Source organism: Maylandia zebra, linkage group LG3 (genome assembly GCF_041146795.1).
Source record: "Maylandia zebra isolate NMK-2024a linkage group LG3, Mzebra_GT3a, whole genome shotgun sequence".
Taxonomy (NCBI): domain Eukaryota; kingdom Metazoa; phylum Chordata; class Actinopteri; order Cichliformes; family Cichlidae; genus Maylandia; species Maylandia zebra.
Window position 1 is genome coordinate 8,050,333 of NC_135169.1, and position 141,615 is coordinate 8,191,947.

The 141,615-nt window shown below is 43.8% G+C and overlaps 8 protein-coding genes, 1 long non-coding RNA gene and 2 pseudogenes across 25 annotated transcripts in view; 4 read left to right on the forward strand and 7 right to left on the reverse strand.

Moving 5' to 3' along the window:
• Positions 1–3,343: 3,343 nt before the first annotated feature.
• On the reverse strand, positions 3,344–7,817 carry LOC101486413 (uncharacterized). The gene is made up of 6 exons (XM_024800867.2): positions 7,723–7,817; positions 7,065–7,106; positions 6,739–6,990; positions 5,386–5,625; positions 4,842–5,078; positions 3,344–4,063 (listed from the first exon to the last, which is right to left on the reverse strand). Exons 1-6 carry the CDS (start codon positions 7,751–7,753, stop codon positions 3,948–3,950), a joined length of 918 nt encoding a protein of 305 aa, XP_024656635.2. The 5' UTR covers positions 7,754–7,817; the 3' UTR covers positions 3,344–3,947.
• A 5,394-nt stretch (positions 7,818–13,211) lies between these two features.
• On the reverse strand, positions 13,212–16,292 carry LOC101484054 (E3 SUMO-protein ligase ZBED1). Its single transcript, XM_004575742.5, has 2 exons — positions 14,687–16,292; positions 13,212–14,129 (listed from the first exon to the last, which is right to left on the reverse strand). Exons 1-2 carry the CDS (start codon positions 15,712–15,714, stop codon positions 13,454–13,456), a joined length of 1,704 nt encoding a protein of 567 aa, XP_004575799.2. The 5' UTR covers positions 15,715–16,292; the 3' UTR covers positions 13,212–13,453.
• A 19-nt stretch (positions 16,293–16,311) lies between these two features.
• LOC106676654 (E3 ubiquitin-protein ligase TRIM21-like) lies at positions 16,312–20,029 on the forward strand (annotated as a pseudogene). Its single transcript, XR_013097033.1, has 2 exons — positions 16,312–16,453; positions 18,100–20,029. The product of XR_013097033.1 is annotated as an E3 ubiquitin-protein ligase TRIM21-like (transcript).
• Positions 20,030–23,915: 3,886 nt separating this feature from the next.
• Positions 23,916–37,095, reverse strand: LOC106676653 (putative C-type lectin domain family 20 member A). Its single transcript, XM_024799759.2, has 3 exons — positions 36,744–37,095; positions 36,245–36,583; positions 23,916–24,700 (listed from the first exon to the last, which is right to left on the reverse strand). Exons 1-3 carry the CDS (start codon positions 37,060–37,062, stop codon positions 24,354–24,356), a joined length of 1,005 nt encoding a protein of 334 aa, XP_024655527.2. The 5' UTR covers positions 37,063–37,095; the 3' UTR covers positions 23,916–24,353.
• Positions 37,096–38,055: 960 nt separating this feature from the next.
• Positions 38,056–44,549, reverse strand: LOC101485280 (H-2 class II histocompatibility antigen, E-S beta chain). 2 transcript variants are annotated; one of them, XM_076882338.1, is made up of 6 exons: positions 43,730–44,549; positions 43,371–43,643; positions 40,104–40,317; positions 39,956–40,023; positions 39,750–39,875; positions 38,056–39,294 (listed from the first exon to the last, which is right to left on the reverse strand). In XM_076882338.1, exons 1-6 carry the CDS (start codon positions 43,776–43,778, stop codon positions 39,269–39,271), a joined length of 756 nt encoding a protein of 251 aa, XP_076738453.1. In that variant the 5' UTR covers positions 43,779–44,549; the 3' UTR covers positions 38,056–39,268. The 2 variants fall into 2 exon arrangements, with proteins under 2 accessions (XP_076738453.1, XP_076738454.1); XM_076882339.1 differs by lacking the exon at positions 39,750–39,875.
• Positions 44,550–44,644: 95 nt separating this feature from the next.
• Positions 44,645–51,741, reverse strand: LOC101484336 (H-2 class II histocompatibility antigen, A-U alpha chain-like; annotated as a pseudogene). The gene is made up of 4 exons (XR_013097035.1): positions 51,603–51,741; positions 51,293–51,538; positions 50,625–50,909; positions 44,645–45,168 (listed from the first exon to the last, which is right to left on the reverse strand). The product of XR_013097035.1 is annotated as an H-2 class II histocompatibility antigen, A-U alpha chain-like (transcript).
• Positions 51,742–56,300: 4,559 nt separating this feature from the next.
• Positions 56,301–62,509, forward strand: LOC112431216 (uncharacterized). 3 transcript variants are annotated; one of them, XM_076882323.1, is made up of 10 exons: positions 56,301–56,491; positions 59,770–59,823; positions 59,939–60,235; positions 60,325–60,499; positions 60,587–60,643; positions 60,739–60,884; positions 61,011–61,091; positions 61,192–61,376; positions 61,533–61,751; positions 61,841–62,509. In XM_076882323.1, exons 3-10 carry the CDS (start codon positions 59,949–59,951, stop codon positions 62,176–62,178), a joined length of 1,488 nt encoding a protein of 495 aa, XP_076738438.1. In that variant the 5' UTR covers positions 56,301–56,491; positions 59,770–59,823; positions 59,939–59,948; the 3' UTR covers positions 62,179–62,509. The 3 variants fall into 3 exon arrangements, with proteins under 3 accessions (XP_076738438.1, XP_076738436.1, XP_076738437.1); XM_076882321.1 differs by having other exon boundaries at positions 56,302–56,491; positions 61,506–61,751; XM_076882322.1 differs by lacking the exon at positions 59,770–59,823 and having other exon boundaries at positions 56,303–56,491; positions 61,506–61,751.
• Positions 62,510–64,266: 1,757 nt separating this feature from the next.
• Positions 64,267–85,869, forward strand: LOC112429857 (CST complex subunit CTC1). 7 transcript variants are annotated; one of them, XR_013097031.1, is made up of 26 exons: positions 64,268–64,596; positions 64,830–64,914; positions 65,900–65,999; positions 66,075–66,297; positions 67,897–68,126; positions 68,205–68,334; positions 68,404–68,712; positions 68,793–68,915; positions 69,002–69,231; positions 69,352–69,496; positions 69,570–69,772; positions 69,845–70,014; positions 70,093–70,207; positions 70,353–70,758; positions 70,836–70,925; positions 71,241–71,378; positions 76,769–76,815; positions 76,958–77,043; positions 77,215–77,350; positions 77,626–77,694; positions 77,768–77,930; positions 78,133–78,188; positions 78,295–78,451; positions 79,126–79,246; positions 79,297–79,591; positions 79,687–79,996. XR_013097031.1 is itself a non-coding variant. In XM_076882286.1 (26 exons), the coding sequence occupies exons 1-25, from the start codon at positions 64,411–64,413 to the stop codon at positions 79,406–79,408; spliced, it is 3,810 nt and encodes a 1,269-aa protein (XP_076738401.1). In that variant the 5' UTR covers positions 64,268–64,410; the 3' UTR covers positions 79,409–79,446; positions 85,256–85,387. The 7 variants fall into 7 exon arrangements, 5 of the variants coding, with proteins under 5 accessions (XP_076738402.1, XP_076738401.1, XP_076738400.1 ...); XR_013097030.1 differs by having other exon boundaries at positions 79,317–79,591; XM_076882286.1 differs by lacking the exon at positions 79,687–79,996 and adding an exon at positions 85,256–85,387 and having other exon boundaries at positions 79,317–79,446.
• Positions 82,651–86,885, reverse strand: LOC112431213 (E3 ubiquitin-protein ligase TRIM21-like). Its single transcript, XM_076882311.1, has 2 exons — positions 86,156–86,885; positions 82,651–84,586 (listed from the first exon to the last, which is right to left on the reverse strand). Exon 2 carries the CDS (start codon positions 84,575–84,577, stop codon positions 82,886–82,888), a length of 1,692 nt encoding a protein of 563 aa, XP_076738426.1. The 5' UTR covers positions 84,578–84,586; positions 86,156–86,885; the 3' UTR covers positions 82,651–82,885.
• Positions 86,886–115,097: 28,212 nt separating this feature from the next.
• LOC112431219 (uncharacterized) lies at positions 115,098–119,906 on the forward strand. Its single transcript, XR_013097046.1, has 14 exons — positions 115,098–116,286; positions 116,442–116,493; positions 116,591–116,668; positions 116,887–117,052; positions 117,146–117,265; positions 117,340–117,387; positions 117,467–117,550; positions 117,658–117,723; positions 118,774–118,834; positions 118,932–118,982; positions 119,071–119,116; positions 119,201–119,265; positions 119,344–119,446; positions 119,561–119,906. It is a non-coding gene; the product is annotated as an uncharacterized LOC112431219 (long non-coding RNA).
• Positions 119,907–137,704: 17,798 nt separating this feature from the next.
• The window catches only part of LOC112432630 (protein NLRC3-like), a 214,143-nt gene continuing 210,232 nt past the window's right edge, over positions 137,705–141,615 (reverse strand). For all 6 annotated transcript variants that reach the window (XM_076882301.1, XM_076882302.1, XM_076882297.1 and 3 more), the window contains 2 exons: positions 140,347–140,393; positions 137,705–140,189 (listed from right to left, as the gene is read on the reverse strand). In XM_076882301.1, coding sequence (XP_076738416.1) covers positions 139,660–140,189; positions 140,347–140,393 — 577 coding nt within the window. In that variant the 3' untranslated portion in view covers positions 137,705–139,659. The remainder of the gene's footprint in view (positions 140,190–140,346; positions 140,394–141,615) is intronic.

Below are 141,615 nucleotides of genomic sequence, written 5' to 3' on the forward strand. Positions count from 1 at the left end.
CACACATTAACCAGGTAAATACATATTTAGGCAGAATTTTGCAAAAATCTATTTTTTTTTTCAGCAGCATACAGCTTTTTTCCCAATATTTTTTTTAAAAGTCAGGTCAAGGCTCCAAAAGCCCAAAGGCGATATAAGGGTGGCTCACAGCAGTTTTTAGTTCAGCTTTCCTTTAATTACATAAATAAAATGTAATTTTCTCTGTAGCACTTCATGGATTTCATAAGCAACACACCCTAGTTGTTCACACAAAGCATAAAGGTAAATAACAAAGTGTTATCTTCATGTTAGATGTCAGAAAGTATTTGTCTTTGTCGTTGCGTGGAAACCAGGTCCACGTGGCTCTTTGGGTCTTAAAGATTGCTGATCTCAGCTTTCGTTCCCCGTCCGACAGCACACATTTACTCTGACACTGAAAGTGAAACTGGGCAGATGTCAGACTGATACCACACATTTCTTTTAAAAGCTGGTGTTTTCTGTATTAACCGCTGTGGTCATGTGGTTCAGCGCGGTCACTTCTGTTCAGTTCAATTTTATTTATAAAGCGCCAAATCACAACAACCGGTTGGGGCGAGAGAGGGAAGACAGGATAAAGACATGCTGTGGAAGAGAGACAGAGATTAATCAGTATGATTCATTGCAGGTAGAGTCGTGGTCTCTGAGCTGAGACTGTCTCCGGTTTGTCTCCTCTGCTCAAAGCTGCAAACTCCTCAGAGCAGCTCTGAAGCTTCAGAGAGAAGAAGCTCCCTAAGAACCCCTAAGGTGGTGTGAAACATTCACAGCTGGATGTTTTTAAGTGACTCTTTCATGACATTAACACATGTGAGGTTAACTATAAATCTCAGGAGTGTCTATCAAACTCCTGAGATGTGTTTGCTCCTGTTCACGGCTGTCGCTGACTCTGAGCCTCTGTAATAAACCTCCAAGGTCTCCATGTGTAAAGAAGTCTTCGTGCTGCAGTGAATCTGACCCTTAATGTTCTTCTTTAAGCTTCAAACACGTGTAATGAAGAAAGCTTGTTTATATGAGCTCCATAAAAACATCAGAGCAGGTTGAGGTGGCGTCCATCTCTGAACACTGTAGTTTGAGCATTCATCATCAATGAAAGCTGTTCCTTTGTAATTGTCACGGTCCCCGTGTCTCTCTGGTTGGCCCACGCTGGCTACAGGTTTTGTTGTTGTTAGTTTTAGTTTTTTTGTCTCTCCTCCTCCTCTCTGCCTGGGTGGAGCTCATTACGGGCTCTCACTCTTGGCCCACGCACCCCTGTGGATGGTGTCCACCTGCGGCTGATCTGGCTGATTTCCCCAGCTGCTATTTAAGGCAGTGGCACAGAGCAGCTCACCGCTGGAACGTCGAACCACCTGAGTTCGTGCTCGCGGCATATTCAAAGAAGAATCGCTTACACGTGTTTTATGTTGTGGAACTAACCTTTGACCTTCTGTCTGTAGATTCTGGACCGAATCACCGGATCTGTCCAAGTGGGGCAGTGTGTGGAGTGTTGGAGCGAGTGCGGCTGAAGAGGAGTGCGTGTGTGCGGAGGAGCGGTGGCGGTGACTGAGGGGAAGAGGAAGCGTGTGTGTGGATTCCCCCCCCCCCCCCCCCCTTCTCTCCCTGGAGCCCTGGACCCCCTCCCAACTCACTGTACATATATTTTGCACTAAGGTGATCCCTATTGTAAATAAATCCCCTTTTTGTTTCCTTGAAAGAACTGTCTGCGCGTGGGTCCGTTCAGTAGCCATGACAGTAATCCTCCAAACCAGCTTTCCATGACCTCGATGAGATCATCAAGGTCATGGAAAGGTGGGATAGGCTGTTGTAGTTTTATAACTGTGATGTGTGTGTGGTTGTAATTACATACAGATCCATGCTGTAGTTTAAACTGGTCCTTATACCTGAATTTATTGTGTACCCACAAAGGAGACTCATTAAGCTAATTAATGATGTAGGGCTGACTCGTGCGCAGCTGTTTTACATAGGTTAACTTTTCTTTATTGTGCATTTATTCCCGGTCTCAGTGCACATTTATTTAGAGCTGTGAGTACACCTCACTCACCGCTCACACTGAAAACACGCTCTCCTCTTTCTGCACATTCACAGTTGCAGCTCATGTTTGTACTGCAGGTTATCAGACATGACCATTAATGCTGAAGCAAAGAAGATGTGACAATGACCGATAGTGAAACTGAGACACTGCCCAGAGAAGTGGATAAGAGGAAACAAGCTTTATTTACTGATCTCGGTTCAGGATTCTGGTCAGACGAGACACAAAAACACAAACCAAGTGTTAAAAACCACAGTTTGTTTACAAAGTTTATAAGTAGTACTCTGTGTTTTATAAATGTGTATAAATACAGCTCAGTGCATGTCTTATCAATCTTCTATATACCATTGCTGCTCCTTAGTTTACCTTTATAAACACAGATGTGTTGTTATGACTGTGATCATGATTATCAGCAGCAGTAACAGCTGATATCAGCAACTCTAACAGTAACATGTCTGTATTTATGAGTGACTCAGCAAGGAAGCGAATACTCACTAATGTTTAATGGTGTAACTTTATTATAAAGTGCTGCACGTGGTTTATCTGTGAGCTCTCCGAGTCAGGTGCGTCTAAAAAGCATGAAGCAAACATTTAGAAAAAAATGCAACTAAAATGTAGGTTTTTTAAATTATTTGTTTAAATAATTAATGAAAATGTGTTCAAATGTGTTAAACTGAATGTTTGTCAATCCAGTAAATGTTTCCTTTAAATGGAGCATTTTATAAAATTACATAGAAAACTAAAGTTTCTGGGTCATTGTGGGCGGCGATGGTTTAAAATTAGTGTCAGACTGAAGCTCTGCTGGGTTTTCACCGTAGTAACAGTGAACAGAGTGAACTGCAGGAGTGTAAGAGACTCGGGCTGGAAACATGATAAAGTGTGAGAATGTAAGAAGATCAAAATGATGCTCAAAGAGAATAACAACATCATAACTGTATCGTAACTGAGCTTTGAAGAGTTATACTTGTTTGCGCTTGTCTCTGAGTCGGTTAGGTTACAGTTCACCCTCCGGTCTGTGGGCAGTTTCACGCATAATAGGAGTTAAAAACCATGACGAAGTTAAAAAAGTGTTAAATAACAGATTGTGTTATTCAGCTGATATGTGTCCACTAATAAAAGCAGGCTAACTCTAATATTAGGGTACTCGTCTGGGGCGCATTTAGGAATTTAGAAAATGCATGAAGACAAAACCGTGACTCATAATTACATCAAAGCTCAACTAAACTAAAGCCTCCTCTGAATAATTCTGTAGAAAAAAAACTCAACAAAAGTCTAGGATTATTTTAATATATCATTTTATTTTTTTCCAATATTGTTTCAGTTGTTTTAGTTTAGTTAATTTTACATCATGTGATGAGAATACTTTCTTCACAGCTGGTTTTAGTCTTGAGTTTTAGTTTCCACCCTGTGGCTGTGTGACTCCCGAGAACATGACATGACAACACCACAGGAAGCTTCCCCATCAGCTGAGCTGTAACATCCTCCAGCTGTTATATGGCTGGCGGATGTAGACAGTACAGAGAAAATAGTTCCAACATTAAACTGTTACAAGGTGTAAAGTTAAACATATACAGATTGAAACGTTATGTTATTAGTAAAAGTGGGAAACCCTCTCTGGGCTTCACTGTTACAGCAGTTTAACCTCCAACATCAGACATTCATCTGTGAGCCGATACACAAAAGCTGGGATTCAAAGAGTCAGCAGGAGAGCGAGCGGAGAGCAAAGGCATGTCCACAGTCCGTGACATGTTTCAGTAACAAATCTTTCAGGAAGTGACTTTGAGGAGCGGGAAGAAACCAGTATCACATGTGCAGTCTGAGAAATGAGAAGCTGGAGCTTCCCACACGATGGACGCTTCCCTCTGCTCATGTGTGATGAAACGTCAGCGGAGTCAGAGCAGCAGACTCATTCAGAGTATTCAGAATCCTCGAAGAGCGCGCACTCAGCCGTGAGGTCAACCACCGCCTCGTAGTTTTCTTCAATGCACTGGGTCATCTCCACGGAGACGGGAAGTCTGTTTGCTGTGGGCAAAGCATCGGGGTGAATGTTAGTCTCCACACATATACATACAGTCCTCAGTGAGACATGCTGCACCGCGGGCACCATCGTATGTCCAAGTTGGCCCACAGCAGGCCCACAGTGGGCAGCTGTGGGTGAACTGTAGGGCTGTGACTCATTACCGATGATACAGGACAATGGGTTTTAGTCTTTTAGTCTTGTCTCCATCATGTCTTCCAGCTTTGGGGTCTCCAACTCCAGTCCTCAGAGCTACCGTCCTGCAGCTTTTAGATGCATCCTTGTTCCGACACACCTGAATCAAATGAATGGCTTGTTACCAGGCCTTTCCCTAACTCGATGAAAAGCTGAAGAGGTAATTCAACCATTTGATTCAGCCGTTTCTCTGCATTAAAACAGTAGCTCTCAAAGACTGGAGTTGTAGATCTCTGCTTTAAACCGTGCAGCTCTGGAGGTCTGTGCAGCTACAGATCAGGCGTGTACACCTTTTACTGCACCAGGTCACAGTTGAATCGATCACAATCAGGTTCCAACTTCTTAAAATAGTTTCAGACACTAGAAGCTGTTACCTTTGGTTCTTGTCTGCTGTTATTTGGGTGTATAAAGGTTAGTATGTGAGCCTGACCCTGGTTAAGAGCGGTGAAATATCAGATTAAAGCTATGGTTTGGCTTTAGCAGTCCGGTTACTGTAATAATTAAAAAGGCAGTGCAGACGTTTGTGATTTTACAGTCAGAGCTGCCAGCAGGACAGCAGCAGTGATGCACCTGTGTGCAGGTATCTACCTGAGCGCCTGGTGGCCAGCCGGTCCAAGCAGATGGACAGCAGCAGGCCGGTGGTGATGGAGTAAATACAAAAGGCCAGCAGGTGGGAGAGGAGTCTCAACACAGGCACACAAGAAGAAGGAGCAGGAGGACGAGGTGAGGAACAGTTGGTGGGAGGAGGAGGAGGGGGAAGAGAGGGGAAGGGGGACATGGTTTCACGAGAATGGACAGATGATCTGACGGAGGTCGTCGGGGGATCTGCAGGAGAGATAAGGAGGCGTCCTCAGTTCATTCACTCAGGGTTCGATAGAAAGGCTCAATGTGAGCGGTGCAGCGAGGCTACACCACAAACACAGGCTTTCATCTCCATCTATTAGTAATAGATGCTGAAGAGGAGCGTGCTAGTTATTGCATCATTATTGATCGTGATTATAACCACAGTTAAATCTCAGAGTGATGAATTCTCTGTCTTTGCTCCACGTGCTCTCCATCGAGGTCAAGGACATTAGAAAAACACAAAAGAGGCCCAATTTATGATGACAGCAAAAGATGTCAGTGTTCTGACCTCTGACCCTCAGGTAGCTATGAGCAGATGATCCACTCAGATCAGTAGCACACCAGTAGAAACCCTCATTAGACTGCTGCACGTTGGAGATGGTGTGCTCTTTATTTCTAGGTCCAAGAAGACGTCCACTGTAGAAGAAGTAAGCTGCCACTGTTTCACCAGTGCTGAGCCTGCAATGCAGAGTGAGATTACTTCCTTTTGTCACAGGAAGTGCCGGGATCTCCAGGATCACTCCTTTTTCTGGGTAAGAGAGACAAAAGTACACACATGTAGACTGGAAGCTTCTGGAGACAGCATGCAGGAGGTCAAATGATGACGCCATAGGACTGAATTCATGACCGTTCATCATCACAGACTATAAATGATGGTGTGGCCACTGCAGTCTGACCCTCTGCTTTTATAATGATCACTCAGAGGCATTTTCTTCTTGCTATGATGGAGAAGAACAGATAGCTAGCGTAGCTGTCAAGCTGCTTCCATAGACCATACTGATGTTTGCTAATCAGTGCTACATATCGTCCAAATTAAAACTGGCATTTCACTGAAGTGCAGCACAAACTTCTGAGGTATTCTGTTATTACAATTAACTAACCAGCAGCCATCCTATTGGTCCAAAAGCATAAACACGGTCCAGAGGTAACTTTGCTAGTAACCACAGCTGCCTGTCAAAGCCCCGTCACTGAAAGAGGCCACGCCCCCACCGATGACACTTTAATACGGTTTAAACAGGTGAGTAACAAAAACATTCTCTCCCAGTATTTTGCCCTTTTATTGTTATAAAGGGCAAAATTAGATTCACTTATTTATTTATTAGATATTTTAACATGAGAGCCTGTGAGGGCTAACGCCCTGCTGGAGCCTCTAGTGGACATTACAGGAACTGCAGGAACTTTCAGCCCCGCAGGTCGATGGCTGTTCTGTACCACAGTGCAGCAGATTTAACACCATCTAGTTTAGTGTAGCAGTGAGTTCTAAGTACTTAAGTGTCTCCTAATTACAAGTATTTTAAGTATATCAATGTTTTCTAGCCTAAAAAATCCAAAACAATATGAACAAAAATCTGAGACATTAATTGAAACATATATTAAAACAATATGAAAGTACAATTCAGACAACGTGTCATTTGAAGTATAAACTGGATTCTTACGGCTCATCTCCACATTGTTGATCTATGGATCAAGCTGTTATTCACACATTCAAGGTGCTTTGTGCTAAATGCACTTGCACCTGCATATATATAAAAATAAATATATGGTTGTACTTCACCTGTCACAGGTGGTCCTGATGCTGTAATGCCCTTAAATGTTCAGAGCAACTGTGGAAAAAAAGAAGAAAAGAAACAACTTACTTTACCTGAAACACTGATGGTGACGTCATCACTCTTCTGCCCAGAACTGGTTTCACACCAGTAAATCGCTGTGAAGGTTGTTTTAAAGTCCTGAACACACAAGGACTCATCAAGTCTAGTGAAGTCTGCTGCTGCTCCACACTCATCAGTCTGGTTTCCTCTGGTCCTCCTCACCGTCCATCCATCATCACAGCTCAGAGACACTGGAGAGGATCCGCTGAAGACCTGCTGAAGGTTTGGACTGACAGACAGAGACACTGGAGGACACATGTGTAAATGTATTTGTGTTCTTGTTGGAGTCTCACTGATCGTTTTCACATCATCTCCTCACCTGCAGAAACAGTCGGTGCAGACAGCAGCAGCACACACACACCTGCAACAGGAGGAAATCCACAGACTTGAGCTTTTTCTCACGTCCTCAGAGGTGCACACTAACAGACTGTGGCAGACGTCCACAGATCAGGAAGAAGACTGGACCATCCGGGACAAAAGACCGATATTTTCTTGGTTCCACATTCCTCACTATAAAGCACCTGAAGTACTGCTGAATCATCACAGCCTAATTGTTTTCAGCTTTTAGATCATTGTGTAAGTTTCCTCATACGGGACAAAATATAAAAACTTTGGAAGGTTTTTGAAACCTTTAGACTCCCAGTTGCTGGTTTTCTTTCCTCATTTGTAATATTTATTGTGTCCTTTGTTGTTTGTGTCTATATTAAGAATAAACATTTAAAAAACAAGCACATCTTTTACAGAGACCCTGACTCTAAACTACAGACCCTGCTGAACATTAAACATTTCTGATTGGATTATTTTCTGGATTTACACAGAACAGAAAGGAGCAGACTTCCTGTTTTCTCCCCCGACAACACGGAGTAAACTCTCAGGATTCATCCAGTGTCCGTCCTTTACCTGGAGCTGGACTCACTCTGTGGTAGCTGGACTCACTGAGTGGGTGAGTGGGTGTAGGATTGCTGTGTGTGACTCACCGGGGAGCAGAGCCACAGGTGCAGTCTTCATGGTGTCTGGATGAGCATCGAGGGTCAGTGTGAGCTGCAGACTTTCACTTCAGCTCTTTCACAGCCGCCTGTTACCACATTAAAGACGGAAGCCTCAGTATAAGGAGGGGAAACAGGAGCAAAGGTCTGAGCTCTCAGCCAATCACGTTCAAGTACGGCCTTCTTAAAACTGACCTGCAAACGCTGCAGTTTAGAAATCCTTCGCGAGCTGTGTGAGTCTATCAGAGGTCCTTCAGTCAGTCTGAAGAAAACACAACAGCTGAGATTGTTAGTCTATAAACAAACTGCACCACAGTCACATGACGGCAGCGTCGCCACCTCTGAGCTAATGAGTTCCTGCAGCACAGAAGCTCCTCACCCGCTCACATCACCTGCCTGTGAGTTCAGAGGCTTCTGTTTGGATGCACACACAGAGCTGCAGACCACGTCTGACCAGCAGCGACTGGTTTGAATCTGACCTCCAGCTCTTCTACTGGACCTCTAAAGTGGGTCTCGTGTCCAGACACGAGTGTTTTTAACTCTCAGTGGCTCGTGTTGGACAGGAGATATGTGAAATGCGCCGGAGTGATGTTCTAATGCAGGTGGTCGGAAATAAGAAGTAAAACAAGCTCACAGTGAGTCAGTGTGGGTGAGCTGTGGCCAGGACAAACCCACAGTTAGTCCACGTGATCCCACCTACATTTTACTAAACCTATAGGCCTTTATGTGTGAAACTGCAGGGGCCCTGTGGGTGATAACTGTGGGTTTGTCCTGCCCACAGCTCACCCACACTGACTCACTGTGGGCTCAGGAGGACACGTTAGCCGGGGCATTATTATTTATTATAAAATAAAAGATGAAGCCAGAGAAGATGTTTTATTACACGCTCAGAAAATCGATGCTAGGAAGAAAGAAAGAAGGAAAGAAAGAAAGAAAGAAAGAAAGAAGGTCAGGAGAGGAAGAAGAAAGCTTGGATTTAAAGGGGAGGATGCTCATTTAAAGCTTTGATGTAAGTCCTCGTGTTTAAATCAAATGTTATGTTTGTTCACACTGTGAAACCTGCTGCTAAACAAACTGAGGCAGACTGACTGTGTTGTTTAAAGTCGTCTGCAGGTTAGTTTGCTGCACTGTGATTGGTTTAAAGCTTCCTCCACCACTTCAACCTCTTTTCTGCCCACTTCCTGTTTCGAGGCAAAGTCAGCCTCCTCAATGTAAGAAACAGGACAGATATATTTTTACATTTTCCTTCTCTGCTCATGTTTAACTTACCTGAGTAAAGCTGAGAATCTTTATTGGAAATATAATTTAGACTGAAACGAAGTTTGTAATTCCATCTACTGATGTTATTATATTAATATGACACGAGGTCCAGTTGAACAGTAGTATCTGTACTTCTGCTTAAGTACAGCTTGTGTGTACTTTGCCACCTCTGCTTATTTTCCTCTGTTATTGAGCCTGTCGCTAGTTAGCTAACATAAACTATGTAAGCTATTCAACCAACCACATTATGTCATGCTCCGTACTGACACAAGATGGCGCTACACGTTTTTAAAACTTTAAGCTCTTATTTGTTAAATCCAGCTTCACAGTTATATCAGTTTTTGAGAGCAGGGCTCAGTGATGGAAATGAGCCTTTCTACATTTAAGAGTGTTGTTTCCACTTTAATGGGATCCTACAACTTTAAGTGGAGTGGACACAGCTCAGAGTACGAGAGCTGATGAAGCTCACGTTCACTTCACCATCGGCCTGTACAAATAACTGTCGATGTGTCAGTCTTCCATCAAATGCCAACCCTCAGCATCATCTACAGCAGCAGCTGATTCTCAGACTGAACAGGCTTCATTTCTGTCTCTTTCTCCCACCTAGTGGTCATTCAGTGGTACTACAGATGATACGTCCCTTATAGAAACACGAGGCCTGACTCAGTGTGGCGTCATAAGTCGCTCACAGCCAGTTCAGCTCTTTTAGTTTTGTGTTTTTGCAGTTTCAGTTTGTTAACAATCACAGAGACACTCAGTGGACACAGGAAGTGTTGACTTAAAGTTTTGGACAGTTTTCATGTTGCACATAAAGACTTAGACCTCACAGCGATGGGTTATTAGAAGTGTGCGTGTTCTGTTTTTGAAAGCTGCAGATCATCACTCCAAAATTCTTCATCCCCTTAAAGTCCTGCTGCTGCTGCTGGGAGGTGCGTCCATATGGCAGTTTACAGTTTTCATGCAGGTCACATTGAATGGTTTTATTTTGAAACACCTTGATGGTCTCCTCCATCCTGCCGCTCTGGGGTCAAACTGTGGGATTACCCGGGTAGGACGGTCTGATGTCCAGACCACACCCACAGGCCCTGTTCTGATGCGATCCTGCAGCCTCGATGCCTCGACTGCTCAGTCTGATCACGGGGCCGTTTTCTTCTCTGACGTGATGCTTCATATTCAGCTGGATCAGTGACGGATGGAGGCACTTTTACTGCAGTCACACAAATCCTAAACAGGGAGGAGACAAGCCAACAGTGTCTGTGCTCGGATCCATCAGATACTTGATAGAGCGAGGCTTCAAACAGAAGTCAAGCCAGCACAGAAGACCATGGGCTGCCCTCTCCCCTCCCTGATGGACATTTATTCCTCCCGCTGCCTCAGCAGAGCAACAAACATCATCAAGAACAGCTGCACCCTGGTTCTGACCTGTTCAACCTGCTGCCCACAGGTGCATCAGCACAAAGACCCACAGACTCAAGAACAGTTTAAGGTCTCAGTCTTATTCACAGAAGATGTTCCTGTAAGCATCCACACCATGTCAAGGTCCAAAGAAACCATGATGCTTACTGTGAAGACTACAAAAGTTTGGTTTACAAATCCAGTGCCAGCAAATAGTGCAGAGACTGTAATTGATTGTAGATCACTGTAGTGGTTAACCGCACTCAGGATGATCAAAATAGAAAAGTTACAGATTCATGATTGTGCAGGAATGTGGGCGTGAACCAGAGCAAGGTCAAAGAAACAATAGCTCTATCAATAATATCTGTCAAGGGGACAGGTGAAGGTAGGTCTGCATCCATAGGTGAAGCTGCACCCACGATGTAGGAGCGCCAACAAGGAGGAGCTTCATCTGAAGCCCCGCCTTCACTCTCTGATCACACATCACTTCCTGTTCACATGTTTATGTAATCATTTTAAATCTCTACAGTACCTGATCAATAAATAATAAACAGGTAGATTAAGGTGAGTTGTAATGCAGCATTACAGTTCAGCACACACGTAGAAACATGCACGATCAAAATGTTCTTCTCTGCTGTTTGTTTAAAAAGCCGATCTTCTCTAAAGCTCTGATGTTTCCTGACAGTTGGCAGCTTTGACCTTTGACCCATATGAAGCTTCCAGGATATTTGTGTTTGATGGAAGCATTCAGGACGCTCCATGGATCATCAGAACACACGGAAACAGCACAGCAGCACTGAGGAACAACTGTGATATACATAAGTGATGAACGAAGTATTTAAATGTGTATTTATTTATACAATGATCATCACAGGGCTTTCTGCAGCCCTCTAGTGGATCATGGTGACGTGCATGCACCAGGTCATTGTGGTTTTATGCCTGGCTGTGGAAATCGTCAGTGTTCTGGCGTCATTCAGCACCACTGAGTGATCACTAGAGGGAGCAGGAGACCAGGAGTGAAACTGTGGTTACAGCAGGGCAGCTGTTGTGAGTCGCCAGCTGTGATCTGAGAATCAGCTGGATGTGAGTAAACTAGATCAGGTTAGTGTTGGTGGTTGATTTAATACGAGCTGGTTCTGTGTGGCTGTGTCCACTGGAGGGGTGAAGTCGGGCCGTCGGAGCTCGACCACGACCCCCAGTCTGTTTATTCAAAACAATTCAGGTTACATTTGAAAATTAATCACTTTATAGCTTCGATCACGATCCTCCACTATGGGAAGATACGGCTGCTTGGTAACGTGGTTTCCTTTCTCCATTTATTGTTTTTACTCTATTCAAAACGTATTTGTGAACTTAGTGAGTTTGTACAGCCCAAATTCAAATAAACCTACATTTTTTAAAATCAGCTATCCACTTTGCAAGGGCTTCATATACATGGACTCTAACTGTGCTTTAAACCTGAGTCTAGATCAGCAGGTTCAGATATGAAGCCAAAACCGGACAATTAATCACTCAGTTTATATTATGTATCAACAAAACCCCGATAAAACCGAATGATGTTGTCATTCAGGTCAGTATGATAACAACGTTTATCCATAACAACCCAAACTGGCAGTTTCAAACAAGATGGCTAGAAAATCTAAAACTGGTTAAATTCATAGAGGAGAAAACAGAAAATGACTGAGTTAAAGATCAAACCTGCGCCTCAGTGAGATGGAAGGATTCAAATCATATATTAGAGGTGAAGTCCTCGGCTTTATGAGTGCAAACAGCAAAAAAATGGAATAAACTAATTAAATCTTTGGAATTAGACTTAAATATTAGCGATGAATCAAACTGTTACGTTTGAGAAGTGAATATAATCAATTATCTTCTGATACAGCAACAAAAAGTCTGTGGCGATCTTATTATGATCAGTGGGAGAAAGTGGGAAGGCCCTCGGCATGGAGTTAAGGAAAGCAGTCTTTAATAGCACAAAGACCTCTTCAGCGCATGTAACAGTATACCCATGTGAAATTTATGACAGTTTTAGAGAATTTTATGAAAATGTTTATAAATCGGAACATGCTTCAGAACAGGAACCTTAGATCACATTCAGTCATAGACACTAAGGTACCCCAGGCTCTCCAAGCATTAACAGTGGTAAGAGCACCCGGGCCGGAGGCCTTCTGATTGAATTTTACAAAACTGTCCAAGAAAAATGAATAATTTCACTTTTTAACATGCATGAAGAAGCATATCAAAGTGAGGCTCTCCACCCACTGAGACGGCAATGAGTACTTGTTTACCTGGTAAACCTCCTGCAGAGCGCTCATCACTCAGACCAATGACTCTGATGGGGGTGGACACTAAAATACTTCTATTAGACCCTTGGATCGCACATTTAGTTAGCGTTGTACGAAAGCATCGAGGGTTTCACAACATAAGAAGGGTTCTGAATGTAGGCTCGCCAGGCCTCGGACAGGATAGACCGCTCAGATTTATGTAACGTTCTCCCAAGTTAGGATTTGGAGATCATTTTCTCAGAGGGGTTCAACCTTTGTAACAAACAATACTTTCTAAACCCGTCACATTAGCCATCTCCTATGCTAGTTATTCTGACGATAACAGTAATAACTGACCTATTTGGTGTCTCGCCCTGTAAGATGATGACCTGACCTTTTCTGACTAGGCTGTCTGTCAGCACACCAAAATTCATGCAACAAATTTCCTGGCTGTAATATAAATGATTAAAAATCCTCCATCCTGCTTCTGAACAAGGATGAAAGGCTCAACCCTTTAATGCTGAGTTAATGAAGTTAATACAGAATAAACACAAAGAATGCTTAAATTCAGAGAAGTTTAATAGTGTTCAGGATCAGCACGACTCAGATTAAAGACATCTTTCTAGCATCTGCTGATAGGAAATAATACTGAAACCAGGCCTAACAATGATCCAACTATCACAGAAATGTAGAAGACAAAATGTGTAACATCTTAATGCCAGCTGAACGTCAAAAAGGGACGAAAGTCAATATTTAAAACCTGCGAGTGTTGAACGTTTCTCCCTCCAAAGAAGCGACCCAGCTCAGTCCTTCTGTGCGCTCAGCCAGTTACTGAGGCAGACTATCCTGTTCACCTCTTCTGAGGACAAAGACGCACGCTTGTTTTCAGTGACGTCACCTGAGAGTGAGAATAAGCTCTCACAGGGCACTGTGGTTGCAGGGGTTGACAGGTACTTGCGTGCAATAGATGCCAGCCTGGCATGAGCCCCTTCTCTCTTTGACCACCACTGTAGAGGACACTCCCCTGCGCCCGCTTTGGGCTCTGCTTTGTACCGATCCAGACAGCGGCCGATGGAGTCTTCCTCCTCCTCTGTATCTGAATCTGAAGAACCCAGGAGGAAGATGGACATCTTGCTCTTCTTTGGTGACGGTTCCTCTTTTATCTGGACAGATGGTTGTTGTGCTTGTGTCTCTGCCATCAGAAGGTCATGTACCAGAGTCCACACCTCTCGTCTTTCATCTTTGGGAAGACACTTGAGGTCTTTAAACCTGGGATCAAGGGCAGTAGCGATCTTCAGCCATGTGAGATTGCTGCTGGCCCTCCGCTGAGCTAGGTCTGTGGTAAAAACCATCTTAAACGTCACAACGTAGACTGGGTCATCATCCAAGGGCTCCATGACCCAGAACAAATGACGCAAGGCTGGCAGCACCATGGAACAGGAGACATAGCGCTCTCCCCCCAGCAGTTCGGTCACATATCTGCAACAGAAAGAACAAGTGTGTATTTTTCTACTAATCGCACAGAGACGAACACAAATACCACAATATGTCAGTAAGTGATCCTCTAATTGAAAAGTATTGCAGTTATCTCACTCACTGTTAGCACTGTGTGCTGTGGGTTGGAAAACAGAAGCAAGAGCTGGGGTGGGAGGGGAGAGAGGTTCACCCTGCAAAGCTTTCCTGTGTGTTGTAGGCTAACACGGAGACAGAAAACCATTCCCCTTTAAAACCCCATCTATAATCACCTATCAACATCACATTAACTGTGTCAATCAACATTTCATTAAGATCACAAGCATACATTTGAATTGTGGGAGAAAATACAAACTGCACAGAATCCCAACCAGGAAGTTTGAATCCCGAACCTTCATTCAGTGAGGAAACAGCTCTAACCACTGCACCACCTGATCTCAGCCCAAACACTAACTATGCTAAGACACAACCGCACAGAGACAAACACGTGAAAACACACAGGAGTGTGCTTGAAGACGGAGCTGGAACGTAGACGCGCACAAACGAGAAACAGGATGATTTACCTGCAAGGTTCGAGCAGCTCCTCCAGCTTCTGCAGTCTGTCGAGCTCCTGCTCAGTCAGCATGGTCACCGTGCTGTTTTGCTGAGCCAGGATGGAGGTGAGCACGGATTTGTTTCTCTGGATCTGCTTGATCATCTCCAGGGTGGAGTTCCATCTAGTCTGAGCATCCTGAACCAGTGCTTCCGTGTCATGTCCATGTGCAGCTTGCTGTGCATTTAATTCCTGAGCGTTCGCCGGACTATCCTCAAAATGTCCAACAATCTCGCGACATTTGGCCAGAACTCTTTCAAAGCCGCTGTCGTTCAGAGCAACTGTGATGGCACTGTGCAGAATGTGGGCCGTGCAGGGCATGTGTTCAAATGGAAGCAGGCTGGCCACATCGACCATGTTGCCATACAGCCACGCACTGTCGGTGCCGAGCGTGGTTAGCTTGTCCCCGATTTTCCACTCGTTTGCAACACTCAGAAAATGGTCAGCATAGTGTCTCTCTTCAGTTTTACTCACCGCTAGTGCAAACGACTGTAGAGCCCAGTCGTTATCAATAAAGTGCGCTGTGACGGCGCAGTAGTTATCGCTGTCCACCGACGTCCAGTGGTCTCCGGTGAGGGCGACGTTCATTGCTCCCAGGAGCGTGGTGTGCCGCTGAGCCCTCTGGTCCTCATACACAGCGCGCAGTCTCGACACAATGGTTTCTGTGGAGGGCGGATTGTAGCACATGTCTCCCGATGCAGCGCGAAGGACTTCTTTCAGTCCGTCATCTTCTACCATGCTCGCTGGTCGGCAGCTTTTAGCTATCCAAACAACCAAGGCGCTGGTTAACTTTTCACTCACTTCTTCTGTTTTTAGCCCACGATAGTCCTGCGATTCAGCCGGGTGCTTCGCTCTCAGGTGATACCCCAGAGACGAATTGCTTCTGTGGTACCTGAATTCAGCTTCGCAAATCGTGCACGTTACTCTCGTTTTGTCCAACACGCCGTTAGGCAACTTCTTAAAGTAAAACTTTCCGCCCAAAGGTCCGTCCTTCTCCATGCTCGCGCCTGTTAGCTACAGTAGCATGGCAACGCTTCTTCTTCTTCTAATCATTTCCGGCAGGCCAAAGGCCAGCATAGCACAGTGCTGCCCCCTAATGCAGAGCTGCTGAACACAGGAATATTTGGATTTGCTTCTTTTTCTCTGCTCATGTTCAACTTGTCTGATTCAAGCTGGGAATATTTATTAGAAACAAAGTGAATAATATTATTTTATTATCACGTTGATGCAGCACATGGTTCAGTTAGCTTTGTATAAACACGTGTTAGAAATGTTCTTCAATCAGCTCTTTTTACTCTCATTTCACAGCCAGTACTTTTTACTTTTACTTGAGTAAAGAAGTTGAATTAGTACTTGGAGTATTTTTAACAGTAGTACTTCTACTTCAGTACACACTGTGTGTACTTTTACCACCTGTGTCTGAGACCTCCTTCAGGGTCCACCTGAAGCTCTCAGTCTGCTGTGGAAAAAGGAAATCCAGGTGAGTTTCTCCTGATCACCTGAGGCCGTCATTACTGTGTGAACCCACACACCACTCCTCACTCCTCCACCCACTGCACACAGTCACTGAGTAAAGGGAGAGGCAGGAAGAGGCGGAGCAACAGCTGAAAAACAAGAAGCTCAACGTCATTTTGCAGAAGTGAAAGTGTGAGAGAGCAGCAGCAGAGCTGCAGTCGAGTCCTGTTTGTCTCTAAAAGAAGATTCACTGGAGTCCATCAGGTTCCTCTCAGCAACAGTGGTGAGTGCAGCTGATCACACTTCCTGCTTCTACACAAATCTTCACTCTGTTCACTTCATCAGGGCTCTAGAGCGCCACCTCATTCCTCCATGGTGCCACTTAGGCTACGTCCACACTCGCCCGGATAGATTTGAAAACAGCGCTCCGCGTCCACACTAGTGTTTTCAGTCGTTTTCACAGAGTTGTGCGTCCACATTAAGACTGCCGAAAACGCTTACGTTCCAGTCCTGCGCATGCGTGAAACGCAAGACGATTCGACTGGTCTCATTTCTGTCTGCTGCTTATTCACTTTCCAGCTGTTTGAAACGTCGCAGCAGAGGTGGAGGAAAAGCACCGAGTTTTAAAATGGACTAACAGTGAGGTGGAGTTGTTGCTGCGAGTAACACAAAAGTACAAAGTTGCAAAAGCGAGAGAGAATTAAAGAATTTGAAGAAAAGCTCTGTGGAGCATGTGCAGACTGATATTCATCTTTAATAGGACTGTCAAAACTGCTGCTGTATAATACCTTTGTTTAATTGGTCACATGCCTGCATCACATGACTAACATGCGTCATCGTTTTAGAAAGTCTCTGTTTTCACTGTTCACACTGTGACACAAACGCACCGTCTCCAAATGTTTCGTTTTCAAAATGTTTTCCTTGGAGAAAACGTCGTCTCAGTGTGGAGGCCAAAGCAGAGAGAAAACTGCTTTTTCAAACAAAAACGCATTAGTGTGGATGTAGCCTAAACAAATAGGTCACACCGGTACGACCAACCATTCGAGCAAAAACAAAAGGAAAAGTCCCCGTGTGGTCAACAACACATTATGCCCATATCGTTGGCTAAACCAATCAGAGAGAGGGCAGGACCTCTGTGATTGGCCGTGTGGACGTTTGAAAGTGCAGGAGGTGAGCAGCCTGATAGGATGGATGTAGCTGTGGGTAATGAGAAAAGAGGAAAAGAACGACTGATAACTTTTTCGTTGAGGCCGGTGCTCTGACACGGAGCCATCAACCTCTCAGTGTCTAACAGTCGAAGAAGCTGTTGAAGAATCGTGTTCTGTGTGTGATGCTGCTGTCCGCTCTGTTGTGTCTGAGATTGCATGTACAGCTTTGTATGTGCAGGTCCATGGATGCATGTGTTGTTCCCATAATCCTCTCTGCAGACTTTCTGACTCTGCAGAGCCTTCCTCTCTGTCTGTGTAGTGTTTCCATACCAGACAGTGATGCCTGCGGTGAGGATGCTGTCTATCAGTCCTCTGCAGGCCTGGGTGAGAGGGTGGTGGTTCATGCCAGCTTTCCTGAGCAGCCGAATGAAATAAAGCCTTTGCTGGGCTTTTTTCACAGTTGCTGTAGTGTTGAGAGTCCAGCTCAGGTCTGATGTAACCTGCAGTCCCAGGAATCTGTGGCTGTTTGCCCTCTCCACCTCCGTCCCTTTGACGATACTCTTATCGTCTGCAGGGGAGGGAGTTCTTCCAAAAGTGCAGTATTCATTCCTTGGTCCGTGTTGAGGATGAGGTGAAGAAGCTTCTGTGATGAAAAGAAACTTAAAGAAGTCCAGACGCTTTTCTCTCCAAGCTCCTCAGACTACTGACGCTTGTTTCTCTCTTTGTAAAATGAAATTTAAAGTGAATTTTGAATCAAATGTTTCTCTTCTTTCTCCCTCAGAGTGCAGACATGTCTGCTGCCAGCAATCTGCGATCTGAAGATCAGTTTCTGTGCTCCATCTGTCTGGATGTGTTCACTGATCCAGTCTCTACTCCATGTGGACACAACTTCTGCAAAACCTGCATCAGTCAGCACTGGGACATGAGTCAGAGCTGTCAGTGTCCCATGTGTAAAGAGACTTTCTACACTCGACCTCAGCTGAGGGTCAACACCTTCATCTCTGAGATGGTTGCTCAGTTCAGACGTGAAGCTCAGCAGAAAGCCAGCAGCAGCAGCTCAGAGCAACAAGCTGCCAAACCAGGAGAAGTTCCCTGTGACGTCTGCACTGGAACCAGACTGAAGGCCCTGAAGTCCTGCCTGGTGTGTCAGACCTCCTACTGTCAGACTCACCTGGAGCCTCATCTGACACTGAAAGGCCTGAAAAGACATCAGCTGGTTGATGCTGTGGAGAACCTGGAAGGCAGGATGTGCACGAAGCATGATAACCTTCTGCAGCTGTTCTGTAAGACCGACCAGACATGTGTCTGCATGCTCTGCCCTGTTTTAGACCACAAGAACCACGAGTTTGTTCCTCTGAGAGAAGAATATGAAGGAAAGAAGGCAGAGCTGGAGAAGACAGAGGCTGAGATTCAGCAGATGATCCAGAAGAGACGACTGAAGATTCAGGAGATCACAGAGTCGGTGAAGATGAGTAAAGATGCTGCAGACAGACAGAAAGCAGAAGGTGTTCAGGTCCTCACGGCTCTGAAGGAGTCTGTTGAGAGACGCCTGAAGGAGCTCATGAAGGAGATCGAAGACAAACAGGAAGCTACAGAGAAACAGGCTGAAGGTCTCATCAAAGATCTGGAACAGGAAATCTCTGAGCTGATGGAGAGAAGCTCTGAGGTGGAGCAGCTCTCACGCTCTGAAGACCACCTCCACCTCCTCCAAAGCTTCTCCTCCCTGAAAGCTGCTCCACCCAGCAAGGACTGGACAGAGGTCAGAGTTCATCCACCATCATATGAGCGGACTGTGGGGAGAGCTGTGGCTCAGCTGGAGGAGACAGTCTGGAAACCCATGAAGAAGAAGCTGTTAGAGGCTGAGCTGCAGAGGGTGCAGCAGCATGAGGTGGATGTGACTCTGGATCCTGATACAGCTCATCCTAAACTCATCCTGTCTGATGATGGAAAACAAGTTTATCATAGTGATGTGAGGAAGAATCTTCCAGACAACCCAGAGAGATTTTCTCTGTGTGTTATGGTTTTAGGAGAGCAGAGTTTCTCTTCAGGCAGATTTTACTTTGAGGTTCAGGTTAAAGGAAAGACTGAGTGGGATTTAGGAGTGGCCACAGAGTCGATCAACAGGAAGGGAGGAATCACACTGAGTCCTCAGGATGGTTTCTGGACTGTGTGGCTGAGAAATGGAAATGAGTACAAAGCTTGCTGCTGACCCTCCAGTCCGTCTCTTTCTTCTTCCTGGTCCTGAGAAGGTGGGGGTGTTTGTGGATTATGAGGAGGGTCTGGTCTCCTTTTATGATGTAGGTGCTGCAGCTCTGATCTACTCCTTTACTGGCTGCTCCTTCACTCACAGACTCCACCCATACTTCTGTCCCTGTACCAATGATGGAGGTAAAAACTCTGCACCTCTGATCATCTGTCCTGTCAATCAAACTGATCAACGACTGATTTAATTGGATGAATGATTGATTTTTCTTGAAGGGAACAAATGAACATATTGAGTGTAAATCCTCTACAGTCTCCATGTTTCTATAGAATCTGATCATCAGGACTCTGATTCACACTTTGATTCTCATGGAGTTTGATTTGAACAGAAGAAAAGTTGAATCAGGAAATGTTCCCACTGATGGAGACTCGAGCTGAAGAGCAAATATCAGAGAACAAATGTCCAAAAGCTTCATTTCCAATAAAGTTTGTTCAATGCTTTGAGTGAATCCAGACTCATGTGTGGCTGTTATACGGAGCATCAGAGTCCAGCTGAGTTATGTTGGATACAAACTGCTTATTTTGGCTAGCATATTTTTAAAAGGGCTCTGCAAACATGGCCAATAACTTATTCATACCTCAGCTCCCCTTTGACCTCAGAGTTTGGTGCCCTCCTCCTCCTGAGACGTGGAAGCATGTCTGCCATGGCTCCCACCAAGGTTGCTGCAGAGGAGGGGTCCATTACCTCGTCTGTATTTTTATTAGTTTAGTTTTTAGAGTAAAAGTGAAGGCGTTTTGCTGTTAGTTGGTGTTGTGCTGTGTTAACATGTGTCTTCTTTCATAAAGTTTTCCAGTCCATGGATTTTATTCCAGTCTCGCGTCGTATTATTGGAAGGGACACATGACCGCCGGCCAAAACTGACACACGTGTAAAATACAGGATTATAACATCAGATCAGGGATCATGTTGTTCAGGTCATGATGCTGTGTGTGTCGCCGTGGGAACAATAATCATAGATTATGTGGAAAAACAGAAAGTTTCTCCAGGTGTCATTACTGCAGTACCCACAGTACAGCTCTAGTACACACAATACTCCCCCCATTATCACTGCACACTTCTTCAGCTGGTGATGAGCGCCCCCTGGTGTCACAGTGTTGATGACGTCATGCAAAGTGAAAAATAAACAGTGTCTGTTAATAAAAATCATTTGTTCATTCTCATGTTTGCATCATGTTTCTGTAAAACCATCAGCTGTTTTTATAAGAACAGAAACATGTTAACACAAAGTTTCCTCAGACTGTGTGAACATCAGAGGACCTGTGACCCAGACTAAAGACTGTTTGACTTCTGTCCATGGACGCAGGATTGTCTGATGTCCTATAAACACATCACGACTGCAGAGGCTGAAGCAGCGCTCGTACACAGGTGTTCAGTGACATCACACAGGTGGGCTGTGACCTGAGCCATCACCTGCTGACAGCCCTTCACAGCTTCGTATAACTGAACGTCTGAAGCTGCGTTTCACTAACAGCTAATAACACAGTGAGTCCTCAAAGGCTTCACACACATCACTGCACACATTTATACATCCTAGTTGAAGCTTGTGGATCATGCACGTCAATGATGCTTCAGCCTCAGAGGGTCATAACAGAGGGTCAAGGTGACAGGTGGAGGATTTAGATTTAAACAGCAGATGCACTGCAACAGAAAACAAAGTTATCATAGAGCTCTCCTGGTATGCTATTCCTAAGCACAGGCCCTGCACACAACATAAAGTACTGAAGCTCTGTTGTTTTCCATCTATCAGTTTCTGATTACTCTGATTACTTGGCCTGTGGTTAAACTCGATTGGTGTGTAAGTTCCCAGTTCTTTCAACCTTACTGAAAGTTCCCCGACAGTCTGGCTGGACAGCTGCAGGTACCTTCATCCACATGTTCACGAGTTTTCTTGTAACTCCAAGACAACATAAATGCATATAACCCAAGTTAAACATTGTAATCATCTCAACTATACCAGCTACAGGAGACAATGTTTGATGTTGTATGTCTTCCATTTTCTAATAATTGCTCCCACAGCTGATTTCTTCACACCAAGCTGCTTACCTATTGCAGATTCAGTCTTCCCAGCCTATGATGAAAATTACAGGCCTCTCTCATCTTTTAAATGGGAGAACTTGCACAATTGTTGGCTGAATAAATACTTTTTGCCTCATTGTACATCTCTATCTTTCACCACACTAACCTGCAGTAAATCCTATAGCTGTCTTTCCAGCCAGTTCTCTACATTGCATGCCTAATAGCAATGCAGGGAATTGGCTACAGTATTGGCTCGATCTGGTTGTAGAGATTTCTTCCTTAGTGTCCTTTCCTATAAAATCCCTGGATGTTTGGCAAGGCTAAGTTACCTGAAAACATGGCCTGTGCCTAAGAAAGCACAGCATTTTTCCCCATTTTGAAAGATGGGAAGGAAATCCTGTACTCCCTGAAATATAGATAGAGCAGAGCTCTGATAGGAGGATCCTTTGGTTAATGAAGATCTCAGAATCCCAAAAGCTGGATTCTGTTCATCTGGACGTAACATTTTCAGTGGAAGAAACATTTTGTCATTTCATCAGAGTGAAGAAATGTTCCTCCCACTGAAAACGCTCCAGATGAACAGAATCCACTTTTTGGGATTTACTCATCTGCATGATTGAGCATCAAGCATCAAGACAAGAGCTCAGAATGTTTCTTCAGCTCACAGCATTTAAAGGCATCCTTTACTCACCTGAGGAGATTTGGTCCAGGTGTATCTGAGGTGTTAGAACAGCTGTGTTAAAGGAGCAGAAATACAGAAAAGACCCACGAGAAGCAGAGACCTCAGTCTGACCCTGAAAACAGAAAACAAACAAAGGAAAAAACAAAGATGATGTTCCTCAGGACATCAAAGCGGACTGGAAACACCGAAATGCGACGGTCCATGTGTATCAGAACAATGAACACCAGCATCTCTTACAGGACCAGGATCACAGAGACCACAGAGATGAATGAAGATCCTCTGAGAACTAAAGACTTCAGTCTGAAACTGAAAGACCCCCAAATTAGTGACCATGGTGGCTACACCTGCACCGTCTACAAGGGTGGATACATCCTGCTACACAAAGTACTGTTACTAAATATCACAGGTGAGAAAAATATTCTGAATCCCAGATGTGTAAACCTGTGTGTGGGTCCAGCTGTTTCCAGCTGAGTGAGAATAAAAGCTGCACAGCTGTTTGTGCAGCCTCACACATCAACACACATCAGTTCAGCTCCAAGTCAGAGAAACACTGAAAACAGGAGCTGCTGGTTACACAGCAGAGGACATGATGGAGGATCCACCTCACTGATGTCAGTCTGTTTCATGTTCTGTTGTCAGTTCTGCAGGTAGAGATGGTGGAGGTGACCCAGGGGGAAAAGTCTGTCCTTCTGCCCTTCAGATCAAAGACAACCTGCCTGTGGATGTAACTCTGCTGTGGAGACATGAAAATGTGACGGTCCACACGTATCAGAGAGGACAGAGTCAGCCTGACATACAAGGGCGCACTGAGATGAACAAAGATCCACTGAACACTAAAGACCTCAGTCTGACCCTGAAATATCCCAACGTCATTGACAGTAAAGTCTACACCTGCACCGTCTACAACAAGGATGGACACATGCTGCTACAGAAATCAGTGACTCTCAGAGTCAGAGGTGAGTGTAACAGCTGTTTGTCCACAGTGACTGAAAACAGGAGTGAAGATCAGGGAACTCAGAGTAGAACTATCAAAATAAAACAGGAAATGACCCAACAACAGTGACTGTAGATGATGGAGGATCACCATCACTGACATCTGTCTGTCTCGTGTTCTCCTCTCAGTTCCTGAGGTTCAGATGGTGGAGGAGACAGAGAGGGAGGAGTCTGACATGCTGCCACTTATAACCAAATCTGATATTTGTCAGGACGTCATAGTGGATTGGAGACTGACTGAAGCTGAACAGATGAAGGTCCACGTGAATGAGAGTGGAAAAAATCAGCGAGATAAACAGGACCAGGTTTACAGAGGTCGCACAGAGATGGGGAGAGATCTGTCCTGCTGCTTTGTCCAGAATAAGTTACTTAACAAAGGAGAGAGGAGCTGCAGAGTAGCCTGACAACATCATTATATTTAATCAAGACTTTGACAAAAACATTTTACCAAAATGGTAAAAAACTGTTAACATAACTGGCGGCAGCTCTGATCACTGATTGGTTCACACAGTCCTCATTTCATTGCATATCTTCATTTGTGGAAATGTCATGGAGCTACATGTTAGTTTCCTGGTTTTACCTTTAGGTGGCGCTGTTTGTATTTGTTCCTGTGAAAGCTGTAACAGTGACAGACTTGGTTAAATGAAGGTTTATTTGTCTTGATGAACACATGATCAGATTATGGAGCTCATATGGAGTCATGACACAAACATGGTTTTACCTGCTTTTAGTGACAGGCTTTGTAATTCAAGCTGAGGATACAATGGTGCGATACAAAGATTTACAGCACATGAAGCAGAAACATTAAAACCATCACCTTATCTGAACTAAATACAACAAACATCCTGCTACAGTTTAATAATGAACCAATCCAGCAACAATGAAGGAAGAAACCAAGATGCTCCTGACTCTGGTAAAGGAGAGGACATGAAACACAGACTGCTCTCTGCAAATGTCTAAGCTGCAGGTAAAAATCTGTTGGTCATTTTCAAACCCAGAGACTGTAAACACTGAGCACAAACACAGAGTTCACCCCAGAAAATCTACATGTGCAGCTAAGAAGTGACTTTAGGTTTAAACTTTAGTGTTTTATACAAATAAAATTAAATGTCTCATTTTTCCTCTGACTGACCCACTCGTGCTGCCCTCCTGTGGTCATGGCTGCAGACATGCCACAGTCTTCAGTCCTTCCCCCTGAAGCCCACCTCTCATAGCACACTAGGTTGTCATTGACCCAGAACCATAAACCCAGAGTGCAGGAGTACTGCAGTCCCAGCCACACGAAAGGAGTCGAGGCGTTTTTGGCTCTTTCCTGGACCCATCGCTGCTGACGAAGGTTGCTGATTGAAACCAGGTCATGATGTGTCTGTCTGCAGTAATTCAAGGCTTTCTCCCAGGTTTGGTTTTCCCTGATCAGAATCAGTTTATCTGCCATAAAATCAGAGAAAACATGAAATCAGTTGAATCTGGACTTCAAGTCTCTGGATGTTTGGTCCAGTTTCACTGGAAGAACAAAAGAAAACATTTCAGTGATTCTTCAGACGAATCAGCAGCTCTACAGAGAAATCTCTGTTCCAACCATCAGCTAAACATCTTCACCTGTGACAGAAGTTCAACATACATGCAGAAATAAGTGGCTGCGGTTCCTTCTCCTTCATCGTAAGGAGGTAAGTGACGGAAGTGACGGACAAGGTAAGCGACTCATGTTGTAACTGACGTCAGACACCGGAGATTTTGGCAGAAAATTTAATCAAATGGTAGTTTAGATTTGAACAAATTCCTTTAAGCTTCAGTATTACCAAATACACTTATCAATTGTCTTATAACAACAACATTTGTCTAAATCATCTCCAACACCCTGGAGAACAACGGGGAGAGTTTAGAGACTCTCCAAGATTACATCGATCAGTGCTTCCAGGATCTCGTGATGAAGAAGGCCCAGTGTGCAGCTTCCCCGGCCAAACCTGAGACGCCGTCGTCGAAAAGACTTCGTCCGGCAGATTCCCCACAACATCGCCAGCCGGCAAAGATATTGTTGACATGCTTGAGTCAATCGACCAACGATGTCCAGTTTCAATGCAAGGCTGTCCTTGGTGGAGATTCTTCACCGGGAATTTAGATGCTTGCGAGAATCCCTGGAGTTCAGCCAGCAGCAGGTGGAAACGCTTGCTGCTGAAAATGCCACGCTAAGGGAGTCGGTGAAATGTCTCACAGATAATGTTACCCAGCTCAATAGAGAAAAGAAAAGAAACAGTTATTGATCTACAAGCTCGGAGCATGCGTGATAATCTGGTATTTTCTGGTATTCCAGAAGCCGCTGGAGAGGACGCGGAGACCACGGTAAAAAGCTTCATCAAAACCCACCTGAAGCTAGTCAATCATGGCTATGAGCCTAAAAACAATTAGGTCATCCTTTACAAGAACAGATGCTACTTCGGGTGGAAAAGGACAAAAGGAAATTGTAAATTGGACATGGAAGAAAACAAGATCAACGGACTTTAAAATATGTCGATAAATGAATGTGCGATTGCTAAGGATCCCTTTCTTTTTTTGAGGTTAATAGTTTTAGAATAATTATGCATAATGCTCGACGACTCAGATAATAAATCATATGATATTGAAGTAGGTATTGACCCTGAAAGGAATGTGCTTAATACAATTAATGTCACATGTGAATATTATACAGAGGAGCAATTCAGGGATACAGTTGAAATAGTTAATACATTTTCATTAATTCATATTAATTGCAGAAGTCTTTATAGAAGTTTTGCTTCGATTAAAGATTTTCTGTATAGTTTGAGAGGCAGGTTTCAAATAATTGCTCCGTCTGAAACATGGTTAGATGAGAAGAGGGGGTTTCTGTATGGAAGGGTACGATTTATACTTTGTAAACAGAACTAAGAAGAAGGCAGGAGGGACGGCACTTTTTGTTAATTGTGATTTGAAATGTAAAAAAGTTGAATATATGTCTGTGGCTATAGACGATGTAATGGAGTCTGTGACAGTGGAGTTGGACATAGAAAGAAGAAGTAATTGTAACGTGCATATATAGGAAACCGGGGTCACAGATTGAGTTATTTACAGAGGCAGTAGAAGACTTATTGAGTAAGGCTAAGGGAAAAGAGACTGTATGTTTGTGTGGTGATTACAATATTGATCTTTGTAAAGAGGCAAATGATAAGGCTGCGTCAGATTCTTTTGAATTATTACTTGGTAAGGGATTTTATCCTTTAATTATAAAGCCGAGTAGAATAACAGATAAATCAGAAACACTAATTGATCATATTTTCATTAATAGTTTGGAGAGTAATATTATGAGTGGCCTCATCATAAATGATATAAGCGATCATCTACCATCTTTTTTACTTTTGATTTAAATGTGAAAAGAAAGGAAGAGGTTGGTTTTGTGAGTCATAGAAGGTTAAGAAATAACGAGGCAATTAACAAGTTTAGACAAGATCTCATGGAAGTGGACTGGAAGGAGGTTTATGTTAATGAGGTCGACGTTGCACACGGAGCATTTTTAAATACTTACTTGGCCTGTATGATAAACATTGTCCATTGGTATCATTTAAGTATAAGAAAAAGAATAAGAATATGAAACCTTGGATAACTAAGGGTCTTGCAAATGCGTGTAAAAAGAAAAATAATTTATATAGGGACTATATAACACAGAGAATTAAGAATGCGGAAATGAAATCTAAAGTTTATAAAAATAAGTTGGTATTAATATTGAGGAAAGCCAAGAAAGACTACTATAATAAACTTTTTCAGGAAAACAAGAATAATATTAAGGGCATTTGGAATATTTTTAAGGAGGTATTGGGTAACAAGAACACACCCTTAGATCGCCCTAATTATTTCATTAAGAATAATCAAGTTGTCGATGACAAGACTGAAGTAGTAAACGAATTCAATTCCTTTTTGCAAATGTTGGACCCACTTTAGCAAATTTAATTAGAAAAAATGACGAAGCCTGGAAAGGAGAAAGTAGAGTGGTTAATTCTATATTCTTAGCTGATACTACCATAAAAGAAATAGCAGCAATTGTAGAAAACTTTAAAAATAAAAAATCTACTGACTGTGATGGTACAGACATGGTTATAATTAAAAAGACTTTAGATTGTATAAGTATTCCTCTTTGCTATATTTTTAATCTTTCGTTACAATCAGTATTTCCTGATCGAATGAAAGTGGCAAAAGTGATACCCTTATATAAATCAGGAGATAAGCATAGTTTTAACAACTATAGGCCAGTGTCTCTTTTGTCACAGTTTTCAAAAGTGCTCGAAAAACTTTTTGCGCAAAGACTTGATAGTTTTATTGAAAAATATCAACTAATAAATGAAAATCAATTTGGATTTCGTAAAAATAGATCAACGGCATTAGCATTGTTGACTTTCATTGACGATATTTCATCTGCAACCAATAATAATAAATATACAGTTGGGGTATTTGTTGATTTAAAAAAAAGCTTTTGATATGTTACAACATTCTATTTTGATTTCTGAAGTGTATAATTATGGTGTGAGAGGTTAAAGGGCAAAATATTATTTTTAGCCTTAAACATAATTAATAGTGTCCGTAATTTCACTAAATCTCCTAATTTTAATAATTTCAATTTTATAAATAATTTATTTGTATGTTCTCTATATTTAACATTCTGAATCATTCGTATCACTTTCTTCTGTAATAAGTTTAGAGGTTTTATAGTATTCTCATATGTATTCCCCCAGACTTCAATACAGTAACTAAAATATGAGAAAAACAATGAAAAATATAAAATGTGCATTGTTTTTTAGTCTAATAAATTTTCATCTACTATTACACTCAAAAAACGAAATTCAGTAACTCTATCAATCAATTCTCCATCAATGGACATAATGACTTCATCTTCCTTTACACGATTGCCAAATATCATGAATTTCGTTTTTGTCAGATTCAAAGATAATTTATTTACATCAAACCATTTTTTTAATCTTAACATCTCAGAAGTCATAATTTCAACCAAATCTTTCAAATTCTCTCCAGAGCAATACAAATTTGTGTCATCTGTAAATAAAATAGAATTTAACCTTTTTGATATGTCACAGATATCATTAATATATAAATTTAAAAGTTTAGATCCCAAAATAGAACCTTGAGGAACGCCACATACAATCTTCAATCTTTCAGAGGTATTGCCGAGATAATGATCAGGGGAAGTGGCCACACATGGGAGCACAGCTGAAACACATGAACCTAACGACAGGACAGGAGAAGTGAAACTGAATACACTGACATTGAATACAGACTTACAAAGTAAAACAGGAAACATGGAGATTAGACATGACATGAACTAAACATAACCACGCAGACATGACTCATGACAGATAGACGCACGAACCAGGGAGACGGAGTACAGGGGAAGATGACAGAAGCGACAGCATGAACTTGACAACACAAGACACACACACATAAACACATGAAGGGCAAGGGAGGCTTAATACAAGGGTAATATAATTACAAATGAGCTGGAATAACTTAATGAACCTAAACAAACAATAAACATCAAAATAGACTAAACACAAAACACTGGGTCACACGACCCAGGACCATGACAGTATTTTTATTGTGTTCAGGGGGAGAAGATAGCAAAAGGAAATTTTATTTTAAGCATCAGTTAGCTAGGACAACAAAGATTAATGAGTCCAGCGGTTAGGGGTATACGACTGTGGAACTCACTTCATTATAATTTAAAGAATTGTATAAGTTTACATTGTTTTAAAAAGTGTTACATGCTTACAACGATAACGCAATATGAAGAATGTGAATGAAATTGGAGTTCATTGAAAAAGGATCCATTATAATTTTTGTTTTATTTATTTTAATTTTATTTTTCTCCTTGTTACTATGTGGAGTGGTATATTCTGATTGTAAATTTGTTGTTTAGTTTGGGTTAGGACCGGAGATAAATGTTAATGTTAGTTTGTTCCCTGATTTTTGGTGCCCACTTGTAATATAAATTGGATTGTAGATAGGGGGCGGGGTTTAATAAGAATATTTTCTTCTTCCTGCTCCTTTTCACACATGGTTGTAGTGCTTTATTGATAGAAAGTGTGGTTGGTTTGTTTGAATTGTTGTACCAAGTGTGAAATAAATAAATAAATGAAAATGAAATGAAATGAAAGCTGCCGAAGGACACGGTGAAGAACATCGTCTTCGATAGGGTACATCGCCATTCGGGCTACGGCCGGGAGACCACGTCCTATTGTGGCCAAATTCGGCCACTTCAAACAAAAGCAACATGTGAAAAGCCGCGGCAGGGAATTAAAAGGAATGGACTTCAGCGTGAACGACCAGTTCCCCAAAGAGATCTTGGAACGACGCAGGGTCCTCTTCCCAATCCGATGCGGCTTCATCCAGAAGGGCTCCCGCGCTGTCATCGCTGTGGACCGGCTGTACGTGGACGGACAGCTGCACCGCGACCCCAACATCACTCCGTGGCTGTATTAACCTCACACCAGATAAGAATCCACTACACCCTTTCCCTATCCACTCACACTAACTTGCATTAACTTAAAATTAACATCTGTATAACTTACCGGTATCAAATCGCATCTTAAGTGTGATATGATAGCAGAATTAACACCGTCACTCTCCGTCAGTGATTTGATTGGAATGTTTCATTTTTTTGTTTGTTTGTTTTTTTCCTTCTTGTTTTTTTTTCTCTCTTTCCTCCCTCTTGTTTTTATGCTGCTCACCCCTGTCCTTGGTTTCTTTCTTTATTTCTTTCACTGCTTCGATCACCTGCTTCCACACTCATCCACAAACATCCTTTATTTCGACACATACGCACCATGCGCTCAACGGCAGCACATTTACTTCAGTCAGACAGCGCACCCAGGCGTATAGGATACACACACTTAAGCCAAGCCTACTCATATTAGTAAATATGCAAACACATAGTCAGACTCAGGGAGCATCTCGCCACACATTTTTTCTGTCTCTCCTTCTCTTTATTTATGAACAAGTGACGTATTCTCTCCACCTGTCTAAGCGACGCACACAGCATACACCCCTAGTTATACACAAACATCTATGGGTACACTGAGGTTCATTACATGGAATATAAATGGAGCTGGCTCCAGAGAAAAGAGGTTAAAAATATTTAATCAACTCAAAAAACTACAGGCAGATGTTGTCCTTTTACAAGAGACCCACAGACCTCTTAGAGGTTTGAATGAACTTAAAACACCTGAGTTTCCTAATGTGTTCTCAGCTTGTTATAATTCTAGACAAAGAGGAGTAGCAATTCTAATACATAAAAAAATTAATTTCACAGTACCTGATACAGTTATAGATCCAGAGGGCAGATTCTTAATCATTAAACTATCTATACTTGATAAAAAGCTATGTATTGCAAGTGTATATGGTCCAAATGTTGATGATCCCTCATTCTTTCACGGTTTTTTCAGTGCACTCTCTGAACACTTAGATGGCACACTTGTTCTTGGAGTCGACCTCAACCTTGGACTAAATGAAGACATGGATAGGCTCAATACAGCAGGAACTCAGGGCAACTGGCAGTCCACAAATATAATCAAACAATATATGAGCGACTTTGGTCTTTGCGATGCATGGCGCTCCCTTCACCCCACCAGTAAGGAATATACTTTTTTCTCACATGTCCATCACTCCTACTCTCGTCTGGATTATTTTTTGGTCAGCAGCTCACTGCTGAACGACATTTCAGACACTGAGATTCATCCTATAGCTGTCAGCGATCATGGTCCTGTATCTTTAACACTAATGCACAAGAATAATACTACGCCAAGTAAAAACTGGAGATTTAATACATCACTACTTAAACATGAAAAAAAAAAAAAAGATGAAGACTTCTATAAAACGTTGTATTCACCACAAATAAACCCGTCTAAAAAGGAAATTGATCAGTTTTTGGACAACATAACTCTTCCAAAATTATTAGACACTCAAGCAATGGCACTGGATTCACCACTGACACCAGGTGAACTCCAGGAAGCTCTGATAAGTATGCCCAATAAATGGTAAATGGCCTTTATTTATATAGCGCTTTACTAGTCCCTAAGGACCCCGAAGCGCTTCACATATCAAGTCATCCACCCATTCACACACTGGTGATGGCAAGCTACATTGTAGCCATAGCCACCCTGGGGCGCACTGACAGAGGCGAGGCTGGCGCCACCGGGCCCTCTGACCACCGCCAGTAGGCAACGGGTGAAGTGTCTTGCCCAAGGACACAACGACCAAGACTGTCCAAGCCGGGGCTTGAACCGGCAACCTTCTGATTACAAGGCGAACTCCCAACTCTTGAGCCACGATCGCCTCAATAATAAGGCTCCAGGTCCAGACAGCTTTCCTGCAGAATTCTACAAAGAATTCTGGTCGATTCTAGCACCAGTTTTCTACAGAACGTTGTTGGAAATTAAAGAAAAGGGCAGACTTCCATCAAATATGAATTCTGCAAACATTAATCTCCTGCTAAAACCAGGCAAAGACCCTGTATATCCCTCAAGCTATCGTCCAATATCCCTTGTAAATGTAGACCTTAAAATAATCTGCAAAGCTCTCTCAAAGAGACTGGAGAAAATAACCCCCCTCTTAATTCATCCTGACCAAACTGGTTTTATAAAAGGTAGGCACTCATCAACAAATACACGTAGATTACTTAATTTGATAGACTACTCATACAGTAAAAACCTAGAAACTACAATATTCTCTTTAGACGCAGAAAAAGCATTTGACAGAGTTAACTGGAAATTTCTATTTGCAACTTTACACAAATTTGGTTTTGGATCCTCTTTCATAAACTGGTTAAAAATATTATATAATTCCCCAACAGCTTGTGTTAGAACAAATGACCAGACATCCTCCAGCTTCTGTCTCTTGAGGGGCACCAGGCAGGGATGCCCACTCTCCCCTTCACTGTTTGCAATTTTTATTGAACCACTAGCAGCAGCAATTAGTCAGAATTCAGTAATTAAAGGCATAAAATGCAAGAACGTGGAACATAAAATCAGCCTTTATGCGGATGATGTGTTACTCTTTCTCCAAAACTCAAAAGCCAATATCTCTGGGGTGATTGAATTGATAAACTCTTTTGCAAGAATATAAGATTACTCAATTAACTGGTCAAAATCTACAGTCCTACCGATTAATTGCTCCCTCCATAATTCCTCTTCTACACCACTGCAATCAGGAAATATAAAATATTTAGGTATTAATGTTTCTCCCAAGCTTGCAGATCTAATTAAATTAAACCATATCCCACTTTTGAAGAAAGTAGAAGGTGATCTGGCTAGATGGAAATGTCTACCCATATCACTTATGGGAAGGGTTGCCGCTATAAAAATGATGGTATTACCCAAAATAAATTATTTATTCTCAATGATCCCAACTAAACCGCTGCAAGATTGGTTCAGATCTCTAGATTCATGTATGTCCAAATTCCTTTGGAAAAATAAACCCCCACGTATAAGCTTATAAACACTACAAAAGACCAAGGATAAAGGAGGACTAGAACTGCCTAACTTTCAGCACTACTTCTTAGCCAACAGGCTTCAGTTTATCTCAGGATGGCTAAAACATACCGTCTTAGATGAACCTTGGCTAGATGTAGAACAAGCACTTTGCAATAATCTAGAGATTTCAGATCTGCCATTTATCAGCTCAAACATCCAACGACATGAATGCTTTAAAAGCATCAACATCAGCTCTTCTCTGACAGCATGGTGGGAGTTTCTAAAATTGACGGCGTCTTCATTAATCCCATGCAAACGTACACCTATCTGGAACAACCCTGACATATTACAAAACAATAATATGATAAACTTTTCATATGGAGTGATAAAGGAATCAAATATTTAGAACATATACTAGAAGGAACAGAATTTATTTCATTTGACGGACTAGTTACACAATATGGGATCAACAAGAAAAGATTTTTAGAATATCAACAAATTAAATCCATAGTAAAAAAGAAATTTAAACCGGGTCAAGTTGAACTACAAACACCACCAAGTGTGGTTCAATTTCTTACTCTTAAAACCCCCAAATTACTATCCAAAATATACAGAACACTTTCTAAAACAGATGAATCAATATCACTTCCTATTGCAAAATGGGAAGCGGATTTATCAGTTAACTTAGACCTAAACTTCTGGTCTCAGATTTGCTTAAAAACCTTTCATCTAATTAGAAATCCCAGTCTTCAATTAATTCAATACAAAATATTACATAGAGTGCACTATACAGGTCATCGGATGTTCAAGATGGGCTTTACATCCTCCAACAACTGCTCACACTGCCAAACCAATTCACCGGACAATTATATCCACGCTCTTTGGTTCTGTCCACCAGTTCAGAAGTTTTGGCGCGAGATATGTGAAGACTTATCAAAGTGTCTGAAATGTAACATTCCAACTTCCCCCTTAGTGTGTTTACTGGGCAGCTTAGATAATGTCACTTCAGAAAAGAATATAGCCCATATGGTTTTCACTGCCCTATGCATAGCCAAGAAAACAGTCCTCATGAACTGGAAAAATAAAAATAATCTTAATTCTAACCAATATAGAAATTATCTATTAGATTACATTAGTCTTGATACAGCCTCTGCCACCACATCAGATCAATTGCTCTGGGCTCCTTTGATCAGCTCCATCACCTAGTGGGGGTGGGGGGTCATAGTTTGGTCCCACCTTCGCTGTTGTGATTGGTGTGGGGGTAGGGACAGGCTTAGGGCGTCGGGGGGTTCCCTAGGAGCATCTTCCTTGGGGGGCTCAACCCGGGGTAGCGGTCATGGCCTATTAAGGGCTCTGTTGACTCTTAGGTGACGGTTTCCTTGTGGCTGCGTGCAGCGGGGCTAGGGGAGGGTCTGTGCTGATGGACGTGGGTTACTGACCTGGTAGTCTGGCTGCCCCTGGGTGGGTCCGGGACAGGCGTGAGGATCTGGGGGCGCTCCGTCTCTGGGCTGGGGCCCTGGCTGGGCCTCGGGGGCTTGGGTCCTGGTTGGTATGTTGCTGGGGTTGTGGGCGGGTGGGTGTATGGGGGCTCGACCCCCATACAGCTGGCCCCAGGGAGGGGTCACTTGCCCCTCCCTTCCTTCCCTCCCCATCTCCAGCTGCCTCCCTCTTCCCGCTCCACCACAACCACCCGCACATGCAGGGCCTTGGGGTAAAGGTATGTCACCAGGGTGCAGAGGAGGCTACCCCCCCCCCCCCTCTCTGTCCCCTTCTGGCTGCCTCTGCCTCAATTTTCCTAGCAGGAGGGACTATGCGCTTACCTGCTGCTCTCTGGCAGGTAGCTCCATGCCCTCCTGGGTTTTAAATGCACCTTAGAACACACATGCATCAACACTACAATGAGCGGGTGGAGGGAGGTTTGGAGTCTTCTCTCACCCCCGTTCTCTGTTGCCTGCTGGAGCGGGGGGTCTGGGAGGAGGAGTTGGCCGTCCGACTGGGGTCTGGAGTGTGGGGCCTCCCTGCTGCTGCAGAGTCAGGGCGGTCTGCTTCTCCCCACTGCAGGGAAAAGGGTAACACCACCTGGGTCTGGGTGCAGTTTCCCCCACCAGGGGCAAGGGTACCTAGACCCGGTTTGTAGAGTACGCTTGGGGAGTGTGATCGTGTGTACAGCGTCTCTTTATGTCTGTCTCCACGTTGGTTGAGTGTGGAGTAAGTGCATATGAGAGCATGAGGGTGGGAATGGATGTTTGTATCTGTGTGTGCCTGTATGTCTGTGTCTATATGTCAGGTTGGGTATCAGACGCCACCTCTCTGGGGACATCTCAGGTCCTCCAAGGTTTGGAGGCCTATCTCCCCCTACCACCACTTCCCCTGCCGGTGGCGGACTCCCTCAGGTGTCGGTGCGTTGGTGGTTCTTTGTGTCCGGGGATGGGCGTCCAGGTACACACCGGCTCACTCCTTGGCGGCCGCTTATCGGGGCCTGGAGCCTGGGGCTCGCTCGGGCCACTTCGGGGGTTTGGGTGCCCTCGGCCCCTCGGCCTGGGATTCGGTCACTCAGGCACAGCTGGCTGCCGGTGGAGCTCACGGGCGCGTCACTGCAACCCCCCCTGGCTTCTGCTCCGCGGCTGCTGAGTGAGCCCTCATCTGGGACTCTCCTCAGCTCTTTCTGGGACAGTGGCGCGGCTGCCCCTCTGTTGGTCTTCCTTGGTCTCTTGTGTTCTGGGGGCCTCTGGATGTCTGGAGTTTTGATCTCCTCCATACCTGCTTCATGCCCTGGAGGACGGGGCTGTGGCCCCCCCACACCCTCTAGCAGATCATTACATGAAGGAACCTTTTAAAAAAAACAAGCGCGTCCATGCTCACAGGTGTACACACGGGTGATCACACCCACAAACTACACCCTTTCTGGCTCCTACCTCAAAGCACACTGTGTTCTGTTGATCTTATGTGCTGCACAATAATGTTTAATATTTAGTATTTACTGTCATATTCACATATATCATCGTGATGTTGTTTACTGTATTGCTCTCATTTTCTTCAGCTTGTTTTCTTTTTTCTTTCTCAACAGGTGATCCAGGTGATTGATATATGCATTTTTGTTGTCTGCTTATTTAGTTGTTTTTTGTTTTTTTGCCCTTTATCCCCGTCCCTCTTCTCAGCTGTTTTTCCCCCTCTTCCTTTCTCCCTTTTCTTTTCCTCATTCAAGTCTGTCCCATATCTAGCAAGTGAAAATAAAAAATAAATAAAATAAACAATAAAAGGTGAATCAAATAGACCATTACGGCAAGGCTGGGATGGTCAATTTGGTAAAGTGAATCCGTTGGGCATCTTTCTTTGCCTTTAGACAATAATTCTGATGCAAAAGAGCCAAACGGGACAGGCAAAAAAAAAAAAATAAGTGGCTGAAGAAACACACTGACCTAAATCCTCTCAGAGACTCCAGCAGTTCATCTGTTGGACAAACAGCTGAGATAAATCTGTGTAAACTCACCATCATAGCAGAAGAAAGGCTTTCTTTGGTCACATCCAGCAGAGCTCCATCTTCCTGATCTCTCTAACAGAGTCGTAGCACATGTCCTGTTGTTTAGTCCATCATTAAATGAGTCCCAGTATCTGAAAGAGAAGTTACTCCCATCTGACCACCTCCAGCTGTCTCTGAACAGGCCGATACACGAGGCTGTAGAGTTCTGCAACTTCTTAAACTCTTCACTGTATATCTGATTGAGTCCACTGGTCAGGTCGGTGTGATGCTGTCTGTAGTAGCTCTGAGCCTGAGTCCAGGTCACAGACGTCTCAGTCAAATGAAAGGTTTTGTTGTTTTTCATCGTTTCTGTCGAGTCAACAGAAAAACACAAAAACATCTTTATCAGCTAATCCGTCTCCTTCTTAAAACTGCCTCTTTCAAGAACATGTGATATAACACAGATTATAAACTACATTATAACATTATTAAGTATTGTATTATCATATTACTGTCCACATATTCTCACCGTTATAGCAGATGAACTGAAATGTGTGAGTACATGGGAAATCTATCCACGCCATGCTTGTCATTACACAGTTCTCAGGGTATGCTCCATCATCTGGCTCTGTACCTCCCCAACAGGTCTTATTTTCAGTGTATTCCTCCCCCGGCAGAGACCAGTGCCACGTCCTGTTGTCTCTTCCTGGCTCGCTGTACAGTCCAATCCAGGCTTGTGTTTGACTCTGTGCAGAGTCTTGAAGTCTTCTCATGTCTGTCAGGTCAAACACTTTGGCCAGGTCTGTGTAGCTCTCTCTGCAGTATGCCCGTGCTTCATCCCAGCTCATCTCTTCTTTAATAAAGTGGTACTCATACAGCTGACATGTGATGAGGACACACTGACCTGAAACAGAAGAAATACTGTTGAATATCTGCTGATACAAGCAGGAAACTCATGTTCCCATCAAACTGTCCAGTTTACAGGTCAATCCTTGATTTTCTCAGTAAGGGTTCATTTGTTTAATGAGTCCTGATCAAACTAAAGGATTTCAGGTGGAAACAATCAGGAGTCCTGGTAAAATGATCACTCACCCATCAGAAGAAGCAGAAACAGACTCCACTGCATCGTCGCTCTGTCACATGAAAATGACTTTTCTGTCATTTGGAGAAAACAATGAATCCAGCAGCTCTTCAGTGTTTGATGGACACGCAGCACTTTATATTAAACTCAGATATCTAGTTTATCACACACTGCTGTAAGAAATATATGATTGTTCTTAATAAATGATCATCTGTTTAAAATTGTCCATGAAGACAAAAGCAACAGTTCAAATGTGGTCCACACAGCACCTCTGTACACAGACATGAAATGAGCCTGCAGGTTTGAAACTTACATCTGGTTCTTCTCTGGTGTTCATGCAGACAGCTGTGCAGTAAATAACCATCTGTACTAAGACACACTGTCTTTGTACTCAGTATTTCAATATGAAAATATAGAGTTTTTCCCACTGACTCAAAGACACACTGTTAATATCAGTTACATAGGGACTCATTTACATTAAGCTCTGGAAAGAAGAAACACTGGACTGTCCAACAAGCAGAAAGAGGAAGTTTCTAATATCCAAATATGACAGCAGAGGTGCACCTGAACAGGTCACCACTCTGTGACAGAAACATGAATATGAGTCTGTTGATTTTTGAGAATATAAACATAACGCTGCCTGTACTGATCAATATCGCTGGATCACTCTGACGCTGACATGATCTTATAAACCTGTCAAAGACTTTTGTGTGCACTGGTGCAGCAGTCACATGTTCAAGCTGAATAATCACACACACGCCACTTTTCAGTTATTTATTTATAACAAATGTTTGGAATCATGTATGATTTCCGTTCCACTTCTCACGTGTGCACCACTTTGTGTTGGTCTTTCATGTGGAAGTCCAATAACATTGATTCATGTTTGTGGCTGTAATGCGACAAAATGTGGGAAAGTTCAAGGGGGCCGAATACTTTTGCAAGACACTGTAGCTCTTTTCATTTTTAGTATTTGCTGGCCAGACTATATACAGACATTTAGAAAGAAACAAAACAGACAGTTTTTTCAGCTTTATACTTAAGTGGAAACTGATATTGAACATGAACAAAATGTAACACAACACCAACTTTAAATATGAAATATAAAAAATATGTATAAAAAGGTTTTTCAGCCTGGGCCACACTGGAGTTTTTAAATCTCCTGCTCTTTTTTTGTGCGTTGCCACTTCTCCATTCCTGCCTCTCTGCTCCGTGCATCATCATCAATCAATCATCAATTCTTATCTGTGATTGGACTGTAATGATGCACAGTAAAGTTTCGTAAAGCTCGTCTTTGAAATGTCTCTCTAACCCAGTTGGTGGAGGAGCTACGGCATTGCAAAACACTGACGGTAAAACCTAAGCAGAGTTCAGACAGCAGTAGCCTGTGAATGCTTTGTGCTACCGTAATACACCAAATATCCCGTAAAGAACAGCTTCTCATCTTTTCAAAGTGGATGCGAGTCCTGAAGGATGACATGCTCCAATCCAGAAATCTCTATGGCAGCGGTCCCTAACCTTTTTTGCGCCACGGACCGGTTTATGCCTGACAATGTTTTCACGGCCTTTAAGGTGTCGCAAATAAACACCACAAAAGAAAATTAGCACCGCTAACGAAAAAAGAAGATTTATTCATAACACGCGTTTAAAGACCCACAAAAACCGAGTTAACGACAAAAACAAAAATAACACTAAAAACCGCTAAAAACCCTGAAAACCATACATTTTACACCCGAACCTCAACTCTCACAGCCCGGCACCAAACGACTCGGGGTTGGGGGACCGCTGCTCTATAACATATTAAGCACAGATGGTAAACTGCAGTCAGACCCTGAATACATTTTCTTCTTTTGGCACAGATATTGTTTCAGTTATTCTTTGGTGTGCTGACATATTGGCTACACCGTCATCAGTCTGCTAAACACAGGAAGCAGCTGACTTTAAAACATCAGAGAAAACCAGGACCAGGAACAGCCTCAGTTTGTGGGAACCAGGATACGACCTGGAGAAAGAAGAAGAGATGAGGACACAGTCACCAGCAAACTCTGAAAGCACTTCATGGAAGCTGATTTTAAACTGAGCAATACTGATGATTCAGAAAAGTTTCATGTTTTAGGGATTGGACAAGGACCAAGAGTTCTCTGAAACCAGTAGAAAACCTGCGTTTGAATGCAGCCAAAAACTAACACTTGTCTGAAAATGTACAGTATTATTCTAGAAATGTGTGAAACTGGCCTTAACCTGCCCAAAAGTGTACATTTTAAAACATCAATATATTAAAAAAAATATTGATGTAAACCTGATCAAAACCAGTTTTAGACCCATCGTATGTGGTTTGAGATTTTGTATCTCTGAACGGTTTCAGTCTGGTCTGAACTGGTTTCTGGTCTGAACTGGTTTCTGGTCTGAACTGGTTTCTGGTCTGAACTGGTCTGTGAGTGAGAGTGGTTCTCTGACCTCGAGCTCTCTGTCTGTAGTAGATGAACCCAGCCAGAGACAAGATCAGACAGAGGAGCAGTCCTGAGGCGCCGACGGCAAGCTTGTCCCTCTCTGTCTTAGGCATGAATGAGGATGAGGAGGGATCTGAGTCACACAGGTGAGGGTCAGACAGGTGGAGAGACAGACAGGTATGTACAGGTGTGTAGATACAGACAGGTATTTACCCCAGTTAGTGATCAGAGGTTTCTCCAGGCTGGCGTGCTCCACCACACAGGAGATCTTCTCTCCAGACCTTCAACATAAACTTTAGTGACTCTCAGATCTGGACTTTAAATGTTTAAACTTTAGCACTATTATTATCATGATGCTCACCTGGGTGTGTACTCCAGGTAGCAGTGGGTCTGGTAGTACCAATCCCCATCCTCCATCTCCTCAGTGGAAGTGACATCAGAGGTGACTTCCTGTCCGTCTCTGTGCCAGCTCACTTTGATCTTACTGGGAAAGAAGTCATAGACACTGCAGACCAACATGGCAGGATGGTGACTGGAGAGAGGCGTGGTGGAGTGAAGTTTGACAGTGGGCGGAGCTGCAAGACATTATTAGTTTGTATTATCATTAACGTTCTCTGTATAATTTGAATGCATTTATTTAAAAGGCACAGTGCATATTAATAGTGTGGGTGGAGTGCTGCTGACTTCGACTGAGGACATTGTCAGGCAGTGGAAGGAATACTTCGAGGACCTCCATAATCCCACTGACACGTCTTTCGTGGAGGAAGCAGAGCCTGGCGTTGAGGGGGAAGACCCGCCAATGTCCACTGAGTCAAGTCACTGAGGCAGTTAAACTACTCGTTGGTGGCAGAGCCCCTGGGTTCAGCCTGAGTTCCTGAAGACTCTGGATGTTTTGGGGATGTTTTGGTTGTGTTTGGGGTGGTACCTCTGGATTGATTCCCATCTTTAAGAAGGGGGACTGGAGGATGTCTTACAACTATAGGGGGATCACACTACTCAGCCTCCCTGGGAAGGTCTATGCCAGGGTGCTGGAAAGGACAGTCCGTCCGTTATACATGGAACACTGGACCAGCTCTTCATCCTCTTAAGGATACTCAAGGGTGCATTGAGTGCATTGAGGGAGTTTGCCCAACCAGGCAGGAGGTCAGGAGGAGGTGGCCTCCAGCTCGCACTGGAATGGTTCACAGCCGATGAGAATCAGCGCCTCCAAATCTGCAGCCATTCTCCTCAGAAAAAGAATGGAGTGCCCACTCCAGGTTGGGGACGAGTCCTTGCCACAAGTGGAGGAGTTGAAGTATCTTGGGGTCTTGTTCACGAGTGATAGGAGGTTGACAAACAGATTGGACAGCTGAGTGTAAAAGCAGGGCTCTCGATCTACGTCGATCTACTGCCCCACCCTCACCCGTGTTCACCAGCTGTGGGTAGTGACCGACAGAGCGAGGTCTGGATAAGATCCCACCAGGAGGAGGCCCAAAGGCAGACCCACGACCAGTGTTGGGTAAGTTACTTTAAAAAAGTAATTAATTACTAATTACTAATTACTTAGTCAATATTGTATTTAAAATACTTATCTAATTACTGTGCCAGAAAAGTAACTTAATTACTAAATAAGTAATTTAACTAAATACTTCTTAAAATCCCTATAAACCTTGAGTGGGCAAACAATAGAAATTAAACTCTTTAATAATAAATATTTTTTAAAGACGGAGACTACAGTACGCAGCGGCAGCATCTCTTCCACAGTGTAGCCTGCAATCATTCTTTAAGCTCCCCTTCAGATGCTTTCTGTGCTGCTGAAGTAAAATCAGGTTTTGCTGCTTAGCAGGAGTTGCCATGTTATCCATGGATGATGAACAAGGATCACTCAGAAGTGTTCATCTATGCTCTGTGTCAGGCGCTTCAGTAGATTACTATTAACAGCAGCCGATAGTTTTTACATATTACTGTAATGTTCTTGTCTGCTTGTTTCAGAAAAGTGAAGATACGGGAATATGTCCATGTCATAAAACTCGCTTCAGCCGAGTCCGACATCTTACGCTGTAGAAAACGACTGTGCAGCAAACTGGCGCGAAATGACGTGCAGCTGCACTACAGCCATGTTAAAGCGGCAGAGTTTACTTTTACGTTTAGAAGATAAATTAATGAAATTAAATAATGATATTCAGCGAGTTTTATTATTTTACAATGTAACACAAGTACATTGTAAGTAACTGTAATTAAAATACCTAAAAATGAACAGTAATCAGTTACTCTACTTTTTCAGTGGAAAAGTAATTTAATTACAGTAACGCATTACTTAGTAACGCATTACACCCAACACTGCCCACGACACACTGGAGAGATTATATGTCTCGGAAATCTGCTGTGGTGACAGCACAGAAAGAAAGCTGCTGCTGGTTGTTGTAGTCAAAGTTATATATATTTGATAGATACGTTTATTTGATTTACAATATGTTTCGATTTAAAATTTTAACAAAATTAAAGTCAAAACTCTGAGCTTCTGATTAATGAAAGTTTTACATTATCATTCTAGGTGGTGGTTGCTAGGCGACAGGACCTGAACTGGAAGAGCTGATGGTGTAAATCTGTGGGCTGCAAACAACGGTGGAGGAGCTTGTGATCGAGGCCCCGATGGAAGGCACAGAGTGTACCATCCGGGGCCTGCAGGGGGCGCTTTGCCTGTTTAATTAATCATATTTGTAACCAGTCACACAGATGGGTCAGATAAGAGAGGAAACTTCTCACACGTTTCTTTCTCTGAGGTTGCACCGTCTCACTCCAGAGAGGAAGTTACTGCTGTAAACAGCCTGCTCGTGCGGTTCAACATTCATGCTGTGTTTAGGTGCACTCGTAGATCGAACCATCTATAACCCAAAAGCAGAACACACAGGATGACTTCACACTATCAGACAGCTTCCCCTGCACTCTCTGTTTCTGATGTTACACAGTCACAGCTTGTGTGTGTTTACATTTCACCGATCAGTCAGGTCAGCCTGTCAGCACAGCAGCTGTTTCAGCATTTTAGCTCACTTTACTGCAAAGATGCTGTAGAGAGTGAAACACACACAGATTAAATAACAGCAGTCACATTTATATGTGTGTGTTCTGATGATAACTTTATAAGTGTTGCCTCATATTGAATAACTCCACTGTTACACTGAGTCATAGATCTGAGCTGTAAATGTTTGCAGGTGTGAAGCTGCTAAACAAGCTGTGAAGGTCACAACCAATAATTGAACTGCAGACATCAGTGCTTCATATTTGTCATATTTAAAATAGATGAATAAGATGAAAAGAAGGAAATAATTAACCTGTCAGGCTGCTCCGTGCTGTTAAAATATGTATATGGAAATATTAAAAAACAATTGTGGATGATTTTTCAGCTCAAAGAGTTTAAAAAAATAATATCACAATGAGTGTGTTATGAGGAACAGCTGCAGTTTGCCTGTGTCACCAGCAGGGGGCGCCGCAGGTCAGAGTCGTTCTCTGGCGTCTTATGTTCCGTGATCGATGATTTATTAAAGTTATTAATCATCAAAATTAGCTGCAGCTGTGAGTCCATCATAAATGATTCAGAGTGAGGTCAGCAGGAACACCTGATGATGTCACACAGACCACGCACGCTCACCTGATTTAGACATAAGGTTGTGGTATCTAACATCAATGTTTGGTTTGCAGTACGTCCCCTTCTGAGCCCTCATGGTAGCCAGCCTTGCAGGAATATTGTTCCAGGCCTCTGCGGTCTTCACTCCAAAGTCAGTGAATCCAACAAACGTCCCCACATTGCTGTCAAACCTGATGATCTCTATCATGTTGTAATAGTAAGAGTCGGTGAACCGGATGTCCTTCAGCTCCGTGGAGTTAAAGTCACAGCGAGACAGTCTGTAAGTCATGAATCCATCTGAGAACAAACAGAACATCAGACCGAGGGCGAATCATGTCATTGATCAGTGTATTAGTGATCACTGGTGAGCGTGTTGATGGTACCTGCTGTGCTGAGGCTGATGAAGAGGAGGCAGAGGAAGGATGAAGCCATGTTTCTAAGTTCTGCAGACAAACTGACTCAGTCTGACGGAATGCTGCTCGAGAAACAGGAAGTCAGGTCACATGACCACAGCATCATCTGTTGCTGTGGGATCAGCTCATAGTTCACACCCTTCACCTCCACGTGTGTTTCTGTCCGTTAAAGCTCTGAAAGCAGAGCAAACTGAAAACCTGCTTTCATTTACGTTTCAGTCACAGTCTGCAGTCATGGAAACATATTCGTGTGTAATAGTTATCTGCACCCAACACTGATGTCAGACCTGCTGTAACAATGAGAAGAACCTGTAACAATGACAGTGATCAGATTTACAATCAGCTCTGTGGGTGTGTGGGACTCGTGTGTGGCTGATGTTCCTGCGTGGACGCCACAGTGTGATGTCATCATGGCGAGCTCTTCAGAGCAGCTGGATCACATTTCACTGTTACATTAACATTACACTCAATCTGCATTTAAATATTCAAGCAGAGAAATTCAGATTCACATTTATAAACCATTAACAGTCAGACTGCAGCAGATGAACTTCAGCTCGTATTAATGTTGTGTTATTGAAGAGTATTTACATCACAATATGAAGCTGCTTCAGCTGACTGTTGTTGTGATTTTGTGCTGTAGAAATTAAACTGAATTAAATCCATATTCAGAGTAAATTTAAATGCCAGATATTAAAACATCTGGAATATAAACATGTTAGATTCATTTCTATAAACACTCACTGATTTTTCTTTCACCTGCTTTCATCAGCAGAGTCTTCATCAGGATTTAGTTTGACATCTTTGTGTTTGCAAAGACAAATTCAGACATCATTAATGTTCATTCTGTTAGAGCTCAAAGTCTGACTCCACACACACACACACACAGAATCTGTCATTAAACTTTATTGATATATGAAAATCTGAAACACGGTTTGGTAAACAAAGACACATTATAGGAGTTTATGAACACTGAGGTCACATCAAACTGATCTCAGTCTCATCACTTTTGTGGCAGGAACAGAGTCCAGGTAAAATCTGCTGGTGGTGCGAGAGCAGCTGAAAATAGCTTTGCTTTGAATTCCAGAGTTAAACTTTATTGACACCAGCGGCTGACGGCACAGCTCATACAGATGTTCCATTATTAAGCACGTCAGGTGAGGCAGGTAAACCAGAACAAAGGATCTGATGCTCATTACAGGCGAACTCTGCACACTCACCTACAGCACAGTCACACTGATTAGGAGCTCGTCATAGAATGACATCGTCACCGTGAGCCAATCAGCTGCACTCGTTTCCTTTGATGAGGAAGAAGGTTCCAACAGCCACACCGAACAGACCGAGAGTCAGACCCACTCCACAGAACACAGAGGGTCCAACACCTGGATCAGGCTGAGCAGACGCCTCCACATCTGGAGACACAGACACACAGAGAGAAACAGGATGACATGTATGTCTATGTAACTATATACACTCTACATCTACCTGCACTGAGCATGTGCACTGTAACTTTCACGCAGACTCTTGAACATGTTTTTAATCACCTGGGTCATTAAGTGAAACCAAGAAAAGCCAAATCTGGAAGCATTTTAATGTTGTTGACAACACAAAGCCAGAGTGTAGAGGATATCATACGGAGCCGCTCCACAAACTGCACAGGCTCCTGACAGCTGTCCACCCATCAGTGCAATGGGAAGATGAAACACAGTCAGTTGAGTGTGAAGGTGCCAGTGTGTCTGCAACTGTTGCTGCTGCTGCATCTACAGCAGCATGCAGTACACCACCACATCCACCTGAACCAACCCAGAGCCCAAAGCAAAAAAAATGTAAATAGTTTAAATTTGAATTGTAAACAGACAAAAAACAACTATTTTTTACATTTTATGTGGAGTGAATAAATAAAAGCACATTTACATAACAAACATATATAAAGAAAAAACACAATTTTTTACATTAGTCATTCATTTTATGCATAATCTTATATGGGTGTTAATAATAAATTAGTTAAAGCAACAAAACAACCTGAAGAGCCCCAAGAATGAGGTAACTATGAAAAACTATGGTGATTATGAGCACTGTGACATGACATGGAGGGGAAATACACAGACGACCTGACAAAGAGTGAATGAAACACACACTAAATACACACAGGAGGTGATCAGGGCAATGGAAACAACACATCTCCAAATATAATATAAGAAATTAAAATACACTCAAACAGCTGGATCACAGCTCTTCCCAAACAAGTAGGAATGAAGGCAAAGTAGCTACACTTGAGCATTTTAGAGGAAAAGAAACATTTAAATTCAAAGAACAAAAATATCTGTCTGGGAAAAGAAAAACAGGAATAACAGCTGTGTGATGCAGAACTGATCAAGTTATTTGAATCACTAGAATAGCTGATTAACCTCCACATATGTGGACATCACATCTTAGGTTGTCTGGACCATTATAGACATTATACTGTCACTGCTCGATCAGCATTTAAAACAAATGTCCTCATATGTGGATCTCATTTTTCTCAGAAACAACAATCAGGTTTAAAAAAGAAATCAGGTAATTCTTTGTTTCTACCCTCATCAGGTCCCAATCAGCCAAAACAGCAAAGAGAGATTAGAAATGCCATGAAAGAGAGAGAGAGGGAGGGTCTTAGGAGGGACAGAAAGAGCACAGTTAGGTGTTGTGTTGGAGAGAATCATAAAGAGATCAGTGGTATCTGAAACACTTGCCTTGATGCTGGTCAGACTGCGTGCAATCCTTCTTCTATGGCTAAAATAGAAACAACATTTCAAAGAGCATCAGAGAAGCATAAAACACGAGGCCTTCACCCTGCAAAGCCCAAAGTGTCAGGCTTGAACCAGGAACTAAGTTTTTGAGAGTCCCACAACATCAGAGGGATTTTTACTGCTCAACAAAAGAAGCAAATTGCACTTTATATGTTTAAGGAATGAACTGGGAATGAGAAAGTAAGAGATGCAGGAAGTCACACACACACTGGAGAGTGTGATTAGACAGTTTGTGGAAGAGGAAACATGCAAGTGAGAGGAAAAGGAAGTTAAAGAAAGGGAGAGTAAGAAGAGGTCGAGCTCACAGGACGAGAAAACAGTTACTTAACTGATGTTTGCACACACTCGCAATAACGACTCTCCTGACATGAAGGAAAACAGATAACTGCTCACAGATGAAGGAGCTCACCAACTGAAGGGTACAACACAGATCAGCAGGCCAGAGCCTGTGGAGGAGCAACACCGGCAGTACGCAGGCCAGGGTCAGCGATGGGGCCTGCACAAAGGTGGAGTGGAGGAGTCAGGCGGAGGACGACGTCTAAGGGTTGGCAGGCGTAGGAGGGGAACAACTATCACCTAACTATCCATCATATCTGCAGTGGACCACATGAAGCAGCTGCATCACTGATCCTCCCAACAAACTCCTAAGATTAAAGCCCAGAGCTCCAGCCCTCGTCTTACTGTATTTCATTACTCTGTATTTATATGTTTATGATGGCCCCAATGAGCATCACATTATTGAAGGGATGAGACCTGCACAGAGGGATTTACATAAACGTTACATCATATATGGATTATGTGTTGTGGTGCTGGCTTGATGGTAAAAAGAGTTTGAGTCTTGTAGTCCGAGCAGACAGACTCCTGTAACGTCTGCCAGATGGTAACAAGGAGAACAGCTGATGTGCTGGGTGGCTGTGGTCCTTGATGATGCTGTGTGCTTTGAGACACTTCTGGGGATAAACATCCTGAGTGGCAGGAAGCCTCGTGCCAGTGATGCTCTGTGGCTTCCTGCTGCTGCAGAGCAGCTTCTGTTCCAAACTGTGATGCAGCTCGTCAGCAAGCTCTCGGTCTTAGATTGTAGAAATTTGGAGGGATGGTTGGCGTTCATGCCAAACTTTGCAGATATGTAACATGGAGGGAGGAGCAGAGGTGACCTTTGACCAGCCACTCAAGGCACTTGATGATGACGGATGTCAGTGCAACAGGGCGGTAGCATTTCAGACAGGAGACCTCTGATTTCTTAGGAATGGGGATGATGGTGGTTGTTTTGAGGGATGTGGGGACCCCTGACTGCCTCAGGGAGAGGTTGAAGATGTTGGTGAACACCCTGCCAGCTGGTCGGCGCATGCTCTGAGAACCCGGCCTGAGATGCCGTCCGGTCCCGGAGCTTTGTGAAGATTGACCTTTTTGAAAGACCATCTCACAGCTTCTGTTTTAAGAGTATAAGTTACAGCCTCACTGTGCTCCTGAGGATAGAGCAGCGGCTCCTCGTTGTCTGCAACAAAACAAGCGTAGAAGTTGTTGAGCTCGTCTGTGAGAGACGCTGTGGGCTGGACACTGCCGTGTTTTCCTTCTTGTAGTCAGTGATGCAGCGTAGTCCATTCAACAGGCGCCTGGCGTCAAAGCTGTGGTAGCTGGACTCCACTTTGTCCCTGTAGTCCTTTGTGGCCCCTTTTCAGAGGTCGTACCTGGCTGCTTCATATGCATCAGAACGCCCTGAGTTAAAGGCAGAGGTCCGCACTTTGAGCTTAGCAAGAATGTCCTTATCTACCAGGGTTTCTGATTTGGATATTTGCAGACGGTGGTTTTAGTGATGATATCGTCCATGCATTTTCCAATATATCCAATGACAGAGTTCATTGATGTTGCCATCAGCTGCACCCTCAAACATCTGTCGGACCTCCTCACTCTCACTGTCTCATTTAAAGTGTTGCTGACTCAGAGCTCCTGTCTGTGCTGATATTACGGTGCAAACCAGAAGGATTTCAGTTACATGTATTATTTCAAATTAAGGGAAATGGGGTTGTTAAGTCTAATTGTTGAATGTTGTCATTGTGCTTCTTAAATTTGTAAGGTCTTAGTTCAATCTATAGGGTAAACTGTCTGCCTCAGAGTCAACCACCCAAATATGTAACAAGGTCCAATAGGGAACTTTGTATGATTGTAAACTGAAATTCATGCATGTCTGTGTAAATGTGTATGATTAGTCTAATACAGCTGCTTTAGCTTTTCAATGGGTCCTTTACCGTAAGAATAAAGGCTGTCATGCTAATAACGTATGCTTTATTGATCTCCGTGGGGAAATTACTCTCTCTGCATGTAACTCAGTGTAACAGTGGGCAGCAGAAAAATCAGGCGCCCGGGGAGCAGTGTGCAGGGACCCTCAGGAGTACCTCAGGGTAGCCGTTCAGTGGGGGCGTCCACACTACCCACTGAGCTATCCCTGCCCCCGACTGGATGACAGAGATATACTGTGTCATCTAGTCCCTGCCAGTATTCATGCTCGAAGGCTTTTCAGGGAGTTTTTAGGACATCCTGATAATAATGAATGACAGTCGTCCAGCCTGGAAGTAACAAATGCATGAACTCATTTTTCAGTAAGTGTGAGACAGGATATTTCTAATTTTAGAGATAGAAGCATGGGTGCAAAAATGGAAGAAAGCAGTTTTCAATATGTGCATTGAAGGACAGATCCTGGTTAAAAATCCAGACTAAGTATCTGGTTAGATACCATATATGTCTAAGGTTTTTTAGGACAGTAAACTCAGTCTTATCTAAATGTAGGAGCAAAATGTTCGAGGTCATCCAGGTCTTTGGTTTCTGGAGACATTCCTGCAGGTTGACTGGTGTGTGTTGGATACATGGAAGAGGGTGTCATCTGCATGACGGAGGTATGTTATGCCTATTGTGGTGTTACCTAAAGGACGCATGTGTAATGTAAACAGAACTGGTCCTAGCACTGAGCCCTGTGGAACTCCAGAAATAACCCTGAAGCTATCAAAGGACATTTCACAGCTCACACTCAGACCTTTGTTCAGAAAAAGAAGCTGCACCAAGATGAAATCCAAAACTGGGAATTAATTGTTTAATTATATCAATTTCACATATGGTGTCATGTAATCCACGTATGTAATTTGTGTCTACTGGTATGTTTCATGCCTTATTTTCATTTTCCTATAATTAGTCTCGTTTTAAGTTTCTTGAGAATTCTTTCAGGGATGCTGTGTCGTCTGCTTTGCAAACGAACAGGAATTCATTTGTCTTAAATTGGTTGACCAGGGGAATGTTAGGAAAGTATACTTATATAACTATATGCACTATATATCTATGTGCAGTGAACATATGTACTGTAACTTTCAAGTAGTTTTGCCCTCACCGTGGGTTATTAAGGTGGTTACGTTGTAACAGATACTGAACACATCACAGTAAAGTCACCTTAACGATCATTACAATACTACTGTATATAACCTGTATAATTAGGTCAGCTATTATTAACATGTTTATCATAAGATTATGCCACTTGCTGTCAGAGCACCTGTTGATGCATTCTGCTTGTTGCGAGATTTAACAACCAGGATTAATATGTGGCGTTTGACTGTGTCGTGACCTATTGTGATAATGCAAAGCAAAGAGTTCATCAAAGGGCCCCCAGCTGCAGATAACCCTGATCCAGAGCCCTGACCAGCCCCTGACCCAGCACCAGCTGTTTTTGGCTGGAGGACGAGTGGAAAGTTACCCTGCAGCAGCAGCAGGAGGTGGAGTTACTGGCCCCTATAAAGAGAAGCCACAGAGACATCTGCTCTGTCTGTCTCTGTGTTGCTCTGCTGTCTGTACTTAAGGCTCTACAGCCCACAGTTTGCTTTGCTTGCTTTGCTCTGTGTCGTCTTGCTGTTCTCTGTATGTTCTTACTTACTGTTCATATGATTCAGTGTATTAAACTCTGTTCCCATCGTTGGTGGGATGAGATGATCATATTGGCTCCAAAATGTGTGACAAAAATCATCGTGTCAAACTATCAGATCAGATCCAGCTGCTCTGATGAACACTGGCCTCAGTCTTTTGTTTAAATAAAGTTTTCTTACTATAGATCTTGGTCAGTGGTTCAGTCAGGGCCAGATGTCGCACTGTGCAGCTGTAGATGTCTCCCAGCTGTGCGGTGAACTGCAGTCTGGAGATCTGGGTGAAGGGTCCATCTTTGTTGGGATAGGGAACGTTGGTGCTGGATCCTTCTGTGACCTTCTGTCCGTTCTTGGTCCAGGAGACGTTGACAGGAGCAGGATAGAAACCAGTCACGTGACAGATCAGAGTGTTCTCCTCTCCAAACTCCACCTCGTCTCTGGTGTAGATCATCACAGCTGAAGGAGCATCTGTGCACAAACACATCAGGCAGAGGATCAGAGCTTCAGCTGGTTCCCATCGATCGTGATAAACATCAATGACTTGTTCAGTCATTCACTGAGATGATGCCATCATTGTCTGTGTGAGAGAAACCAGCCTGACGAATCGTGAAGTTAAACTAGAGAAACAGGAGCACAGACAGAACTCTGCTCAGCTCCAGAGAAACTAATGAAGAAAAATAAATGTGGTCTTTAATAGAAACACAAATAGAAACATGTCAATTTCTAAATGTGTTTAAGGTGGAATGATTTCATACCTTTAATCAGTTTGTTTCACTGGCTGTGTTTGATTGGACTGATCATTTCAGGTAAACACAGGTGAGGTGAGACACACGTTAAATGTTTGTATTTACGGTTATTGGAAGGGTAGTCCTTCATCACCGCGCCAAGAGCCTTCAGGTTGTGTCTGCAGACCTTCAGCTCAGTCACAGCTTGTTTATAAGCGCCGGGGTAAGTCATAGGATCGGCAAAAGGAGGCAGCATGTAGACTTCCGTGTGGTTGTTAAAGTCTGCGTAGGCAACCTCCTCCCCATCCAGTCCATACATGTCCTCTGCATCGAAGTCTGAACAGCCGTTTATATGAACGTCACCGTGCAGACCTGAAATGAAACACCGATCAATAAGCTGCTGCCGGCCTGCCAGAGTTTACCGAGACAAACTCACCATCGGCAGAGACACAGAGGACACAGGAGAGGAAGAGGAGCAGCTCCTTCATCTTCATCAGCAGCTCTCTGACCGTTAAACTGTGTGTGAGTATGTGTGTGTGTGTGTGTGAGTGAACCGACTGAAAGTGTAGCAGCAGCTGAGCACTAACTCAGAGTAGCCAATCACAGAGGTCACACCCCATGATGTCATCAGTATCCAGGCAGCTGAAGGGAAAACGATCTACAAACAGCTGGAGACAGCTCCAATCAATCATCAGTATTTATAGACTCTTCACAATAATGTTTATCGTCATCAGTTTCCCCTCTGATGATTTTCAAAATAAAACAAACTTTATTTGAAAAACTGATTCAGTTTGTTTACAAAGATTTAGAAGAAGAAATAAAATATGAATTTGTCTTTTAAAATGGTTTCTGTGTCTGGGCCTGATTAGAACATGTTACATCACAGCAGCCTGAAACATTCATCATGTTCACCTCTTCCAGGGTATTACCTGCACACACACACACACCTGTAGGAATCAGCACAAACACACCTGGATGATGTCACTTAAAGGTGTCAAGAAGTAGAAGAAGGTGGAGAGATCAGCAGAGCTCACGTGTACGATGATAATCTGCAAGAAAACAAAGGTGACGACACTTTTATTCAGCAAAGCTTTGTGACACACGATCATTATGTGCTGTGTTCAGATCACAGGCTGCAGATTGTTTAGATGTTGTTCCCAGCTGGCTGCAAACTTTGCTGCTCATCGTCTACTTCAGGGCAAGCAGCTACTTCACTGTCAGCACTGTGAATGTCCTGATGCTCCTCAGCATCACACTGCACACAGATACTGTCTCCAACACTCCAACACCAAACAATCATTTGCCAGCTTTTCCTGGAATACGCAGCGTTCTGTGTCCACCTTCCTGTTCTTGACAGGTGCCAGGATTGGTCAGGATTCATCTCTTGTCATCTGTGTCGATCGTGCAGGCTAGTGACGTACATCTCCCGTGCTGTGATCTGAGAGTCAGCTGATCGACTCAAAATGAGAGTAAACTACATCAGGTTCGTGTTGGTGGATGGAGTCAAACATCAACACGCTGATGTAAACTAAGAGGTGTAGCTGAGTGTGTGAGCTGGCTCAGGCTGTGCAGAGCTCCACCTGTGGGGCGGGTCCGGGCCGTCAGAGCTCTCTGCTTCACCACAACCACGACTCTCAGGCTCGGCTTAGTTTTTAAAATAACGTTATAGCTTCACACTCCTAAAATACAGTGACAGGGAAACTAAGACTTATTGTAGCACGTGTCAGTCATCTATTCTCGTTCTTGATTGGTCACTGACGACATCATCTCTTAGAGGTTCATTTGGGTGTCGTGTCTCTGACAGCAGGGAGACGAGACGATGAAGAGGAGGGTAAAACGTTAGTTCAGCTTAAAGGTTGAAATACTGCTTTCACTCCCTGAATGCTCCGGTCTAATGTTCATGTGTTTCTGTGATGAGGAAGCTGAAAATCAGACTGACGACCTGGAGAACCACGTCCGACGCAAGAAGCTGCGTCTGTTTGGTCTCTGGGACGGCGCCGAGGATCAGCAGTTGCACCCTAACACCTCGAAAGCCAAACCAACACAGGTGTCCTTATCTGATTCCTGAACCTCCAAGATCGGGAGTTTGTTTTCCGCTCCACAAAACAACTTAACATCGAGCTCATCAAAGTGAATTGTTACGTTTTAGAACTGAATATAATAAATTGTCTTCTGATGCATCAGCAAAAAGTCTAATGTGGCAGTTTTAGTATGACCAAGGAGGGAAAGCGAGAAAACTCTTGGTATGGAGAATGAAGGAAATGCAGAGTGAGAGGAATGTATCAGTCGATCCATCTGAACTTCAGTTCCCGACACGAACAGAAGACACAAAGCAGGAATTAGACAGACGTCTAACTATTGATCACTCATCAGGGGTGCCCGTTATCTCCAATGCTATTTATTCTGACTATGGTGATGACACTAGAGAGCGAAAATGTCAGAAGAAAGCTTCAGTGTGCCCATGCTGCTGCCAGTGAGTGTAGTTTGCCATTCATACGACTACAGGGAGCAAAACGCACTAGAGCAGCTGTTCTCCACCAGGAACTATGGTGAGTGGGTGCATGTGGAAGACACTTTTAAAGAGTTCACACAGATTTTAAATACACATCATTGGTCAATTAAACTCCAATATGAGAGTAGCCACTTAAAACTTCATGTCTTAGATACCACAGTATTTTTGAAGTGATAGAGGCCATAACAGAAAGCTGAGCAGAGGGTATTTTTCTTGCACAGAACAAGTTACCATCTGCCTCACACGTTCTGCAGCATAGATTTTACATTTTAAAGCTCTCGGGGGAAAAATCCCAGTTTGTGTGACATTTTAATGAGAGCAAAATCAGAGGGGAAGGTCAAAATGCCCTCAGAGAAACTGGTGTGTTACTCACTGCATAGATGCATCTAATCCACGTAGAGGAACGGTGTGGCCAACTGCAGGCAAGATGTGCCATTCAGAGTGGGGAGTGTGGGCTTGTGCCTTGTTTCTCTCCTGTTCCCACCAGTGTTTTTCCCTCTGAAGAACTGGTAACCAGTGTGAAACGTCAGGGATGCTCGATCAGACCAGTGAGCGCAAACAAACCCAGCCCTCCCAGCTTATGGTTTTAATCTTTATTGGGGGAGAAAACTTTTTAAGCCCTAATTTTGACAGGGAGTAGAGTCTTTGAAGCCTTTTCTGGATCCTCAGAGGGGATGAAGGAGGCAGAGGAGGAAGCAGAGATCGGTCTGTGTTTCATTGTAAGATAGAGACCTGGACCATTCTGGGAATGACAGCCGACTTTGGCCCATCGGTGGAGGATCTCATGAAGAGAGACGGCAGGGAGAAGGACAGTGTTTCATCGATAACAGCTCCAACACCTACAGTGTATATAATATATACATCAAAGTATATTTGCTATACTTAATGTATATAACATCATGTTCTTCTGTCCCCTTTCCACAGTGCAGGAGCGTGTCAGGATAGATTTCACTGCGTGTTGTATTTGTATAACTGTGCATGTGACAAATAAAGAAACTTGACTCTAATCAGCACAAACGAGGCTCTGACACATGGATTGTTTTTATAGTTTATTTAAAAGGATTAACCCCAAAATGTGAAAACAAGACCATCAACAGGCAAGACAGAGCTGACAATGTTACTGATGACTGTCTGTAAATAAAGGGTGAGTGGAAAACTAAAACTGGGGTTGGGAAACTTGCTGTGATCACTAACAGCTGCACGAGTTCTGGAGTCACCAATAAAACAAAAAGTATAAAAAAGGTTTAGCAAGCTCAGCATTACATAGATAAGGGATTAGGTGGGGATACTTTCAATGCAAACCCAGGATGAGAGCACGAGGTGAGGCAGAGGAGGAGCAGGGAAGTGATGAAGGAGGACCAAAAGGATTCTTCTGTATCTTTGGGTTTGCAGCAATAAGCAGGTGGATTTTTAATGTTTCTAACTGTTTGCACAGTTTCCGTGCTGTTATTCTTTAGCTTTGGGGCCGTTTTATAATAGTTTTGTCTGAGGTGTTTAAGCTTCTATTTGTTCATCCACAATATTGTTTAGCTGATTCTATACGAGCTCGTTCCAGTTCTTTCAGTCAGTCTGTTGCTTCTCTCCCGATCATTTTCCCTGTTCCTCATAAATCCCAAGGGTGGGGCCCGTGGGTCCATGTTAGAGTCTGGACACATTTCCACCCTGAAAAGAAGAAATGACATTCAGTTACCTTTGTGTGCAGCAGAAATGCCTCCTGGGTGCACTGGAGATAGAAAAGCACATCCCTCACTTATTTTAAAGCTAATGCATTCAACAGCATTTCTATAAAATGAGACCTGATTTTTATTCCATCATATTAAGCCCATCTCTCAGCATAAACATTACTGTCATGGGTTACTTTGATAACTCCAAACTACAGGAGGTCAGAGGTCGTTAGGAGCTCCCTGGCTGTGCAGAGGCAGGAGGCGAGCTGTGGGAAACCCTTTGACGGCTGATGAGGAATTGTAAATGCTTTTTGTTGGAAGACGGCAGCTCGTGAAAGGCAAATGTGCAATGCTTTTGTGCTGTGTGAACGACCATCGTTGAACATCTATAATCCAGTTTTAAGATCCCTTTTTGTCAGGTGTGACTGCACTTAAAGAGGCCTGGAGGCCTTTTCAGAGGCGTCTCTCTTCGTGCATGAGAGACAAAGGTGCCACCCTGTCTGCTGGCTTTGTTATCTTCACACCTCGGTTCATATGATTAGGTAGAGGATGATTAGGGGTCCATGACCCTCTTGGGGACTCTCCCATATGGCTAAATGTGGGACTCTCCATCAGCAGCTCCTTACACTATGCTGAGCTGGATGACTGAGAACCGACATACTTCCAGGTGAATGTAACGCTACGGAGAAACTACAGCGAGAGTAAACCTGCTAACTTTGGTGTTTTTTCAAGTATCGGGTAATTTTATATGTGACTTTTTCTATCAGGTGAACAAACTGTGCATGCATATTCACGCTAAAGATAAATGCAGAGAAAGCGCAGAGTCTCTGCTTTCAGAAACAATTGGATTAGTATCAATTGAGCGAACGGTTCAAAAGTTACAGTGATTTAAAAACGTTGCAAAAACCTGTTGGATTGTGAGTTTCAGGCATTAAATGCAATTCTACATCCGGACACTAGAGGGCGCAGAGCGCGATGGTGGTACCGAGCAGTGTTTTGGGGCGCAGAAGAAGAATTTCACAGAAAGAACTTCCTGTTGTGAAGCTAACCCCAGCACAGCATGTGTGTCGTTTGTGTTCACGGTTTACAGAAGATTATTGTGTTTTCGTCTACTTGTTACCCAGGCTGACAGCAGCTTCACTGCCTCAGGTTAGTAAACATTACAATGACCGTGCACGGCGCACCTCACAGTACAGGCTGTTGTTCGGTCATTCGCACATCAGGATGCGGGTCATTGTGTATACACTGTGGCTTTAGGCTGCAGGTTGATGGATGCTAATGCTAGCTGACTTGGCTAATGCAGAATACAGTGGAGCCCCGACTTTCACGAAAAGTTCAAGTTACGAAGGCACTGAACGGCAATACTTCTGCCCGTGTTACGGAAAAATGCCCGCGTAACGAAATCCGCTGGCTCTGATTGGCTGAGCCTTCAATGCCCACAATGCCTTCCGAATCATGTGACAACCCCTTGGCTTCCGTACTTGCGCTTCGCTGTTCCACTTGAACCACGCAGCTAGCAAAATGAAGCGTAAAGTGCTGTCGATGAAAACAAAGAGAGAAATTATTGATAAATATGAGCGAGGTGGGAAACTTAGTGCTATTGCACGCGAGTATGGCCGAAATCCTTCGACCATAGGAACAATTCTAAAACAAAAAGAAGTCATCAAAGCAGGTAAACCTTCAAAGGGCCCCACCATCATGTCCAAAAGGAGGACCCCCATACACGACGAGATGTAAAGGCTTCTCCTTGTTTGGATTAAAGACAAGGGAGAGACTGGCAATACCCCCACAGAGACTGTCATTTGCGAGAAGACGTCCTCAATTTATAATGATTTAGTAAGTAAGGCAGCTTCCAATGAGCAGCCAACGGCATCGACGTCCTCGCAGGAGGCACCCCTAACCTCCCCAGAGTTCAGGGCATCGCATGGGTGGTTTTATCGGTTCAAGAAGAGGACTGGCAACCACTCCGTTGTGCGTCACGGCGAGGCAGCAAGTTCCGATCACACGGCTGCCGAAGAATTTGTTAAAAAATTTGAGGAACTTATAAATCAAGAAGGCTACATCCCCCAGCAGGTATTCAACTGTGACGAGACTGGCCTCTTCTGGAAAAAGATGCCGCGGCGTACGTACATCACCGCGGAGGAAATAAAGATGCCAGGCCACAAGCCCATGAAGGACCGTCTCACCCTCGCCCTGTGTGCTAATGCCAGTGGGACTGTAAGGTCAAGCCACTCCTAGTGTACCACTCAGAAAATCTGCGTGCCTTCAAGAAACACAAAATTTTAAAGGAGAGGCTCGAGGTTATGTGGAGGTCCAACCCCAAGGCCTGGGTGACCCGACAGTTCTTTGTCGAATGGGTCAACTTGGTTTTTGGCCCTGCTGTCAAGAAGTTCCTTGAGGAGAACGAGCTCCCCATGAAGTGCCTGCTGATCATCGATAATGCCCCCGCCCACCCCTCTGGCCTCGAGGACGATATCCTGGAGGAGTTCTCGTTCATCAAGGTTCTCTTCCTCCCTCCCAACACGACCCCTCTCCTCCAGCCCATGGACCAGCAAGTGACCTCTAATTTAAAGAGACCGTACACGAAACACATGTTCAAACGGTGTTCGGACATAACAGAGAGTACGCAGCTCAGCCTCAGGGAGTTTTGGAAAAATCATTTCGACATCGTTGCATGCCTCAAGTTGATTTCTTTGGCATGGCGGGAGGTGAGTCGTCGAACGCTAAATTCTGCTTGGAGGAAGCTGTGGCCTGATGCTGTTGCCCCTCGAGATTTTGAAGGCTTTGAGGGGGAACCTCAACCTGAAGTCAAGGTTGAGGAGATCGTAAATCTCGGCACCGCCCTGGGACTGCAGGTTGACGAGGAGGATATAAACGACCTTGTGCATGAACATCGAGAGGAGCTGTCAACGGCAGAGCTGCAAGAGTTGGAGGCGATGCTGCACTCATCAGTACAGCAACAATTTAGCGAGGAGGAGGAGGCCGTCATACCATCGGCTGATATCAAGGACAATCACCCTGAAAAGAACTTTACCGCTCATGCTATAGAGCATTTTGGTGCGTCTGCCTCTCCCACTTCAGATCCATTTTGAAAAGTAGACAGAGACAGACGTCGTTGGATAGATTTTTCACAAAGAGGCCAGCAACAAGTCAACCTTCAGGTGAAAGTGTGCCTTACAGGGGGAAAAGCGATGGAAGTAGCAGTAGTGATTAGTTCAAAAACATAAAAATGCACTAAAAATAAATGATAAAATAGATTTTTTTTTAATTATCTAAGTTTAAAAAAAGTTTTAGTTTTAATGTTTAGAACGTCATGTACATGCAGCATATGTATGCATGCATACAGCTGACACATATATACACTTATTCCTCTAATTTTGAGTTATTGGTAATGTTTTTACCCAAATGCGATACTTCTTAAAATACAAGCAGACATTACAAAGAAAGCTGAAGTGTTACTAATTGTGTAAAAATGTCTGAATTGTTTTTTGTTGCCTTTCTTTTTTACTTGTAGTGTTTTAGATGTCAGGGCTGTTGGTGGATTAAAACTTTTTGTTAATAAAAATAATGTTCTCTCTGGTCTTTAATGTGCACTTCAGTGTCTGTTGCACTACCTCCTGATGTTTAAAGCCTGATTAATCTTTGAATTAAAAAATCAACAACTTTACACCTTAATGTTATGCCAGTTTCCCCCGTGGTGGTGCTGTATGTATGTATGCATGCATACGTATGCTTTCTTCAGCCTCCACCACCTCCGCCACCAAGAACTTCGTCTCCAGCCAGCATCTAAGCACTCAAAAGGCACGATGGCTGCTTCGATTTACGAAAAACCGTCGGGAACAGATTAATTTCGTAAGTCGGGGTTACACTGCAGTGTGTTGCTGTGACATTTGTGAGGTTCCCTCAGACACACTCCGCCAGTCTTGTTGCTGTTAACAACAAAATATTAAAAAATCCACCATCTGTTCCACCGTCACCAGTTAATCTGGAACACCGGGTGATTTAACGCTACTCCGTGTTCATACTTGGAAGTATTAGCATGTTATTGACTTGGATACTATATTGTTTTAAGCCTTTGTGAATGTTTGTTCATTTTAAAGTGAAAATGCCATCTGCTTTTGGCACAAAACTATCGAATTTGCAGCTTCGGTTAAGTGGGATGGTTTGTCAGACATCACCGTAACATCATCCTACGGTAGGACCGTTTGTCAAACAGTGGTTACATGATGTCTGGAGACTTTCTGGTTCAGTTTTGTTTGTTTAGCAACTTCTGCTCATTTACGTAACTGCTGTTTTAGTCATGGCTTGTTTTCTTTGCGTTTGCTGGTTGTAGAAATGGTTTCTATGAAGCGTTTCTTTTAGCTGAACGAACTGCTGGTGTGCGTGCATGTTTTATACATGTGCTAAAGTTAAATGTCTTTGTGCAGAACATTGTGTGCTTTGGAGAAACAGCAGAGGATCAACAAAGGTTCAGTTTTAAAGTAGGTACTGCTCGGTGTCCAGTGTAGCGACATAGCTAGCTTTGCATCATACCGAGACACGCTACTGGTGCTATAAAGTGATGTGCAGAGTTTGTCTCTCTCTTTGTATTTGCAGTCCAAACAACATGGAGAAAAACATTGTGTACTGCCTGCTGTGCAACAAGCCCCAGCTGTTCATTTGGAATCACCTGAGCGGAGTGTGCCTGAAAGACGGCACAGCACAGGAGAGGGAGCAAGAAGCTTCCAGAGCTAAAGCCTCCCAGAAGCTGTTTTCCAGGGAAGGTCGACTCTGGAGCTTCTCGGAGCTGCAGGAGTTTTGCAAGGACGCAACATCTTGCACCAAACTCTGCAGTCGTCTTCAGAGTCGTGGCTTTATCATCACAGACACTCCCCAAACCTTCCCAACACAGAGGTCTGATGAGCTTGTTGCCACTCTGGCTCACACATACTGCAGGACACATACGCACTTTGAACACTGTCTTACTGTCACCTTTGCAACAGCTTTGATAAGAAGGAAATCCTCGCCGTGGCCAAAAGGGACATCGAGTATTTCCACCAAAAGCTTGCAGGCGGTGATTGCATCCCCAGCGTTGCCATGACAACGTTCAGGCAGTACTGCGAGGCCATCCTGATGTTACAGCACGGACTGACAGCAGGTGCTGTTCAGGAACTTTCTGTAAGCGCCGCCAACAAAAACAGTAAATTATAAGTGATAGTTGATGGAAGTCACCCTGAGCTCCAACACTTTGTCCCACACCCACAGGTGCAGGACTGGATGGAGCGAAGGGCAAGCTTGTGGATGACCATCCAGGAAGAAGAAGTAAGTCCTTTGTTCTCAGCAGCGACTCTCTTCCTGCTCTGTGTGGACCCTGGGAGGTGATTTATAGTTTTCATTGATGGCTCTTGTCTCTGCAGCTGTTGGAGTGCTACTTTAAGAACATCCGCCCAGTGTGCTTACAAAACCAAAGAGTTGGCAGTGACGACGGGGGCAGGTTCTTCCTGGGAGAAGGTGGGGTCCCTCTGACCAACCCAACAGGAGATGTACAGCGCCTGAGGGCCAGGTGAGTGCTGCACACCACTGGATCCATACTGGCAAAACTTTGCCAGTGTGGTCATAGCACTCAAACACATGTGTTGCTGCGTTTGTTGGTGGATGTAGAACTGCTTCACCTTTCTAATTTGGTTAGATACCTGCGCAGCGACACTGAGGATCCTGCGGCTGGGTCAGCATCACACTCAGCAGGAGTAGAAACCTCGGGACAGGCCAGGTATGCTTTTTGTTTTTATGTTACCCACTAGCACAAGAAAACCTGCGTTACAAGTTTCCACATACAAACTATTGGTGGGTTTCTCTCTCATTCTGTGTAGGTCCATTTCCACAAAGCGCCTACCACTCAGGGAATGGGATGCCTTCCAGCAGACCTTCCCAGTAACCCTAAATGGAGAGCCACCTTCAAAACGCCGGTGTGTACAGGCTGGTTTTCCACACTACCGAGCCCACTACAAAAGGTGGAGGGAGCTTCAGCTTAAGCAGAGAGTTCAGCACATCCTCGGTAAGCCCGTCATGCTAATGGACGCTCTGCCTCCATTATTTACAGCTCTAATATATACACATAGCTCAGCAATACTTCACATCACAGAGGTTCAAATATATACGATTGACTCAGATGGTTGATTTGCAGTATTCCTCACGCCTCGCTCTGGGACAGGGTGTGCCAGAAGAGGCAACGCCCCTCAGCGTGCAAGAGTACAGACGGCATTAGATAAGGAGACCTGGAGCACCAACAAGCCCACTGTTGATGCCGTCCTACGGGCCTGGGGTGCTCCACAGCCCAGGATCCAGGACAGCCCGTCCCTCATGTCCTCGATTTCAGAGCAGAAATGGAAGGGCCTGGCTTTGAAGGACTTCGGGGGGGAAAGGGGCAAAGGTAAATGCACCTATCGTTTGGACCACACCCTCGTTTGACAGCAAGTCAACATTTCTAAAGAGCTTATGATGACTTCCTGTTGCTCACAGGTGTCATCGCCCTGATGCCCTTCAACAAAGGAGACGTCGTCTGCGACTACCACGGGACGTGCATCACCAAAGCTGCAGGGAATCAGAGGCGGCAGTCAGGGTCTCTCTTCTTCTACAGGGACGAGTGCCACAGGGCTGATGCCACTGCGTCCCCCTGTGCCTGCCACCTGCACAAGGACTCCTATAGAAGGCACATGAACCATTGCCAAAGGAATCCAAACGTGAAGCCACAAAGGTTCACCATGAACTTCCCTGCTGGTCCTCGGGAGAGTGTGCTGTTCATCGCCCTGAGGGACATCGCGGTTGGAGAGGAGCTCCTGTGGGACTATGGAGTCTAGAGATGGCACCGTGTTTTATGTCCCATATCCTACATTTGGATTTCTGCCCACACCGACATGACTCCAATAGTGTATTTTATAATCAATAAAACTGTGTTTTTTAATATATTGCTGCGTTTTGTATAAGTTCAAACTCAAGCTAAAGCTATTCTGTTATATATCTTTCTCAGAGGTGAAATGCCGGTTGACTCGGTCCATCACTGATGGAGTCTCCCATAAATCCTTTGGCTGGACATTTGACTTGTCTTTATTTTTCCTTTGTTTGATGCTTTGCTTGGCTTTTGTTGTGTCTGACCTTTTCTGATTAAAAGGAAATTGAGCTCACAGGACACCATGTTGCCTCAGCTGATGCAGTCCTCTTTGCAATAATGTTTATTTCCAAAGGAATTTCTAGAAATTCAGAACAGTAAAATTCACAGAATGAATTAGAAGATAACTCTGATGTAGTTAAACTAAAATCCTCTGTGGGGGTTGGTATATAAACTCTTAACACCTAGTTAGCATGAATAAGTGTTGAATGATCAACTCCAGACAGATTTGGTATTCAACACTAAGTCAGAGTTAACGTTCCAACTCTCCAATAAGAGTTAAATTAACTTATAAAGACACTTTAAAAGAGCTGAAATCAAATCTGACAGTCTTCATTTGGACATGTTGGATTTTTTTTACTTTTTACTTTTTTTTTCACTTTTTAACATGCATGTAGAAGCATATCACACGGAGGCTCTCCACCCACTGTGAGACAGGCAGTGAGTACTGAGAAACCTGCTAAACCTGCAGAACACTCATCATTTAGAGTCTGACGGGGGTTGACACTAAAATACTTTAAATGTTTAGCCTGAAGATCAAAGCCTTGGATCCCACATTTGATTCGCTTTGTACCAAAGCATCAAGGGTTTCACAATATAAGAAGGGTTCTCATATAATTCATGAGAGATGTGATGCTAACGATGCAGCTTTATTATCACTGGACGCTCGTCAGGCCTCGGACAGAATAGACTGGTCAGATTTATTTAACCTTCTCCCAAGATATGGATCTGGAAATCATTTTCTCAGATGGGTTCAACTTTTGTAACAAACAATAGTTTCTAAACCCGTCACATTGGAGCGTTCCACTCATCAGGGGTGCCCGTTATCTCCAATGCTATTTATTCTGACTGGAACCTCTGGTGATGACACTTAGAATGAGAGCTGTACTATTTGGTTTCCAGTTAGGAGATCGAGAGCAGAGATTGGCCCTAGGCCCTAGACTGGCTGTCTGTTAGCCAAGTTGCAAAATTAATGCTACAAATGGAGCTATTTAGACGATTTTCTGGCTGTAAATGATTCAAAATCCTCCTCCGTCCTATTCCTGAACAAGGATGAAAGGTTATGCAGAGTTTTTATATTGAGTCACTTCCTCTGCCTCCTCCAAAAGAATCCTTTCAGAAGTTAAACGATATCTTTAATTGGTTAATTTGGAATAACAAAGGTCCTAGATGAAGACTTGGCTTGTTGTACCTGCCATATGAAAGAGGGGGTTACAATTCTCTGATCTTAAACTGTATCACTGGTCTGCACAGGTGCGCTCAGCCACGCTCTATTCTTCCACTGAGACACCTGCAGCCTGAATAAAACGTGAACAAAAAACAGCGACAAACCTTCAGTTTGATCTGCATCTATGCTCTGCAAGCTGAATATATATAATTTTATTTTATTTTAAAGTTTCCACTTGACAGAAATGTGTTTTTGTTGGAGATTCCCGAGGTTCGCACGGTGTCATCCTCCTGAAAAGGAAACACCTTGTGGCGTCAGGTGAGCTGCAAAAGGTGCTGTCAGTCACATGACCCTGAGCCTCAGCAGGAAGTCTGACCCCTTCATAATAAAAGCATGTTCTTCACCTGCACTAATCAGGCTGAGAACACGCTGGGCTGGAGTCACGTGATCGACTTGTAGTTCAAACACAGCTGTTTCCTTTCCTGAGTTCTTATCACATCTCCTAAACACATTTCCTCCACCTCAGAACGTTTCTATCAAGGAAAAGTGCTTAGGAAAGGAGGTAGAAGACCACTGAGTGTATGTGAACGTGAAGGGCTTTTATTGTGAAATGCGGGGTAGGGAAAAGTTGTTCCGCACATGCGCGGTAGAGATCCTGCGTGAGCAGAGACTAGTCAGTTTAATAAGTTTGATGATTTGTTTAAAATACAGAACAAAAGTAAACAAAGTAGGACGGTAGGGCATCATGGCGGCTTTATGAACGGTAAGAGGCGGGAACACGGGGGCGACGGTCAGAGGGAGGACATCAACAGGAGGAGGACCGGAAGCTGTTTGAAAGCCGTGAGCGGGAGTTTGTCAGCAGGGGGAGAAACCGGCACCCGGAGCGAAGACATGGACCCCCTGCAGGAGCTCCTGGACCGGGTCAAGCCCAGCACCGAGGCGGTGAGTCCCAGTCTGACCCTGTTTGCCCGAACTGAGCGATAAATAACAGTCTACGTACACGCACAGCCCTGCGTACGTAGACTGTCTGCGTCATGACGTAAGGCAGAGCAGCAGCCAATCGCTGTTTCGAGCTAATTCTATAGCAGAAATCCACACAGAAAAGAGAATATAAGGATGTGAGCCTGTTCTACATTTATTATTGTGACCTCCGACCTGCTGCTTTGTTTCTTTAGGAGTCCCTGTGGTTAAAGAACATCTTCACCTCCATCTCTGAACACCTGAGTCCTGTGGTGTGTAGCTCCGCCCCCTCGCAGACAGGTGAGTTCCTGTTTGTTTGAAACAGCTGGCTGATAAATCAGCTGTACTTTAAATCCTTAATGACGATGTCCATGTCTTTTATGAAACCAAATACTATTTAAACCATTATTTAAACAGTGAAAGCAGGGCTCACCTGCCCTCACAGGTGCCATCAGAGCAGTCCAGTGTGTAGATGTGAGTGTGGTTCAAAGGTCAGAGCCATGAAGGTGACCGACTGTCAGTGAGGAACAGGGAGGACTAAGAGTCTGAGGATGAAGAGCAGCTGCTTCCTCAGGTGGTCCCACCTGTTGACACATGTCACAAAATCAGTTTTACCCCAGTTCTTTTTATTCCTCGAGCATCCAGAGATGGCACCGGACTCAGTAGTTATTCATCTTTACTCTTCTTCATTTAAGCATGCACTTCTAGAAGGGAAGACGAGGCCGATGTCCCTCTGCAAAATCTTCACCCCTTTGTTAGTTACAGCCAGCTTTATAGAAACGTCCCCATCATAACCCCCCCCCCCCCACGGTGTGCTGCAAACTCTGTCTGTGTCTATGTGCACGAGCACATGAATGCCTACATGTGCGCATTCCCGCGTGCCTATATGAGTGCTCATGTGTGAGCGTGTGCACATGAATAAGTGTGTGTGTGGATGTGTGTGCGTGACCGTTAAAACACTGTGGGTGTAGGTGACTCCCTAGAGGTCATAAAAGCCCTCTCACTCCCAGACCACAGGTATCCAGTTACAATGTTGAGACCCCCACCCACACATCCTCTGGGGAATTTCCACTCAGCATTAACTCCTCTCTGTTTTACTTTCACAGCTCAAGTGGGGGAGGGGTCTCCTACAATAGTTCTACATTATATTTTAACACATTTCTAAACTCTAAAATAAGCTAAACATTCTACACACACCAGCTCTGGTGTCCACTTCAGGTGTTCTCAGTGGGCGGGGCTTCAGTTGTTTATGTTTGTGTTTACCCTTTAAATGTTGTTTTCCCAGGTAACCACGGTGACCTCAGCCTCTTCGATCTGAGCATGTGTGCGGTGCAGGTGATCCAGCAGCAGATGTGTGTGGCCCACAGCTTACCTGTCAGCTACAGGTAACGCCCGCTGACATCATCGCTGTAGCAGGTCACGTGACCTGGCCTTACCGCTGTCCTCCCGTCTGTCCGCAGGCTGCTGTCCGTCTCCCAGCTCGTCTCCCAGCAGCACCTGGCCTGCGTCAGCAACCTGTCCTGGAGCACCAATCAGCAGAGAGCCTGGGCCAGGGAGGCGGAGCTCGCCGTGCCGGGTCAGAGGGCGCTGCCGAGGGTCAACCTGCTGCTGATTGGCTGTCTGAGAGAAGGCCCTGACGGAGAGTACAGGCTGACGGACGCCAGCGGCAGCGTCATGTGTGAGGTGAGTCAGAGGGGGAGGAGCCTAACCTTAACCCATGGTCCATCAGCTGGTTAGTTCTCAGGAGCTTCTTCACAGCAGCGTCACTAAACCGGATCTGGTCAGAACTGATGGTAACGAGGTCACAACAAACTGCAGGTGTTCATGTGCAACGTGAATGAAATCGAATTCCTCTTTAATTCAGCTCATTCTCTGTGCAGGGACACAAGTGCTGATAGAGTCTGGTCATCACACGCTTCTCTGCTGATGTTTACATCAGCATGAAACAAGCAAACAAGCTCAACAGCTGACTTTCATTTCTGTAACTCAGAAACATCAGGACTTGTTAAATGTGAGCTGTGTTTATATGGATTCACTTAGCTGATCGATAAGTAAGGATGTAAAGACAGAGTCTGTCAGCAAGTGAGTAACTGTGCTGGCACAGACGTGATGACAGCAGAGCTTTATAAAGATGTGGAGCCTCCTCCTCACATAAAGTATACAGATAGCATCACCTGCAGTAACCTGACAGATTACAGTCAGACAGCTGCAGCAGGCTCAGTGTGGTCCTGGCGTCACCGCACGGATTAATGACTCACAGTTAGGGCTGCTCGATTATGGCAAAAATGATCATCACGATTATTTTCACTGACATTGAGATCTCGATTATTTGACGATATTTATTTAACAATAACAATGTGTTGAATAATGACTTTAAAGTTTGTCAAAAAATAATATAAAATAGTGCAAATACTGATAACAGTGCAAATGTTTGCAATATAAAAATGAATGAAAAATGTAAACATCTGTGTTTAGTGAACTTTGCAGTGTTGCTCTGTGGTGCAGCTACTACACCGTAGCAAAGTTTACACACTGTGTCCACTTGATCCACGTCTGACTGAACCCATAATGTTTCCACACCACTGAAGTTTTTTACCTCTTTTCAACCAACGGCAGTCACTCTCCTCTCCAAATAACTTCTGCTGAGCTTTCCGAGCTTCCCTCGGTCCTCTTAATCAGCGGTCCCCAACCCCCCGGGCCTCGGACCGGTACCGGTCCGTGAGTCGTTTGGTACCTCTTTTTGTTGTGACATGTGTTCGAAATGCAGAGAGGTGCGCTCGATTTACCACATGGAGCAGCGCGAGAGTAAAGCACGAGGGAGGGGCTAATAATCGGCTCAGTAATTTTTAATGATCGTTGAAAGCCCACATCGTAATCGTGATTAAAATTCGATTAATTGAGCAGCCCTACTCACAGTACTTGAAATGTGCAATTCCCTTGTTTTCTTATTGCTATTTATTCTATTCTTCCCTTTTCTATACTCTGTATTTGTATATGTGTATATTTCTGCTCACCTTCTGTAACTTCTGTCGGTGCTGGGCTGTTGGAAACCGAATTTCCTGGAGGAACGCAGCCGAGGGATCAATAAAGTTTCATCTAATCAGATCAGATTAGATTAGATCTGACCTAATCTAATCTGATCTGATCTACTGCAGCTATAAAACAAACGGCATCACTGCAGATCAGAGCTGATGAAGCTGTCATCATCAGTACAGGCTTCCAGCATCCACCCAGGACACACTCCGCCACTCTCTCACCCGCGTCTCTCTCTCTCTCATCCAGTGCCTGTCTCTCTCGCCCCTGTGGCTCCATCGTCCCGTTTTCCTCCCTCACTGGAACTACATCCCCCACAATGCATCGGGCCAGGAAGAGGCCGCAGGCTTCTTGGAGCTGATTGGCTCCCCTGTCCTGTTGTGTCCTGGTGCTGAGCAGGGATTGGCTGCTGCTCCTGGAAGGGTGGAGCTAAGCGGAGCGGTGGGAGTCGGAGAGGCCGGCAGGCTGCTGAGGCACAGGTGGGTCACATGACCTCTGAACTGCAGTGGAGTTTCTGAGCAGTGTGTGTGACAGATGTGTGTGTGTGTGTGCTCCAGGGTCAAAGGTCAGCGGCTGAGCGTGTTCGGAGAGGTGGGCTCAGTCTGCCCTCTGCTGGCCGTGGCAGGAACGACCTTCTTTTGCTTCACGCTGACGGATGAGTCGCGCTCGCTGCCCGTGCTCGTACAGGTACCAGCTCTCTGAGGATGATGATGGTGAGGAGGGACGATGAAGCTCAGTGTGTGTGTGTGTGTGCAGGACAGCAGCCGGCTCAGCTGGATCCAGCGTGTGTGTGTCGGGCAGAGCGTGTGTGTGACAGCTCTACGTGTGTGTGCGCTACGAGGCTGGAGAGGAAACAACATCCTGTGTGTGACGAAGCGCTCCGAGCTGCACGCCGACTACACGCACACACAGGAACACACACAGGAACACACACAGGAACACACACACTCTGAGTCCCTGCTGTCACAGCCTGCTGAGGACGACTGTGAGGAGGCGGAGCATGAGGAGGTGGAGCTGGACCAATCAGCTGTGAGGATAAAGCAATCCAAAGTCATCAGCTACCAGGTGAGAGTGCTGTGAGCTCTGATTGGCTACCACAGGTTTGTACCTGTGTGCTGATTACTAAGCCTCCTCTGCTGTGATAGGGCACGGTGACTGAGGTTGTGAGTGAGGGGGCGGGGCTCTACGTGCTGGATGGGAAGGTGGGTCTGTGCGTGGCCTATCAGCCGGCGGCGAAGAGGAAGCTGAGGGCGGGAGACAGAGTGGAGGTGAGTCACATGATGTGACATCATCATGCCCGTTTGTGTTCGTGGCAGCCACGACTAATAAAGTTTGATGGTTCCTCCTCCTGCAGTTGCATCACGCCCACTTCCTGTATCGGCCCTGCCCGGACTTCCCTCCCAGCATGCTTTGCACCTGCCTGCGCTCCAGCCTGAGGGTGACGACCTTCAGCAGGGCGGGAGGCTCGCCACCCGACAACCGCTGCCCGGGAGATGGGGCGTTACCACGGTTACTGCTGCAGAGAAACACAGATGTGTCCGATTACCTGTGGACCTGTCACCTAAGCTCGCAGCTGGCACACAGGTGAGGCTCCACCCACCACCACCTGTCCACAGTCAGAGACAGCAGAGCCTAACCTTTGTCCTCCTGTCCTCCGCTGGCTCTGGCTTGTTTCCTGGTCCTGGTTCTGGTCTTGGTCCTCAGTCTGGTCCAAGGTGTGTGGAGGCAGCAGTGTGTGTGCTTGCTGTCCTGGAGGCTGATGGAGACTCTGAGCAGAGCTGGAGGACGAGGACGCAGAGACATCTACGCTGAGATGCTGGACGAGCCTCACACCTGTCCTGTGACGCAGGTAGGTCCCACTCTCACCTGTCTTCCTTACAGGTGAGAGTGGAGCATGCTCAGTGTGCTCTGTGTCCCTGCAGTACAGCGTGTCCTCGGCGGTCCGGCAGTACCTCGGTGTGTCGGAGCTCCTGGAGTCCCTGCAGACTGGCTGCTGGTCTTCGGCCCCTCTGAGCTCTCTGCTGCCCCCTGATGGCTCCAACCTGACCTCCGCCCAGATCAACGGGTTCCTGTCCTGGTCTTGCAGGACTCTGTCCTCCGAGCCTCGGGGTGGAGACGCTGTCAGGTAAGGTGACAGCAGCTCCCACATGAAGTCGTGTGATTACGTACCAATGATTTTTGCCGGTTTGTGTGTCAGGCAGCGCCCCCTGCTGCTGGTCGGCCTGCTGGAGCTGCCGTCACAGACGTCTGAGTTCAAACACTCGATGCAGCTCAGAGACGCCGCGGGAGCTGCAGCCTGCGTGCTGACGGAGAGCAGCGAGGAGGAGGAGGGAGCGCAGAGGGCGGTCTTTAACAGCGCCTGGATCGGTACAATGCACGCACACAGATACACACACAGGGACACACAGCTTTATTCTTTAATGTGTGTGTGTGTGTGTGCTGCAGGTTGTCTGGTGGGTGTGGTGCAGTTCACCATGGTGACAGAGAGATTCCTCCAATCAGATTTCCCCTCCTACCAACACCTGGACCAGGACAGGTTCATCACACACAAACACTGCAGGTACACACACACACAACCTGCAGCATGCTGACTGCTCATTGGTCCACTCTCTGTGATGTAAGAGGGCGTCTGATTGGTTCAGGGTGTGAGCTTCCTTCCTGGTTGTAAACATTATGAGTTAAATAAAGCTGGGTTCAATTCACAGGGTTTACCTGCAGTTCTCTCTGGACCACCTGCACATCCTGAGTCCATCTGTTGCCATGGAGACACACCTGAGACACAAGGGGAAGGAGCCAGGAGGGGATGTCACTGCCAGGAAGCAGACAGTAGAAGAAGAAGAAGAGACTGCTGGGAGTAAGAGGAGGAGAAGAGGAGAAGAAGAAGCCAACTCCGGCAACCCCTGGCCCTGTGTCTCCATGGTGATCAGGGTGGAGCAGAAGGAGGGTGTGTCCTGGAGGAATACAGGGGCGGAGGCAGAGGATCAGGAGGCAGGGCTGAGACTGTGCTTCTCAGTGAAAGCTGCTGTGATTGGTCCAGTGGTCAGCTGGAGGCGGGACCCGAAGAATGAGCCAATGACAGAGAAAGAAAGTGAACAAAAGCAGGAGAGAAAGGTGAGAGACGCACCTGTGTGTGTTTACCTGAGCTCACCTGGATACACAGTTACGTGTGTGTGTCTGTGTGCGTGCAGGTGGTGCTGGTGTTCTCAGGTGTGTGTACGCGGTGGTTTCCTGTCCTCCAGCCTGGATGTTTCTACAGACTCATCGCCGCTAACACTCAGGTAGCAACCCAGCTTTGATGATGTCACTAAGGGGCGTGGCCAGAGGTCGGTCTCTGCTCTCTGATATTAGTACACATGAACACGTTTTTCAGCTTTAACTGTAGTTGTTCACACACTGAGGTTAATTATGGAGTTCCACAGGGTTCAGTGCTTGGACCAGTTCTGTTTACATTATACATGCTTCCCTTAGGCAGCATCATCAAAACACAGCTTACCTTTTTACTGCTATGCAGATGACTCCCACCATTCCTGTTTGTGGGGAGTTGATCTGACCTGAATCCTTGCAGCTGATTGGCCCATGTGTCTGTCAATCAGGATCCCAGTGTTTTGATTGGCTGTGGAGTTTCTGAGCGCAGTGGGGTGGATCTCCACGCTGAGTCGACCCTACAAGTCAGACGTGGTTGGAGATTCCACACTCTGACACGCCCACTGCTGCTGCCCACCTGCAGACAGGTAACACTCGGTTTGCTCCCCGTCTTCCTCCAGGACCCTTAAACTTTTTTTATAGAGATTGACAGACCATGTCACTTTCACGCATTGCATTGTGGGTACAAGTGGCAACAAAATCAAAACACTGCATTAAGCGCTAGCATTTCCAGCACTTTGGGGTCCTTCGGGACTAAGTAAAGAATACAAATACAGGCCATTTACCGTTTATTTAGCTGTTGTTAAATATTTTATCTCCTGTACAGGCCAACACAATCTGTTTGTCGTTTCAGGTTGTAGTGTTACACTGTGGAGGTATGTGATAACGACAGGAGAGGTCTCTGTGTCTCACTCCAACAACTTTTTTATTTGACTCTCAGAACTTCACATATATTGAGCGCCAAAATCTCCACCCCAACACTTCCGTTCAACTTGGGTGTGAGTGGAGCCACCTGGTGGTCCGCCACACATACCCCCCCTTGAACACACAGTTAGGTCCCTATTCAGTCCAGGACCCTGGGTCTAAGCAAACGACCCGAACGACTGAACCTGGGAGGGAGAGAACATGCAGAGGAAGGTCCATCCTGTGAACGAGGCTGGTGAAGGCGAGCAGGAAAGGCAGGAGGAGGCTCAAACGCCGGTGGTCCGGGGGTAGTCCTGGGGGGAAAACCAGAGTCTGTCAACCCCATCGAAGGAGGGCGGCCACGGCGAGGGGCCTGGGCCGGCACCACATTACTGTCCGGAAGAACATGTGCAGGTTTAAGTCTGTCAACACACACAGTCTCCCTTCGACCCCCAAAATCCAAAACAAAATGTTTCTGGCCCGGTTCAATAACCCTGAATGGGCCGTCATACAGCGGCCGCAGCGGTGTCCTGTGGGCATCGTGCCTGACAAAAACAAACTTAGCAGTCTCTAGAGTCTTTGGAACAAAGGTTTCAGGCACGCAATGGTGCACCGGACCAGGAACCCGAAGCGAGTGCAAAAGTGGGTTGAGAGATAGCACCGATGGATCGAAGCAGGGAGGAGGATTTTCGGGCAAGAATTCTCCAGGCACGCGGAGGGGCTGACCAAACACTAGCTCAGCTGGGGAAGCGCCGAGATCCTCCTTAACCGCAGAGCGCAGCCCAAGCAAAACCCACGGGAGGCGGTCAACCCAATTGCCATCCTTTAAGGAGGCGCGAAAAGCAGCCTTAAGCGACCGGTGAAACCGTTCACACATCCCATTAGCTTGCGGGTTGTATGCGGTTGTGCGGTGGACTTTAGCCCCCAGTCCATCAGCCATGGCCGACCAAAGCTCGGAAATGAACTGGGGGCCTCTGTCTGACGTAATGTCCGCGGGTGGGCCGAAACGCGAGACCCAGCTTGACAAAAATGCCTTGGCCACCACTGCTGCGGTAGTGGACGCCAGGGGAACCGCCTCCGGCCACCTGGTGGTCCGGTCAACAACAGTCAAAAGGTGCGTAAAACCTTGTGACTGCGGCAGAGGACCCACCAGATCGACATGCACATGATCGAAACGTTTGCCGGGTATGAAGAACGGCTCCAGGGGCGCCTTGGTGTGTTTATGAACCTTCGCTCGCTGGCAGGGAATGCACGCCGACGCCCATTCCTTAACAGATTTGCGAAGGCCTGGCCAAACAAATTTAGAGCTGACCAGTTTAACAGAGGCCCGGACCCCTGGATGAGAGAGAGCATGTACCGAGTCAAAAACTTGATGACGCCAGGAAGCGGGAACCACTGGGCGAGGGCGGCCGGTGGAAACGTCACAGACGAGGAGGGGACCACCGTCCTGCACGGGTCTGTCCTCTAGTATGAGGCCCGTCTGGGTGGATTTAAGCGCGAGGATGTCCGGGTCACCGCTCTGATCGGCAGCCATGGCGGAGTAGTCTATGCCGAGAAAGACGGGAGAAACCAGCGCACGGGACAAACAGTCAGCCACATGATTGGATTTACCAGCCACGTGCCGAATGTCTGTGGTAAACTCAGAAATGGCTGCCAACTGGCGCTGCTGGCGTGCACTCCATGGATCAGAAACCTTAGACATGGCAAATGTCAAGGGTTTGTGGTCCACGTATGCGGTAAAGTGACGACCCTCGAGAAAAAAACGGAAATGACGAGTCGCCAGGTGGAGCGCCAGTAGCTCCCTGTCAAAAACGCTGTAATTGCGTTCGCTGTCACGTAGCGTACGGCTGAAAAAGGCGAGCGGTTGCCAGACACCCGAGATTCGTTGTTCCAGCACCGCACCCACCGCTATGTCGGACGCATCGGTGGTCAACGCAATCGGCGCTGAGGGGGATGGGTGGGCCAGAAGGGCAGCATTAGCTAACGCTGACTTAGCATCAGAAAACGCTTGGATGCTTTCCGGAAACCAGTCAACGGAGTCATTAGCTTTTTTACCTTTTAACGCCCCATAAAGGGGCTTCAGCAGATGTGCCGCTCTGGGGAGAAAACGGTTGTAAAAATTCACCATCCCCAAAAATTCCTGCAGTGCCTTAACATTCGTGGGACGCGGAAAATCCGAAACAGCTCGGACTTTGTCAGGCAACGGAACCGCGCCCTCGGCGGAAATACGGTGCCCAAGAAAATCAAGAACGGGCAACCCAAACTGGTATTTAGACGGATTAATAATCAGTCCATGCTCCGCCAAACGCTGAAAAACCTGCCGCAGATGGAACATGTGCTGCTCCTTCGAGCTGCTGGCCACCAGTATATCATCAAGATATACAAAAACAAAGGGCAGCCCGCGCAAGACCGAGTCCATCAACCGCTGGAAGGTTTGGGCGGCACCTTTCAGGCCAAACGGCATGCGCAGAAACTCGAAAAGGCCGAAAGGTGTAATTACGGCGGTTTTGGGGACATCCTCCGCGCGCACGGGAACCTGGTGATATCCCCGTACCAAATCGATCTTCGAAAAAACCGAGGTCCCCGCAAGATGGGCGGAAAAATCTTGGATGTGGGGAATGGGATAACGATCGTTCTCTGTGACATTATTAAGACGGCGGAAATCCCCACAAGGTCGCCACCGACCATCAGATTTAGGCACCATGTGTAACGGAGAAGCCCAGGCACTGTTCGAACGTTGCACGATGCCCAGACGCTCCATGGTGGCAAATTCTTCCCGAGCGACAGCCAGTTTGGCAGGGTCGAGGCGGCGCGCGCGCGCGAACACCGGGGGCCCTACTGTAGTTATGTAATGCTCCACCCCATGCTTCGTCACAGTGCTCGAGAAAGTGGGGACAGAGAGTGAGGGAAACTCAGAAAGCAAACACTGAAAAACATCACCCGAATCTACTGAGTTAGCATGCACCACGGGCTGAGCACCCCGAGTCAAACAGGGTAATGAGGAAAATGACACAGCATCAATTAAACGTCTGTTAGCAACATCAACCAGCAGTCCGTGAGCACAAAGAAAATCAGCGCCTATTATAGGCACAGAGCTAGCAGCAACAACAAAGTTCCACTGAAAGTCACGGTCGTGAAAGCAAACAGTCACCAACATTTCACCGAAGGTTTTGATGGGAGAGCCATTAGCCGCTGTTAGCAATGGCCCGCAGCCCTCAGCTAGCCTGTCCGAGCCAGCCGGGGGAAGAAGGCTCTTCTGTGAGCCGGAGTCCACCAGGAAACGCCTCCCCGAGCGTGAGTCCTCTAAGAAAAGCAGCCTTTCCTTGTTGCCAGCGGTCGCGGCTGCTACAGAGCGCTGACATGCCCGTTTCCCTGGGTCTGGAAACTGCAAGGCGGGAGACAGCGCCGTGCCTTCGCTCCAAAACGCTGGTGATAAAAACAAAGCCCTTTTCCGCGGTGCCGCCGTGCAGCGATTCCGGCCACTGTGGACGAGTCGGAGGGCCCCTGGAGCATCGGTGAGGGGGCGGGGGAAAACGCTGGTGAGTCCTGAACAATCGCCTGGACGCCGAAAGTCCTGGTAGCCAGGAGGATGCGATCCGCCTCTTCCGCAAGGGAGCGGTAATCCTTCGTGGCCAATAGCGGGGAGTTGGCAAGGCCAGCGCACACTGGAGCCGGCAGCTGTCGGAGAAAGAGGTGGGTGAAGAGAAATCCTCCGTCATCCGCGCCCAGCAAGGACAGCATGCTCTCCATGAGCTCGAGAGCGGTGCCGTCGCCCAGGCCCGCGAGGGAAAGGAGTTTCTCGGCCCGCTCAGCATCAGAGAGGGAGTAACGCCGCAGCAGCAGCGCCTTGAGGGCGGCGTACTTGCCTTGGGCTGGGGGGTCCCGGAGGAGAGTCATCACGCGGCGGGTTGACAGCGGGTCAAGTGAGGCCACCACATGGTGGTATTTAGTATCGTCGGCTGAAACTCCACGAAGAGCAAACTGAGCTTCTACGTGCACGAACCATGAAGGAGGATCGTGAAGCCAAAAATCCGGCAATTTAAGCGCCACAGCAAACGCAGCCATCGGCGGAGGTGAAAGTCCGGCGGCAGCCGATGCTTCCAGGCCGGAGCTGGCTTCGTCGTCGAGCCTTAGCATGTTCGCTACAGGGGTCACCAATGTGGAGGTATGTGATAACGACAGGAGAGGTCTCTGTGTCTCACTCCAACAACTTTTTTATTTGACTCTCAGAACTTCACATATATTGAGCGCCAAAATCTCCACCCCAACACTTCCGTTCAACTTGGATGTGAGTGGAGCCACCTGGTGGTCCGCCACAACACAACATTTTCAGATCTAATAGAAAAACAATGAGTGTTTCGTAATTCATTCAATTTATTGTCTTTATTTCTAACTGGCATCATTGTTTCATTCTATTATAGAATCTTACAAGAAAGAGGCAACATTGTAAAAATCCATCAGCTTTATTAGCTGCTTCCTGAAAAACAAATCAACAATGCAAAAAAAAGAAGAAGAAAAAAAACATTGCTAACAACATACTGGAAAACAGTCATTCATCACTTGCTTGCTTCAGTACAACCCTTGGGCACATATATGCGGACGTTTCGTGGCTGTTTCGATATCGCTCTCTCTCTTAACCAATCAGATCTGGCTGTGGTAGCAGCTTTAAACTCAGTGTGACCCAGGCTGATAGAGGCGCCCAGTCTGGATCACATTCCTGCATTTTGTTTCTGGTTTTCCTACAAAACACAACAAACATTAGCCCGCAAAGCCACAGTGAACAAAGCAGCATAGCAACGAATTCAATTCAAATCAATATAAGACTTATTTGTAACCTACATCAACAATCATGTTATGATAAATTACGTAGTAACTACAACAGAAGACTTAATAATACAACACAGTTAATAATACAACAGCTTCTTGCCATTTTTGTGTTTGTTTTTATTGTTGTAACTGTTTACGTGTGAAAGCCTGCGTGCGCTAGTACCTCTTGCCACTCGTTCCCACAATCCTTTGTGGTTTTACCCCAGAATGACGTCATATTTTTAATGTCTCTTCTCTGTGTTTTCAGGCCGTCCCACCCACAGTCTTGTCCGTCTCAGAGGTCTTAGACTGCAGGTAAACTGCTCGTCCCTCACTGAGTCGCCCCCTGTGGCCATCCGAGGAACTGCAGCTGCAGCCTGCTTTAAACTCTTACTGGTGTGTGTGTGTGTGTGTGTGTGTGTGTGTGTGTGTGTGTGTGTGTGTGTGTGTGTTTCAGCTCAGAGCTGGTGTGTTTTCAGGGTGTGGTGTCTGAAAGGATCAGTGTGAACAACAGGACCGCCCACTCTGGACACACACACTCAGGTACAAACACACAGGTGGTTTGTGTATCAGGCTTTTCTGCTGTGAAGTTGTAACATGGGGGTCTATGGAGGCGACTCACTGCTGCCTCTGCTGGACACTAGAGGAACTGCAGGCATCAGTGCTTCAGGTCTGAGTCTCAGGTCTGACTGTTAGCTGAATGTGTGTGTGCAGGTGTGCGTCTCACTCTTTGTGACCAAGCTGGGAGGAGTCTGCAGGTGTACCTGGACTTAAGCCACACCCCCTACCCACCTGGCCTGTTGCCGGGTAACACTCTGCTGTTGTCTGGTTTCCAGAGGAGGCTGTCCAGGTGAGACACACATAGACAGGCTTATAAAAGTTTGGACTCTTTATTTGGACTCATTTCCAACAATGTCAGCCCCAATAAAGTTATGGATCATTTTGCATCAATAGGCTGCTGGTTTTCTTTACTGGTTTCAGGTGTTACCAGCAAAATAGTTGTTTAATCATCTGGAATGTACCCAGATTTATTTATTTAGACAGAGATCTTGACCCCCCAATGTTCAATACAAAGTCACGCCCATGGTTACGTACCTGTGCGGTTTACCTGTGTGTGTGTTTCAGGACAGGAAGTGTGTACTGCACGTACTTACCTGTCAGCTCCATAACTGTGGTCTCCCTGGGAGACACCAGGTAAGTTTACAGGTAAAGTCTGGTTCACGTGTTTGTCGTGCTGTTGTTTATTTGTTTGTTTGGTTTCTATCAGCTCGGCCCAGCCTCCTCCTCCTGCTCCCATCATGCACCTGGGTGAGTGGGCTCTGAGCAGCAAGCAGAGGTGCGCTGTGGGACAGGTCAAAGGTCACGTGGTGTGTTTCCTGTTCCTGCAACTGCAGTGGAGCTGCTCGCTGTGTGGCAGCGTGTACACACAGGTACTGCATAAAATACACACAGTGTGTACAGGATGTGTTTAGTGTCAGTTTCTCGGGTGCAGTGAAAGTACTCAGAGTGCTTCATGTGTTGTTAGCGTGTTGGTGGCGTGTTAGTGTTGGTGCAGTAAGTAAAGTGTCGTTTTGGAGGAAACTGCTCACGATTTCAGGTGTGTGTGTTTACCTGTTGCTCTCTCTCTCTCAGGGCTGCAGCAGCTCTCAGTGTCACTCGACCTCGTCAGTGTTTCAGTCCAAAGCAAAGTAAGAGCAGCTTCCTGTTGAGCTCACCTGCTGATACGTGTTAATCACCTGGATGAGTCAGGTGACAGTCACATGATCAAACCATGTGGCTCTGCTCTTCGATCAGGCTGGTGATCGATGACGGGACAGGTGAGGCTCACGTCTGGTTCTCAGCTGCTCTGGTTCGTGCTCTGCTGGGATTGGCTGATGCTCAGTGGGAGGGGCTTCAGAGAGCACTCAGGGTCAGAGGTCACATCAGAGTCTTCCCTCGTGGGCAGAGCCAGGTCAGTAGCACCTGTCAGGTGTATATGTTTACCTGTCACAGGTGAGTCACGTGCTCATCGTCGTCTTTAGACTTTATTTTGTCTTTAAAATTTAAGATGAGGCTTTAACTGTGAAAGGGCACATCCTGTTTGTATCCTGGTAACAGCTCCGTCTGCTCACACCTTACTGCTGAACTGGTTTGGGGGCGTGGCCACTTCCACCTTTAAAAGTCTGTAGGTGTGACGGACCCACGCTGGGCTCACGTGAACAGGAGGGAGGGGCCTTACAGCCGTGTGTTTCAGTGAGACTCAGGTCGTGCCCCTGACTCCACCCACTCGACCTGATGAAGCAGCAGGTGGTGTAGTTCTTAGGGTAATGGAGGGTGGAGACCACAGGGGAGGGGCAGGACAGCGAGAGGCATTTAGGACTCGGGTCACACCAGGAGAACCCACAGGGCCCCTCCACCCACAGGTGGAGCTGTGTTAAAAGACCCTGCAGACTGAAACGTCCTGTGGTCAGAGGAGGTGAAACGAGAAGAAGATGCAGCTACAACCCAAAGAACAGCGTCCACACAGTGAAGCACGGTGGGGACGCTGTGGGGGGGCCACCACAGAGAGAAACAGGCGTCCTGCAGGACGTTTCCACAGGGCCGAGCCGTGAGTCTGCAGAGACATAACCTCTGTGTCTGTCTCAGGTGTGTGACGAGGACGCTGACGACTTCCTCCTCCACTTCCTGTTGTGTCTGTGCAGCAGTGATGTCATGATTCGGCCGCTCAGCCTCACCTGCAGGAAACACACCAACCAGAGACCAGAAGGTAACCCCACCCTCACACACCACCCTCACCACCCTGACTGCAACCTTCAGAGTGTGTGTGTGTGTTTCAGAGGTGAGGAGGTTCACTCGAGGAGACAGAGAGTTCCTGACCAGACTGGCTCCTCCCCTTCAGCTCACCTGTCTGCACCTCCACCCTGACTGAGCTCCACCTGCTTCGTTCTGACTTCATCTGTTCTACGTGTTCGTACAAATAAAACTTTATTGTTCCTCCTGTCACATGGTATCTCACCTTCACTGACCCTGACGCTGGTGATCAGGGTCAGAGGTCACACGAAGCTCTCTGGGTTTAACAGGTCATGTGACCCTTCTACAGGAAGTGATCCCTGTGAGTGGCGCCCACAACGGAGACGTTCTCAGATGGTGATTCATGAAACCTAATTGGTAAAACTAAACACTGAACGTGTTTCGGTTTGTTTACAGAGGTCAGACGGTGAAAGCTTCAGCCTGACCAGGAAAGAATCAGTCCTCTTTAAATCACACTTACTTTAAATGAATTCCTCCTCACCTTCATGTGTTTTGTATTATTGCATCTTATACTGAAAGAGTTCATCCATCGACACATTTGAATCCTGCAACATTTCACCGTGTCAGTTTGTCATGAATTGGACTATTTTAGGATTTCAGTTCATCTTTCCAATAAAGCTGGCAGCTCTGAAACAGCTGTTCTCTCTGAGGCTGTTTTGCATGTAAATAAAAGTGAAATAATTAAATGTTCTGTGAACAGACCGTCCAGTGGAGCTCCTCAGGGCTCTGTGCTTTCACCACTTTGTTTTCTATGCTAATGAGTGTCAGAGCACGTCAGCATCAGTCCTTCAACATGGTCACAGCCTCTGATGAAGGTGTTCAAATGTGGCTTTTAATCCAGGTTTACACTTAAACAGTCTCCATGAAACGGGCCTCTGCCCTCATTCATCCTGGAGATCACTCGTCTAAACCAACCAACATAAAGAACGTGATGTTTTCAAAGCGAACACGTACACACAGTTGTTATGGAGACGATTAAATGTAGGAGCGATGATTCGTGAAATCCTACATGTGTGTTCTAACATGCTTTAATGATGGCACGAGCTGACAATGAATAACATAAAGTTAATAGTTAATCTGCAACAAAACTTTTTCACCGCTTCAGTTTTTGGTCTTTTCCACATACGGTTGTTGTTGTCATGGAAACAGAAACCAATCGGGCCTTGGATGGACGTCGGGAGTTCTTAACAGCAGCTCGTTGTTCATTCTGATGTTGTTTTTTAATTATATTTTATATTTAATATCATATATTGGCCTTTTTCAGCTTTATCTGAAGGGCCACGGGTCAGACTCCAGCTGGGCCTGCCGCTCTCAGCCTCACTCTGAGGAAGCCCACAGTCTCTCACAGTGGAAACTACACCGGGGGACCCCATCCTTGGGGTGGACCCATTTTTGTTGTAGCGTGTTTTGGGGTTTAAAAGCCACAGAGACGCGGTGCTTAGAAAAAATGCATTTCAGCTGTGCTGATGCTCCTGACACGTTGGAACGTTGGGTTGTGTTGCGTGGTTGAGAGGAGGCGGCAAAACACCTAGCAGGCTAGTCGGAAGAACACACACCCACGCTGGTATCGGTAATCCACGGTGGTTCTTTAATACGCCTTCTTCAACAACCATATAAAAGCCCGGCTGAACGGCTGCGCCTCAACAACATAACGCCCAGCGTTCATACAACCCAAGCGTTGCAAACAAAACAAGAAGAAAACGTAAATCCGTCCCTCGTTAAGCAGAAGCGTGCAGGCACGTGTCCTCATAATCCCAGAGAGAGAGCAGCGGCACAAACTGATGACACCATCAACCCTCGACTTGGGTGTCTTAAAGGGACACCGCACCATAGTGGCTGTCACAACGTATAAGACTGGGGAAACCTGCATTCAGCTGGACCTGAAAAACACTATGTCCAGATAAACACAATCAACTTTTGGAGAAAAATAAAAGATTCTTCATCAGACTAACAACTAAAAACATGACACTTACCTTAACAGTATGGGCTACATCAAATATATTCAAGACCGACAACAACACTTCTCACTGCTGCTAATTTTAACAAAACTAAACAAAAAGTAGAAAAAGGCAATTCACCAAGTCTTGAAAAGTAAAACTGAAAAATAGAAACACAGAATAAAACATCCATCCAGATCTTTACCACCAACAACATAAAATCTATCTTGATTAAATGGCCTAATTCTCCAATAAATGAGCAATAATAAAGTAAGAAAAAATAAGACATTCAATTTATGGACGCTCAAATTAACAGAGCGACATTAAACGCACCTCATTGCCTGCCGTAGCGTTCTTCGCAGCTGCACTTCACCTCAAAGGTCGGTTAATACATCGGATTGAACTTAACCAAAGTCCAATTAAAGGAAAATAAATGTTTCTAACAAATACAATGAAGAAGATTAAAATAATTCACTGTCAGTTACTGTCGCTGTGAGTTTGACGAGGTCAGCTGCTTCATTTGGTTCTGCCTAAAGTTCTCTCAGTGATCCAGTGTTTATATGATAAGATACGTGTTTAATGCAGAGAGTTGGAATTACAAGTTGGTAAGAAGCTTTTTAACAAAGGTTTGATTTAAGCTTTAAGTTCAAAGGTGAAAGAAATTTCACGTTTGATGAAGGAAGATCAAGGCTAACAAGGACATAGGTCAAAGGTCAAAATAAGGTGAGAAAATATAATAGATATATATAATCAATCAATAAGGTGAAAATATCAGATAAAAGGGTTTTTTGGTTATAAGGAATAAAGAGGTCAAAGGTCAAAACAAGAGACACTGGTAGAGACCTCAAATCATTGTTACTGAAGAAGGAGGAGTTCTTTAACAGTACGACATTGATAGAGTTTGTTTGTGTGTTTGAGAGTTCAGACTGAAAGGGAGCGCACAATCGTGTGTGTGTCTGCAGCTGTTGTGTTGTTGCTGCATCGTTGCCTCAGGGGGAAAGTTGTGTGTGTGTTATGCAGACTAGCAGAGACTGCAGCTGTCAGCAGCCACACACACTTTCTATTCTTCAAATCAAATCACAGTGAAACATGTTCACTGACAGCTCAGCTTCAGCATCGTCTTCATGCTGTGACTGCAGCCGTTCAACTCTGTTTGTCTTTAACCCAAATCATCACAACATGCAAATATAATCATCAAAATGATGTGACTGGAAGGATGCAGCAGTCTGTGCTCCACCTTTCTCCTCCACACCTGCAGGTGGAGAACATGGATGCATGAATCTCTACAGAGTTCTTTGAATATTATCCGTCTCATCAGTTTTCAGTGAACAAAACTCCTCACAGAGCCAAAATAAGCAGTTTGTATCCAACATAACTCAGCTGGACTCTGATGCTCCGTATAACAGCCACACATGAGTCTGGATTCACTCAAAGCATTGAACAAACTTTATTGGAAATGAAGCTTTTGGACATTTGTTCTCTGATATTTGCTCTTCAGCTCGAGTCTCCATCAGTGGGAACATTTCCTGATTCAACTTTTCTTCTGTTCAAATCAAACTCCATGAGAATCAAAGTGTGAATCAGAGTCCTGATGATCAGATTCTATAGAAACATGGAGACTGTAGAGGATTTACACTCAATGTGTTCATTTGTTCCCTTCAATCAGAATCAGAATAGAAATCAAGCAATTCTTCCAATGAAAGGGATCGATTAATGTTATTGACAGGACAGATGATCAGAGGTGCAGAGTTTTTACCTCCATCATTAGGACAGGGATTGAAGAATGGGTGGAGTCTGTGAGTGAAGGAGCAGCCAGTAAAGGAGTAGATCAGAGCTGCAGCACCTACATCATAAAAGGAGACCAGACCCTCCTCATAATCCACAAACACCCCCACCTTCTCAGGACCAGGATGGAGACAGAGACGGACTGAAGGGTCAGCAGCAGCTTTGTACTCATTTCCATTTCTCAGCACTACAGTCCAGAAACCATCCTGAGGTCTCAGTGTGATTCGTCCCTTCCTGTTGATCGACTCTGTGGCCACTCCTAAATCCCACTCAGTCTTTCCTTTAACCTGAACCTCAAAGTAAAATCTGCCTGAAGAGAAACTCTGCTCTCCTAAAACATCAACACACAGAGAAAATCTCTCTGGGTTGTCTGGAAGCTTCTTCCTCACATCACTATGATAAACTTGTTTTCCATCATCAGACAGGATGAGGTTAGGATGAGCTGTATCAGGATCCAGAGTCACATCCACCTCATGCTGCTGCACCCTCTGCAGCTCAGCCTCAAACAGCTTCTTCTTCATGAGTTTCCAGACTGTCTCCTCCAGCTGAGCCACAGCTCTCCCCACAGTCCCCTCATATGATGGTGGATGAACTCTGACCTCTGTCCAGTCCTTGCTGGGTGGAGCTTTCAGGGAGGAGAAGCTTTGGAGGAGGTGGAGGTGGTCTTCAGAGCGTGAGAGCTGCTCCACCTCAGAGCTTCTCTCCATCAGCTCAGAGATTTCCTGTTCCAGATCTTTGATGAGACCTTCAGCCTGTTTCTCTGTAGCTTCCTGTTTGTCTTCGATCTCCTTCATGAGCTCCTTCAGGCGTCTCTCAACAGACTCCATCAGAGCCGTGAGGACCTGAACACCTTCTGCTTTCTGTCTGTCTGCAGCATCTTTACTCATCTTCACCGACTCTGTGATCTCCTGAATCTTCAGTCGTCTCTTCTGGATCATCTGCTGAATCTCAGCCTCTGTCTTCTCCAGCTCTGCCTTCTTTCCTTCATATTCTTCTCTCAGAGGAACAAACTCGTGGTTCTTGTGGTCTAAAACAGGGCAGAGCACGCAGACACATGTCTGGTCGGTCTTACAGAACAGCTCCAGGAGTTTATCGTGCTTCGTGCACATCCTGCCTTCCAGGTTCTCCACAGCATCAACCAGCTGATGTCTTTTCAGACCTTTCAGTGTCAGATGAGGCTCCAGGTGAGTCTGACAGTAGGAGGTCTGACACACCAGGCAGGACTTCAGGGCCTTCAGTCTGGTTCCAGTGCAGACGTCACAGGGAACTTCTCCTGGTTTGGCAGCTTGTTGCTCTGAGCTGCTGCTGCTGGCTTTCTGCTGAGCTTCACGTCTGAACTGAGCAACCATCTCAGAGATGAAGGTGTTGACCCTCAGCTGAGGTCGAGTGTAGAAAGTCTCTTTACACATGGGACACTGACAGCTCTGATTCATGTCCCAGTGCTGACTGATGCAGGTTTTGCAGAAGTTGTGTCCACATGATGTAGTGACTGGATCAGTGAACACATCCAGACAGATGGAGCACAGAAACTGATCTTCAGATCGCAGATTGCTGGCAGCAGACATGTCTGCACTCTGAGGGAGAAAGAAGAGAAACATTTGATTCAAAATTCACTTTAAATTTCATTTTACAAAGAGAGAAACAAGCGTCAGTAGTCTGAGGAGCTTGGAGAGAAAAGCGTCTGGACTTCTTTGAGTTTCTTGAAGACGTTTCATCAGAGAAGCTTCTTCAGTTCTCAGAGTAACTGGTGGAGACCCAGCAACACACTCAGACACAAACTGGTTCATCCAAACACAAACCTAACATCGTAGTGTCTGCTGTACAGTGCAGCGTCCAGATGGACAGGATCAACGTTTGGGGATGAAGATAAATACAGTCGTTACAAAGATGTGAAATTGTTTCTCTGTTTTACAGAAGGTCCAAGATTCATCCAGATCATTTGTATACTTGAATAAATCAGTTTGTTGGATATTTTCCATCAATCACTGTGAAGTAAACTTCGACCTTGTTGGTGACTGAATACTTCTTATTGTACGTCCAGATCAACGAGCCATTAATATTAAACAGTGACTGTTCCAGTAGAGCTGACAGTGAGGAGGACGATGAATCACAAACCTCAGAAATGTGTTATTAACTGTTGATCCAGTATTTTAATGGCATTGATGAGAACATGTTTATTCAGAGGTGTCTGTATATTTGGTCCATTTGTGCGTCAGTAAAAACTGTCCTGTTTTCTCTCACAGATACTGGAACATCCTCACAAACTCAGGATGTGGAAGAAGATGAACTTTTCCAGTCACTCGCTGGGATACATCATTCATGTTATTCTGGATCCTCAGAAAACATTGATTTATTTTTGTGTTTCACATATTTGTTTGTCCAAATCAAAGATTGATGTTAGTAGAGAAGAAGCCACCATGATAAAGCCTGTGTGTGAAAACGAGATCAGTGGATTTGATCAAAATCCCATTTAAGGAGGAATTCTGTCCTCCAGTTTGTTTAAATAAGCTTTGGGATTAAACAGCATCATCTATGTTTGTGTCTGATGACATGTTTGATCCAGGTCAGCTTGAATATCACAGCTGATGTGTGGAACTCTGACATGTTTAAAGCCTGATTATCAGGATGATTCAAACACATCTGTCTAAATAATGAGATTCATGTTTCCACACAAAGTTATAAAGTGCAGCATCGACTGTTTTCTGAATGATTGAGGATCATCTGTGACTCTTACAGGATACACTAAGTCAGATAATCTTTGTAAAATGTGTGAATGACTTTTTGAAGTACTGACCAAAATCTGCTGGTTTACAGTATCAAAGGCTTTATATCAATAAAGAATAAATAGGTGTTTTCACGTCTGTAATCCTTATGATCAATCAGATCCAGAATCAATCTAAGAGGAACAGGAAGTGATGAATAACCAGGAAGTGTGGAGTCAGTCTGAAGTCCAGAGCACAGCCTGAGTCCACAGTCCTGAGCAGAGCCACAGTGAGACTGAAGCAGCAGCTCGATGCTCCTACAGTGGATCTGTGGTTACATGAGCAGATTTCTATGGATCCAGTGTGACTGTGATGAGTCCTGATGAAGTGAACAGAGTGAAGATTTGTGTAGAAGCAGGAAGTGTGATCAGCTGCACTCACCACTGTTGCTGAGAGGAACCTGATGGACTCCAGTGAATCTTCTTTTAGAGACAAACAGGACTCGACTGCAGCTCTGCTGCTGCTCTCTCACACTTTCACTTCTGCAAAATGACGTTGGGCTTCTTGTTGTTCAGGTGTTGCTCCGCCTCTTCCTGCCTCTCCCTTTACAGGAATCAGCCGGTCTGTACTCAGTGACTGTGTGCAGCGGGTGGGAGGAGTGAGGAGTGGTGTGTGGGTTCACACAGTAATGACGGCCTCAGGTGATCAGGAGAAACTCACCTGGATTTCCTTTTTCCACAGCAGACTGAGAGCTTCAGGTGGACCCTGAAGGAGGTCTCAGACACAGGTGGTAAAAGTACACAGTGTGTACTGAAGTAGAAGTACTACTGTTAAAAATACTCCAAGTACTAATTCAACTTCTTTACTGAAGTAAAAGTAAAAAGTAGTGGCTGTGAAATGAGAGTAAAAAGAGCTGATTGAAGAACATTTCTAACACGTGTTTATACAAAGCTAACTGAACCATGTGCTGCATCAACGTGATAATAAAATAATATTATTCACTTTGTTTCTAATAAATATTCCCAGCTTGAATCAGACAAGTTGAACATGAGCAGAGAAAAAGAAGCAAATCCAAATATTCCTGTGTTCAGTTTTCTCCATTTACAGGCCGACTGTGCCTCTAAACAGGAACATGAGCAGGAAGAGGCTGAAGTGGATTCAGCAGGTGGAGGATGCCTAACATCAGCTGGAAAGATTTACTGTGACGTTTGTTTGCTGTTTTCGCCTCGTGCACGAGAACATCACCAAATAAACTCCAGACAGTTTTTAATATTTCACTGTTCAAGAGCAAAAAGACTGACGGACTGTGTTTAAGGCCACCTCACAAATGTCACACATGAAATATTCAGTGTTTATTTGCTGGTTTGTTGGCAGCAGCTCCTTAAAGTCTGTCACACATCTGTTTGACCGTCTCCAGTTAATCTGAGACACCAGTTAATCTGCAACAGCAGCATCAGGCAGCTCAGCTGATCTCTGGTGTGTAGCTGCTGTGCTGCGCTCCCATTCCTCAGTGAAAGCAACAGCAGAACAAAAACTCTCTCGATCCACATGTTTGAAAAGAAAGCTTTTAAACAGATGAACACACTCAGTAAAGGACAAAGAAATAAGTAAGAAACAATTAGAGTAAAGAGTAAAAGCAGGAGCAACTGAAACAGGCTGCATGCTAGCTGCTGCATGCTAGCTGCCGCATGCTAGCTGATGCATGAGCACTAGAACTGTTCAACTTCATTGTTATGATTTTAGCACCGAGTTACATGAAATCCTGCATCAAAAAGAACAACACAGCGATCACAGACATGTTTCTGCCAACAAACCAACATTAACCCAGAAAAGCCTCTAAAACAACCTGCTGTGGTTTGGAGTAGATTCCTGAATTTACCAGGTGCACCTGAAGGCAGCACAATTTAAACCGTAAATAATGATGTAGGTGCGCAAATCCTTTTCAAGCGTCACAGCATCAAATGAGCCGGCTTACGTTTGTTGCACTTCTACACCAAGTTTTACGCTCGCGTTTCTTCGTTGCTGATTTTTGTTCCACAAACCAAAAGAAAAAAAATTCAACCTTTAATATATTTTCATGTGTGTTTCAAGCACTGTGACATATCACACACACACATGCTGAGTGTGTCACTGATAAAGCTGTGACACAGCAGCTCACTCAGTCCAGTCCAGGTAACAGACTCACCTGTTAGCAGCAGCTCTGCCCTCACAGAGCTCAGCTGCTTATTTCAGTCAGCAGGAAACATTAATATTATGGACTACAGCCGTCTGTCAGGGCCGTTCAAGGACACAACGTCACACACAGGTTTAAACTGTTAGACTCATGAATACCCACAACGTTCGATGCACATTTATCTTTAACAGGAGCAAACGGCCTGATCAGATAATATAAGAACTCATAAAAGCTCATTTATGTAAATCTCTGCTTGGACCAGTGAAACAGTCTCACACTGATTAAACACCATCACTACTTCAGTCAGTGGCGTGCACAGACATTTTGGGGGGCAAGTGCTCCAGGGGGGAAAAAGGGCACTTTTTGCATATGTGGAAAACCTTTTCTTTTTATAATAAAAAAATCGCACAGGTTAAATGCAATTTGACTTTTATTTCAAAACATTCTCTAAAAATCAAAAATCACACCACAAAAAGATAAAATCTGTATCCAACTCTAAACTATATACATACATATTCTCAAGTGTCCATTAAATGGAGTGTACTGCTCTAAAGAAGCATCCTTCTTGGTGCCATGTCTTTGTAGATGTTGATGACCTCGTTGTAATTGATCTCCACATCTTTCTCAATGGCCAACAAGAGGAGATCAGACAACCTTTCTTCTCCACACAAACTTCTTAGTTTATTTTTGACTATTTCTAGCTTTGAAAAGGATCTTTCAACTGTCGCAGTTGTCACTGGTAGTGTTGCGTAGATCTGAATCATTTTGACAAAGGCAGGAAAGATCAGCTGGCCATTGTTTTCCCTCAGTATCAGAAATATTTCTCTGAGGTCTTTTGAACTAAAGCTGGAGTGGAAGACCTTTAATTCTGTTTTGAGCTGGTCCTCATCTTCTCCATAGAATTCACAGAGGATGTGGACAGCTTCAATGGCTTCTGGGTTTGGTGGGCCTACCCAGTTAGCATGCACAGTTAAGGGCTGGAAGGACTGAATGATTCTGGCCGTTGGGCTTCTAGTATTGTCCCCTTTGAACCTCCTGTTCAGTTCCCCAGTCATGATGTCCAGAAAGGTGAAATATACACCACTCCTGAAATATGCCTCCACTGACTCAAACTGAGCACCTACTTGAGACACTGTGGTGCTGTGTTGGAAACGCACTGGAACTTTCCGCTTTCTCTCCTGACCAGGCACCACGGTAGGTACTGGAATGTTGAAACTCTCTGCCTTCTCTGATGCACATCTAAATATCTCTCCAAATTTCTCCTCAGACCTCATGGTTTGCAATGTGTGAAGCACACCATCAATTACCTTGTAGGCAGTGGAATGGTCCAACCCTTCTTCCTGCAGAGAATCTGATGCCAAAGCAGTGACTTCGAATACTGGTGTGGTGATTTCCATGCAGAGAATGAACATAAAATTAATGGCATTTCTGTACATCTGAGCATCACCTTGGGCCAGGTTAGGTGGGTCACTGTCACTGATGTCATCAAGGAGCATCAAAATGGCTTTCAAATTTCTCTGAAGTGCCTTCAGTGCTTTTTCCCTGCAAGCCCATCGAGTATCTGACAGCTGCTGGAGCTCCATAACACGTTGTCCAGGAAAGAGAGACTCCTGAAATTTGACCAAGGCAGCATGACGCTTTGGGGAGCCTGAGCAAAAGGCATACAATTTCTCCACCAAGTTGAAAAATGTCACAAAATACTTGCTGGACTTTGATGCCTCCACTAGTACCAAATTGAGGCAATGGGCTTTGCAGTGCACATAGAGGGCCTTCTCATTGTGTGCACGGATTCTAGCTTGGAGACCTTTATACATGCCACTCATGTTGGCTGCTCCATCATAGCCTTGACCATACATGTTCTTCATCTCTAGGCCATTCTTTTGCAGAAGCAAGAACACTGTATTCTCCAGCTCCTGGCCTGTAGTTGTATCAACATTGCACACTTCGATGAATCTCTCCTTTATTTGCATATGATGAAAATATCGCACAACAAATGACACTTGCTCTTTGTGTGAAACATCAGAGGTTTCATCAAGTAGAATGGAATACATTTCAGCCTCTTTTATTTCACGTTGTATCTCCTTCCTGATGTAAGTTCCTAGTGCTGCAATGATGTCATTTTGACTTCTGTTGGAAAGCAGTGACACCTGGGGCCTTGTCTTGGTGGCTTTAACTGTGGCAATTTTTTCCAAATGCATTTTCAGCACACTATCGTAGCGGGAAAATACATTGACTAATTCACGAAAATTGCCACGGTTATCACTGGACTCACTCTCATCATGACCTCGGAATGCTTGTCCCTGACGTGCAAGATACACTGTTAGGTCAATTAATCTTGTCAGGATTTCTTTGTTTGTCTGTCTCTCTCGCTCTCTAACTTCCACCCCTTTTACGTCTGAAACATCAAATGCAGACTGAAGGGCCTTTTTCTGGAAATTGATCCATCTAACCATGCTTGTCATGTGCATCTCTGCGCTGGAGTGTTGTTTGATTTTTTCAAGAGCAGTACTCCACTTTCTGATGCCATCAGTTGTCCAGGCTGTTCTGCTTTTATATTTTTCATCCGAGAGGAAAAGCCGACAACTAAAACAATGCATTGAATTAGCAGTGGGTGAGTATTCCAGCCACACATTAGCAGAAAACACTGTTTCTGGAATGATCTCCCCTCAGTTTTTGGGTAAGGTATATCATGGGCTGACATGGGCCCACATTGCAGCACATTGAAACGTATCTGTCATTGCGCTTTATTTTAAATGTATGGATGTGTGTTGGATCTGTTGGGTATTGTAAAGCTGCTAACTTTGACATTATGTGATCGATCTGTTCTTCCTCATTGTGGTCTTCAGAGAGCACTACATCAGTGTCTGTAGGCCTAACTGAACCTGTTGCTGCATTGGTCGCGGCTTCATCTGTTTCTATATCTCCCTCTTCTGCTATGCTGGTAGATGGCATAGAGCTGCTTCCCTGCTGTGACTGACTACAATGGAACAATAATAATAATAATAGTATTATTATTTATCATAATAATAAGCTTAAACAGATAGTTTTAATAATAACCCATACTGCAAGTCTTGTAACATAGAAATAACTTTCGTAGGTACAAAATAATAGTTAGCTCAATGCCTGCTGATTAAGTTCATTAAAAACTAAGTGTGAACAGCTTTTAAGATTTTCCAATAGAATTAACTGCAAGGAGCAGGTTACATTAAAACATTAAAATAGAACCTGACTCTGCCCTTGACTCTGACCTTTCATCTTCATTTTCCTTTGCTTTCATCCAGGAGAGCAGAGAACTGCTTCCCTGGGCTGCCTGTTGTAGATCCCTTTCTTTCTCCTTTCTCAGCCTCTCTTTCCTAGGCATTATGCTTGCTGAAATTAGTAAATAAATAGACCAAAATGTATGAGAACGAATAAGACTGACTGTGGTCATTACAAGAACAGGGCAGAATGGTCGTTTTCACAGGCAATTGGGAACTGCCTATTTTTTCTTTAGCAAATTAATGTGTTAATGTTGCCAATATGTTACACCAAAAAAAATTAACATGTCTAACCAGTGCTTCTCAAAACTTTTAACATGCACCACCCCCAACACCGTACCCTTCAAACTACCAATAACAACGTCACTGTTCTGTCACAATCAGGTCACAACACAGTGCGTAAATGTCTGCGAGCATCGCTGAGTCAGTAACAACCAGTTAGGCTAAAGACTGCATCTTTAGACAGTTGGACGGTGTTCTAACTTTCTCACAGGAGACACCTACTAAAGACAGTCAAAGACATTAATTTCAATCTTACCAAAGTAGGACAGTAGTTGACGTTAGTTATGGAAAGGCTAATCCACAAAAATGGAGAAACGTCCATAATTCTATTATTCATAATCATGTCAAGGTTTTAGGTTTTTCTGCAGTTCCATCTCTAAAAAGTGTGATGTCTTCCCGTCACTGACTTCAGTTTGAAAACTTTGTATTTATTCACAGATTTCCGTGAGATCATCCTAAAATTTGTAACGAAAAATGGGCTCAAAAGAGCCCTCTGCCTAACGGCATGTAGCCTATAGCATAATATTTTCAATAGTGTATGCAAAAAGGTCAGAATTGATGGAGAGTGGGGTTGCCTAAATGGTTTAGGTTACATTTTAAATGTGTCGTTTTTTTGTTTATCCATATGGATGGATGGAGGGGGCAAGCTGGCAAAGTTTGTCATGTGCAGTTTCTGACAGGCTACTTCACAACAAAACAATTGCAGGTTGGTCTTAGAGGGCAAACAGAATAATTTCACTCGATTCATGGGTTACCTGACTGGTTGGGAAGGGAAAGAGCTGCCGTGTTGTCCGCCGTGGCTCCCAGTCGCTATAGTTAGCCTACTATGCCTACTCCAAGTAGTCCTGTGTCATGCCGCTGCTACACGCCTCACAACAAATGAACTGCAAGCGTGTTCACGTGACACGGTGACAGTGAAAAAGCGACAGGGTTCGGGTGTCTTTGAAGAAGGGGCACAAATCAAGCCATTATTTTCACACCTTTTTAAATCGCGCAGCTTTAAAAAAAAAAAAAAAATCACGTCTTTCAAAAGGGCACTTTTTTGGACTGAGGGCAAAAGGGCAAGTGCTTCAGCACCACCTCGTCTCTATCTGTGCACGCCAGTGACTTCAGTAATGACAGAGGGGCGTAGGCGTGCTCGTGGGACAGCTTCCTCCAGCTGTGGAAACCAGATGTGGAAGCAGACTCCCTGATGTTGCAGTCCAACACCAGTGTGAGCAGAGAGGACTCAGCTGCTGGGCGGAGCTTATCTTCCTGTCCTGTTCAAATCCAGCATGAAACTCTTCTTATGTTCCCTCTTCAGTCTGATCCTGTCTAACAAACATCACTGTTCACCTCCTCCTCCCTCTGTGACTCCTTCATGTCCACTTTACTCCTCAGTAAGTCTCCACAGCTCCAAACCAGCTCTGCATTCAGAGTTAGTCCACGTTCTCACCTCCATCTTCAACCTTTCCTCAGCCAGGGTACAGAAAAGCCACCTGCCTAACAAACTACAGACCAGTTGCACTCACTCCAAAGTGCTTTGAGAGAGTGGTGCTGGTCTACATCCAGACTAACATCCCAGACACTCTGGATCCCCTGCAATCTCCAAATATTTTTTTATCTCCAAACTGACTCTGAACCATCATCTCTGTTAAAGACTTTTCCTCTGAAGGATGAATGAAGTCACACTAACTGTGCTCACTGATTTTAAAAAGAGCACATCTGTGTTTAGAGAGAATCAAAAGTATCAGTTTCTACAGAACAAAACATCAAACAGAGATGAACCTTCTCAGCAGCTCCCACTGTGGAAGTTACTCAGACTGAAGAAGGTGTGTGTCCTTCATCACTACACTGAACCATCGTCATCATCATCTGTCCCTGAAGTGCGAGTCCTCACATCAGAGTAGATAACATCTGGATCATCAGGACTTTTAGCTGGAAAACACACACACAGGATCATTTACCTGAGAAACTGTGTGTGTGTTATGAGAGCACACGCAGCTCTCCTATTGGCTCTCTGTCTGATGGTGACATCACTGTTCACATGTACAGGAGAGGAGGAGTGGAGCGCTCCTGAACAAAGAAACACACCAACACATTCACAGGGTTTCAGAGTGGTGCTGAAGATCTAGTTCCTGCATTTATTACTTCCAGGCTGGACGACTGTAATTCATTATTATCAGGACGTCCTAAAAACTCGCTGAAAAGCCTTCAGCTGATCCAGAGAGAGTTTGTTTCACACTGGTTCCTGTTCTACCCGCTCTACTGTGGCGTCAGCTCCCAGTCTGCAGTCAGGAGACCTAGCTTTGACATCATGCTTTAAACTCTGAAAGATTTCATTCTGTTTCCTCCAGAGAACTCCCCAAACCAGCAGAACAAGAGGAACCACCGAAACCAGACCTGCTACAACCAGCACGAGGGTGGAGGAGGAGGGAGGAGCGGAGGAGTCTGTTACAGGCCAAACAAGAGCAGGAGAGTTCACAGGATTAGAGGAGGTGCAGGTGTGGAGATGAGGAGGAGGATCTGTAGGAGACATGGTGAAGATGGTTCAGTCAGCTTATTTTTACTTTTACACAGGATCTGGAGGGATCTCCAGGATCAGAGCTTTATTGGATCAGCAGACACAAACAGAGTGATGCATAAATCTGTGACTGGCATCAAATGTGTTTGTGTTCTTGTTGGAGCCTCACTGATGGTTTGACTTCATCAACTCACCTGCAGACAGCAGCAGCACACACACCTGCAACAGGAGGTCAGAGGTCAGTGAGGGACACAGCCTGAGTGTATCATCACCATCATAGTTTATTTATATAGCACTTTAAAAACACACAAGGCTGACCAAAGTGCTGAACAATAGAAACATAATAGATACAATAAGAATAATAAATAGGATAAAATTACAAACATAGCAAAAACAATAAAATGTAAGTAAATACAAGTCAGTTAACCACTGAGTCAAAAACAAGCAAATAAAAATGTGTTTCTCTGGATTTAAAAGCAGCACTGATGTCGACTGCCTCGTGTGAAGAGGAAGATTATTCCAGAGGAGCCACGATGGAGAACGCTCCGTCTCCTCAGTTTCAGCCCTGATTGGGGGACTGAGAGCAACGGCCGCTCAGCTGACCGGAGCGAACGAAGAACACGGTGAAGAACAGTTCCTGTTCTGTCAGTGACATACAGGAAAGACAGACGATGTCAGAGGAAACATGGACTGGTTTAAGAGGAAGTAGCACCAGTTTAGTGTGATGGTTTAGTCAGAGTGGGAGCTAAAAGTGACCCTATAGACAGACTCAGAGGAGTGTGATGGTCCCCAGTTCCAGAAACGGTGGCAGAGCCGAGATTAATAACAACTAAGAGGATATTTGCACAAATGGAAGAAAGCAGTCTTACATATTTGTTTAATATGAGCGTTGAAGGACATGTCCTGGTCAAAAATGACTCCAAGGTTCCTCACAGTGTTACTGGAGGCCAAGGTAATGCCATCCAGAGTAAGAATCTGCTTAGATACCATATTTCTAAGCTTTTCAGGGCCGAGTACAATAACCTCAGTTTGATCTGAAGTAAGAAGCAGAAAGTTAGCGGCCATCCAGGTCTTTATGTCTTTAAGACGTTCCTGCAGTTTAACTCATTGATTGTATGAAATCTCCCAGAATAGATGGTTGGAGTGTTTTCTAATCATATTGTGTTGGGGAAACATGCACATGTAAAACGTTCCAGCACATCGAGCTCTGTGACCAACACTTGTGTGTTAAGAAGAACACTTGTATAACAATATGGTGTGAAATGAAAACTCTGACGTTCAACACAGCATTGTTTCAGTCATCAACACATTCCTGCACTTTAGCTGATGTGTATCATGTGGCTTGATGGAAACCTTTTGAACACAAGCTCACACACACAGGTGTACACAGACACACACTGTGTCGTCCTGGGCTGCTGACACTAAACACATCGTGCATTATCAGTCCAGTGTGCTGCTCAGTAGGATTCAGTGTTTATTAGTTACTGTTACTGGTGCACATGATGCTGCTGCTGTGGTTTGCTGTGGTTTACCAACAACACGGCACCGAGCTACCCTAAGGAACTGCTTAAATCGTACGTTCCTGCCTGATCATCTACTCAGTTACTCTTGGTGCAGCCTGGATCTCGGCTGAAGTCTAGAGGTGACCGGGCGTTTGCCCTGGCTGCACCAGAGTTGTGGAATAACCTTCTGATCGTGATTCTTTTAAATCACGGTTAAAAACCTGTTTGTTTAATCTCGCCTTTCCTGCTCGTTCATGCTCGCACCTTAGACTTACTCTATTTTCCCTTATACATATTTTTAATGCCTTGTGCTTTCATTATGTTTTATATTACCCCTGTGTATTAGTGCCATTGACCTGTGAGTATATTTGATACTTTGCTGAGGCCTCATAAGACTCGTGTTACTTCCCTGTGTCTTATGTTAAGCACTTTGGTGTACCGCTGGTTTTTAAATGTGCTCTATAAATAAAGTTGTTGTTGTTTCCTTGGTGTGCTGGTTTCTTTTTGTTTCTTTTTGCTTCTTTTTGTTTCTTTTTACTTCTTTTTACTTCTTTTTGTTTCTTTTTGCTTCTTTTTGCTTCTTTTTGCTTCTTTTTCTGCAGGATGGGATCAAACAGATTTTAGTCTTTTCTCTCTGTCCCTCTTCTCCTCTATGTTTATCTCCTTATCTTTACTTTGTCTTTCTTTTGTCTCGTCCCAGTCCTGTCTGTTCTGAGTGTAATAACTCAAAAGTAAAACAAATCTATTACATTTAGCATAGCAAAGCCATAATGATCCCTTTGGGAAATAACTGTGGGGGCGTTTTTCTTGGCTTTCAGATTGTTCTGATTATTCTGATGGTTACAGGTCAGGACAGGCAAAAGAAAAATGGTGTCAGCTGCATGTCAGTGACACTGTGCACTTACCTCCTACTGATGACATCAATGAGATATGATACCAACCACTGCACCTGCGACACCTACAGCCTGCTCTAATGGCTCTAACAGCACATCATGATCACAGCATTGAACACATCATACATTTGGGCAGGTTTGTAGAAATGAGAGCTGCTCAGTCCAAACTGGCTGAAAGCCTCCTGTCCTGTTGGAGTCTGTGCTGTGATTGGTTCTCATGTAGTGCTCTTCTACACCACCTGAACTCTCACTTTACTCAATATTTACTGGCTGTATGAAACTCGCCTCACACAAACACTTCTTTCTGTGCTTTTTCTATCAAAGTGCTTTCTGTCTAACGCACACACATCCACAGTCCAATGCATCTAACTTTGTGTTCGCGTCCCGCCCGAGGATATTTAGCATGCAGCCTGGAGCCGCCAGGAGTCAAACTACCAACCTCCAGGGTCTTAACAGGTGCCCGCTCGACCTCCTGAGCTGTGAGAGTGAAAGGATGAAGGTGGGACTCAGGAGCAGGAGCAGGGAGGCAGCTGCAGCCTTCATGCACTGACTGAGAGACGCCTCCAGCTTCCCTTTGATCTCATCGGGTGTGTGCTCTCTGTGTGAGTATGCTGCTGTGTTACTCTGATGAGTTGCTGAGGCTGTGATGATTAAACAAGCTGTTATCATCATGAAGAATCCCCTCCACCCTCTGCACCACCTACTGGACAGTCTGACAGGTAACTTTGCTGCCTGACACTCTGCACGCATCGCCTGCATCCACCAGTGAGACAAACGTCTAAATCTAAACTCTCGTACAGAACTTAAACCCTTTGCTTTACTATTGAATTGTTCTTGTCACGTTCAGATTGTGGTGCAGTTTCAAAGTGGCACAAAAATCTGTTGGTGACTTTAAATCTTGTCAAAGCACAGAGACGCTACGAGCCCCTCACTGCTCCTCACAGAGACCAGAGGAGGGTGGATGAACTGTTGGTGTCTTTGCTGATGGGTTAGATGAGACGTCACACAGAGGGTCTGTTACAGGGATGTCAGGGGGTCCTGGTGTCCCACAGCAACCACACATGGCAGCAGGTCATGTTATTGATGGCATCATTGTGTAACTGTGTGTGAATCAGGACGTATTAAAGAGTCTCCTTTACTGTCTGAAACTGTCCAAAGCTTCCTGATCAACACTTCCTGCTGCACTTTCAGATCCTCTCTCTGCTCACAGGAGAATCAAACCACTGACCTTTGAGCTCTGACTCCTCAGCGTGTTTGCTCTGCAGCTTGTAAACGATGACATAATGAAACATGTCGTTACAATAATGTCAGATGTTGGTGTCGCTGACGTTAAAGTCACAGTTGTAGATCACGAGAGCAGAAGTGTCGTGTTCAGGTGTGACGCAGCTGCTGTCATTAGATTTAAATAGAAGCGAGCGTCCAGCCAATGAGATCAGTCCTGCTCTGTGTGCTCTCTCCTGGTTGGTCTGTGGATGTTGTCATTACAGGTTATTTCAGTGCGGTTGGGGGTGTGGCGTCCTGATGGTGTTCCTCCTTCAGCTCGGCTCTGTCGGGGTCGTAGGTCCAGTGTTTGAGTTTCTGTAACTTCTTCATGTTTTTGGTGAAATGTTCCTGGTTCCTGTTACCATGACGTCTCAGTGTTGTGTCTCTGGGCTTCTTGTAGGTGACGTCTGGTTCTTTTGTCCTCCTGGTCCTCTGTGAGTTTTGTCCTTTGGTGTCCCTGTTATGAAGTCAGTCAGGTGTCTCTGTTTGGGCACCTGTGTGAGGTTAGTCTCTGTGTTATTGTGAGTCTCTGGTCTCGTGCACTTTGTGTTGTCCTGATTCTCTCCTGCTCAGAGGCGGAGCCAGACATTTGAAACACCCGGGGCTTAGCCCTAAAGGGTATGCATGTGGGATTTTTATTTTTTTTGGGGGGGGGGGTTAGAAATGACTGAAAGACTAATTGGCTCTGTTTTGAGTTTTGTTCAAAAAAGAATGACTTCATGTAGGGAAAAATATATATCACATGTGCAGGACACCTTAAACTAGTTTTTTAATTAAGCAGCAAGGTAGAACAAGATCAGGGCTGTATCAAGACACGAGGACTAAACCCCAATTCAACCAGACCCAGAACTGATCCAGAATTAAAACAGGACTACAACAGTTCAAAATCAGGACTACTGAGGACTTAACCAAAACAGAACCAGAATCAGAACTAGATGATAGCAGCACTAAAAATCATCATAGACCTGCACTACACTTATTTTTTAATTCTACCAAAGTACACTATTTAGATTGAGAAAAGTTTATATAATTATTCAGCCTTGTTGTGCAAACAAGCCTGCATAACTTAATAAATATAGAATTTGAAAAATAGCAAACCTAAAAAGAAACACGAGATACATGAGGACCTGTGATACGCTGATACTTTTGGTAAACAACCATTTGACTAACATGTGTGTCTCACCTGCTCTTGTTCATCTCTGTTCTGTCCCCATTCTCCATCTCCCTCTCTCTCCCCCTCTGTTCCTCTCTCTCCCCCTCTGTTCCTCTCTCTCTCCCTCTCTGCTCCTCTCTCTCCCCCTCTGTTCCTCTCTCTCTCCCTCTCTGCTCCTCTCTCTCCCTCTCTGTTCCTCTCTCTCCCTCTTTGTGCTGACAATCATCAAATATACAGTTGAAACCAGATATTTACTCTTCAGATAAAAACACTTTTTTAATTGTAACATCAAATCAGACTAAATGTTTATTTTTTAGATTGATAAATATAAAAAACATATTTGTTAACTTTAAGAGTAAAGAGAGAAACTGTCTGTATTTCTTAATTGTAAATGGCACCAAATTGTATTCAAACTTGAGCCACACTTATGGAGCTCCACAGTTCTGTTCCTGGTGTTTTGGTTGACATCTCTTGATGTTCCCATGTCACAGAAACAGGCTCTGTGTTTTGCCTTATATGCATCCACAGCTGTGCCACCAGTTTACTCACATGGACTCTACTAACCTATCAGAAGCTTCTTCAGCTCAGAATGGAATCGTCTGGAGTTTTCTTTTTAATTAACAATAAACTTAGTGTATATGTACTCCTAACTTTGATGAAAGTGATAAAAATAGACAGCTCTGTCTCTCTTTATTCTGACATTTAACTAATTCAAAAGATATTTCAATATTTATCTAAAACAAAAGTTTACTCTAAATTGATGTTGTACAGTAAAAATGTTTTATGTTTTCTCCCTAAAGTGTAAATATCTGGTTACAACTGTGAATATCCTGCTGTGTACTGAAATCCCTCTTGTTTTGCATAGAAATATACTGAACAACATACAAAGCATAATATATAAAATAACATTTACCTGAGTTTTTCCTTTGAAAGAAGCCTCTAATGTCCATTCTTATATTTCAGTACATAACTGAAACCGATTTAGTCGGGGAGGGTAAGAACTAGGGTTGCCAACCGTCCCTTAAAAAACTGAATCGTCCCGTATTTAGAAACAAAAGTACACGTCCCGTATTGAGCTAATGAGGGACGCACTTTGTCCCGTAATACAGTGAGAATCAAAAGTAGTCTATAAATGTTAATGGAATTAACACTTTGTTTGAAATCATAATTCCCAGCCCCTCTCCTGCTTTGTGACCAATGAGCTGTCAGCACACTTATGACAATTCGAGTATGACAATTCAGATTACCGCTCATCTCATTGGTCGAGGAAAGGTCGCTTACAGAGAAAATACCGGAAGACAACAGATGACCACAACAAGAAGCATGGCCAACAGGGAAACAAACGCCGACACTGCGGTGCAAGTCTCGGACGACAGTACACCTAAAGCTGGACATACACTGGGAGATTTTCAAACTGCACGATTGACTCGCAGGGGTTAGAAGTTGGTAGGTCATGATGCAGGTCTCACCCGATGCTCTGATGCGACCTGAGTGCTCACACTGTGCCTCCATAACATGAAGGTTATAACAGAAAATCTGTCGCTCTCTCTCTCTGTCTTTCACTCACACAGACACACCACCACCATCAACTTTGCTAAATTGCTAATGAAAAACATGATCAGGCAGCTGTGATTGAGCAGCATGTAAATCCAACTATTTTAACGGTTGTTGTGGTCGTGATAATTTTGTGATGCCACATCGAAAAGGCTCGGATGAGCTTTCCAAAGTTCTACAAGTTGTGCCTCCGTCGCTTGTGTCCAGATCACACGCTGCACAGCTGTGCTGCTCCGTCTTTTTCACCGACGTTTACGTGTTTGCGCGTGAGCAGTGTGAGCGGCTGTGGTGACACCCTCACGAGCGATTGATGATCGGGAGCTGGTCGAGGTATTAATCGCTTCTCGTTACCCCACGTATACTACACGACGCACGATGAAGGCCAAAATCGGGCCGATCACCAAATCGGTCGCACGACTCAAAAATCGGCTCAAAATGGGCCAAAACTCGCACAGTGTAAGCCCAGCATCAGAGCAGCAATGTTTGTTCCCCTCAGAGAAAGAAAAAAAAAAAAAGGCTGCAAAAGTACAGGGAGGACTGGGAAAAGGAAAACACCTGGCTGGGAAAGTGCACGATAACACCTATACAGCGCACTGCACTGTGTGCCGGCGCACTTTTTCCATAGGCATGCTTCTAATGGTGGGCACATGAAGAACATGAGGGGCGTGAAAGCTCGGGGAACCCTTAACCAATTTTTTGTCCACCAGGCCACGGCAGAAGCAGATATGGTATGTAAACACTGGTTTGTTGTTTAAACCCTCTGGTTAAGGTTAATATGGGCATGTGCGGTGAATATCAGCGCTATGTGGCCAGAAGTGTGATAATATCATTTATTTTGTGTAATAAACAACTGCAAGGATAGATGATTACAACAAATAGATGACTAATACATAAAAGTAATACATAGATGAATATGATGAGTTATGATGCGTAATCATGGGAACAAGCGGGTTTACAAACAGGAGCAGCTGATTAGCATTAGAAAAGCTGAAATAATACCTCAGCTGAAGCCAATTGTACTAAATGCACTATATGTGCACTGTTACAAGAATGATTTTGTTCTATTGTTTTCTATTAATTTATATAATTTTAAGTTAAGCAGGACAGAGTTCTTTTAAAGAAAGATTTACTTATATTCTCAAAAGTTAAGCATGACAGGCTTCTGTTTAAGAAGGAGACCTGTTTTACTGTGTTAATGTTGTCATTGTGAGCTAAAAATAAATGGCTAAATGATCATTTGTTTCCCATATGGTCATATCACAAAGAATATGCATCTGCTTAAATCAAATTCAAGTCAAATGGTTAAAGAATAATTTCACACACAAAAAAAGAGCTACCACACTGGGAAGGGTGAAGACAACTGGGTTGCCCGGCCCTGGCCACGAGGTGTCCCTTATTTATTTTTCAGGGAGTTGGCAACCCTAGTAAGAACTGAAAATATGAAATAAACACACGTAACCTAAGACTCTCTAAAAAAAATAGCATTTGTTGGCTTTTCATTTCGCCATTTGTTGACTCACTTGAAGAGCGAGTAACGTAATATTGGTCAAGTGATCAGTTTGATATCAATCTTTCGTGATGCACCGTCATATTTACATTATTTGTACGGTACGAATGATTTGCTTTGGTACCTGGTCAAACTTCAGCTCTCCTTAGTATGGCTGGCTCCGTTTCTCCAACACTGACAGGCAGCAGCTGCCCCGCCCCCTCGCTCAGTCGCTTAGTGCCTGAGCTCGGATCATACCAATATCAGGGGGGATTCACGCACAGTCGTAAATTCCCACAGTGTGCACTATGTGCTTCGAATATTGTGTGTACTTTTTGTTTTATACAGTTGTCAGCCAGGCATCTAACTATGAAAAATTACACTCCAAAAGACCCCGGGCTTCTGACAAAACAACCCGGGCTTAAGCCCAGTAAGCCACCCCCACGCTCCGCCCCTGCTCCTGCTGTGTGTTTATTGTCTCCTGTTGTTCATTTCATGCTTCACACTCGTGCTGTGTGATCTCTCACACAGCATGAGTGTGCTCTGTGTTTCTGTTACACTTCCCTAGTTTCTTCATTTAGTGCATGTTGTTGTATTGAGACTAGTTTGAGTTTATCAGGCAGTCGCATTCATGTTTCCACACTTTCATTCATTCATTCACCTCAAAAATGAATTGGAGATTACTGATGGATGAGTGAACAGATCAGAGACTCTGTAGAGTTTAACGTTTTTAACCTTTCGAGTCATCGAGAGGCTCCATCAGCTCAGTGGTGAGGTTGTTGTCAAAGCCCTCAAAGCCCTTTTAACCAATAGAGCTCATCCAGGTCTTTAACAGAAGCTGCAGGTTAACTCTACAGATCCAACAGCAGCATGATAAAGAACGATACATTCGTTCAGACTACAATAAACACATTCAGTTACAGAGTCACAGGTAAGGGTCTCATACTGTGATGTAGTGCAGGAACTTTTATATTTACAGTAAAGTAGAAATGAAGCTGGTTAAAGACAAAGTCAGGCTGACATTGTGTGAGAGAGGAGTGCAGACTGCATTAATAACTAACATGTACACTATAAACACAACTGCATGAAGGTGAAATACAAACCATGTTTGGGCTCTTGTGGCTCACAGGTGAGTTCAGGCTGAAGACTCGTCATCCAGACTGATGGAGAGCAGCAGGAAGCACTTCCTGAAGTAGCACTAAAGCTTGTGAATGAATTGTTTCACAGCACGTGCAGTCCCATTAAGAGATTAAAGACAAATAAAAGACTTTAAACGAGCCTCACATGTACAGGTAGGGAGTGGAGTGAAATTAAAATGGGCTAATGTGCTCAGACTTGTTGCAGTTAAAGACGTGCTGCAGCACAAGCTGCAGACTCATAATGGATGCATCAGTAACCCCACAATAAAGTGCGTTACAACAATCCAGCCTAGATGCAACAAAAGCTGTTTGCATCAAACAGGAAGTCGCCCCGTGTCTATTATTGCTAGGAAGGAAGCTTTTTATGCAAGAAGGGAGCAAGAAGGTGAGATGTTGAGGGGATCCTCACATGCATTATTCTCTCTCATGGACAAAATGATTCAAAGCTGTCCAGAGAGACGAATCCCCGATGCTGCTAGAATGCTTCCTGATCAATTAGCTGAAGGTGCTGATGGACACTTTCATCTTCTTCCCGTGCTAAACCACCATGCTTAAAAGTGTTTGAGTTCACTGAAGGCTCAGCGTGAGCAACATGTTGTGAGGAAGTCTGTTGTTGCGTGTTGTCTTCACTGATCTCTGATGTATGTAAGGCTCTGGTCTCCTTCTCTGTGGTCCTCTGATGCTGTGTTGAAGCTCTCTGTGGACCAGGGTTGTTGCTCTGACACCCTGAGGTTACTTTGCACAGACTGTTCATGTCTTTATCACAGAGCAAACTCCAGCAGAGTCAGCAGATCCTCATCTCCCCACCACACGTTTCTGTGGTGATGCTTGAGTCAGAGTTGGTACATTTTCAGTCAGCGAGGAGGAAAATCCTCTCAGTGGTTCCTACTGAATAATGTTCAAGAGAAAACGTTTCATTAAAGTCAGAGTTGTGATTTTCCGTGTGTAATGTTGCTGCTACGGCGATTTCCTCCACCCAAACTGAAAGCAGCTGAGTGCAGAGGCAGGAAGATGAAAGCATCACTGATGAACTTTAGTTACACGCAGTAAGAACATGACTGTAACTGTAATCTGATTACTGAATGGATTAGAGTATCAAGGACACGCCTGAATTCTGTCTTTGTGCTCATTGTTGCTCTCAAACTGTGAAACACCGTCAGCTGACAGAACAAAAACTACACCTGCCAGTGTAAACGTTCATTTACTCCACTGTAATGATCATCCCTGACTGTCGTCCATCACCGTGTGTTGGTGATAAAGTTTATTTATAAATCTCCTAACTCACACGAGTGTTTACTGCATGTTTCAACAGCTTTAACTTTATTCATATATATTATTAATATCAGCCTCCTTTCATGTCTCGTGGACCGAACTGTTCAAACAACGTGGGACAAAAAGGCTTCAACTTTTTTCACAAGTCATGATTTTGGGTTATTCTGGAAGCATTTTGACTGAATTTACAGGTAATATATTGATTAGAGTTCATTTATTCTTTCGGTGTTGTTGTCTCTGTTTCCTGGGTGAGGACGTGCTGGATTACATCTCTCGGGTGGACCGGTGGTGTTGGGAAGACGGAGGTCTGGGCTTCTCTACTTGGAGCACACGAGCAGATAATTGGAAGAAGAAGAATCAGGAAGTTGAAATTCTGACTTTGTTTTTTCAATGGTAGAAAAGATGTTTCAGTCTTCTTTTGTCCTTTGCCCTCACACACTTAGATTGCTCCTCAGAGGCAGGGCCATGCAGAGACGTTTGAAGGGGCTCAAAGTTAAAAAACCAGGCTGGAGAACAACAACACATTCATCAAGAACCTCATATGGAAGCACATCATGTTACATCACTGTGATCATGTGGGGACGATGCAGAGCAAACGTAGCCGGTGTTTTACCTGATGGGTACAATGTTGCTGTCGGTCTGAGACATTACAGAGTCCACAGGAGAGATGGGAGCTGATTAAACACGTGTTATGAGATAATAATAAAATGACAGTGCTTGGAAACACAAGGCAACAAAACTGTGAGAAATCAACCCTGCCTGTGAATCACTGTCTGACTCTCTTCCTCCTTCCATCTTCTCTCCATGTGCTGCCCATCTGAGAACACTTTGCTATTGTATTGATCTGTTACTTAATTATCCACACATGACACCTTTACACCTGATCCATAATAAAGTGATGATAGAAAATATTATAGAAACAGAGCCCTGCAGCTTACTGTGAAACTAAAGATGTTCCCTAAAACGGTGCACAGACAACAACAACAACAACAATCTTTATTTATAGAGCACGTTTAAAAGCCTTGGGCATACCAAAGTGCTTTACATAAAACAATAAAAGGTTAAAAAAAGGAGCTTATAGAGCACACTGGGATGTGATGGAGCTGTTGTGCAGTTGCTCCTCAGAGGCAGGGCCGTGCAGAGACGTTTGAAGGGGCTCAAACCTACAGACCCCTGCCTGCTGTACCCAGTGAGCTGGCAGCTGACGAGCATCACACAGGTGATGTTTGTCGCACTGTTGCACACACAGCACGCTCGTCTGTTTCAATTCATCAGTTGCCACAAAACAGCTGAACGTGTCCATAATAAGCTGACACTGCTGTGTGTTACAGGCTACAGTGTGCGCTGTTCACCTGCTTACTGGTTTCCTTTGCATCAGTCTGTCTCCCAGTTTGTGTTTCTCCTACAGCTCTGCACCACCCATGTGGCTCTTTGTGAGCTCGTTCCCACCTCGTAACCAGTGCGCTCTGCCGTTAAGAGCGATCATTGGTTAATGGTAGTCATGTGACTGCTGCGAGCCAGCTCATTTTATTTAACAAATTGTGATTAATAGTTAAATATTATTGTTGAGGGGCACAGACAGGACTCCACACACACATGAAAAGAAAAAACCCTCAAGAAAAGGCCACTGGTGGGACCCATAAAGAAGCGCTCAAGCCCCTCCCACCCCCACATGCCTGCTTAGATATGCCAGATGTTCTGATGTGCTGATGAATTTGAAGTGATTTAGTTTGAGGAACTGATCTGGAATTGCTCTAAAGATTTTCAGTGTTTGTTTGCAGCCTGGTGAGCCTCTGTTTTTATACCCGTCATGTTGCTGACGCGATGCCAGATGATGTTTCTGCAGCTCTTTATTTTTATTCATATAAAACATGGAGTTTGTTGTCATGTTTGCCTTTTGCTGCCAGCAGGTTCAAATCAGCCTTTTTTAATATTTTCTCAGTTTAAACATTTGATGTTTTTTCTCAGTCGTCTTGAGATTTTGTTTCATTTCTGAGATCATCACATTCTTTCAGTGCCATGATCCACAGACAGGACAGACTCAAAGACATCAAACTCATGTTTGGATCTGTGTTCGTTCATTATCTGATGCTCGTCAGCTGCAGAAATCCTCTCAGGAAAAGAGTTTCAGCTCTTCTTCAGGGTCACAGTGATGCGTTCAGGAACACCTGTGAAACACAGCAAACTGAGTTCTGCTTCTCTCAGTGGGACGCTCGAGTGTTTGGGTCCCTCTGTGGTTCACTTTGCTGGCCTCTAGTGGCCACGAGGTGAACTCATCATGTTGGTGTCAGCTGTATTTGACAGCAGCCACCAGTCTGCAGTTCTGTATTTGAACCTTTGAATCTCCACAAGTGCAGATATGAAACACAGCTGGGAATGATTCTTTTTGTGTATGTGGACGTAGTCTGTGGGTGGCAGTAATGGGGGTGCCCCACCTTTTCCCCTATGACAGCCTCCCCCACTTAACCCTGAGCTGGACAAAGAGAAAACGACGTCTTGTATTTGGCAGCTGTTACATCAGACACTGTTGACTGAACAGGTTTCCTGACAAACTCATTTTTATTTTGCTCTGAGACATTTTCACTCACACAGCCAAGGGCGCAGATTTGGCACGGACGGAAGGGACGTGTCCCCACCAATAATTTGATCTATTCGAGTAAAGAAAAACAACCCGATAGAAAGAAAAAAAACGATCTCCCAGCAGTGCAGAAAGAGTTAAATTACATTCTTTACTGGAGTGCTACGTCATGTGACAAATATGGCCAATGTGATTGGCTGAGCCTTTCAGGGAGCTCTGTTTAGTTTTAGCAGCGGCAAGCCTGCGCTGTGAGGAGGAGAGGAGGACGGCAGCAAAGAGAAAGAACCTGGATATAAGAAAGTATTTTTGAAAGAAACCTGTAAGTCACAAACTCAAGCTCACTCATAAAATGTGTCCGTCATAGTAACGTTACAGGTGTTGAAAACACGCAGTTCTTTGAATCTTTTGGGCTGAAGGAGGGACAATACTCGGTGTATAAATGCTCAATCAACAATCATTTATTTCCATACAATTCAACAGTCAGAGCATTACAACGTCCGGACGGGAGAGATGCTACCAGAGGGTCAGGCACATGTCTCAAAATGGTGACGGGTTGCTCAGCTTTTTATAGTCTCTAGTGGCCCCCAGCTAGTCGTAAAAGCCAAAACATCACATTTTTTCTCTGTTACAGCGCCTAAGTTATGACCTCGGCAGTTGTTTCTCTGCTTTCTGTAAGGTGGGGGTGTGGAATGTGGTCTGTCTATCTCCCCTGTCTTTAGACACAGAGTCTCCTGCTTACAACCTTCTCTTCATGATTCAACAATTAAGCATGTCAAGAAAACAGTGTAACACATTCCCAGCAGATCAAGGATACAGAGTGATGCACATCTATCTAATGAACTAATATGTGAATATGTTCTGTTAACTCAAAAGTATAATGAGAACTAAACTACATACAGATCACACACTCTATTTTAAAGGGTATAATATGATCTACAGCAGTATTCTAATTCAACTACTTTGATTACATATATAAGGTAACATATAATAACAGAATAATATCACAATACCCTCTTTTGATCTCTCATTAAAGAGATCACTAATAACAAGCACTTCAGCGTTGCAAGGTCCAGGTTTTCTTGATCCTGAGGCCCTCTGTCCCCCTTTAACGGGTGGACCATATGTGGGATGACCTCTGTGTTCACGCAGTTCAGATGCAAGCAAAGTTAGATTTACAACCATAACAGCAGTTACAGATGACACTCCCATCACTCCCCATTTTCCCACAGCTTTATTTTGGTGCTCCAGTTTTCCACTCCCATTTTAATGCCCCCTTATACCTTTCAAATGTACTTAGACTAGAACCTCTGTCTAAGGAGCTTTTAACCTTTATTTTTATTGCTGCAGCTACCAGTGTCTTCCAGTTGGGTGATTCTCAGCTTCTTTCTTCGTCCTCCGGGGTTAGACCACCCTTTAGTCATTGCACAGTTCTGGGGATTATTCTGCCCCGATTTCAAACAAGGATCTGTGTGTTTTGGGTTCACCGCCGTGTCCCCCTTTTTGCCAAGAGCCTCTCGAACCTCGTTGGTCTGGTGTTCCTGGTTTTCGCCAACCCCTTCATGGTTATTGCTGTGTTTGTGGGATCCATCTTCTCCAGGAGCCCAAACGTCATGACACTTGACCCCAGTTGCTGTCTCGGCAGTCCCTACATCTGTCTCTGCTGTGAAGGGTCCTCACATCTCCGGGTCCCCGTCTGGTGTCTGTTCCTTTCTCTGCAAGAGACAGAAAACCAAAACACCTCTCTCCCTAGCCTTGATAATCTAATATTGTTATCCATTGTTCTTCTAATGATTCAAATTTGGTTTAAAATATTATGTTCAGGACTTATTCTAATCATAATCTATGTGTGTGTAAAAGAAATCAAAAAATTAGTGAACCCTTTCTAAGTCTAACACATTATAAGCTTAAGTTTTACCATAGCTAAATTATTAAACACAGAAATAACGTCATAAGATGTTCATAAAACCATTGTTTGATGTTCGGACTCAACTCCCCCTTTTTGACACACTCCCATGTGTCAATTCATTGGAGCTAGACAATTAAAAGAGAAGGTTATTGACATCATATCTCAGAAAGTATCAGAAATTCTTCTCTCGAGTACCGTTGCTCCAGCCTTGTCATCCCTGAGGATCTTCGATCCCGAAAATGTCCCTGAACCTAAATCACGTGGACCAATGTTTATTATTGCATATCTCTATTCTGAATGTGGCCAGTCATTCATAGGTATTGTTCAATTTTGGCGATTTTCCTCTATAAAATTTAATTGACTTTTTACAGTGGCCTGCTATGGTTAATAATAACATGTTCCAGTCATGAGTGATATCAATAGTTATCTCCACTGTAGCATTTGGCATTTCCAATAATATAACATGATACCTTAATCAAAACACAGCTAATATAGCACAGTTTTCTTAATGCAAACATCGGTAACTCAAAATCAGCAACCACAGTGTTAAGTCTGCAGTTCATACTTATGTGAAGCTAGAGTCTCCTCCTCCAGTCTCTCTTATCCTCCTGCTCCTGAAAAAAACAAAACAAAACAAAGCGAAGCATCCACCCTTCTCTTGTCGGCTGGGTGAATTGTTTATGAATTGTTTATTGGCATTTACTAATCCTAAAGTGGGTGCAGTCATTGTCTCAGTATCAAGTCAGTCAAAACTTTTAGTCGTCAGTCCATCACAGTCCATTCACATGCATACCTCCATACACATTCATACCAGATGTTGCTGATAATGGAGTCTCCCGCGCAACCTATTCGAGCCTCCATCACCAGCAAGATGACGTCATCATTTTAAAGGAAAACAATTCCTTGTTGTTTTTTGGGCCGGATTGACTCGGTGCAATCCTTTTAGACTCAGAACTTCTCAGTGTTCCCTATAAGTGAATTTTCTCCCAAGCCAATTACAATCATGGAGAAGCACACTTTGCAACTGTTTTTGTAAGAATATTTCATAGCGCTTTAAATTTCAATCTTTCAGGCCTTGTTTAAAGAGCTGATTGTTAAATCATGAACTCACAAAATATCAACATATCACCACCGGTGGATCACACCTCTCAGATGTTTTTTCTCCAGTGCACTGTACCAAAAACGAAAACAGACATAACCAACAAAATACTACTAAAATAACACAAATTAGGGCCCGTTGCAGACATGTCCAAGCATAAAACTATCCCTCTCTCGCTTACGAGAAAGAACACAAGCCAAAGCTTACTGATAAAATCAAGCTAGCGCTAAACAAAACCAAACAATCAACCAGAAATTCACAGGAACATTTTGCTTCCTGCCGGGACAATATTGTGTGGGAATGAGAACCTCAGGTGCCGTAACACCTTTTGTTCCTCCTTGAATTAAAACTCAATCACAGAAAATGCCGTACTCCAACCTAACCTTACACTATTAATTCATCATTTTCACTCTGTGCCACTGTTCCTCATCAGGGCTGTGTGAAGCACAGCAAAGAATTCAGTCAAGGCCTTGAGCCATAAACAGACATCACGCACAGACATTGTTTTCATAACCAAACCGTTTTAGAGCTTATTCCTAAAATCTACATAAATGCCCTCTGGGTGACATATAACACATTCTAAGTTTTTAATGGTAATCAATGGCTCCTCATAAAAATTATGCATTGGGATGTTTGTGTGCAGCATTTTGCATATCAGCATAAGCAAAGCATTCTTCATTGCATCAGCGTGTATGTGTGTGTGCGTGTGGATCACTCTTCATTGCACAAGCGTGTGCATGTGTATGTGTGTGCATCACTTCTCAGTGAATCAACATTCCCGTGTGTGTGTGTGTGTTTCTCTTCATTCTGAGTCAGTGCATGTAGATGTGTGTGTTTGTGTGGGTGTTTGTGTGGGTGTTTGTGTTCATCACTTTCCTGTTCTGGTGTTCTGGGTAAACCACGGCCTGAAGCGTGCCCTGGGGTCCTGCCCCCCTCCTTTTTTTTTCAGTTTGTTTGTGACCATTGCTGCTGCTGCTGCTCAAAATTCAGTCCGTCCTGTTTCTGACCCCAATTGGGGCAGTCCTTTCTCCAGTGTCGATGTTCACCGCAGGTGAAACCTGCATCTTCTTCTGTGTTTTTGTCCATTCTGAGGTGCCTTCTGACCTCAGTTACTCCTCCTGTCTCGGTCACGCCCTTTTTCGCCACCCGATCATCCGTGTTGGTCCATCACTGTCCTGCACAGTGTGAATGCAAAGTTATCAAGGTCAGCATTCTTTCGCTCGGCCTTACTTTTCATGCGGGCTTGGCGGGCGTCTCGTCACAGCTCTGTCAGCTGACGCAGTCTGGGAATTTTTCCCCCGTGTAGTGAAACGGGCCTTAGGTTTAGTGCTCTCCGTCTCGGCTGCCTGAGATCACATTCCTGCAGGTCTGTTGACATTCTCAGGTCGTTGTTGTGGGTCCAGCTGTTGCAGCATTTGGTCAGGGTCACGTATGGGGGAGAGCAGGAGTCCAGTCAGCCTCGGCTTTCAGGGCCGGCAAAGCAGCCTGTAATTAAATATGTATAGAAAAAACAAAAACAAAACAAAACAAAAACAAACAAAAAACAAAAACAAACGAACAGGAAAATGATGTTGTGTTGGCTGTGTTATTCAGAGGGGAGGCAATGGGGCCAGGCCCTGTGTCAGCCTTCTCTCCCCTTTTTTTTTTTTTTTTTTTGTCTCCCGATATAATCAACTCCTAACCCACCAAGTTGACAGGACAACACCGGTATATGTTAAAATTCTTAAGATCATGTTTAAAAGCCCAAAAAAGGAACTTTCTTTCATTCAGTAATCACTTTTATTAATCAATCAACAGAAAACATGTCACAATTTGAATCTTTTAACCACTAAATTTGTTGTGTCTTGCCTGGTTGGTTAGACCAGTGTTCCTTTTTTTTTTTTTTTTTAGTTAAATTGTTGTCCTGCAACCCAGAGGGTTTCTTTGTCAGTAATGTATAGACTTCATCATTTAAGTATGTTAATTTTTCTTTAACCTTGCTGGAAAATCTTCACGTGTTCATGAGTGTAAGCTGTTTCTTCATTGCGTGTATGTGCATTTGTATAAAAGCAGGTTAATTTTATCTTTTCTCAAACTAGGCGTTACCTTAAAAGGAGCCTCTCTCTCAGATTTCTCTGCTTGTGTGTTTTTGTTTCACCTTTTTGTTGTGATGCTCCGGACGCCTTCCCAACCTCCACAAGTCCGTTGGCCCCAATTTTATGTGTTAAAACTTCTCTTAATTTCTCCTCTAATTCTCTCCTCGCTGCTGTCTTTTTCACAGCTGCTGATTCGTGCTGGGTGTGGTTCCCATTACCTATAATTTTGCTTCGGCCGCTGTGCTTGTGGGGGCAGTTGGTCCAGGTCCGCAGCTTCCTGTATTAACACACTAAGAGATTTATTTAATTTCATTTTCATCACTGTTAAACAGATAAGCAGGCAACACGCCTACCTTGACAGCGTAAACTGTACGCCAGTCTCCCAACACATTCCTCTCTCTACTCCTCCATAAGTCTCCACTGCACACCTCTTACTATCTCTCCTTTTTATTTTTATTACACCACAGAGTAATACACCCAATTATGCCCGTCTATCTCTATGTGGCTCCAAATTCCCTCTTTATTTTAATTTCACACTCGTCAGGGGACAGGCACACAACAATTTCAACCACTGAAACGAGGAATTCAACCTTTTTATATTTCTTTACTAAATCTAGACTCAACGTTTGTTCGCAAAATGTGTCTTGTTCTAGTCCGGAAATAAATGTGAACCCGTGATTACACGGTCGTTCCAGTGTTATTTCCGTGGCTATGCGGGGGCCCTCACCTCCCCAAGTCACCACCTCGGCACCCGGACGCCGCCGGTCCTGGCCAAGCGTCCCCGGACAGGAGGGTCGCCACTCCATAGGCAAAGTTCCACAGGTACACTAGGCATCAACCTTTGATCCTAAAATGTGTATTTGCTCTAATGTCCTCCTAATCAAACACATTAACCGTCACTGTCACTGTGTTCACGCTTCACACTCCACACAAAAACACACTCAGAGCGCGCCTCAGTCACACTCTCCCTCAGTGCGCGCTTCACCCACAAGACAGCACCCAGAGCGCGCCTCGCAGCTTCACACACACTCTCACCCAGAGCGCGCTTTGACACTCACACACAACACTTTTCCTCAGCGGGAATTTTACACAGAAACCTCTGAGCTCAACTATTAGATCTTCTTAAAGCACACTGCACCATAGACCAAAATACCCTTTTCTCTGCGATTATGACCGCCACCACGGGGCAAAGTCGCATCATAAAAGTGATGCTTGCATCCCCGAAGTTATACCTGACATCATAAACCAGGTGTTGCTATTTACTTAAATTTTTACTTTGTATTATGGCCGCAGCCCTTTATACTCGACTGACGCCACAAACCACCGTCAAAACCTCTATCAAATGTACTAAAACTAGCACCAACCACTACTGCACTTCACGGCCGCACCACCGGAACACGCCGTATCATAAACCAAACCTACGGACGTGTTTCGCTCTCGCGTTGCCAGCGTCCAACTGCACCGTGAAGCCAGCATCTGCTTGTCCTTAAATCAACTTCTATTTCATAGCCGGCAAAAGCCAGGACGTCACTGACACCATAAACAAAATAAACAAACCTCGACTTCAATGTACTGGACTAATGGCCGCGTCTTCAGAATAAATTCTAACGTATTATTGCTACAGAAGCCAGTATTAGACAAAATTAAATGTGGAAGGTAAAGTGGCTGCAACTAGCTCAACGTAGTATCTTATTAGTTTCTCGGTAGAAGCAGTTTATTTAACACACTGGAATTCAGCCTCAACTTATGTTGTTAGTATCTTGCGCCAAAAACCAGACACCGACAAATTTACTGTGAAAATACGTGTAACTCAGTGAACAGATTAATTTGGAAAGCCCAATATGCACATTTGGTATTTATAATACAACAGGCTGTGCTTACCTTTTTATTTTTGGACCGGTCCTCTGTTCACCTCGCCTCACGATCTCACCAAAGGTCAAATCTGCACCTCCTCAGCACACCAAAGATCCGGGTCACGGCACCAAGTTGTTGAAAACACGCAGTTCTTTGAATCTTTGGGCTGAAGGAAGGACAATACTCGGTGTATAAATGCTCAATCAACAATCATTTATTTCCATACAATTCAACAATAAGAGCATTACAACGTCCGGACGGGAGAGATGCTACCAGAGGGTCAGGCACATGTCTCAAAATGGTGACGGGTTGCTCAGCTTTTTATAGTCTCTAGTGGCCCCCAGCTAGTCGTAAAAGCCAAAACATCACATTTTTTCTCTGTTACAGCGCCTAAGTTATGACCTCGGCAGTTGTTTCTCTGCTTTCTGTAAGGTGGGGGTGTGGAATGTGGTCTGTCTATCTCCCCTGTCTTTAGACACAGAGTCTCCTGCTTACAACCTTCTCTTCATGATTCAACAATTAAGCATGTCAAGAAAACAGTGTAACACATTCCCAGCAGATCAAGGATACAGAGTGATGCACATTTATCTAATGAACTAATATGTGAATATGTTCTGTTAACTCAAAAGTATAATGAGAACTAAACTACATACAGATCACACACTCTATTTTAAAGGGTATAATATGATCTACAGCAGTATTCTAATTCAACTACTTTGATTACATATATAAGGTAACATATAATAACAGAATAATATCACACAGGCTATGCTAGGCTTTGGCCCACATCAGTCTAAAACTGTATGTAACCATGAATAACGTGTTTGGGAAGCTAACTGCACAACAGGCAGCACTGTTAGTTCTCTCAGTCTCAGAGCAGCATTTCTAATTTTGATTGAAACTGTCAGAGGAAACGGAGCCTCGAGCAGCCAGGATATTAGTTTACAGAGGCTGTTAGAATTATATGTCTAACATTGAAATGTTGGTGACACAATAATTTCATCCTAATGGCACTGACATGTTCATAGGGTTAATTTTTGAGACAAAATATCATGAGGTAGTCATGATTTTGCAAATATTCCACCTTGTAGTGCAGTTTGCACAAATTGTTGTAAAAACGCACTCAGCCTACAAACATTACTGATGAGTCAAGATCTGCACAAAGTGACAGAAACACTGAAGCAGCTCCACATTTTATTCTTATTGTCATGTTTGTCCTATTTGTCAGGTGAAGAACCAACACAGCGCTCAGAGAGCAATGGTGACACAAGGTCACAGGTGGAATTGGATGATGACTTGTTGGTTCATTGTTGTATTTGAAGCACATGTGTGACTGCATGTATGTGGAGTGTCTCACTGTTATTCATCAGGTGACAGAGGCAGCTCTGCCATGTTGTAGCTCAGACAGAGGTGGAGAGGCGAGGTCACAGGTGACTGACTGATGATGTGGTGCTGTAGATTAACTAGTATTTATTATCATGACAATTATCAGGCTGCTTTTAGTCATCCCAGTATCCTCAGTTGAGGCTGAAAGAAGCTTCAGTGCTCTCAGAAGACTAAAAACATGGCTAAGGTCAACAATGACTCGAATGAGATTAAACAATGCTGCTGTGTGTCCACCAGGAGAGACTGGACAGTATAGATGGAAAACCAATATGCCAGCAGCAGTTTATCTCAGTTAAAGAGAGGAGCAGGCCTGTGTTTGGCTGCTTCACATAGTGGACATTGAGTTGTTGTGTGGGACACCAGTAGTATTAATGTCTGTTGCTGTAACAGTAGCTCATGTTTAGAATAAGAGATCCCAGCTCACTGATCTGATCAGGGCAATAGTGTGGCTAAAATGTTGCATAATTTTGCTGACAGATCTTTTACTTTGTGGTAATCTTAGATGGACATAAACCACCAGGTCATTCAGTGTTCCCTTAGTGCTAATGTATCAGAGATGTTCAAATCAAAATTTATTTATATAGCACATATTAAAACAACAGTGTTGACCATAGTGCTTCACAGTCAGTAAAAGCATGAGACAGTTAAAAAAAACAATAAAAGAGGACAACAAACAATAGGTAACAACACAACAAGCTAAAACAGCCAACTAGACAGAATCAAAAGCCAAAGTAAAAAAATAAGTTTTAAGACGTGATTTAAAAGACTGGATCGACTCGGCTGTACGAATATAAACAGGGAGGTTATTCCAGAGTCTGGGTGCCACGGATGCAAAGGCCCGGTCACCTCTCGACTTCATTCGAGACCTAGGTTGTGCTAGGAGCCTGTGATTGGACGATCTAAGTGCTCTGTTGGGATTGTATAAGTGGAGTAGTTCAGAGAGATAGCTGGGCGCTAAATTATTCAGAATATTAAAAGTGAACAAAAGAATATTAAAATCTATACGATATTTAACAGGGAGCCAATGTAGTTTGGCTAAAATTGGAGTTATGTGTTCATGGATTCTCGTACCTGTTAAAAGGAGAAGGGTCTGGCTGCAGCCACTGTGGAGCTCCACAGTAACCGGATACACGTGACCTCCACACTAACCGGAAACACGCATGGATACCGTGGAAGTCTTGCAAGTTGATCGCAAAGGTTGGGACAGAGTCTTTCTTAAATAAATTTGCCGTTAGTGATTTCATAATTCTAGGAATCGTCTAGTTTTCGTACAATGATCATGTTGCCACTTTTTTTGCGTTACAACAACATTCCTTCTTGTTTTAATGTTTTTTCATCGTGCTCCATGGCAGAGAAACACACAGATCAATATCTCATTGTCGGCACTGGGTCAAGCTGTCGTAGGTAAGTACATGCATTGTCTCATGACCAGAACGCTACCATTGTTTACATGTTAGGTTTGTTCCTATCTGTGAGTATATTCTTTTCTTTGTGTACCTAGCCCCACAGGTGTGCAATAAACCCAGAGAAATCACTGAAACGGTGTTGAACCCAGCACCTTCAATGTCTGGTGACACTGGTAAAATTTCTTATTTTGAATAGTGATTGTCATATATAGGTGAAATAATAATCTTGCATTCATTATCTTGTTGTAGTTGATGGCTCATAAACGAATTTGTTACATGCTGTTTCAAATGAATTTCCTTCTATAGATAGTGCTTATTTTTCTTGCATTTGTATGTATTTAATGTGCATTCTATGTAGTGTTTTGTCTGAAACCTGTTAAAATCCCTATAGGACCTCAGGAAAGAGTTGACAACAAGAAAGCCAACAGAAGGTCTCAACAGATGCAACTTTTCCTGACCTGTGTGGACCACCGTGCGAAGCTCTGACAAAGCCTGAGAACATTTTGGCCAGCCGTTCATCATGGTGTTTTGTACCGCACCCTGGCCAACAACAGCTTGTATGTTAAAGTTTTCAGATGTTGCAAAGTGCAACTTTTAGTGCTTATCTGATTTGGTCATCCACAGTCTATGACACCTCTCTGTTTTTTTAGCTCAACTATGTTCTGGACATCAGCAGACCCAAAGATGAGCTGATTGTTGAAACGTCTTCTGGATGCCTCATGCGGGCAGATTTTTGGACACTGGGTTTAAACAAACAAATGGAATCGACTGTAAGTATTTTTTTTCTATGAATATGAAATAATAAAGTGTACATTCATTTTTTTCATGATTTTTTCTGTTTCAGATTGGAAATGGCTGTTTTGAGCTTATCACTAAAATTGTCCAGTCAAAGGTACTGTATGTTGTATATTATGATTGTCAAGCTTTAATTTAGAGAGTTGTTGTTTTAAATGTTTTTGTTTACATTCTAGGGGATAAGCATTTACATAGAAAATCTGTATGTCACCCGGACTTGGCTTGCACCCTATGGCTGTGATCCATTGCAGTCCTTTCCTGTAAGTGTACCGTCCTTTAAAGAAACAAGCAAGTAATCAAAATGATTTTTTTTATAACTTTGGTGAGAGTTCATATACAGGATACTTAAAAAACAATTCTGTTTCAGACTGATGCTCAGAGGATGCACATCATAGTTCTCCCTCTCTGGACCCCTGGTCATTTCCAGTTGTGTGTAAGTCTTGTTTTTTACACATACAAACTGTTAGGATTTTGCTATGTGTCTGAGATGTATTCAAGCTTTTATGACGCAGTTTCAAAAGTCTTTGATTGTGATCGCTTGCAATGACATTGTTTTCAGGTTTGAAGTCATGGCTAACTGTCTTTTAGGTACTGAAGCCACCTAAAAGAGAAATCCTCTTTCTTGACCCAATAAACACCAAGGCAGGATTTGGTGGCCAACAATATGTTTCACTTTTGAGGTCACATCTTTATAAGCATTTTTGGTTTGTTCCGGAGTTTTCAGGAACCTGTTCAGTGCATCCCAGATCATGTTCTGCTGATCTTGAGTGTTCACACATACAGTACACTCACATGCTTTTTTTATAAACTATATCAGCAAGTTTCTGTGTGGAGTTTGCATGTTCTCCCCGTGTTTGCGTGGGTTCTCTCCGGGTACTCCGGCTTCCTCCCACCGTCCAAAGACATGCAGCTTGTGGGGATAGGTTAATTGGATAATCCAAATTGCCACTAGGTGTGAATGTGTGAGTGAATGTGAGTGTGAATGGTTGTCTGTCCCTGTGTGTTGGCCCTGCGACAGACTGGCGACCTGTCCAGGGTGTACCCCGCCTCTCACCCTATGACAGCTGCGATAGGCTCCAGCGCCCCTGAAAAGGATAAGTGGAAGCGAATGGATGGATGGATGGATATATCAGCATGATGCTTCAACATTTTATTCTATTTCTCATCTTCACATTATGATCAAGTCAGTGATGCTGTCTTTAGATGACTTTCAGACATAAATAGGGTCTTCAAATGTTCTAGTTTAACATAAAAGACCATTAAAAATGAGTTTATAAAATATGCCAACCTTAACTTAAAGCTGTTAATGCTTTATTTTGACCAACTGTGAGCATGTGACTGTACTTTTTCATTTTGTTATGCTGTTTTGTTGAGGTCGTGTTCCTAAGGCCTGTAGTTACAGTTGGTGCTATTAGCAATAAACATTTCACACCCATCATGATGACATCTGTTAACTTGTGAATGTAACTGTCTTTAAAAAAAGGAATCTTGCAGTGAAGATCATTCCCGGGCAGTGGTCAGAAAAAAAGAGCTTTGACTTGAAGGTATGTGCTAGTTTAAGTGTATGGTGAATGATATGAATTACACTAGTCTTCTTTTAAGGGATTTTATTAACGAGCCTTTATTTTCAATGTAATACAGGGTTTTCCAAGCCAAGACTATGGAGTTGACTGTGGGATCTTCATGCTGATGGTAATTTTTCTCTTCTCTTCTTGAGATTCATACAGAAGCTAATTTAAGCTTCTAAAAAAAGGACATTTTTATTTTTTCTTCCAAATAGTCTGCTCTGTACGTGGCACTGGATGCACCATATTGACTATACTGTAGTAAGTATTCTATTTACTTTCACAGCAATGGAATCTTGAATCTTTTGAAAGTTGTTAAATATGTTTCATATTAATATTTTACAGTCAGACATGCCCTACTTGTGTAAATGGTGGTGCTTGCTGTTGATGGAGAACTTTGATCTCAGGAGGTATTTATATTTTGACTTCTGTTTTTTATGTTGTGTCAAAGTTTACACACCTTAACAATATCAACATTTTCTGTTAAGCTCTGGCAAGCTATTTGCACACTGGAGAGAGGAAGCCAAAGCTGTGCTTGAAGGACAACACGTGCCCATTGTCAGACTGAAAAAGTTCCAGGAAGTCAGTCAGGTCAGTATTCACTTTAAACAGTAATTACATGGTTAGTGACATTTGAATAACTGTTAAAAAACTGTTGTGCAACAGAGAAATAACTATGTTTTCATCCCCGTTTGCCTGACACAGGAGCCAGCAGTTGCTGAAGATCTGCGTCCTGCTGTGCAGTGGGCTGTCCAAAATAAGGCACTTTTCCGTGGACACGTAACAATGCCAAAATATCTGTCCTTAAATCAAGGGGACCAGCAGAGGGTCTTAAGAGACATGTCAGAGGAAGAAGACACTGGAGCAAGGGACTTGTTCCTCTTTGTTTTTCAGTTTGCAGAGGACATGGAGCTCTTTTTGAAAGCATGTGCTGATGAGCAGGGGCTAAGGGTCAGTGCTATGTCTGACATGTAATGGACAAATGAAGGCACTGGCTGTGTTTGTTTGTTTAATATGTCGTTGTTGTTGTTGTTGTTGTTTTTTGTTTTGTTTTTTGCATAGTACAAAATTCCAATTAAACTTATTTCAAAATGTTGTTCACTTGATTCTGTGTCCATACTTATAAAGGATTACAGTGAAACAGCATTAAATGTAACAGCATTTTTTTTAAACTTGTAATTTCAAAATAAAAAGCTTATTGTTGATATTAACAGTAAAGAATTGTAATCAATAATATTTTTATACATTTTAAACATTAACACTCTGGGCTCTATCCTGGCCATCTGTGGACACTTCACTTATTCTTTTTTTTGACTACTGCACTGCAGTGGACCAAAACAATGACACGGGTTTGATCTTAAGGATCTAATAGTTGTGTGTTGTGCATGACATTGCCACACAAATATGTATTTGCAAGATAGAGTAGAATAAATATTACACAGGCTGCAGTGAATCTCTGTTGATACAGACTATTGAGCTTTGAGTTTCCCAGTAAAACTTAGCTTTGAAGCACCTGCTAAAAACACTTTTACTCTTGTACATTTCATAACAAGACACCATAGCCGAAATATTAACAAAATATATATTATTAAAAAATTCAAAGCTGCACATACAGCAACAAACACCGTTAGTAAATGTGTCCTGGAGTTTCTGCAGGTGCAGAAAGTGCTGCTGCTGTAAGTCAGCCTAACAGCTTCCAGATCACTTTTCTGGAAAGATGGTAGGAAGGGCATCACTGCTCATTTCTACAGTCTCCCAGATCTTGGAATACAATCCCTTTGTACCATGAAACCACGTCGCAGTACTAGGAGTCCACTAAAACCTATAAAGAGAGTGATCCTGGAAGAAATGGGGCACACACTAGTGACCTCAACAATTGCAAGACAGCCTTTTCCCCGATGCTCAGATGGGGAAAAAAAGGAAGTTTCATGAAAACATTAGGACTTTATCACCGTTTTATCTGAAAAGTTAATGGTAATATATAACCTAACTGGCTATAAAGAGTAAAAAATTTAGATACAATTTTGATTTTGATGAAAAGGACTGGTGCTATTTTAAAGAGTCACGTCGGTAAAAGTAGAAAAATGTTTTAAGAAATCTACATTTTATAGCATTTTGTGAACATACACAAAAAGTGGCCATTTTTGGCAACAAACAAGCTGAGAGAGTTTTATATTTTTTGCTCTCCTTGAACAAAAATAATAGTGCATAATAATCAATGTTGATGTTAATCAATTAGATGTCCCAGACTCTACTATTAATAATACAGCAGCCCCTCGTTTATCGCTGGTGTTACGTTCTAAAAATAACCCGCGGTAGGTGAAATCCATGAAGTAGCCAACTTTATTTTTTACAATTATTATAGATGTTAAGACTGTAAAACCCCTCACTACATGCTTTATACACTTTTCTCAGACAGGCATGAACATTTTCACACTTTTCTCTTTTGTTTAAACACTCATAGAGTTCAAACCTTCGTAGAAACATAAGTCCAGTATCATGGAATGAAACCTAAAGGTGCATTTGAGGGTGCAAAACGTTTCGTCGGCATTGTTGTGTTTGTTTGGGAGAAAACTTACAAACATACAGTACAGCACTTCAGAGTTACATTGCTAGCGATCAAAGATTTATGTAAATTCGACAAGCTAAACGCATTCTGTACTGTACAGCAGGAGTCCCGAACCTTTTTGCACCACAGACCACTTTAATGTCAGACAATATTTTCAGGGAACGACCTTTAAGGTGTCGCGGATAAATACAACAAAAGAATTAAAAAAAGAAAGTGTGGTATTTTGTAAATATAATAATAAACGTGACTTGAGCTGTGTGCCAACAACAATGACAGTGACATCCTCCTCTCTGCTTCTTAATGCTCTCTGGTCGCTATGGTAACGCGTAAATAGTTCTTTCAAAATAAGACACACAACTACAACCATACATTTCACATCGGAGGATCAACTATCGCAGAACGGTACCAAAGGACTCACGGACCGGGACCCGTCCGTGGGCCTATTAGGGACCGCTCCTGTACAGGAGACACTGGACTAGATTGATTGACAATGGTCTACAGCAATCAGAACGCACAACACGATGTACTGTAAAACAAATAAATAAATCAGCGAAACAGCAAGTGTCGCGGAAGGTGCGCCGCGTTATAGCGAGGGACCACTGTACACTTTTGGCCACGAACAATTTAGGGGATGGTGAATTTTTTTGAACAAACCCAGAGTGTTCCGGTTACTGTGGAGCTCCACAGTGGCTGCAGCCAGGTGCTCTTGGTTAAAAGATGCGCAGCTGCATTTTGAATTAACTGGAGCCGGCAAAGAGAAGAGTGTTGGAGGCCCGAGTAGAGGGAGTTACAGTCGTCCAATCTGGATATTCTGCCCTCACTAGGGTGTGAAGCTGGTTTCTAGCTTGGCAGATAGCTAACAGGTCCACAATAAACATCCAGGAGTCAGCGGATACGTTTTAGATGTTTACTGTTGAAGCACTGTAAAACTGGTACAGAAACAAAAATAAAATATTACATTTCTGCTGTAATTGCATTTTCTTTACAACATCAAACATTAAGCCATGCACTACAATGTATATAACACAAACACAAACTTATCCAAACCCTTTCACTGGTTATTAGGCCCACGCATTTAGCGATTAGCTTAATGCTAACATTACATGGGAAATCCCATAGACGGGCTAACGTGTTAGCATCGCGGCCGTTTTACCTCACAAAAGAAAGTTTTCCACACAAACCTCTAAACTGCTACACAAAACTATCGCGGGAAAGCTTACAAAACAGATAGCAACTACTTACAGGCATGTGCTCTCTCAGGCTCAGCAAGAAAAAGTGAACAAAAAGTGGAACAGACAACAGTTTGGCTATAGGACTGTTTTTCACTGGTGAGGTACTACGGCAAGTCTGCTGGTACAAAAAACACACACCCAAATGATCATGCCTGCCTTAAAGGGGCAGCACACTGGATGTAATAAATGCGTGGATAAGCTTTTCAAGGTCCTTTAAAGGAAGGAACGGCTTTGCTTTAGATATCTGACGCAACTGGTAAAAGCTGTTTTTTTATGTTGGTGTAATGCAACTGAAGTAATGTTGTTAAGTCTTTGAACTCATATTCGTTTATTGTCATGACTGTATTTCAGGGCTGGACTGGCCATCGGGCATACCGGGCATTTGCCCAGTGGGCTGCTCGTGATTTTTCGTTTTTATTGGCCGATGGGGTTTTCTTCCTTTTCTTTTTTTAACGGTATAAATGAGTGGTGGTGGATTGGCCAGTTGGTCATGATCGACTCTGGGCTGGACCAATTACAGCCGAGGAGGTCAAACTTTAAAGTTAAGGTGAAAAGGAACGGGATTTGTGCCGTACTACTTCAGCTAGAAAGTTGCTAATTCAATCATGAAACTGATCAATGATCAGCTGATCGGCTTTTCTCTCTGCGCCAGAAAGAGGAAACCAGCGGAGGTCGAATTAAACAACAGCAGCACGTTTAAGCTTGATCAGCTGTTGTTAGAATTTATTTAATATTAATTTCTAGTATCAGCTGATGTTTGCTGGAGCCACAGCTGTAAAGCTGCTGGTCATGATGTCGGTTTGGATATGTGGTGAGAGGGAAACACGAAGATGAAACCAGGAGATGTCCTTACTGAATCATCAGAGCTGTGATGGAGAAACAGGTTTACCTTTCAGGTGACAGGAATGAGTTGAAGGGAAGTTCTGAACTGTTTCTGTGTGCTACTGTTTAGAATACCAGAATAGGGAAGGTGGTGTAGGTTTAAGTTTAATTATAAAGGCTTTAAAGGATTTTTGACTTTTCCTGTAATACCATGGTGGGCCGGTCACTAGTCAAAATGCCCATATTTTGTGCCAGTCCAGCCCTGCTGAATTTGAAGTTATTTTTATTTTTGTATGATACCTGATTTATATTGAATATGACTGAAGTAAACTAAAGTCTAAACTACTTAGTCATTTGTTTAATTGTAATTTAGCATTATATAACTCACATATAAAACTATCAATTGTAATTTTAAATGGTTTAAAAGCATGTAGAATAGCATATGTAGGCAAGTACATTTCTCCTTTTTATCAAGAAGCAAAGACAAAAAGGAAAAAAAACTGAATCATTCGTCCCCACCAATGCCAAAACGAAATCTACGCCCTTGCACACAGCTGTGTCCAGCAAGCTCCACCCACTGCTCCTAAAAAGGTGTGGTCAGTGATGGATCTCAGCTTCCCGTGCCCCTCCCCTCCCCTGCAGCCGAGCCACAAACATCCACAGATACACACAGTGTTGTTAACGGTTACTCCACATGCACATGACACTGACACACCTTATATTTGGTCAGACTTACAGAAACAGCCAACAGTGCACTTTCCAAGAACACAGGTTTGTCGGAGTTTATACATTAGCTGTGTGATCATACTGAGAACACACAGGACTCAACAGGCCTCAGTATCAGCTGACAGCATCTTCAGCACCATCTGTTCACTGATGTCCTTCACTGATCAATAATCAAATAAACACATCAAACTGATTGATCAGTGATCAGAGCAGACGGATCAGTGGAGCTGATCCTGATGGCCTCTGCTTATTTCTCGGCCTGATTTTTCCCTGCAGAGGAAACAGAAGAGTCACACTCACACACACACACACACACACACACACAAACATGAATGAACTAACTAACCTTTGACTGTGAGCAACACCCTCTTGTATCTCCAGGCCTCCTTGCTGTTGACCTCACATCCGTATCTCCCAGCATCTCCCACTTTGAGGTGTCTCAGGGTCAGACTGAGGTCTCCAGACTTCAGAGCGTCTTCATTCATCTCAGTGCGACCTTTGTAATGGTCGTCCTGTTTGTCGGGCCGGTCAGAGCCGTTCTCATACACGTGGACCTTCATGTATTCTGGTTCATAACATTTCCACACCACTTCACTGTCGTCAGGCAGGTTTTCTGTGGTTTGAAAGGGAAGACAGATGGACTCCGCCCCCTCCTCCTCCTCCACCTGACACTCTGAGAGGACAACAAACAACGTGAGCATGTTAACATTTTACTTGTTATTGATGACACACCAGTCGTGGACTTTATGTTTTTACTTAATCCCCCAGTTTTTATGTTGATTCATAAAAGCTGAATCAACATAAAGCGTCTACAGCCTGTTCATAGCCCAGCATCATCCTTAAACCATTGGCTGTCTGAGTGGTGTGTAGACTCATGTGGGTCTCTGAGATTCTGATGAGGAGAGACAGCATCTATCCAGCTTTGGAAGAAGCATTTAGGGAAATCTGTATGCAACACTGAGACCAGGATGTTTCCGGCTCACACGCCTCTCTGCAGACACCTGCTGCTGTTGTAAAGGTTTCCATCACTCGTCTCATTTTAGGACATTGGGAACGAGCTCAGGGTTTGTTTTTGCAACACTATAGCCGGGCTGATAGAGTCAGAGCTCTGAAGTCTTATGTGTGATTCTCTTACATTCATCTCATCTCATGAACGTCCTCACAATATCTGAACCACTACAAAAATGAATCAAATTTACAGTTTCCCACAAACTTATCTTTGAGCCTGGTTGATGCTTTAACTGCTGACATTTACCAGTTTCTCTCCCACAAACTACTTCAGTCATTACAAACCACTGACTTATCAAACACAAACTGTGAATAAGGATCATCTGCTGCACTGACCTTCGACTTTCAGCTCCACTTTTTTCTCCATCAGGACTTTTCCCTCCCTGCTGTAGGCGGTGCAGGTGTAGGTGTCCCTGTCTGTGTGTGTGGGGTATGTCAGGGTCAGATTGAGGTCTCCAGTCTTCAGCGGGTCTTCGATCATTTCTGTTCGGCTCCTGTAACGTCTGTGCTGTTTTTCAGAGTCTTCCTGATACACGTGGACTATCCTGCCATCTCTGTCCTTCCACACGACTTTATTTACCTGAGACAGGTGAACTGTGGCTTTGCAGGGCAGCTTGGCAGACTTCACACCTGAACCCACCTCCACCTCACGAACTGAAAGAACAACCAAGCACAACATGAGCTGCACAGCATCAGCAGCAAACTTCCTTTGACAGGATGAAGTGAAATGTTTGCAGTAAAACATGTTGGACTGGTTCCAGTCTGAAACGTGTTCCTTTGCTCCATGAAGAGACTGTGCTGTGTTTGGTGTCCAATCAGCAGCAGAGCTGAACTGAACGTGTCTGCCAGATACCACAGAGTCAAAGCTTTCTGCGTCTCATGGTTTCACTCCAGTCAAAGCTGTGAAGAGTGTAAAAGCTCGAGGGAGAGGTGGACGCAGTGTTTCTGTAACACTCGTCACACATCTGACTGCACTTACAGTAAACCATGGACAGGGTAAGACATGGACCTGCTGTCCTGATGTTACTCTGTGTTTTCTGAAGTCCTGCTTCCAGCCTGGAGATGAGCTTCTTCAATGGTTGTCACAGCTTTTTCTATCCATGGGGCCTTTTTTCTTTAACTATTATAAGACTAATCCATCTGACCAAGAGAAGGATCATCAGAGGAGAGCTGAAACTAACAGGTGTGGTTATTGATTGCACCTAACTGTTATGTTATCAGTCAGTTGCATCATCAGTGGATAGCAGGATGGACACTCCTGCAGGCACTTAGAGCTCAGCGCGTCTCCTCACTACCAGCTTTAGTTACTTTCTGTTAGCCTATTGTTGAAATCTCCCAATTCTTTGAATCTTTGGGCTGAAGGAAGGACAGTACTCGGTGTATAAATGCTCAATCAACAATCATTTATTTCCATACAATTCAACACTTATGAGCATTAGAACCATCATGATGGGGAGACATGCCTGCAGAGGGTCACAGCATGTCTCAAAATGGTGACGGGTTGCTCAGCTTCTTATAGCCTCTAGCGGCCCCCACCTAGTCGTAAAAGCCTAAACATTCACATTCTTTCTCTCTTACTAAGTTATGACCTCGGCTCCTTGTTTCTCTGCTCTCTGTAAGGTGGGGGTCTGTCTCTTCTATTATCGGCACAAGGTCCTCTGCACACAACATTCTCTTCATGACTCAGCAGTATGAAATGTCAAGAAACAGTGTAACACATTCAACAGTGTCGAGTAATACAGGTCAATCCAATAGATCTAATGATTTTCACACTCTTTTAAGTCAGAAGTATAATGCAAACTAAAACTACATACTGATCACACCATCTAAACTAAAGGATAATATCTGTCCTACAGCTGTTATCATAATTCTTTGATTACATATATAAGGTAACATATGGTAACAGAATAATATCACACTATAATGATAATACCAGAAACTTTGGCCCTTCAAACAAAGAGTCGGTCCAGACGTCTTGTACAGGATAACTGGGATCTAACAGTTCGTGGTAACCATCAGTGATGTAAAGATCACTAACAACTCATTCAGGACAGAGACGTCAGCTATGGTGCTGTCAAATCACCAAATCAAACTTTGCTGATTACCTTCAAGGTTCTGATATTTCATCAGATGGTCCAATAAAACACTCACCTTCTTTGTTCTTTAACGTTTTGTATCTACAAGACAGCCATGCAGCAAACATAACAGCCAGAAGAACCACAGGAACCAGGACACCTGAGAGGACTTTGAACCAGACTGCAGAACGAGGAGGAAGTTCTGTGATCGACACAAAACAAACAACCTGAACATCAACCAACAGATTTTTAGAACTTCCCATTAGCATGCATCTGACCTGACAGCACTGACCTGTGACCTTCAGGTCTACATAGGCCTTGTGCTGATCTTGTCCATACTTGCGGTATGTGCAGGTGTAGTTTCCACTGTCAGAGACTGTGGGCTTCCTCAGAGTGAGGCTGAGGTCTCCAGTCTGCAGAGCCTCGGCTCTCAGTGATGTTCGACTGAAGTAACGAATGTTCTGATCTTTAAAATCGTCACCACTCGGCAGACGCACGTGGACCGTTGGGTCCTTGAGCTCCTCACGGTCCCACACTGCTGCTGTGGACTCAATGGTAACATCAGCTTGTACCTGACAGGGCAGCAGGACAGACTCCACCCCCTCATACACCTCCACCCCTGAGGCATGCTGGGAACCTGAGGATAAAAATATAAAGCAGGTGAGTGCTGTGATTTTGTAACAGCTGAGAGACACAGGACATCAGGTAAAGTTCCAAAGAGTTTCCTGATGGTTCACAGATGAACTAAACAGGTAAAGAGGAGCCGACTGAGTCAACAACCAGGAAAGTGAGTGACTGAGTAGAAGCAGACGTCCTCATGTGCAAACATGTCAGCCTGTCTGACTCTGAGCCGTCCCTCTGATGGACACAGCTCTGATGCTGGAACATTTTGTGGATTTGTGTGTGACATGTATACCTATATAACTATATAGACTATCTATCTATGTGCACTGAACATAGATATTTTAACTTTCACGCAGAGTCTTAAGCACATGGTTTATTAAGGGGGTACAGTGACAGTTGATGTACGGGGAGATTTCTCCTGAGTAACTCAACCTCCCCAATACACACTCGTCTTTCATGCAGCACAACCAAAACAGTTACACTGTATGCGTGTCTGTGATTATGTCATACGATATAATCTCACACACACACACACACACACACACACACACACACACACACACACACACACACACACAGTGAATTTCCTTTCAGTGTGGAGATGATGCAGCAGAATTTAGCTTTGTGTTGGGTTCTGATGAAAAACAATCAGTAAGGTTTCGTTTGTATATTTACAACAATTATTGCAAAATGAATCAGAATAATCTGAAGGAAGCTGACAAATATGTAAAAGATGCCACTGTGACATGAAACAGGTGAACAGCAGAGATGCAGTTTGTTCACAATAAGTTCAATATGACCTAATGTTATATTAACAAAGTTACCATTGAAATGTTAAGATACTGAAGTAAAAAACTGAAGACACTTACTTCAACCTTCAAATATAAACAGCTTCTAAACAAACTGCTGTGATGTTGTGTTTCATGAGTCATCAACCTGTTCTTCATGAGCTGCTTCAAAATGAATAAAACACTGAGATCTGTGTGAATGTGTGTCAGTGCTTTATTCATGATGAACTAAAACCTCACTGAGCTTCATAGTTCTCAGTTATTTGAGCCACATGGTGGGATCCACCCTGCATCACCCGAGCAGGGAGGGCTTCATTCAGCAGGACAGAGAGCAGACATCAATGCACTGCATATATAATAACCTCTGTGTGTGTGTGTGTGTGTGTGTGTGTGTGTGTGTGTGTGTGTGTGTGTGTGTGTGTGTGTGTGTGCGCACATGCATGCAGAGTATCAGAGCAGCTTTCTTACCGAGTAAGAGGAGCATCAGCATCAGTGGCATCTTCATAAATCTGATCCTCAGTCAGACACACGCAGCAGCACTGCAGACACTCCCAGAGGCTGCTGCACAAACACCAGCTTACTTTCACTTTCATTTTCATGCAAGGGTTAAAAATGATTGATTTTTAGTTTGAGATTTATTATTATTGTTGTTTTTTCTGTCCTGTTCAGCAGCTTTAGAAGGAGAATTATGATCTGAATGCTTCGTCAGTTTATTTATCTTGTATGTGAATAAATAATATGTATTGTGTAACAGTGTTTGAGCTGACAGGCTGGGAGGGGCAGATTATCAAGAAGAAAGAACAAGCTAGAGTGAGAAAGAGAAAGAGAAAAGAGGGAAAATGTGCAGTAAAGCTGTTCAGAGGCTCTGAAAGCTAAAATCATCTGAGAGTCCCGATCAAAAGTTTAAGACTGCTTGAAAAATGTCAAAAAATCCTGTTTTGCTTGGTTGGATCTTAACAAGGTTCCAAGTAGAGCTTCAACATGCAACAAGAAGAAATGGGAGAAAACATTTTTTGAGCCTGCAATTTATTTAAAACAATGCTTAAACTGAAACAGGCGGTTTTACAGCTGATCAAAAGTGAAACTGAACAGGAACATGCAACAATGTAACTATGACATAAACATGAACCTGAACAGTGAAAAGCTCTGTGATGTGATGTGACTGGGCATGAAGGCAAAACAGACAACCTGACAAGGAATGAACAGAAACACAGAGACTAAATGCACACAAGGAGGTGATCAGGGGAAGTAGAAACACACGAGGAAACAGCTGACTGGAATACAACTGATGACCAACGTTCCCTCTAATGTTTCATGTGTCTGAACACACAAACTGAGCGTCCCTTGGACCACTGTGAGCAACAGCAGACGTGTGCACTGTGGTCACGCCAGCATCCAATCCATCCAAGTTACATGTTTATTAAAGTAATCAAATTACAGCATTTATGTTAGACTACTTTTAATTAACTGCTTCAGCCCACTTACAATGAAAATAAAATCTTGTTCCTGACCTGTGCAGCATGTTAACACTATTGGAAGTAAAAATAACTTGAACTCCAATTTTGAAAACACAACTTTATTATTATTTTTTTCTTAATCTTTAAACATAGTAAACATACCTTGTGTGCCACAGACTGCTCCCAAACACGAGGGGACAAGTAATACCTCTAAAACACTTAAGTTGGCTTTATTAAACGTTCGATCTTTAGCTGGGAAAACATTTTTAATTAATGATTTAATCACTGAGCACAGCCTTGATTTTATGTTTTTAACTGAAACTTGGTTGGACCAAAGTAACAGTGGAGCTGTTCTCATCGAGACGACCCCTCCTAACTACAGTTTTATCAGTGAGGTCAGGGCGAGCAGGAGAGGAGGAGGGGTTGCTGTCTTATTTAATGAATCATTTCAATGTAAGCAGCTATCTCCTGGAAGTTTTCAGTCTTTTGAATATGTGGCTTTACAGCTGAAGGCCCCATCCAAAGTTGTGTTTCTTAATGTTTACAGGCCTCCCAAATACTGCACAGACTTTTTTAATGACCTCAGTGAACTGCTGTCTGTAATCTGTGTTGATTTTGACTGTGTAATTATTGCTGGGGATTTTAACATCCATGTGGACAACCCTCAGGACAAAGGGACTAAAGACCTGAGTAACACTCTGGGCAACTTTGGGCTGACTCAGCATGTAACAGAGGCCACACATAATAGAGGACACACTCTTGACCTACTGATCTCCAAAGGCCTGAGCATTTCAAAGGTTACTGTGTCTGATGTGGGCGTGTCTGATCATTACTGTGTTTTCTTTGAAAGTAAAATCTCAGCCCACACAAATATATCAACAACAGTGATCACAAAACGGTGTATAACTGAACACAGTAGTGCAATTTTTAACCAGGTCTTCCCATTAACACCTGACCTGTCCAGAGGGTCAGTCAATGAGCTCGTCAATAGCTTCAATGCTAACATGTTAAATGTAATGGACACTATTGCTCCCATTAAGGTGAAGGTTATCTCTGGAAGGAAAAAGTCTCCATGGAGAAACTCCACACTGGTGAAAAAAGAAAAAAGAGAGTGTAGGAAAGCTGAGCGCAGATGGAGAAAAACAAACCTCCAGGTTCATTATGACATTTATAAAGAGAAACTTCACAATTATAATTTACAACTGAGGAATGCAAGGAGGTCCTACTTCTCTGACATCATCACTAAAAACAGCCATAATGCTCGTGTCTTATTTTCTACAGTTGACAGCCATGAAACAGTTTCAACCTATTAACAGCAAAGACCTGGAGGACATCTTAGGTCAGCTGAACTCCTCCTCCTGCTGTTTAGATGTCCTGCCAACAAGTTTTTTCAAAAAGGTCTCAAAGACTTTAGAGTCAGACCTGTTACAGATCGTCAACTTTTCTTTATTATCAGGTGTGTTTCCAGAACCACTAAAAACTGCTGTAATCAAACCTATACTGAAAAAGGACAATCTTGACAAGACACAAATGAACAACTACAGGCCGATCTCAAATCTCCCGTTTTTAAGTAAGATCATTGAAAAAGCAGTTTCTCAACAGCTCAGTTACTTCTTAAAACAGAATAATTGCTACGATGCCTTCCAGTCAGGTTTTAGACAGAACCACAGCACTGAAACCGCTCTGACCAAAGTGTTTAATGACATATGTCTGAATACAGACAGTGGAAAAATGTCAGTCCTAGTTTTACTGGATCTCAGTGCAGCATTTGATACAGTTGACCACAACATATTACTCAAACGACTGGAGAACTGGACAGGTCTTTCAGGAACTGTACTAAACTGGTTCAAAACATACGTAGAAAACAGGAAATACTTTGTATCAATAGGTAACTTCACATCTGAGCAGACAAGTATCACATGTGGAGTTCCCCAAGGTTCCATCTTGGGACCCCTTCTGTTTAACATCTACATGCTCCCACTGGCACAGATTATAAACAACAACAAAATAAACTATCACAGCTATGCAGATGACACACAAATATATATCACAATGTCACCAGGAGACCGAGGCCCTGTACAGGCTCTTGGTAAATGCATTGAGGAAATCAATGACTGGTTGTGCCACAATTTTCTCCAGCTAAACAAAAACAAAACTGAGGTAATAGTCTTTGGCGCCAAAGAAAAACGATTACAGGTCACCAGAGAACTTCAATCTATACATCTAAAAACCACAAACCAGGCGAGAAATTTGGGTGTAGTGATGGATGCAGACCTAAACTTATAAAAACACATTAAGACAATAACAAAGTCAGCTTACTATCACCTCAAGAATATTTCAAGGATAAAAGATCTGATGTCTCAACAGGACCTGGAAAAACTAGTCCATGCATTCATTTTTAGTAGGCTTGATTACTGTAACAGCATCTTTACAGGTCTACCTAAAAAATCAGTCAGACAACTACAGCTCATTCAGAACTCTGCTGCTCGAGTCCTCACTAAGACCAAAAAAGTGGACCACATCAGTCCAGCTCTGAGGTCTTTACACTGGCTGCCTGTCCGTCAGAGGATAGACTTTAAAGTTCTGATGCTGGTCTATAAAGCTCTGAATGGTTTAGGACCAAAATACATCAGTGACCTCCTGACCCAGTATGAACCATCCAGATCCCTCAGGTCATCTGGATCCGGTCTTTTATCAGTTCCCAGAGTCAGAACCAGACACGGAGAAGCTGCATTCAGCTTTTATGCTCCTTATATCTGGAACAAACTCCCAGAAAGCCTCAGATCAGCTGAAACACTCAGTTTATTTAAATCCAGGTTGAAGACTCACCTGTTCTCAGCTGCATTTGAATAAAGCACCAAATCCACACTGTTAAGCTTAAATTTCAAAACTTACATTAACTACTGATCTTATCTATTTCTGATTTTATCTGTTTTGATTTTATATACTGTTTTGTTTGTTTGTTTGTTTGTTTGTTTGTTTGTTTGTTTGTTTGTTTGTTTGTTTGTTAAGTGGGTTTAGAGCTCTGGGTAGCTCCCCAGCTGGGTCTAGACTGGGTCTAGAGAGTATTTTAAATTCAGGGAATTTAAAATAGAAAGTAGCTCGTCCACAGAAGGACTGGTAGCTCCCCTTACGATAAGGGTTCAGATCGCGCGAACAGGTGTGAAATGTGTGTGTTTAGTTAGTTAGTTTGTTTGCTTGTTTTAATCAATTTTAAATCATGCTTTTTATTTGTTTTTGTTTCTAATGTCTCTGTAAAGCACTTTGAATCACCTTGTTGTTGAATTGTGCTATACAAATAAATTTGCCTTGCCTTGCCTTGCCTTAAATAGTATCATCAACATCAGTACATCTGTACATCAGTTGAAAAGCTGCATCAAAAATTCAAGTAAGGAGTTACTTGTCCAATGAAGCCTTCAATAGGTGGACTTCATTTTTAAAGCAAAAATCTGAGTAATTTTCAAGAAGCGACATTTGTGAATGAAAAATTTTGCAACTATAAACAAGTTGTTAATCCCAAATTCTATTTTCTTATTTTCTGTTTGTAGGCCAAATCTAATTACTTGAAAGGTTAGAGAAGGGCAGTCAATATTTTAGAGGTTAACCAGGACTGAAAATCATCCCACAAACATCTGGAACTCTCACATGAATAAAAAAGGTGCTCTGTAGTCTCAATATCACTGTTGCAAAAAGTGTGTTCGTATCTATACTGAATTTCTTGTGAAGACAGTCGTTGGACGGGTATATGGCATTTAAGATTTTAAAGTGATTTTCTTTTGCTTTTGGTGGAATTGGAAAAGAAAGATACTCAGTCAAAAACCTCGAGTTATAATCTTTAAACAAATATTTTCTTTTTAATTGAGAAGGAAAAAGTTGTTTGGTTAGAATTTTGCATGTCTTTCCTTCAAATTGACGATCATCAATAATTAGGGACGGCTCACAAATTATAGAGGAAGAACAGGTTAAACTGGCTTTAGCCATCTGAATCATTGCAGGGGGAATGGCTTTCACAACTGTAATGAATTTACTCTGAGTACATGATAAGCCATAATTATCTATGAATTTATTATATGATAATAATAAATATATATTTTAATATTTAATTTAAATAAATACTTATTTTCCACCCTGATTTATGAATAAATTCTTTACAAATCCTACCATGTGGATTCATGGATTTTTTTTTCACATTCTGTCTCTCACAGTGGAAGTGTACCTCTGGTGCAAATTACTGACCTCTGTCATCATTTTAGGTGGGGGAACTTGCACAATCGGTGGCTGACTAAATACTTTTTTGCCCCACTGTATATATATAATAATAAAAACTGCAAAGCTAAACTTAACCCTGGTTAACCCTGGTAGTTGATTGATTGATTGATTGATTGGTAATTTATTTCAACATGTGAACAATATACAAGTACATTTAGAAAAGAAATGAGAGAAAAAAAATATACTATACAAATTACATACAAAAAAACATTCTGATTAATTTACATGTTGAAAGGGAGTGGGAAGAAGTATACACTTATTTAATCCCACCCCTGTCCCATAAATTATCAGTTAATATTTAGTCAGCTTCCTTACTGATATAATTTGTAATAAAAATAGTGAACAGATTTCTGATATACTATATACTATAATATCACATCATGAATTTTTTGTTTGTTTGTTTTTAAATAGAGACATTCACTTAATTTAAATATTTTCCTTTTCTTTATAGATCGAGAAGATCATATTTTTATAACTCTTTTTGAACAGTTTTATGTTTGGACATTGCTTTAATTCCATATTCAGTTTGTTCCATAGTTTCACTCCATGAACAGAAACACAAAAGCCTTTTCTTGTAGTACGTACCTTCATTGTTTTGAAGTTACAAAAACCCCTTAAATTATAACTTCCTTCTTTCAAAAAAAAACATACTCTGAATATTACCTGGCAGTTCTTTATTTTTTGCTTTGAATAGAATTTGTGCTGTTTGGAATTTCACTATATCATCAATTTTCAATATTTCAGACTGCAAAAATAGTGAGTTTGTATGTTCCCTATAACCTGCATTGTGGATGATTCGAATTGCTTTCTTTTGAAGAGTAAAAAGTGAATGTAATGTGGTTTTATAGTTATTGCCCCAGACCTCTGCACAATAGCTTAAGTATGGTGAAACCAGTGAACAGTAGAGAATATGAAGTGATGTTCTGTCGAATACCTGTTTTGCCTTGTTTAGTACTGCAATGCTTCGTGATACTTTGGAATGAATATATCTTATGTGAGCTCTCCAGTTAAGTTTTTCATCAGTTAACCCTTAACCCTGGTAGTTTGCCCTGGTTCAGCTTTGACAAAGTTGTCATCTTGTACCCTGTCAGAGCCCTGTATGCTTGCAGAGACCCCTACAGTAGGGCAACATGCAAATGTCCAAACCTTTGTGTTTTAGCTTTATTTATGTCTTACACAGCATCCAACTCTTTAGCTGACTTAATAACTTCAGCTAACGTGAACAGTTAGTCTAATTCATTGGTGCAGCATTACTGGATCACCTCTGTTTGAAGTGATATAACGTGATGTACAACTATCACTGAAACAGCAAACTTTGTAAATAAACAAACAACACTTCTCACAAAATGTGTTCTTTATACCTGACTGTATACCTTCAAGCCTGTAGTTATATTTATTATCAGTTAGAGCCCCTCCTCATTGTTCTTCTTTGGTGCAACCCTATAAATACAGTGTACCCCTTTTGCCTCTCCCCTTTTCTACAATTCCCCAGTGGGAGACGTGGGTAATTCGTATGGGACTCATGGAGCATCTCTCTATGAGCACTCAGTGCTTTAAACAGTTCGTCCCAGTTTAACCAGCAGCCTTCACACCACACATCACGCAGACATGGAAACTTCAAACCCTCAGACTGAAGACACCATCGGAAATAAATAGATTGTGATGAAGATGAAGAACTGGAACAGTTTGCTGTGGTTTCTTCTGTTCCTGTCAGAAATAAGAGTCTGGCAGCACTTTGCTCTCCTTCCACATGTTTAAGGAGGAAGTGAAGACGAGTGAGTCAGTCGTCTTCCTCTGTGGGCCCAACATCAGGCAGCAGCCACGTATTTGTAAAAACCCAGCACACTGCTTCAGAAACACTGAGTCCAGGTGACCAGAGTCATGTGATCAGTGAGGTCTTCACTCAGGACGTCACTGCTTCAGGACCTGATTCGGAGGTTTATAAGGACGTGGATCATTGGTGTTGTGTGAGAGCTGGTGAACCATGGGGAACATAAATAAAAACCAGGCCATCAGCAATTTACCTCTCAGTTCTAAAACCTACATAATACACTATACATATAGTTATATGGGTTATAGTATGTTATAAATAAATGTAGCTTCACGCTGCACTTCATATGTTTTTCCACTAGATGGCAGCACAGAGGCCTGTGTTGGAAAGCTTTGAGTAATGAAGCGTTTTCAATCCAAGCTTCAGAAAGCTTCATGTGATCATCAAGGAAGCAACCAGGAAATATCTGCTGTGTGTAAAAACAGCAACACAAGAATCCAGGATGAAGACAAGAAACTCAAAGCTCACACACAAAACAGGCGGAGCTAATTTTGTGACGTGTTTCTGTAAAAACACCACAGAAGTGAATCATCAAAGTTTCCATGTGAGCTGATGATGCTGCTGCAGAGTTTCTGTGAACCTCCTGTGACCCCGCCTCCTCATACAGAGACATCTTATTGGCTTTATTCATTCTGCTCAGCACAGACGTGCTGCACCCTGGATCCCAACAAGAGCTCCAGTTGGATCCAGTTTGATCCAGTTTCTGCAGTAAATCTAATGACGGGCGTCTGTCTCTCCTTAAACTTTTCTGCCCACAAGGAGAGCTCTGCCTCCTGCCGCTCACGGGTCGTGTCATTCTGTCAGGCATGTCGTGTGTGGAGGTGAGGAAGACATGACCCAAACGCTGGACTCACGGTGCAGGATAATGGTGTTAATGGTGTTTTATTGTAGGTAGGCTGGATGAACAGAACATGAACTGAAATGACTGACTGGGTGACTGAACTGAACATACATGCGGAGAGACAACATCAACATCAATGACACAACAAAGAACTGGAGGAAACTGAGGACTTAAATACACAGACTGATGCGGATGATAATGAGAGACCGGTGAGTACACAGCTGAACATAATCTGGCTAACGACATGAGAGACGAGCTGATACGGGAAAAACAGGAAGTGAGAACAACATTGATGTGGCAAAATAAACTGAACATGAACAAACTGAAATCACTGGGTCAATGACCCAGCAACCCTGACAGCTGCATTGCTGGCTGATCCCAAAAGGTTGATTCTGCTCATCTGGACGTTTTCAGTGGGAGAAACATTTGGTCACTGATCCAGGTGACTTCTTCAGTCTTAGCTGACTGCAGGTTTCCAACCTTATAAACAGCACATTTGCACAATAATTGAAACTAGCAGCAGTGGTACCTGATATATATTATAGTAATAAAATACATAGACATATATAATACATACTAATGATGAAGGAACTGAGCTCACAGTCCATTTTTCATTTAGTGAACTTCTCAGTTTATTTTGGGGGGCTCAGAAATGCTCACTCTGTTTGTACATCACTTATTGTCAGCAATAGACTCATTCTGCTTTGTGGAAATAAACATGTGACATTATTTCCTGTGTTTTTGATGCAGCGTTTTATCAAACTAGAGCTGCATGATAAACAATGAAACGGCTTCTAAAAGTTTGACGTCAAAGAATAGAATGAATAGAATGCCTTTATTGTCACTATACAGTTGTACAATGAGATACAGAGCATCTCTGTCACCAAATTCCAGCACATTCTTCACCAGGACCCTTTGTGATATTTTTCATGTTTCATACAAACTAAAGTGATACACAACATACGCAGTGCTAAACACAGATATTTACATGTTTCTAAGAGTTTGATAACGAAGCTGTTACCAACATCCTGCACCATGTTCTTGGTCTTGTTCAAAATGGGAAAAACACAAGACTAGTTTCAAATAATCAGCGTCTGCTGTTTATTAGATAAGCCGCATGCATTATGATCCCTCAGTACAATACAATCATTTTCTGCTTGAACTGCATTCAAAACAATTGAGCCAATATTTTCAGCTTATATGGCTGAAACATTTTGAAATGATGAGCTTCCAACAATGAGTAAAAGATGTGGAGAGTTTGGAAACATCCCATTAAGAAAGAGAAATCAAACATTTGGATTCATTTTAATGAGCTCAGACTTGTTGAAAATGCAGAGGAGCTGGTTGTGAACTGAGCTTCAGAGAAAAACAACATATTGATATTCACTCTGAAACTTTGAGTGTAAAAAGACAGAAAAACAACATGTGGATCCTGTAATAATGGGAGCTTCCATCTTTAAAGGACTGAAGAGGAAGAAGTTTACAAGGAATCATGTAGAACAGCTTCAAACATCAACTGATTGAATCCATGAATCTGAAAACGTGTTTCTGAGTGAAAGAGAGACATGTACAGACTGAACTATCTGTTCAACAGTCAGAGTGTTTCTCTAACAGGAGACACTCTTTAAACTAGGGCTGCTCGATTATGGCAAAAATGATAATCACGATTATTTTCACTGACATTGAGATCTCGATTATTTGACGATATTTATTTAACAATAACAACGTGTTGAATAATGACTTTAAAGATTGTCAAAAATAATATAAAATAGTGCAAATACTGATAACAGTGCAAATGTTTGCAAAATAAAAATAAATGAAAAGTATAAACATCTGTGTTTAGTGAACTGTGCAGTGTTGCTCTGTGGTGCAGCTACAACACTGTAGCAAAGTTTACACACTATGTCTACTTGATCCACGTCTGACCCCTCAAACCCATAATGTTTCCACACCACTGAAGTTTTTTTTACCTCTCTTTTCAACCAATGGCAGTCACTCTCCTCTCCAAATAACTTCGGCTTAGCTTTCCGAGCTTCCCTCGGGTCCGCTTAATTAGCGGTCCCCAACCCCCGGGCCTCGGACCGGTACCGGTCTGTGAATCGTTTGGTACCGGGCCGCGAGAGTTGAGGCTCAGGTGTGAAATGTATAGTTTTCAGGGTTTTTATCGGTTTTCAGCGTTATTTTGTTATCATTTTTATCATTTACTCGGTTTTCCTTGGTCTTTTCACGTGTGTTAGGAATAAATTTTCTTTTTTTCGGTACCAGTACTAGTTTTATTTTGTTGTATTTATCCGCGACACCTTAAAGGCCGGTCTATGACAATATCGTCGGGCATAAACCGGTCCGTGACGCAAAAAAGGTTGGAGACCGCTGCTCTTAATTGTTGTGACGCGTGTTCGAAATGCAGGGAGGTGCGCTCGATTTGCCACACGGAGCAGCGCGAGAGTAAAGCACGAGGGAGGGGCTAATAATCGGCTCGGTCATTTTTAATGATCGTTGAAAGCCCAGATCGTAATCGAGATTAAAATTCGATTAATTGAGCAGCCCTACTTTAAACTCAGCTCAGCACAGGGACACTGAGGAACCAAGATACCTGAATCTAAACCCAGGATAAAGAGTTTCAGTGAATGTGGTGCTAAAGGTGTGAATATGAATCAGATTGTCAGAGGAGACTCTGTAGAAGGACAGAGTGCCGGCAGGAACGTCCACATACACCGCTACTCTGTTAGAGACAGAGATGGAGGAGGAGATGGATGTTCCTCTGCTATTGTGCCAGACAGAATGAGGACCATCATCGTAGCAGATCAGGCTCCAGGACTGATCATTGTAACCAAACCAACAATCTTTACTGTCTCCTTTCCTTCTGATTCTTCTGTAACTCACTGACATATAAACCCCTCCTTTCCACTCGACCTCCCAGTAACAGCGACCAGTCAGACCATTTTTACACAGCAGCTGAGGCCAGTAATCAAATCTGTCTGGATGATCAGGAAATGACTGAACCTCCTCCACATGTGCCACCTTCCTGTTGTTGTCAGACAGTTGGAGTTTTGTGTGTACTGTGTTTGCGTCGACTGTGAGTTGACAGGAATCTGATGGAGAGAACAAACACAATCCAGCTGCAGTTATTGATCATCTGTTCATTGATTGACTCCTGACATCAGAGATGTAAATGAGTGATGTGACAGTTTGAAGATGGTTGAATGTGTGCTGCTTTGTTTTCATGAATCACATTAAAAACCCACTTACATTTCCTCAGACCTGGTCTCAACCACTGGACTCCAGCAGGCTCCACCCTGAAAGGAGGGGGGGGGGGTGTCAGACCAGCACAGTCTCTTTCAGCATACACAACTGGACATTACATGGCTCTCATATACATACTGTTAGACACTGATAAAGGAACAGTGCAACATTTTCACGAATACACTTATGAGGAAAACATTGAGACAACAGTTTATCCTGCCCCGGATAGGTTTACTGAGGCCCACAGCCAGAAGAGGGGACATGGGCCCATCCTCCTGCAGGCCCACCACCCGCATGAGGTGCCGTAGGGGTCGGGTGCATTGTGTGCCGGGAGACAGCCAGGAGCAGATGCCCTGGCGGACCGATCCCCGGCTACCAAAATTGGCAATTGGGACATGGAATGTCACCTCTCTCGTGGGGAATGAGCCTGAGTTAGTGCATGAGGTTGAGAGGTACCGGCTAGATATAGTCGGGTTCACCTCTACGCATGGCTTGGGCTCTGGAACCAGTCTCCTGGAGAGGGGGTGGACTCTGTCTCAGTCTGGCGGGCTGGGGTGTGTATGCTACTATCCCCTCGGCTTGCTGCCTGTACATTGGGGTTCTTCCCGGTGGATGAGAGGGTTTGTTCTCTGCGCCTTAGGTTCAGGGAACAAGTCCTGATTGTCATTTGCACTTATGCGCCGAGTTGCAGTTCAGAGTACCCAGCCTTCTTGGAGTCCCTGGGTGGGGTGCTCCACCTGAAGACTCTGTTTTCCTACTGGGAGACTTCAATGCTCACGTGAGTAATGACAGCGAGACCTGGAGGGGCGTGATTGGGAGGAACGGCCTCCCTGATCTGAACCCAAGTGGTGTTTTCTTATTGGACTTCTGTGCAAATCACAATTTGGCCATAGCAAACTCCTTGTTCGAACATAAAAGTGTCCATAAGTGCATGTGGCACCAGGACCCTCTAGGCCACAGGTCGATGATTGATTTTGTAATCGTATCACCAGACCTGCGACCATATGTTCTGGACACTCAGGTAAAGAGAGGGGCTGAGCTGGGGAGGACGCTGGACAGACCCAGTGCGCCTAAACATGTAGTGAGGGTGTGCTGGGAACGCCTCCCAGAGGCCCCAGTCCGTGAAATCTTCAACACACACCTCCGGCAGAGCTTCAACAGCATCCAGAGGGAGACTGGGGACATTGAGTCCTAATGGACCATGTTCAGCATCTCCATTGCCAAAGCTGCAGCATTGAGTTGCAGCCGCAAGGTGGTTGGTGCCTGTCGTGGTGG

Excerpts from the sequence above, each read along its gene's own strand:
- LOC106676653 (XM_024799759.2), bottom strand. The coding sequence starts at position 37,062 with ATGAGCTGGGATGAAGCACGGGCATACTGCAGAGAGAGCTACACAGAC. Across the intron at positions 36,584-36,743 it reads TCAGTTCATCTGCTATAACG|AAACGATGAAAAACAACAAA; the intron begins GTGAGAATATGT and ends TTGACTCGACAG. Across the intron at positions 24,701-36,244 it reads GCCTTTCTTCTGCTATGATG|ATAAACTGATTCTGATCAGG; the intron begins GTGAGTTTACAC and ends ATTTTATGGCAG.
- LOC101484054 (XM_004575742.5), bottom strand. The coding sequence starts at position 15,714 with ATGGAGAAGGACGGACCTTTGGGCGGAAAGTTTTACTTTAAGAAGTTG. Across the intron at positions 14,130-14,686 it reads GAGCTGCTCGAACCTTGCAG|ATATGTGACCGAACTGCTGG; the intron begins GTAAATCATCCT and ends TTTCTGTTGCAG.
- LOC112431216 (XM_076882321.1), top strand. The coding sequence starts at position 59,949 with ATGGAGAAAAACATTGTGTACTGCCTGCTGTGCAACAAGCCCCAGCTG. Across the intron at positions 60,644-60,738 it reads TGACCATCCAGGAAGAAGAA|CTGTTGGAGTGCTACTTTAA; the intron begins GTAAGTCCTTTG and ends TTGTCTCTGCAG. Across the intron at positions 61,092-61,191 it reads GAAACCTCGGGACAGGCCAG|GTCCATTTCCACAAAGCGCC; the intron begins GTATGCTTTTTG and ends CATTCTGTGTAG.
- LOC101485280 (XM_076882338.1), bottom strand. The coding sequence starts at position 43,778 with ATGGCTTCATCCTTCCTCTGCCTCCTCTTCATCAGCCTCAGCACAGCA. Across the intron at positions 40,318-43,370 it reads CAACCTTATGTCTAAATCAG|CTCCGCCCACTGTCAAACTT; the intron begins GTGAGCGTGCGT and ends AATGTCTTGCAG. Across the intron at positions 40,024-40,103 it reads TACCTGGAGTACACACCCAG|GTCTGGAGAGAAGATCTCCT; the intron begins GTGAGCATCATG and ends TTTATGTTGAAG.
- LOC112431213 (XM_076882311.1), bottom strand. The coding sequence starts at position 84,577 with ATGTCTGCTGCCAGCAATCTGCGATCTGAAGATCAGTTTCTGTGCTCC.
- LOC101486413 (XM_024800867.2), bottom strand. The coding sequence starts at position 7,753 with ATGAAGACTGCACCTGTGGCTCTGCTCCCCG. Across the intron at positions 6,991-7,064 it reads TGCACCGACTGTTTCTGCAG|TGTCTCTGTCTGTCAGTCCA; the intron begins GTGAGGAGATGA and ends TGTGTCCTCCAG. Across the intron at positions 5,079-5,385 it reads TAGCTACCTGAGGGTCAGAG|ATCCCCCGACGACCTCCGTC; the intron begins GTCAGAACACTG and ends TCTCTCCTGCAG.
- LOC112429857 (XM_076882285.1), top strand. The coding sequence starts at position 64,411 with ATGAACGGTAAGAGGCGGGAACACGGGGGCGACGGTCAGAGGGAGGAC. Across the intron at positions 64,597-64,829 it reads TCAAGCCCAGCACCGAGGCG|GAGTCCCTGTGGTTAAAGAA; the intron begins GTGAGTCCCAGT and ends TTGTTTCTTTAG. Across the intron at positions 64,915-65,899 it reads CTCCGCCCCCTCGCAGACAG|GTAACCACGGTGACCTCAGC; the intron begins GTGAGTTCCTGT and ends TTGTTTTCCCAG.